The sequence below is a fragment of the Nyctibius grandis genome, chromosome 7, assembly GCF_013368605.1.
Source record: "Nyctibius grandis isolate bNycGra1 chromosome 7, bNycGra1.pri, whole genome shotgun sequence".
Classification (NCBI taxonomy): Eukaryota; Metazoa; Chordata; class Aves; order Nyctibiiformes; family Nyctibiidae; genus Nyctibius; species Nyctibius grandis.
Window position 1 is genome coordinate 8,974,604 of NC_090664.1, and position 117,206 is coordinate 9,091,809.

Sequence of the window (117,206 nt, forward strand, 5' to 3'; positions counted from 1 at the left end):
ATAAAGATATATATAAAGGAAAATATATATATATAAACATAGAATCATGGAATGGTTTTGGTTGGAAGGGACCTTAAAGATCATCTAGTTCCAGCCCCCCCTGCCACAGGCAGGGACACATTTCCTCTAGACCAGGTTGCTCAAAGCCCCATCCAACCTGGCCTTAAACACTTTGAGGGAGGGGGCATCCACAGCTTCTCTGGGCAACCTGTTCCAGTGTCTCACCACCCTCACAGGAAAGAATTTCTTCCTAATATCTAATCTAAATCTACCCTCTTTCAGTTTAAAACCGTTCCCCCCTCGTCCTGTCACTACTTGCCCTTGTAAAAAGCCCCTCTCCAGCTTTCCTGTAGGCCCCCTTCAGGTACTGGAAGGCTGCTGTAAGGTCTCCCCGGAGCCTTCTCTTCTCCAGGCTGAAGAGCCCCAGCTCTCTCAGCCTGTCTTCATAGGAGAGGTGCTCCAGCCCTCTGATCATCTTCGTGGCCCTCCTCTGGACTCGCTCTAACAGCTCCATGTCCTTGTTATGTTGGGGGCCCCAGAGCTGAACGCAGTACTCCAGGTGGGGTCTCACGAGAGCGGAGTAGAGGGGCAGAATCACCTCCCTCGACCTGCTGGCCACACTGCTTTTGATGCAGCCCAGGATATGGTTGGCCTTCTAGGCTGCAAGCGCACACTGCCGGCTCATGGTGAGCTTCTCATCAACCATCACCAAGTCCTTCTCCTCAGAGCTGCCCTCAATCCATTCTCCAGATAAAGATATATATATATTAAAAATATATAAAGATATATATTATGTTATTAAACTATATATAAAAAGATATATAATTATTAAATACATATATTTTACCTATATATAAAGTGTGTATATATAATATATGATATACATATATAAAGAAAGTTCATACAATTTCCTACTATAACCATTCATTTCCTACTGTCTATATTCCTGCTGTAAAGATGAATTGGTACAATAATTAGAGACTGAGATTTTACTAACAGGTGAGGGCAGGTGTGGCTCGTTTTTCACGACGGGTGGCCACGATTTCACGAGGGTTTTTCCCGAGGGTTTCAGGGCCGGTGCGGCCACTCCTCAGCGGAAGCTGGTGAGAAAAGGAGCGTTATTTGGAGGAGACGAGGGGAAAAAAAACCGCCAAAACTCCTTCCTTGCGTCATGCGGGTGACTCTAATCGCTGCCTCTCCCACAGCTGCCTCACCTGCTCCCTTCCCAAGCGCTACCTAACGCCGCCTGCGCTAGATGCGGTGCGCTATTTGCGCGCGTTACGTTATCGGACCCGCAAGTGACGTATTTCGATCGCCCGCGCACGCACACCATAGACCGGCGACGAGCTCAGAGCGGGGGCGGGGCTGGGGGCGGGGCCAGGGGGCGGGGAGGGGCCCCGCCTCCCGCCACCACTGGCCCCGCCCCCGCCGGGGACGGGCGCGGCGGGAGCGAGACGGCGCGGCGGGACGGAGCGGGCGGTGCGGCCGGCGGTGCCCTGAGCCCGGCGGGAAGGAGGAGGAGGAGGAGGAGGAAGGCGGGAGTGGGCCCTTTAAGCCGGGCGGGATGGATAAGTACGACGATCTGGGTCTGGAAGCCAGCAAGTTCATCGAAGATCTCAATATGTACGAGGCGTCCAAGGACGGTCTCTTTCGGGTGGACAAAGCTGCCGGCAACAACCCCGAGTTCGAGGAGACCAGGCGGGTTTTCGCCACCAAAATGGCCAAGATCCACCTCCAGCAGCAGCAGCAGCAGCAGGAGGAGATGCTGATGGCCGCCCTGAACGGAGGGGCCACCTTCAACGCCCCCCGGCCCAGCCCGCCGGCAGCACGGGGTGCCAAGCCGCCCCCGGCCTCTGCCGCCGAGGGGCCGCGCGCGAGGCCGCACGACGGAGGGGAGCGTGGCTTCGGCGAGAGCGGGGCACGTGCCGAAGGCCCGGGGAGCCAGGCCGGGTGCCGGGGCTGGGAAATGGAGCCCGACAGGATCCCCAGAGCGGGGGGCTCACGGCCCGGCGCGGGGCGCAGGGAGCAGCGTGCCGGGAGTCCCGGCGACCCCCAGCCCTGCCGTGGTGGGCAGGAGAACGGCAACGAGGGCAGGCGGAGCAGCAGGGACCAGAGGTCCTCCTCCTTCTCGCATGCCTGGACCCCCCCCACACCCTCAGTGGGGACAGAGGATGGGGCACCAGGGGCCATGCCACAGCAGAGGTCCTCCTCCTTCTCGGCCCCCTCGGTGCAGCCCACCCAGGGCTTTTCGGGCCCTGCTGACCCCTGCAGTCCCAGGGCCAGAGGGGAGGGCAGTCAGCTGTGGTACCAGGGTGTCCCGCTGTCCTTCCCCCCGAGCTCTGCGCCCACTGCCGCAAGTGTGGACTACCAGCATGCCACTGCCTACCCCGGCCCAGCCGGCCACTTCGTGGCCCATGGTCAAAACCACCAGCCCAACGGCAGTGGCACAAGCCCCGAGCCAAGCTCCTCGCGCCTGGCTGTGCGTGGGCCAACGACTTCGGATGCTCCACAGCTGCCTTTCCTGGAGGGCACGAGCGGCACGAGCGGCCCGCGGTTGGATGCCAGGTACCCGGAGGGCTCCAGCACAGCGAAGGTGAAGCTGCCCTGCCAGACCCTCCTTCCACAGCCAGAGCAAGGGCCATCGGCGGCCGAGCTGAAGCTGGAGGCACTGACCCAGCGTCTGGAGCAGGAGATGGATGCTCGGCCAAAGGCTGACTACTTCGGTAAGGAGGCAGTCCGCCAGTCGGTGTGAAAGGGGTTCATTGCCAAGTGTTGCTGCAGGGTTCGCACCTGCAGGGTTGCGTGTCCCCGTACGCCTGCTTGGTTATGCTTTTTCAGTTGCTTGGTTTTTTTTTTTTGTTACTTAACTTTTATTTATCACAGGGACTGGAAGCTCTTCCTCCTGTGGTGCTTTTTTCTTCAATCCTACCTCTTAAATTTTAAAGCAGAGATAGTGTAGCAGCTTTGGGGAGGACAGCACTGAGAAGAAGCTGGAGCAGCATCTTTTGAAGTCCCCTTTGTTGCCGTCAGGGAGACACTTAACGTTTCTTGACAGTACTCCTGGTTCTCTGTGTCTTAAAAGTATGTTGCCCAACCACGTGTAAGCGGGAAGGCTCCAGCGGAGGAGTCACGCCTGCGTATGCTGCAGGCACGGAGAAGGGCGCTGAGCTCGGGGGAGGCAGTGGCAGGCATCTCTCGGCCGTAACCCCCATGGGGACAGCTGTGGCTGGGTGCGCTTGCAGGATGTCTTGAAGAGTAGTTGCTTGAGTATGGGAAGGGTGGTGGTTTCCCAAACGTGCCAGGATTTGCCCCCTGCCCTCAGGTGCTGGTCACCATCAGCTCTGAAAGGACTGGTGCATCCTGAAGAGGGCAGAAAAACAGTCGGTAGGCACGTTCCTGCCTAAATCTCAGGTCTGCGAGCAGTCCAGACTGCCACCAGAGGTTATGGCTGGCACTTGGCAGTAGAAAGGGACTGCTTGCATGTGAGGATCTCCCAATGGGAATATTAAACGTCCTGCTGGATTAAACTGATTTGCTACCCCAGGATAGCAGAAGGTCACGGGCAAATCGAGCGTTTCCTTTCCCTGCCGCGCCACTTTGCAGTTTAATAGCAGATGAGGTGATAGTTCAGCTTTTGGGAGAAGGAAACCCAGAGTTGCTGGGAAGGCTGAGAACTCCACGGTTAATTTAACGAATGATGGGAGCAGGTCGAGTGTATGGATTTTCCTCATGATTTTAGACCCGCAGTCACAGAACTAGAAGCAGGGACAGATTAAACTCTTCAGCCTGGTGCAGGGGAAGGGTCTGCATCTCAGGCTGCACAGGTGCCATTGCACAGGGTGCTGTCTGGTGGGGTCGGTGGGTGGCTCAGCGATGGTCTGTGCACACAGGAGCAGCCCCGGGCTTCACGCCAAGCTTCAGGGACGTAGCTGGAGGGACCACCGAGTGCTCAGTTGCAAACTGCATGACAAAATGTGTTTCTTGGCGTCAGGCGGTGGTACTCACCCACAGAGGGCTGTGCTGGGATTGTTTATCTCAGTATCTGAGACTGGACTCAGCCTTGTGGCAGGGCAGACGCGTTTTCATTCTGTCACAGAAAAGTGATGTGTCGAGTTGCTCGTTTTGGCCTGGAAACTTGTTTGGGCGCTTTCGGTCCTGTGCAGGCAACGTGCGGTTTGAACGAGCTGAGAGAGCCTCGTCTGGGGAGGGCCGAACACTGTGACGAGGGGCCGATAACGAAGATGGGGCTGGGACAGCAGTCTCGTGGGAGGCGGTGCTCAAAAATGGGAATGTTTTGCTGGAGGTGGCATTTAGCTCCACTGGAGAGGTGTCAGGGGTCTCTTGAACAGACTGTACTGCGTGCATCTTCTCCTCATGGTGCAAGGGATCCAGCGGGATCATACCTCGTCCAAAATGTGCATGGGGTGAGAAAGCAGAGGGACGTAGTTGGTGGTTAGATTATTTTTATGTTTCTATCACAAAATAAGTGGTAGTGCCAGGGGGAGGCTTTTGCCCCGCAAGAAATTCGTGGTAGCGGGAGTAATTCTGGCAGCATGGAGAGTCAAGCAGCTGAGTTACCGGTGAGCCCCGAGGAAGGAGGAGAGATGGAGGCTGCCTGGTTCCCAGTGAGGTCTTTTGACGTCCTCCTGGCAGGAGGTTTTACACCAGGGTGGGTAGCGTCTGAGAAATTTGGGAAGGAGGAGAGGGAGAGGGAAAAACGAAATGCTGCAGTCATGGCAGAGGAAGAAGTAACCTTTTGTGGAGCCTCAGGTCTGTGCAGGAGGCTTGGCAGATCTGCTCTGTGGAGGACTAAGGAGCAGGAAGGGGCAAATATGGAGGTATTTTTATTATGGGCCTCCTCCCCCTTTCTTCCTCACTTTTATTTTCTTTTTTTCACAGTCACCTTACTTCCTTTGGAGAAGTAGAGAACCCAGCTGGTCTTCTGAATCTTTGCTATGCCATAGCCTCAAGCTAGAAAACTTCAGCATGGGAAATAAATACTTTTATGTAATAGTGATAAAAAGGATCAACAGTTTGTTTTGTTGCCGACTTTCCCCCAGTGAAGGGAAGTTTAATGCAGCAGCTTTACAGTACACAGGAGCCAGGAAATGAAACCAGGACTGAAGTGCAAATACCGAAGCGTTTTATCTAAAATGCTCCCAGCCCTCCTCATTTTCTGTGCTGCTTTTGTAACAAGGGGATTTTTTTAAGATGGAGTTGTCTGTCTTGGTAACATACAGTCCTTCAGTCTGTCTTGATCTGGACCAGACGTTTATCGTGAACAATTAATTCTGATTGCAGTAAAGGAGCTGCTTTTTCCTTCAATGTGTGAAAATGAGTGTTTGTAAATGAAAGCCTAGAAAAGGGTGAGCTAGGGAGTAGGCATAACGTAGGTAGGATGCTCTGCTGAGGAGTAACAGACAGTCTGGTTATCTGTCAGCACCAGCGTGCTGTACAAAATCCGTTTGTCTGCTCAGAGTATGTGTAACAAGTGAAAGGAAAGAAGCTAACAAAGCCAAGAATTTTCTTTTTTTAAATAGTGGCATATGTGTGAGCAGCATGGGCTGCAAGTATCTCTGGAGGAATTTGGGTTCGCCCAGAGTGCCTTTGAAGTGCTGACTTGATTTATGTGGGCTGTTGCGGAGGACGTAGGGAGCCTCAGGCATCACCCAGGTCTTACTCTTGGAGAAGGAAGTCCTGAAATTGTTCCCTGGAGAGACTGGTTCCCACTGCGGCAGAGAAGGGGTCCCAGGAGGTGCTGCTAGAAACCACCTTAGGTTGTATTTAGGTTTTTGGTGTACCATTTTCAGGGAACATCCAGGAACAAGGTGCCTGCATCCCACTGATTTTCCGGGGCTGCCTGAACTCCTGGTGTTCCTTTGGATGCAACCAGCCTTCATCTCCACTTGGCAAACGGGAAGATTAATTAAATAGGAGCGACCGAGGGAGTTACGACTTCTGTGCTAGCACCGCCCGGTGCAGTGCAGATGTTTCAGGTTGGGTGAGGCAGGACCATCCTGAGGACTGGTGCCAGATGAGCTTTCAGGTGAGAGCTGGGCGGTGCACAACCAAACCGAGCACCTGCTTGGGCTGCCTGGAAATGGCCTGGCAGGGGAGAGGCCTGACTGAGAGGCATTGGGCTCTCCAGGGAGGTTTTGCCATTCATTTTAGCAGAACCTGTAGTATCATGCGGTTCCTCGGTCTGCAGGCACAGATGGGCACTTTTAGAGGTGTAACGTGTAGCATCACGTTTTTACCGGCGCTTATTTCATATAGCTAGGTGGAAATCTCCATCTGATGAAGACTATCTACACCCTTACCAAGAGCTTTTTTAAAAACAATTTTTCTAAATGGTTTCCATGTTATAAATATTTGTTAGGTGTTGAGTTCTGTCTTCCTCCCTTATTATTTAGAGCAGAGCTGATGAGCTGGAGGTATTTTAGGAGGGCCCCAGGCATCTTGTTTCACAGCAAAATACTGGGATGCTTCCCAGCAGTCGGGCAGAGAAGATCTCGTAGCGAAGTCGGCAGGTTTCTTTCCCCTTGGCAGAAGCAGAGCAGTAGCCGAGTCGCTGAAGCCCTGTGGAGACCTGGCACCCCAGCACCTTAGAATGCATGTGATCAGGTCGAAGGCCAGCGGTGCTCTTTCGAAGTCTTGTGCATAGTGAAGTTAGCGGTTTACTGCTGCCAAAACCACAACTTGTTTAACTTGAAGGCTGTACATACCTGGAGACTTTACCAAACCCTACTGACGATGGTGCACCAGGATGCTTTGGCGGCAACGAGGGTAATTTCAGGGCTGCCGAATGGAGAATTTTTGGTTAAAATGAAAGTTCTTCTGAGGTTTGTTTTGTACATGGGTGATGATAATGGAGTCATTTCCACCGGGAATGAGCTGAGGCATCCCTCGCTGCCTGCTGCTGAGAGAACAGCACAGCTGGAAGGAGATGCCTGCCTGCGGTGGAGAGGAGGGGGAGGCAGGGTGAGACGGGTCCTGGTGGAACAAGGAAAGCTGGAAGGATGATGGCACATGGGCTAGGGGTTGTGTGCAGATCACAAAGCTTATCTCACTGCAAGGAGCCAAGCAAGTAAGTATTTGCCTGGGATATGGCTTTTCCAAGATTACAGCAGTGTGCACTTTTCCTCCCTCCCTCTTGGGAGCTAAGCTGGGTTTGCAAGCTAAGGAAAAATCTAACAAAAGGAAATAAAAAGGAAGGAGTTGGGGCCGAGGAGCAACAGGTCTTTCAGCCAAGATACTGTGGCAGTGGGGACCGAAAGGAATAAGGAGCCTCATTCATTTGGCACTGGAGTTAACGTAACCTCTGACATTGCTATAAGGTATTTAAAATGTCGCTGACATGAGCTTGATGGCATTTTTGTCGGGGGTCAAGAGCATGGCATGCAAAAGTGGTGCAGAAACATTGCGTTTACCAACTCTGTGTTTCTTTGGGCAGGGAGTACCTGTACATCTTTGCTACCATTGAGTGACAACTCAGTCACCCAGTGGTGAACAGGACCAAACTGCCAGGTTTTCCAGGCACTTGATCTCACACAGGCCTCCAGATCTCCTTGAAATCAACTCTCCATCAAGAGCAATTAATCAGTAGTGGATAACAGCACAGCGAGGAACACAATGTGTCTAATTTAGAGTTTGATGTAGAAATGAGTTGGTTAAGGTGAGCCATGGGGAGGTGGCATCAAGTTCTGGAGAACGTCTGAAGTAAAACCCGAAGAACTGAACATCACATTGGGTACGACAGATTGAAGTCTTTTTTTTTCAGTGTACGGTGTTTGAAAAATGAGTGTAAGTGGAGGACTTCGTTCTCCTGGAATAAATAGGTGGCTTGGAAACGCAGAAGCTGGACCTTCATGAGCATCCTCCCCATCAGAGCGGGGAAGGGGAACAAGGTACTGGCGTACGCCAGATTTCCCCTTACCTTGTTCCCCTTCCCCGCTCTGACCGGGGGACCTTCATGAAGGTACAGCTTCTGCCAAGAAGAAGCAGGGTCTACTTCTGGGTTAGCTGCATGTGTGTCTGGGCAGATGAGAAAGATGATACCGAGGTATTTACGTGCAAAGGCTCTGGGGCTTTCTTCCAAATGTTACTGAGGGTTTTTCAGCATAAATCCAGCCTCCTGTAAGGAAGGGGCAAGAAACAGTTACGTGTGGTGGAGAATAGTCAAGCTGATCGTGGGAATGTGGCTTGCATGGAGTAAGTGGAAGGGGTAAGGGTTGACTTATTCCTCTGAGTGCTGTTTCTGGATTAGCTGCATATGCAGACCCACACCAACAAACTCTCCCCTGCCACTCATCCTGCCACTGCATTCCTCTTGTCCAGGACTGGATTGACATGGGAAGGAAATCTCACCACTGAAGCAGCACAGCAACACATTTGGCCCTCTAAAATTAAACGACAGTCTTAGCAAACCCAACCAGGAGCACGGGTAGGAAAGCTTGGCTGTCCTGGATGCCACTGAGAGCAGGGATGCTGCTGAAAAGGAGGATGCTGCTGGAAAAACCCACAACTGTGTTCTTGGCTTGTAGATAGATGATGTCTGGCATGTGGAAATAAGTCATACTGACCAGTCCCAGAAAATGCTGCTGTTCAGAGTGGTTTGCAGTGAATTTTTAGCGAGTGGGATACAGTAAGTAACTGAGGTCCTTCTGGTGAGTGTGAAATAGCAACACTTAGAAGAAAAAACATCTCTAAAGACTTTGAGTCCGGCGGTAAATGGAAAAGCACTTGTTGAACTTTGAGGGTGGGACTGATGTTTTAGACTGGGTGCCGAGTGCGCTTTCATTTCTGACAGCCCGTGAGGTCTGCGTCGGACCCGTCTGATCTCGTGAGCCGAGGCTGTCCCCAGCAGTCACCCTCCTGGTTTGCAGTGCTGAGATGGAGCACAGTGAGCGCCGGGACGTGGCTTACAGGGCATGTTTTCAGTCCCAGCTCTGCCCCAAAGGTCCCTTTGTTCAGGCGCTCAGCTGCAGCGCGGGCGGTTGCTTGCCGCATGATGCGAAAGGGAACAGAGATCTCTTTGTTGTCCGGGGCCAGGCTGCCCTGCCGGCAGAAATTGAGCCGAAATCAGCAATTTCCATCCCTTTCCCTCTCCGAATCTGGTTACCATTCTGCCGGCGCGCTTGAGCGTGAATTTATCGGCGCTGCGCGCGTGAGGTGCTTCAGGCTTGTCATCCTGGTGGCAAAGAGAAACCTTCCATTTCTCCTTAATAATCCCTTAATAATGTCATCTGAGGTTAAAAGCCGGAATTTCGGAGGGGGTGTCTGCTCAGATCGGCGCTTGCATAAGCGCTTGTAACATGGGGCAAAGTAACCGAGTGCAGGAACCGGGCATCTTGCTGAGCTGCGGCTACTCGGGATCCCTCTGCTTCGAGCTGAGGACAGAAGCTTTTGCTAAAAGCTGCTCTACGCCAGGAAAATTACTCGGAGCTGCTGACTAGTGTCAGCGGCATGTGGGGCTGGACCGATGCTGCTGACACGTTAACTCTACGCCCTGGTTAGCAGAAAGCACGCTCAGCACTGTGTCGGGAAGCAGTCGTGGGAGCTGGCGTGGAGCAGGGCGCCGAGCCCATTTGGGGATGGGATGGGGTTGGGTGTCGCCTGCGCTGCGCTGCCTTCCGTCAGGCTGGCTGAGCTCGGTGACTGGCCGCCATCAGCAACAGGTATTGCTGTTTTCCTGCGTAGCCTAAGCCGAAGGAACAGGATCATTGTGGCAGCAGGGAGTGAGCAGAAAGGAAAAATCAATTAAAAACATCACCTTTTTATCCCCTTTCAGACGAGGTGGACTAAGAGTCAGAGTTGAAGGCTCAAGTATGTGGCTTAAAATACTTCAGAATATTATATTTGGGAGAAGTAAAAACTTATTTCTAGAATAATTTTAATTGCTACCGAGATTTAATTGGCTTTCGAGGAAAATTTAGCAGATACAAGTAAAAACATAAACTATACACAGATTTTCCATCATGCCATTTTTCAATTGTCAGCCTTGCCACAGGACATCTATAAATATTTATAGCATGGCTGGTTATTACATAATTGGGTAATTTAGCGCATTATAGTTTTTACAGACAACATTGTCAATTTCTTTTAAAAGCCCTTTCCTTCTCTGACTTTATTTTCCATGTTTTAAGGGCCTCAATATTTAAAGAACTGGATAAGAGGGTTAAGCAGGGGATGAAGCGGAGCTTGTACTGAGAGAAGCAGCAAGGGGAAAGGATAGTGGGGACGGTCAAGGGGCAGGAGCTGGAGGAAGGTTTGGGGAAGGATGCGGGAGCCCAGGCAGCTCCTGCAGGATCCAGCCAGACTGTCTGTCCCGTTGGGGACAACACGGGCAGCACCTACGCTCTGAAGCTTAAATGGGATGGACAGGAGACAGCAGAGGTAATTTCTGCGTTCTGTGGGATTTGCGTTAGGGTATTTTATAGTGGCTTTAGATGCCTGCCAGCATCTTTACTGTGCACCGCGCCCGCTGTGCCTTCTGCCTCCTGCTTCTTGCTGCTCATCCATCTGCAGTGTCACCCGGCTGCTTTCTGGAAAGGAGGAAATCGGAGCACACTGGTGATTTTTTTCTGGAGCAGCCACTCGTTGGCACGGAGAAGGGAAAAATGCAGCACTTGCAGTGCAATAAATACGTCGGTTCTGTGGAGAGCTTGGTGAATGTCGTGGAAAGAAGGCTTTGAGCAGGAAAATCAGCAGATTTTCTGCCCTCAAAACTTTCCGCTCGGCATCGCTGCAGTTGAGAGGGAATTTTGCGAGGCAGCTGTGAGCTCTTGTGTCAGGCAATTGCACAGCACCTCAGGCCGCTGCTGAACGTACGCATTCCTGGGAGAACATCCATTTGAGAAGCCAAATTTTCTTATCTTTGTCTTGTCTTTTTTTTTTCCTTCTTTTTTTTCTAATGCCTGCATGATTTATCTTTTGCTTTCTTAAATTGGTTATTCAATAAATAACTGAGATAAATCTGCGTGGTTCGAAAAGAACGGGCAAGTTTTACTAACTTGGTGCCAGCCCGCATGCTGGGGTGGGCCCGCAGCCAACCTAGCGTTGCAGTTCAGGTCGGATTTGGAGAAAACAGAGTAACTAATTATTCTCTGCAGCCTTCTCTCCAGGTTTGTGTCAGTTTGGACTCTGGCTCTGAGCGCCGTGGGGATAGGAGCAGCGCTAGGATGGCTTTCAGCGTGCTGGTTGAATGCATGAAGGCAGCTGCAGCACAGAGAGGCAGGTCTGGTCTGGGCAAATAAAGTATCTGCTTTCCAGCAGTCGTGTGTGTGCTACTGCAAAGGGCTCCTGAGCGTTTCTGTCCCTGTAGTGTGAAAACTGATGGTCGCAGTTATCAGCTGCAGGAAGAAATTGTTAACGATCCTGGAACTGCCAGCGTGGTGCTGCCAGAGCTGGGAGTTACTTTTCAGCGCTGTCATAAGAACGTTGGGTTTCTTCCTAACTTTCACCAGACCTTTCCAATTACTCTGGAGCTTGCAGGGCCCTGAAAGAAATGAAGTTTCATTAACCACAGCATGACTAAGGCTCTCCAGCAAGATGATGCTGTCCCTCTTGGGCCAGTAGGAGCAAGATGTGACCGATGGTCCCTGTCCCAGAGAGTTAAAGAGCTGGGGTGAATGGAACTGAGCAGCAGTGGAAGGATAGATCTGGAGGTGAATTAACACCCACAGGGTCGTCATGGACTAGAGACAGAAGCACATCTTCTGTTTGTCCTTCACACTGCCCTTTTTGGGTGGATCTGTATTTCTTTAAACACGGATTAAAGTTGCTCATTTAGAAGTAGTTAAAGGGTGATGCTGCGTTAAAACTGGTCTGTCGCAATCACAGGGTAATGCCTGAAGTAAGTAATCTGGCTTGATGTGTCATTTTCCTTGGACAAGGACTTTCTTTCCCCAGCCACTAATAGGGGTTTTGGGCAGCCTCGCTGTGTTTTTCCCTGCAAGGTGGAGGGAGCAGGTCCTGCTAGCAGATGCCGTCAAGGGCGAGAAACTCAGTTGTCACTTCTTACTGCATTATCAAAATAGCTTTAAGTGGAAATGTGGTGAGACTTGAGAGGCCCTAGGTGAACACACAACACCCTTTGCAAACCTGCAGTGCTAAAGTCTCCCTGCAGTCTCTCCCCACCACCGCCACCACGCATCTGCCCCATTGCCACCTTTCCCCGCCCTGATCGGACGGGTCTGTGCCTTGAGGGTCCCAGCGGCTTCCTTGTGAGGTGGAAATCCTCACCCTACGCTGTCTACCTGGCTTGGGTTTTGGGTTGGACTCCCACACCGGGGCATGTGCTGGTGGAAATGTGCTTGGCTGTGCCAGCAAGAGACTGAGCTGAACTACTGAGCGCAGTTGTCTTCTCCCTCCTCTAGAGCTCCAGAGCTGACTCTGGTCTTTAGGTGATGGCGGTGGCAGGAAAGCCTGGGTGTGAGGAGCAGCTTGGACTTGCACTTGGGCAAGCTTATAGCCAGAAGCTGACCACATGTACTGGCCCTGGCTCTCCTTCACCCCATGGGCCATCTGAGAGTCATACCCCCTCGGCTGGTGGTGCCACCGCCACCAGGTATGCTCTCCTTAAAACTGACTTCTTTCTTGCCTTGTCCTGAAAGAGGCAAGAAGAACGTCTGGGCAGGATGCATGGTCTGTAGGTAGTGCCTACGTTGGGTCTCTCTGTTCAGATGTGGCTAACAGAGGGAAGAGAGGTGGGTTTCAGGTAGTCAGTCCAGCTCTGTTTCAGTGGGAAATCCTTAGGGCTTTCAGCAGATGTGAGTGGGGTCTTAAATCCATGAAAATTTAAAGGGGCTAAGTGAAAAGGCATGTTTTCCTCACATTGGTTGCAACCAACAAACTTATTTTATGCAATAAGTAGCAGAAACTATTGGTCTGCGAACCACCCTGAGCACCACTTACTACCACCCAGGCTTTTGTGAGGGTCATTAAGTGGTTTTAAATGTATACGAAGTTTGTGGGAATGAATAGGTGAAGGAAGGAGATGTCACTGTAGACAAACGGATGTTGTTGTCCAGTTTATTTTTTTGCAAAAGGTTTTTGCCGTGAAGGTTTGATGACCGTCGTGACCACTGTTAACAGCATCTCTCAGGTTGGGTGATGCTGATGTCACCTACGTCTTGTGGCTACAATGAACTGCCTGGTCCTAAGCTGCCAAGCCACTGTGCTGAATTACAGGTGTGGTCACCCAGCCAGGGACCCCAGCCACCCTGCCAGGTCCTGCTTCTGACCTCTGTCTCCCTCTCTCTCTTCCAGGCACCTGCGTGAAGTGCAGCAAGGGGGTGTATGGAGCAAACCAGGCTTGCCAGGCCATGGGCAACCTCTACCACGATGGCTGCTTCACCTGTGGAGCCTGCAGTGAGTACCCCTCGCCTGGCCTGCGGCCGGAGTAGGGTCCTGGGGCAAACTCTTTGGGCTTAACATTTGTCCGGTTTAAAGGGGGAAAAAACAGAGTGGTTATTGAATTGTCTGCCAACTGGAGTCTTCTGCAGTTGTATGTCTTGGTGGTGGTGGTTGCTGTTTGTTTTTGAACAGATTCTTGCAAGGCATGTAGAAAAGAGAGTCTGGATTGTGCCGGCCGTCTGCCTTCTGGTACGGGGGATGGTTGTTTTCATTCCTCTGCCTCTCCATTACAGCTATGTTTTTTTTTAACTTGCAAGAGTATTTTTTCGAAGTGGCACTGAATATGCCTTATCTGGCATTTAGAGTTTTTTTATTTGTCATGTCAGACTGCTGCAGGGTTGGTCCGGTCATGGTGTTCTCACTGCGTGCTCACGGTGTTCTCACCTTTACTCGCTGTGATCGTTTTGCCCTTCTGAGAGACCTCTGGTCAAAGCATCTAAGTGCATGAATGACCCACGTTACACATTGTGCTTGTCCTTTCTCCGGATAAATGGAGCCATGCCCCGAGATGAGGGGCACGTCTCTGCCAGCTTGCTTTCTGGTTATTGCAGAGAGGGAGCTGGTTATTGTGCCAGAGGTCTCAGGCTGGGAGCAGCGATGACAAGCCCTGTGAAATCTGCCCGAGAAGTGTGGTAAATAGTTCAGCTGGCCCTGCCAAGCTCTTCTGCCGCTTCTCAGACCCACACATGAAGCTTGCTGGAGCGTATAGCATCTTGCAAGGCATGGATCCTCTTGAGAGGCTTTTTGAGGAGGTCCGTGATGGAAGTGGGGTGAGGAACAGGCCGCTTGATTTCAAATTGTGGCTGTGTTTGTAAGACAGTGGTGTTTCTATTTTGTTGTGCTCAATCCTAGGGCTACTAGTGTGTTTTTAGAAATGTAGCTGTATATGTGGTGGCAGTAAAAATAATAGTAATCCTTCTGGTGCTTTTGTATATATCAGTTTGGTTTTTCCAGATGAGCCTTAGGGTTTTTCTCCTGTGTTGTATTTAGAGTTGTAAACTCATCAGGACTGCATGTGTTTTATTTGGAGCTGTAAAGTGGGAATAAATATAGAAAGATGTGTGTGCTTTTTAATAATAGCTGAACCTTGAACTCTGCTCATTTCCCAGCTGTCCAACACCAGCTGCCTTGCCTCACCTATGTTTTCAGTAGAGCACTTCACTGTCATCTGACTGAAGACAGGAAAACTGAAAAGAAAAAGTGGTGTTTGCATGTGGTGGCAGTTTCCTAAAGGCTCAGAAGTCAGCAGCTCACTCTTTTGTCCTCGCTTATAAATTAATTCAAAATCTTCTCCTGTGGAGAGGATTCCTGGCTGTAGCTGCGGCTGTCCTTCAGGGACCTCTCGCCTTCCATGGCCGGGCAGCCTCCAAACAGCCCTTGCACACAAAGCTCTTGTTAAAAATAATCCAGCAGCAGGTTCGAGCTGTCTTAAATTTCTAAAATTACTACTGTGCAACTGGTGCTTTAGACAGAAACACTTTTGATCCTCCTTTTAGAACGGATTTTACCATCTTTATTTGGAAACCAGTGCTAAGGAGACACATGTGGTTGCAGAGGTATCAGTGGTTACTTCTGTTTATGTTTGTTTGTGTTTGGTTAAAAAATAGCTTAATCCCATTTCTAATGAGGTGGATTGGTGAGGACTAGAAGAGTAGCTATTTGCTGCTTATTCTAAAAGGCAACCCTTTCCAGGGGTTTCCAGTGCAGGATGAAAAGGTTTGGGTGTCAGGTGAGACTAGAAAGATGGAAAAAACTTAAGTTTAGCAAAGTGAAGCCCATTTTCTCTCCCAGGCTGTAAATGATGAATCTTTTTGGAGATGTGCTGGAGAAAAGGGTTTCAAATGGAAAGCAAAAAAAAAAAAGGTAGTAAAATGCTAGTTAGAAAAAAAAAAAAAAAAGGAGGGGAGTAATAATAATATTTCTCTGAGAAGAAAATACTGTGTTTCCTTATGAGATAAAAAAGGGGAATGGAAGCCACAGGAGTATAAGCGAGAGACTCTTTTGGCTTGTTACGTGCAGGAGAGTAATTACTCACGAAAGCTCAAGTCCTTCCCACTGGGGCAGCGACCATACTGAGGCAGGAGCTGGACGCAGCGGTGACTGGCATGGATGGATGGAGAGGAGGGTGTGTGGTGGCGTGGGACTCCTGGTACTCGAAGGAGAGCGGTGCCAGAGGGAGGCCTCCGCAACAGCGATGTTTCCCTCATCTGCACGTACCTCTGCAAGTGGCAAGGCTCACAAGAAACCCCCAGTACAGGAGGTGGTTTCCCGTGCTGCCGCTGTGGTCTGCAGGGCCCTTCGTGCAGGAGCTGTTTGCTCCAGGGATTTGAGAGGCACAGGGAGGGCGTTTGTATTTCCCCTCCCAGCAGTGTGCCTTGCCGCCGGGCTTGCTGTGCTGGTAAAGGCGTAGCTGGGCTGACTTTCTGATTCATCAAGCCTCTGGGCGTTGCAGCTGCTCAACTGATGCCTGGGGTGGTACATGCCATCCTGCCCCATGCTCAGGGAGGAAATGAGCCCAAGGGGAATCCCTCCTTTCGCAGACCGAGGTAATTTCCCAGTCCCCCAGACTTTCGGCTGCAAGACGAATGAAGGGCGCACAGCCCTGCTGTTACCCAGAGAGAGCATGTGCCTTCCTGCAGGCTTGCTGTCATCTGTGTCGCTGCAGAAAATATGGTGGGACTATTTTATCTGCCAGAAAAATAAATATTTGTCCGGACGGTGCTGTCTGTCTAGCTGCAAAGCACATCTTGAGCAGCCTATGTTTCCAGCTGAAAAGTAAGTAGTGCTTTTAAGGTCAAGTGAAGCTCACCTTGAACGCCAGCCAGTACAGTCTTGTCTTTGAGAAGTCAAGGTTGCTCATGATTTCAATCCCAAAATTTCTGCTCTGGTGGAATGCTGAATATCTCCGCTCCAATAAATAAAATATACAAAATTACCTATTAAGGTAAAGCATATTGTCCTCCAGATATTTATATCTGCTGTCCTGCTGTTTTCATTTTAGTGAGGATTTCTAATTTTGCTTGTAGTTGGATTTGTGTCCAAATGTGCGGTAGTTGCCCAGATACAGAAAATCGAGAGGGTCTAAGGAGAGGAGGGGTGTTGATACATCGTGGTGCCAAATTTCCTACACCCTCTGTTTCCTGATACACATAAGTTCAGAGAGAAATGATAGAGCAATTTGTTGAGCAGGGCTACGCATACGTTACAGGGTTCAGTTGTCATGAAAAAAAATGTATTGGTTTATCTGAGCCACTGGCATGTAATGCAGAAAATTTGGCTTAGAGGTCAAAACAACAGATTCAGAATGATTACTTTGGCATAAATGTCCCATTTATCTTCTTGTTTGTTAACTGGGCAGAGACACAAACAAGGCAGCTTTTTGCAGAGAGGGAGTGGAAAAAACTTTAGGCTCTTTCTGCGGCATTAGTAATAAATTATATTTGCTTTAGAGGAGGGCCATGAAAGTGGGTTAAAAAAAAAGTCCTCAAAACTCATGTGGCTGTTTCCTGCAAGCTCAAGGTGTCTGTTTCCGTCTTGTTTTTTTTTTTTTTTTCAGTTTGTTGGAGAAACAGTTGTAGTTATCAAATGGTTTGTTAGACATGAGCCATATAAGTTAAATCACCTGTTTATACCTCCTCAGAACATAAAAAACACAGGTGTTTCCAGATGTTGATATTTATTATTTAGGTAGTAAGGAGACCTTATAAATGATATAGATTTAACTAGACAGTATCGCTCTGACCTATTGTGGTGTTGCAGTGTTTTCTCTAGGATTCAGCCAGGCTTATAACCCACTGCCGCAGATTGCCTGGAAAACAGACCTTTTTAGCTCTGCTGGCAGCGTAATTTAGAGCATAAGGGTCTTGTACTTGAGCTGCTTGATCCTCGGAGGAAATCTGAAAGCTAAAAAAGTGCAAGGGAAGTGTCAGAGATGACTGTGAAGGAAATCAGTAGGCGAGGAAGGAAGTCAGAAAGAACTGATTGCAAGGTGGTTTGAAGGAGGATTCGATGTTAAACTACAGCAGAAGGTCCAAAACGAGGACCAGATTTTGACCCCTTATTACAAAGAGGTGGAAACCTTGCATGTTTGCCAGATTACTGAATTCAACCTCTGACATGTCAACATTACTACATTACTTTCTTTTTCTTTTTTTATTGTAAACTCAGATTAATGTTGGTGTCTGTGTAAGGGTAACAGGCTGCTGTTCCAGAGGCAGAGTTTGAAATAACACGAGCTGGCTGGCCCTTGCCACTCTCTGGGGATAGATGTGCGGGTTTTTTTTAATATTTTGCAATGTAGTTGTGTTTAGATTATCAAGGGTCATTTACTAAACAAGGCAGCTAAGGTATCGAAGCAGTGTATCTGCAAGTGTAGCCCTCTGCTTGGGCTAATTAGCCTTGCTACTAGTAGCCTGGCTACTTAGAGCGTTGCAGCTTTTGGTGTCTGTGGGATAACTACGTTGAATAAGGATGCCCCATATTGGTATATAACCCCTGGAACAACAAGGCCATTGTTTTTATTGGTATCGCTAGGTAATTCTACAAGTAGGAAGTCACCTTTTTCTGCAAGTGAGACTTAATCTCAGGTTGCAGGACAGACAGCCTTGCCAAGTGAATTTCCCCTCGGCGCACATATGTGTGTGGTTATCTTCAGATGCAGAAACTACCAGCTCTTCTAGTGGAGGCAGAATTTATTGCTCGTAACTGGATATAAAACCACTATACTGATCAACACACATGAGAAATGCTCAGATCTTCAAAGCAGAGAGTGCAAATTACTGCTGGTAATCCTTCCTCAGCATCTCTTTAATAAAATTATTGTGCAAGAGTCCGCATAGTAAACAATATATTTTTTTAGCAAAAGTAATCTCAGAAAAGATTCAGAGCCATGCCTGGCTCTACCGACGGTTTGGGAGACAGGGAAGGTATCAGTGTGTGTTTCCGCTCCAGTCTAAATTGCTGCTTTGTTCTTGCTGACTTTTTGTCTTCAGTCTCCCAGCTCGCTGGTGAGAAATCCCCGCTGTTTGGCACAAGAAGTGCTTGCCGTAGATGAGAAACGCCAGAGCAGCTTTCACGGTAGGATGACAGTGCTTGTTCCTCTCCTGGCCAGATTTCAGGGCGGTCATCCTTTGGGGTCTGAGCTGAAGGGGCTTTGGCATGGTCCGGGTGTCCTCAGTAGATATCTCCGGAGGAGAGGTACAAGCGTTCAGGTCACACACAGGAGATGCGGTCAGGGTTTTGCCAATATGGTAGCGATTTGAGTCGATTGCATGTGTTTTAGTGCTGGGTGGAAGTCTGAAATCAGTAGGACAATGCGAGAAAAAAGGATGAAACCTTTAATGGAATACATTTCCAGTCTTGCTGGTCTTTTTGTTTTATAACGTCATCTTCAAAGTGCTGGTTTTTGTTAAGAACAGCCATAGGATTAATTGTGCTCTAAAGATTTTAGGAGGTAATATTTTAATGGTACCTGTGAGTAATTTTCTGAGCAGTGGCTCAGTAAGCACACCCAGGGAAGTTCAAAAATCGCTCTCTGGTACAGTTTCGATGCAGAGTTACGTTCGCTGAGGACACAGAGATCGCCTCCCCCTCCTTCCTCCTCTGAGCCTCCGTGTGTTTCGATGACAGTTGGTGGGTGACGGGGTGGGAGGCCAGCTCCGACGGCTGCCTGGTTTTGGTGCGTTTTGGGGAACAGGACAGCCATCCCCAGGGTGACACAGAGAGCGGCTGGGCACTGGGTTGAAAACCGGTACCTCAGCAGGGACTCCCCGGATCGTAGCGCTGCTTTGTCCCGGGCCGACTTTTTCAGACCTCTGAATTTTGAAGCTTCTGGGGTTTTCCCTAAAAAGAAAAACAGTTGCGTATCTTCTTGCAACGGTTTGCCATCAGCAAGGGGGAGGTGTTGCTCAGTTGTGTGCTTTCACAGTGTTTTCCTCTGAGGAGCCATTTCTGCCTTCACCTGTGGTTGCTTTGCTGTTAGAACATGCTTTTGGCTTTCAGGCATCACATCGTTTTCTCAGAGTTTGTTTTTTTTTTTTTTTACCACCTCAAATGTGTGGTGAGAGCGCAGAAGTTGTTTTTTGCAATTTTACAATACAGCTAGTACAGCTGAGAGAAAGACTGAACATCTTAATGGTTATGGAGCTACTGTGTCTTAGCGCGGTTTTTTCTAAGAGACATCCTATCCTCCTGTGCACGGTTTCACCAAGGCTTTGATGTGACCTGGGATGTCTGCCAGTGGATCACAGCCTGAGTTTACCCCGTTTGGAGGATGTGCAGGTATCTAAGTGACCCTTTCGTGCAGCCCCAGTTCAAGAGCGGACTGGAAATATTGACGCTTCTGTGTCAGACTCAGTGCTGCATCCAGCTTTAATGGCGGCCAACAGAAATAGCACAGATGGCAGAAATGACGTAGAGCTCTCTGATGCTCAGCCTAGTCTGCTGCGCACGGTAGTACATCATACTGCCTGTCAGCAAGGTCAGTATCCACGGAGGGCTCCAGAAACGTGTGCGCTGGCCGGGCACCAGTGGGTCTCGTGTGCTGCAGAATGGTGGGCAGCAGGGTCTTCTGTATGGTATGGGGGGGCTGAGGCCTCTGGGCCTTTTGTATTTAACCTGCCATTAGTAATCACATGTCCAGATTTATCTGACAGCTGTGGTGCTCTAAGAAGGACTGATTTTTGTAACGACAGAGGCCCGAGCTTGTCAGTGTGAAAGGGACCCAGGAGCAGCTGCCAGTCTGCGGTGATTCTCGCCCATCTGCTGTGCAGATACCACAGGGTGCTCCATGGTCCTTAGATAAGTGACGAGTGAGGTCCACGCTGCCTCCCCAGCGACACGGTCATGCACCTCCACAGAGCCCTGGGATCTGGACATGGCCCTGTACCATTACATTTACCGAGAGCAATCTCTTGTCTTTGAACATGGGTTTGTGACCCCATTGTCCTTTTAATAAATAATGGAGAAGCGACTTCAAAAGAGAAAGTTGGGTCCAGCTCCCCAGCAAGCAAATGACGTGTCTCCCAGCATCCTCCTTGGGTCGTTGCAAGTCCCTGGTAAACCCCTCTCTGTATGAACTTCAGAAGGAGAGCGCTGTCATTTGAGAAAACGATGGACAAAAGCCACCAGCATCCCGGGAGTGCAGCCTGGCGGTATGCCTATTATCAGCTGCTAAGCAAAGTGTGTTTATTTTAGCACAAAGGCACTAGTGGCTAAGCTTGAAATATTCTGAAATTGGTGCTTAAATGACTCAAGCTCATCCTGAAGGTCCCACAGCTAAACAGTTTAGACAGACGTGTTAGAGATGAGCAGTACATAAAAGCACGAGGCTCAAACCTCCTGTCGGGAAGAGGAACAAGAAATCTTGTAAGAATGAATGAAGATGGTAGGGTTGACATGCCAAAGAATTTTAATTGTCTGGATTTCTTCGGGTGAGAGATTACCTAAATTCAGGGTGAAATGAAAGTGAAATACAGTCAGGAGCCAGCAGCTTAAGGCACGTAGTAGAGCAATTGATGCTGAAGGCAGCAAGCCACGCATTGATATTCCTTGGTTTGTGAAAGGATATAGTCTCTGTAGTCATCATGATGCATATTGAAAGTGATGCACATTTAAAATAGGCAGTGATCAATATGTGGTTCCTTATATACCATTTAAGTTCTCAGTCCTTCCTTTTGGTGAAATTACAACAGCATCTCCGTGTTCAAGCAAAACCCATGCCAGCCTCCGCAGGCACACAGTCAGAAGTATCGCTTTTGAGAGGGACTTGTTTAGTGCTGTCCCGTGGCAGGGAGCTCAGCGCAGGGACAGAGGCCACTGCCGCCCTGCTCTGCACTGTGGGGCAGTTCCAGCACAGTTTGTGTTACTGTTGTGGCCACAGCCAGAACGAGCATTTCCCCACTCCACTGGGACAGTCCCCAGCTCAGCCTGGGGAAGTGAGCTTTTCCTGCATCTTGCTTTCCCATGTGTACGATGAGGAGATGCTTCCTCACCTCAAAGGGGTGATGGGAGGAGAAGTCCATCCGGATGTGGGCAGGGAGAGGCTGAGAGCAGGAGAGGAAGAAATTAGGTCTGTCTGCATGCACCGCTCCTGCAGTGGCTGTAGGGGTACCTAGTTACTCACTTTTTGGGCAGATTTCCATTTACACTTCTGCCAGGGGCTTAAAGAGAGTTGTGGAGAGGAGCTAAAAATAGTCAAAATGACCACTTCTTCCCTAAAGAAAGTAATTAAGTCGTCCCCCCCTTTCCCTCAAAGTGCTCTTGGTGTCAGCACCTCTTCTTCATGGGCCCATGTAGCACCAGCAACCAAATTATAAATCCTTTATAAAGGGGTTTATCCCTCTGCTGAATGAGCTTGCAGCAGAAGCCCAGATACAGTGCACCAGCTGTGGCACCTTCTCTGAAGGTCTGTTGCCATCAATCTTGACCTGCTAATGTCACAGGGTTAAAAATATACCGGGTGCAGAATGGCTGGTAAATGCTGTTTTTGTCACCATGGAAGAATGACGTCGTGGCAGCAATCCAAACCTCATCCCCTCTGCTGTGATGGCTACTGCTCGTGCGCCAGCCGTTGTCCAAAGAAGTGTCTCCTCATTGCGTGGCTCCACCTGTATGTTTTTCCTCACTGCTACCAGCTTATCTTTAAGGAGAGACTTTGCATACAGGTGGAAAGTCGCTTGGGCACCTGCCCATTGCACTAAACTGGAGCCCGTGCTACCGTTTGATTTAAAATCAAAGTATAATGTTTTTTGTTTGTTTTTCATTTTTAGGAGTGCCAATTCCCAATGCTGTATTCAAATCAGCGGGAGATTTTTGAGGGTACTTCTTGCTGCGTTAGGCTTGTTGTTAACTCGCTTAGGGCCACCATTGACAAGGGTGCTGCAAATCCCAGTTATCCCCATGCATGTCCTTCCCCTCCTCAGAAACCAGGACTCTGTGACTGCTGGAGAGCGTGCTGGGCGTACCTGTGGACGGGCAGGCACACGGGAGGGGTTATCGTACAAGTACGCACCACCCAGGGTTATGGGCCACAAAGCTAATGCGTCCAAGATTAGATACTTTTTATTTTGGGCTCCAGGTCCTGTTTTGGTGTCTGCAACCTTGGCAAAGCATCAGAGTGGGTGAGAGAAGTCAGAGCGGGATGCTTTCAGGTTTGTTGGGTTTTCTTCCATGTCCCATCCGACGTCCACATTGGTGCAAGGATGGGCTGGCCTCCAGGCAATGTGGTTGCCCCCAGCAGGGATTAAAGGAGAATGGGGGACGACGAGCGCGTTGGGGCGGCATGCTTCTGGCTCCTGTGCCACCCGGTGAACACACAGCTGAGCAACGCCTGCAGCTGAACCACGAAGCTGCTGCACGGGCAAACCAGGGCTTGTTCCTTGAGAAACACGCTGCCGTGTCCTGCGCCCACCTTGCTGGCTGAAACCTGGGCAGGGCACTAAGGGCTGCTGGTGAAATGTTGGTCTGGCTGAGTTCACTGGCAAAACTTCAGAGCGTCACTGGAGCATCTCCATTTCCCAGTGAGCAGTGTGCGTTGTTTCCCAGCCTGGGAGTGCCCTCTGGTGTATGCAGGAGATGGCAAAGCTCTTAATTTATTGAAGTGATTTTACCTGGCTTCCTCTTTTTCTTAATACTTTGCAGCCAGCATGATTAATCGTCGAAGGCTGCCAGGCAGGTGCATGCCACAAAGCACTGAGAGGTGAGCTCCAGACCAGTCCCATGCGTTATCTGCGTTTATACGCCTAGCTGCTGATGATCATTTTTTAATTATACACGCTTATCAAGCAGGAGGCTTCTGGGGCCTGGTGTCTCGGTTCCGATTTCCTTCCAGCAATGCCTGGCAGATCCCTGAAACCAGCCTATGGCAGGTCCTGCTCCGGCTGTGCCCAGGCAGTGCTGCTCTCCCTGCCCTGGGCGCTGCCTCCAGGCACGTGCTTGTGGCTCCTTGACTGAACAGAGCAATCAGAGCCGCTCCGGTGCTAGGCTGCGTTTCAAACCCCTGGCTGGATAGGGAAACCAGGCTGCAAAGAGGTAGGAGCAGCTTTTTATGAACAAACAAATCCTAGCCCTTTTCTCCAGGGGGAAGGCAAGGCATTTAGAAGAAGTAGCGGCAGCGTGAGTGTGTGTTGCCATAGTTATGTGGAACTGAAAACAGACGGCGAATGTGAGGCATAAACACAAAAGCTGCAGTAAATATAAATCTTCCCCTTGCGTAGAGTCCTTTCTTGGAAAAACTGTGTCATTGTATCTCTGTGAGGACATTCTGGTTTGAAAAAAATATTTTTTTTAAAATGCTTTCAGATTTTTGTTGGCAGCTGCAATAATGAATATGCTGGTTGGGAGCAGAGAGAAGTGTGTTCGACGCTCCGGTATTGCACTCTGCTGGAGGCAGACCGGGTGGTCGAGTATTGCAGTGGTTGAAGGCATGTTCTAGTGGAACAGCATGGGAGATGACATTTTGAGGAACGATGTCAAGAATGGATCAACCTCTGCATGCCTTTCCTTCTCCTTGCTTCTCTCCTGGGGTGTTTTCTGGCGTGAGTCAGAGTACCCTCGCTTGCTCTTGCCTGGTGATTTTGTGTTGTAATCTGACAGGAGGTGGTCCAGGCTTGCAAAGCTACCTCCTCCTGCCCGGAGGTGGGACTGTTGTCGAGATCCAGCAATTGGCGTTCATCAGCAATGGAAGAGGAGACGGGGTTAGTTGTGCTGGAGGGTGGGAAGACCCGTGCTGGGGTTGGGTGCACTTCTCCAGCTGTGCGGTGACCATGCTTGGATGTCGTCATTGCTGTTCACTTCTCAGGAGCCAGTTTTCACTCACATTTTCTCCCCGCCCTCTGCTGACCTTTCTCTTCTCTCTGTGTTTTTCCCTCAGGTCGAAAGCTGAGAGGAAAAGCCTTTTATTTTGTCAATGGCAAGGTGTTCTGTGAAGAAGATTTCCTGGTAAGCACACAGCTGACCCTTGTGCTGGCACGTCTCAACCTCTCCGGCAGATGCACAGCTTTTCTGCCCGGCAGCTCTGCCCATGTTCCACACAGCTCTAGTCCAGAATCCTGCCTGGCCTTTCTGCTCCCCCTTTACCCAGGGCCAGCCCCAGCCATGGTGGCCACCCACATGTGGTGCTGGAAGTAGCTGAGTGAAAGACCACGGTTTTGCACTGCAGAGCCTGTAGTTGAAGCTGTGGCCTCTTGCGATGGCTCCTTCAAAGTGTGTCTCTGTGGCCGTGCTGTGGCGACAGGAGACAGGACTTCAACCACAACAACCCCCTGCAGCGCTACAGGCTGGGGGAAGTGTGGTTAGAAAGCAGCTTGGCGGAAAGAGACCTGGAGGTGCTGATCGACAGCCGGCTAAACATGAGCCAGCAGTGTGCCCAGGTGGCCAAGAAGGCCAATGGCATCCTGGCCTCTATTAGGAATAGTGTAGCCAGCCGGTCTAGGGAAGTGATTGTCCCTCTGTACTCAGCACTGGTGAGGCCGCACCTTGAGTACTGTGTCCAGTTCTGGGCCCCGCACTTCAAGAAAGATGTTGAGGTGTTGGAGCGAGTCCAGAGGAGGGCAACCAAGCTGGTGAAGGGTCTGGAGGGTCTGACTTATGAGGAACGGCTGAGGGAGCTGGGGTTGTTTAGCCTGGAGAAGAGGAGGCTCAGAGGTGACCTTATTGCAGTCTACAACTACCTGAAGGGAGGTTGTAGTGGAGTGGGAGTCGGCCTCTTCTCCCAGGCAACTAGCGATAGGACAAGAGGACATAGCCTCAAGCTTCGCCAGGGGAGGTTCAGGTTGGACATTACGAAGCATTTCTTCTCAGAAAGGGTTGTTAGACATTGGAACGGGCTGCCCAGGGAGGTGGTGGAGTCACCATCTCTGGATGTGTTTGAGCAAAGACTGGACATGGCACTTAGTGCCATGGTCTAGTGACATGGTGGTGTCAGGGCAATGGTTGGACTCGATGATCTCAGAGGTCTCTTCCAACCTGATTGATTCTGTGATTCTGTGATTCTGAGATGAACGGCTACAGAAGAATCAATGAGTGAATTTCCCTTTCCAATTAACTGGTTTTGCTTGGGCGTCTTAATGGATATCTTTCCATTGCCCTCAATGGATTTTGTGTGAACGTACCCGAGCATGAAGCAACCCCATGGTCCTCTCCTTGGCTGGTGGAGGTAAAAAGCCATATACACCCCTGCCCTTGTGCCCTCATAGATGAAGCCTTCATTGAGACTTGAAAAAGTCATATTTGCCTATTGACTGGGGAAGTCTAATGATTTTTGTCAGAGAGAAGTAAATTAATCTTGTTTGCTCTCATCAGTATGTTTTACACAGGCTGAAAATGGAAAGATTGGTTAAATGCATCTAAAATACTTCATTTTTGCAGTTTGCATTTCCACCGTTCAGACAGGACTGAAACCTTAGACAGATGCTGTGTTGTGCCTGGGGTGCATGTTGCGGACATGACAGGCAGTTCCTTAGCGTTAGATCTTAGCAATAGCAGCAGGAAAGGTGCTCTGGGCAAAATTGAATGTTATACTACCAGAGAGCTGTGACAATACCACTGACCTTGGAGAAGCTCCAGTAGACCTGTAACAGTGTAACCGAAAGAAGAATTTGGCTTATATATGCAGATGTTGTGATATGAATGCGATAAACACAAATGGCATGTAGATTCACGTGGTCAAATAAGAAGGTAAAAGTCATATTAGTAAATGCCTTATTTGCATGTGCATTTATGGTATTTACTTATATACTTAATTAAACTTAAATTTAGGACTTGAAAGTTACAGGAACTCATCATACTCCTTCTGAACGGTGGAAGTCTGATGTGTTCATAGAATATTCTCTGGGGACCCATCCACACCCATACTGAAAAGAGCACTGCAAAGTTTAGCTTGTGTAAGGAGCACAGAAAAAGGCCAAACAAATAACGCCCCATAATGTGCTGTTGTTTATGCTCGACTAGCCTTGTGAAATTTTAAGCCAATTCTTTTTTTTGTCCTTGCAGTATTCTGGTTTCCAGCAGTCAGCTGACAGGTGTTTCATTTGTGGTCATTTGATAATGGACATGGTAAGTGATAATTGCTTTAGGACAAAAAATCCCACAGCTTTTTAGAAGAATGCATCAAAAGCAAAATATATTCATAAACAGTACTGTCTGTTACCATCTGGTAGTCTGCCTAGTGTGAGACTGGTAGGAGAAAGAAAACGCACTAAGCCTCTTGTTGATTTTTTGCGAGGAAGTGAAGCTGGCGCCCTGCTGTATGCGATGCAGAGACTTTGCTCTGTCTGTTTTCAGTGCAAATTGAAAATCAGAGCCTTCAGCTCTTTCATCCCCTTTCGGGCTTCCCTGGTCAGTGTATTCATAATCTTGATACTTCCTGCTCAGAAGTGCCGTGGCTCTGCAGTGCTCCCTTGCTGTGGGGCATCAGCGTGGCTCTGCTGAGCCTGTCTTTCCTGTAGTCAAGCCATGGCTTCCCACGTACCTTCAGGATGAAGCTGCTGTCTTGTTGCTGCTTGTTGTGGGTGCTGGAAGGTGTTGGGGCTGATACCTTGGGGAATGGGTTTAACCCAGAGTATGTGATCCAGACCTCAGTTCAGATCTGTCTGAGTCCTTGAAAACTGTTCAGTAGATGTGTGGACATCCTGCTGAAGCAGGCAGTTCTCATTAGCCTATGACAGGTACCATCCCTTCAAGATTTGCACAGAGTGGGTCACGGCTCAGGGGTTCAGCTGGCCTTTAGCCAGCACCAGACAGCATTCAGTTGTGGGTGATTCAGAGGGAGACAAATTCATGGTCATGTAGCTGGTGAGCTACGGCCGAGGCAAAGAAATTGGGAATTTCTGAGTGTCTAGTTCACAGCACGCCTCCCAAGATTTTGTAATGCTTATCGTTAATTATCTTTGCTTGCCTCCTCCTTACACTGGAAAAGCATTAAAATTGGAAAAGCTATTTTATACTCAGAAGTGGTATTCCAGGTAGTAATTACTGCCCCAAAGCCAGCAGGTGAATTGCAGCTGTTGAGTTCAGTACAGTTTCCATAGTGTGTTAATTAGAAAGCCAGGCTAGCGAGTACAGAGCTCTTGGATATCTAAGGCATTACGAAAACCTAGCAATAGTATTTGTTTCAGCCACTCATGGAGAATATAAAGATCTATTTCCTTTTGTTGGCCTGGTATGTCTTGCCTTGTGATCCTGCTAAGTATTGTCCAACTGTTGGCTTCAGAAATTATTTTATTTCCTTTAAATTTCATCACTTTCTAATGCTAAATACCTTGACTTGTTTTCCTACTCATGCTAATAATTCATTTCTCTGGAACTGGGTGATATGTATTGATTCCAGCTGCCCTTTCCATCCCTGTTAACTCATTTTTCAGATGAGGTGCCCCAAAAAAAGACACAGCCCCGCTGATGAATACGCAGCATTGTCTGATGTAGAGCTGTGTGTTTATTATTTTCACCTTTATTGGCTGTTCGCATGCTTTTTTCCTGTCTCTTGGTTTGTTGCAGATCCTGCAAGCTCTAGGGAAATCGTATCATCCAGGCTGCTTCCGATGCGTGGTCTGCAACGAGTGTCTGGATGGTGTGCCATTCACCGTAGACTCTGAAAACAAAATCTACTGTGTCAGAGATTACCACAAGTAAGGACAAAACAAACTGCAGAGATGCTCTGATCAACAAGCCTCTAATTTAGCTTTTCAGCTAATTAGGAAGCATGGATTAGTAAAATAGGGACAAGATTAGAAGGTAGAAGTTTGAGGATGGGGCTAGACCCTAGAAATTAGTGATGTCTGTCCTCTTGCCCTGCCATTGACTTCTGTGTAACTCTGAGGAAGCCACTTAACCCCTGGGCTTCAGCTGCCCCTTCTGCAAAGCAGAGATAGTGAGAAATAGTGCTCATGAAGTGTTCAGTGATGTAAGAAATCAGTCCGCTCTAAAGTAAGGCTGTGAATGCCTGATGAAATCAACGGGAGTTGCTTTTTGAGTAGTTGCAGGGCTGAGCTTGACTTTTAAAGAATGCTTTTAGAAATCAAGGTGAAACTTTTATCCAGCTCTAAATTAAGCAACCGATAAATCCACTTAAAAAACACTTGTCATGTAGTAAAATAAAATGGCTGTGCTCTTAGCTGATAGTTATGATATTAGACCTCATATATCTTGAGTGTCCATTTGGCTCACTTTGCTCTTTCCTCCATTTTCTGAGCAGGCAGAGTATTAAGTGTTGCTCAGGCAGCCCCGGGAACTGTTCTGTGTTGTGCCAAGATCAGAGTTGTCTTCATGTGCCACCGTTGTTCTGAAATGATGCACATTTCCTTGCTATTTCATTTAATTATGTATTTACCATGTTACATTGTGTTATAAGGCCTTAAGGAACCTTACGGTCCCATGGTGTTTTCTCTGAGGTTTCCTGCCCCGGTGCAAGGCTGCCACTTCTTCTAATGTGTTTTTCTGGGGACGGTCCTGCTCAGTTTCTCCTCATTCTCTCTTCCAGTTCTCTCAGTAGCTGCCAGGAATTCTACAGTGGGTTTGTTTTTTTCCTGGCACTAAATGTAAACTGTAAGATCTCTTTTTGCCTGACTGAGCAATGTGTGCCAAGCATTACTTACAATCAATCCTAAAATCAGTTTATGATCTCAGGATGCAAAGGTTTCCCATGGATAAGTTATTTAAAGCTGCAGCTTTAACATACAGGCCTCTCTTTTTATGTTGATCTATAACTTGCCTTCACTTTCTCATTGCTCTTCCAGAGTTTTAGCTCCAAAGTGTGCAGCATGTGGACTTCCCATTCTGCCCTCCGAGGTGAGAGCCTTTTATTTCGTATCCCCTCTGGGGAGGGAGCGTCGTGTCTCAGGCCTTGCTCTCTTTCACACTTGACCCTCTGTCAAGATGAATGTCTTCGGGGATGGGGAGAGATGATCACTTCCTCCAGCGTGCAGCCTTTTGACCGAGGCTCATACACTGCCCTTGAGATGTGACCCTTCTTTTTTCTTGATAATGAAGCTTATTTCTGCTTTTTTCATCTCCTGCAGGATTATACTGCTGCTAGTTTTATGTTCGGGATGCCTTTCCTTCATGTCAATAAATGCTGGTGGTGCTCACGAGTGACCTCTGTGTGACCCCTTTGGAATGAACTAATTTTAATACTTGGAGGAGATGAATCTTGGGCAAAACCTATTTAAAATGCTGAGAAATGTGATATATTGAAATTACCAAGTCATTAATGCCTGATTTGGGATAGATGTGACTGTTAAACAGAGAGAATTTAACATTTCTGATGTTACATTTTAGAGGATATCCGCAGTTGATGATGAAGCTTTACTGTAAAAATAACTGCAGGTGGCAGGATTTATTTGTGATGTCCAGCCAGCAGCTCAAATGCATTTCTTCAACATTCACATTGTTGCAGGAGGCAAAGTACAGAGTGCACATGTCTGATCCTGCTGTAATCCTTTGTCATTTCTGTTTTGCTTGAATGCTTACAGGGGTCTGATGAGACCATTCGGGTTGTGTCCATGGACAAGGATTACCACGTGGAATGTTATCACTGCGAGGTAGGTCAGCAGCTTTCTCAGGGAGTGGGCACTTAATAGTGATAACTACTATTATTTTTAAGATGGAAATAAATCTCCTCCCTTCCAATGGCAGTAGATGAGCAATTCAAACCTGGCATTGTGCGACCCTTTCTATCAGTGGCTGAGAAATTTCCAGTTTGAGGACAAAAGTTTTTGCAGCAACGTGTCTCAGCTGCGATTTCATTTGCTATCCATAAAATTATGGGCAAAGAGTTAATTGTCACTTTTAAACTTGGCAGTTTATTTGTCAATGAAGGAAACGTGGTGACTTAGTAAGATTCTGTTGCTGCCTTTTAGAAGCCTTGAGCTCCGGATCACGTTAGTGTATCTGATTTCCAAGTCAGATTGTTCAAAAATGCTAAGGTGATGACTGATACTGTCTGGTGTAAGTTACCTTCACTCTCACGGGAAACAAGTGCGTCATTTGGGCTGAAGAAAGGATATGGCTGCACAAAAAAAAAAATCCCAAGAGATGCCAACACCATTTGGTCTCCATGCAGGGCTTCCCAGAGAGCTTTCATACTTCTGCTCTGTGAATTAAAATAAATAGATGTCTTTTCTCACTGTGCTTGTATGCAATGGAAAAAGGTCCTGACTGAGCAGGCCGGTTTCACATCAGTACAACTGCAGTTAATGTAATGTGAAGAGGTGAATCCTACCTGAGAGTGTAAGGAGACACAAGCATGTTTAAAATACATAGGTCTGCACCTTGCCATGAGATAAAACTTATTAAATAAAGCTGCATAAGACAAATTTGTACAAGGCTGCTCCTCAAAATGCCTATGTCAGATGCTTTCCTTCTTGTGGCAAATTTTGGACTTACTAGGAAGGAGCTGTTGGCTGGGTGTCTTCTGTCCTTGTCACAAAATCTCCCTCCTGGAAGCCAGACCCTGCTTGACGCTGGAAGGTGAACACATGCTCTAATAATTTGCATGGCCTCTCTTTGCAGGACTGTGGGATGGAACTGAACGATGAAGACGGGCATCGCTGTTACCCGCTAGATGAACATTTGCTTTGTCACTCCTGTCATCTGAAACACATAGAGAACAGCACTACCCCAGCAGCTGTGTACCAGCACCACTACTAGCCAGCGTGGCCGACACAGGACAGCCCGGACAGAAGGCGTGTTATGTGATCTCCCTCTCCCCACCCTCAGCTGATTTCCTGTGCATGTTTTTCACCAGTCAGCAATGTTCCTGTAAAAGGTTTTTGCTGGATTCTCAGAGTCTGTATGCTTGCGAGTTCCAGCTGTGTCAAACCATGTCTACTTGACCAAGAATGTGGCATGTTATCTGAACTGATCAGTTTACTTTTACGTGCCTTTTTCTGCTTTCTGGAGATTCCTCTTTGCTCATTGTGGAAGATTCTTCAGTGAAAGCACAACTTGCTGTCGTGCCTATGAACTCAGATCGTGTCGTGCACAATTAGAAAGCCAGAGGCTGGCTTGCCTGCCTGCCTGCTGGGGACATCCCTTCAGTCTACTAAGTGTTTCCTGACAAGCACATTTCATGAGATTCCCTGAAGGACATCAACCTATTAACACCAGCTTTTAGACACTCTCTTTTTATTAATTCTTTAGGAAAAGAAGGAAGTCTGTGCAAAATGACGCGCTCAGACCTTCCAGTTAATTCCTTGAACTCCGGTATCAAGTCTGACTGTAAAAGCACCAACTCTCCAAGCACAAACCAGGCATGCTGGCTGGCAGGTAGAGGCCAACATCCCATTTCAGACAGAACAAAAGACTAGAACAAGCTAGGCTAAGCTACCGTGGTGACTTGGGACCCGGGCTTGCATGTCAGCGTGATATGCAGGGGCCAGTCTGCTGTGTCAGAGCCTGAATAGCAGATTATATTTGGAAAGGAAAGGTCGGGATGCTGAAAGTGTGGACACCGGGGAAATCCAGCCTCGTTCCTGCTTGCAGAGCTTGCTTTGGAAAAAAGCTCTCCGTACACAGACACTTGCCTGAGTTTTTCAGCTTGTCCCCACAGCTCAGCCCCCAGCCTGGCCGCTCCTTTCCGTGGTGTTTACCCAGCACAAAGCCATTTCATAAGGGTGCTTATTTAGAGCTCTGGGAACAAACTCGAGATCGTTATGAAGGCTTTGTTACACAGGGATTTAGAGCCCAGCTCTACAACCTGTACTCAAATGAGTATGTTGGTATAAACAGATTTGCTCCCGTGAATAATAACAGCTTATCTGAGCAAGGGGTTAGTGAGTTTGGCCCTTGCTTTCCGTTTTGCTGAGAAAGTAGAAAGGCAAATCGTTTCTCTTTTTGAACCACCCTGCTTTATAGTCAAAGAAATCTGCTCCTTCAGGATGTGTTATATATAAGATAGATGTGCCTGCAGTGCATGTTCTGTAGGTACCAAAGCTCTGCAGCCCCTCACGTACAGGTACAAAGTTTTTGTTTAAGAAAAAGCTTTTAATTTAAAGTCTCGGTTGCAATCAGGGATCTTAGTTACCCTTTCTGACATATCGTGTGGAAAACTAGTTAAATCCTAACGTATCCACGCTAGAGATGTAAATTCAGTTCTGATTGATAGAGGACAGGATTATGTTCTTGAAGTTCTTTTTAGTGAGAAAACTACAATAAATTAGCTGAGCAGTGGCACTGGGACTCCTGACATGAGCCTGGGCCAAGAACCCGCTATGGTTCAACCAAACCTCTTCTCCTGCAGCGTGAATGTAGCTAGATAGGTGCTTGACATACCAGGTAGTCCGACTGCCTTATGTACCCATCTGGTGCCGGCTGCAGCAAGCTGCCTGTCTCTGCCTGTGCTAATAAATACCACAGGCCTCCGTTTTAAGTGGTGCAAGTTGCTGTGCTAAGTATAAAACAGAGGCACAAGCATCTGCTGTAAAACAGATGAAGACCAGTGGCCTCTTAGCACCCTCCTACACGCCTGTATCACCTTGCCTCGGCTGAAGTGTGAACATCTGAAACTGCCCAAGCCTCGGGAGCTTGGTGGTTTTGGCGTGGAGTTTCATCGGGCCGGCAGACCATCCAGCCTTCTGCCCCATCCAGCTGTACGCACCTTCGCCCGTTGCTGCTGCTCTTCAGGACGGAGATGGCGGTGCGTGGCTGGAGGTCGGTCCCTCGCTGGAAACCACCCACAGCCCCAGCTTTCATGTAGCTTGGCTCTGCGGAGCCGTTTCTCCTGGGGACATGCAACCCCTCTGTGAGTGACCAAAAGCTCAAGGTTGGGGACTTTCCCACTGCAGTATACATGCCTCTGGAGCATATGTAATTCAGAGAGTTTTATCTGTGATTTTAGAGGAGGTGAAATTGACTCTGAATATATGAGCTGCCTGGAGCCTTAAGTTTGGCCTGCAAATGCTGGATAGCGAAGGAGTGGGAACCGACACAACGTGTAACTGGTGCTGTATCCAGGCAATGTGGATTGGGGGCAGCAAAGCACCCAGGGCAGATGCTGCAGTGCTCTCACCTCGTCATGCCGTGTCAGCTTGTGTCCTGCAGCGCAGCTGGGCATGGGGTGGGTGTCTCAAGATGCGACTGTGATCTTAGGACTGTCTGAAAGGACTGGGGTGGGAAATAACACCAGCTGAGCATCCCTGATAAATAATTCAGATAGTCCTGGGCAGGTGCTTCACCTCTCTGAGCTTCCTTTGGCAGCAAAGGCAGTGAGATATCAAAGTGGCTTCTGGAATTGAGCTGGAAACACCAGCCCTGATCTGTCTCTGAGAGACCAGCTACTACATGGCTCGTGCTTTTGCTATCTCTTGACTTCTAGAGCAGCCCCTGACACGCACTTTCTGGCCTCCGTTTTGGGAAGATCTGAAAACACTGGCGGGGCTGATATTTTCTTTTTAAGCTGTGGTTTAAACTACTGTCTCATTCTTGCAGCCTTCCCCTTATCCCCAAAATAAGCAGGCAAGAAGAGGAGGGGGAGTAGGACAATTTTTCTTTGTGGAAAGCCTGGAGCAGCCCGTTTGTGGAGCCTCCTTTGCATCAACAGAAAGTTTGGCCTCTGCTCCCACATGGTGTCTTGTTACTCCTGTCAGCCACCCTGTATCCCTCAGCGCTGGGAAAATGAAGGCTGCCCTACTTTCAGTTTTGAGGTCCAGTATAAATTATTAAGTGCCAATGCCCTCCTTTCCTGTATTTACAAGGAGCTAGAAATGACAACGTGAAGCTATTGAAAATGGTGCGCGTGACTTGGTGGTTTTGAAGCTGAAGTGTCTGCTGCATTGCCCTGCTCCCCTATGTGTGCTAACTCGCACCGCTTTTATCTTTGGGAGTCTGAATTCATTTAAGCTCCTTATTATTCCTGTCTTTTCTCCTACGCTGGAGGTGTCTGAGTCCATGTTGATTGTCCCTGGGTTGTCCCGGGCTCCGCAGCTGCCTGATGGTGGGTCTGGTAGGGAGGCAGGAGCATCCTGCACAGGGGAGGCTGCTTCTCCTCCTCCTGACCCCCCCCAGCCATCTGTGGAGCTGCAAGCCCTCGCTGCCTGCCTTGAGGCAGCTCCCCCAAAGTTAAAAACGGGCAGGCAGGTAGCTCTGGAGCTGGAGGTGTGAGGCTTTGTGTGCTCTGCAGAAGAATTTCAGAAAACGTGTTAAATTCTGCCTGTCACCTGGCTGATCTGCATTGGGTTTTGCTGTTCACGTGAACCTTGTCTTTTTATTAAGACGCTGAAACACGCTATGAAGAGTTAAGTCTTAATTCCTCCCCCAGCGTGCTCTTCTGACTGGTTTTAGGATAAGGGACCCTTGGAAGTCCCATTGTGCTGGTAATGAGTAACTCACATGCAAATAGTTATTCAAGTGAATTCCCTGAAACTTGCTTTCAGGAGCCAGAGCTTAATAGATTTTTTCATTCAGGTCATGCTGTTAATTTTCTATTGTTTGACTACAGAAACTCATTTAAATAGGGATTTTTGCATAAAAGCCAGGGGAAAAACCTCAGCTAGAGAAGCAGCAGACATTTTTGTGTAATTTAAAGTGTAAGAAACACCTGTGATCAAAGTGATTTAGGAAACTGCCCTGATGTTAAACACAGGGAACAGCATTTTCAGACACCCTCGTGAGGAGCGTTTGATGAGGTCTGTGGCTCTTTGGTTTCTGAGTTTCATTTGGGTGCTTTTAAAGTGTTTTCCCAGTCTTTCAGGGTTTAAATGATTTTTTTTTAACTCTTTTTACTACAAAGTGAATAGCTCCTTGATCTCGAAATTGTCAGCATCAGGTGTGCTATGCAGATGAGAATGGGGGAAACTGGGCTTGTGAGAGCTGGTACGGGTCTGGCTGTCTGTTTGAAAGGAAGGGGTATCTTTGGCTGCCGAGAGAAGAAAGTAAATATCTTCTGTGCTTTCTCCTTGTGCTGATCTGTAGCACTGGACAAATGTTTGGCATCCCTGAATTTCAGTATTCGGTTCTGTTCATAAGCACTGCTGCGACCTGCTCCTCTCCCTCCCCTGAGCTCACAGCCCTGGGGAGGATCACAGGTGCACTCTTCCTCATGAATCTAGTCCCGATTTTGCATTTCTATATTTCCCTGGAAATTTTACCACTTCATTATTTAAGCAACAGCAAAACCGGGTCCTCGCTTAAAGGAAAATGGACACACGCTCCCCATCCGTATTTGAACGCTTTGACCTGATCCTCCAAATTACCTGAATATCAGCCTGCTGCTGGTCAATGCAGCAGCAGCTTTGTACTCCGCTGCTGTTGCTAAGAAAATCGTGTGAAGGACTCCGTCTGCATTAAACTTGAGGTGCACAGGCAGGCAGCCCCACTGAAACCAGTAAGGCTGCGCACGTACATGAAAATCAATGTGTGTGCATAGGTCAGAGTTGGATCAAGGGCAGAGTGATTTTATTACAGACAAGACATACCTGGGGATGAAGCTGCGGCAGTGTAAAAGTTGCCTCGAAAAGATCGCTGAAATGGACTGCCAACTTTTTTGTTTAATAAATAAAAATATGTACTGAAGCAGTGCGGGTGCATGGAGAAAGAAAGATGTGACTTAAAAAATAGAGTAGCTGTAGGGAAAAGAGGGCAGGTGATTACAGAGAGCAGGGGAGAAGGTGGCACGGAGGGGATTTGCTTTCGTTTGTCATATTGCTGGATGTGTATTAGAGGGGGTTTTGAAGGGAAGCGCAGCTGTGTGTGCTGGTCTGGACTGTGGTTCTCCCATGCTGGCCTTGGCTGCGTGATCTGTGTCCCCTTTTGGGGGTATGTGCACTGTCATGTCTGTGCACATGGACATGCAGCACGTGCTGCCTGCGAGAGACCTGCCTTTCACACCTCTGTGCCCATGCCAAGTGTTAGTAGATCCACTTTGAGCAACCTTCTATGCATGAATGTAAGGACAAGTTGACCCAGGCTTATTGCTGGAGAAACATCTCTGGAGTCAGTACCTGCGGGCAGGGAAGGGCTATGGCCAAACACACGTCCCTTTCCCCCCATTCTCTGAGGCTGAGCGCCTGCGTCACTGGGAGAAGCTGGGAGGGGGTTTGCCTCTCTCGTCACACTGCATTTGTGCGTCCATTTTTCTTTTCTGTTTCTGTGTCCTGCTGCTTGCTGGCTGCAGCGGCACTAGGTGTACTTACCAGCGCCAACTGGGCAGACGTCTTCCTGCCGTGAGCCGACAGAGCCCAGAGCTGCTCACCCACCCTAAGGAGAAGCAAAATTAAGCTTTTCTGAGCAATAAAAATCCTCACCCTGCTTTCTTCTAGGGCAGCAAGAAGCTCACGTGGCAGTATGCATCAGTAGCCTGCTAAGACAAGATGAGAAATGGGAAGAAACTGTCCCCACGTGAAAATACGTGGCGTAGAGCCCCTGAAGGCAGACGACAGGGATACCCCCTGGCCCCAGCGCACAGATGACCAGGCTGCAGTTCCCAGCCCCGCTGGCACCAACCCTCGTCCCCACGCAGCAGGTCTGCGGTGCATGGTCAGACGGGGACCTGGGCGCACACACACAGGCTGTGGCTTTCTGTATCTGGAGAGCAAATCCAGAGCCTGGCTAACGATACTGAACGGTACTAATTTTGTTTATGTTTCCTTCAAAGCTCAGCTTCAGGAGAGAGTATTTTAGGATTTGTGCTGGTGTAACTAACCTTAGCCACCTGTGAACACAGCCCTCTCTTCTTCTATGCTGTTACATATTTATAAAGAACGAAGGCTGCCAGTGGGGGCAAAGCCGCTGGCCTGTTGTGGTTTCAGTGATTAAAGACGATACCGTAAAGCAGTGCTCAGCATCAAGTCTTTCCTAAAATTACAATCAATCATCATTGTCATCGCCGAGAGTCCACGGGGAGGGAGTTATGCTGTGAAACGATGACTTCCCAACTTCTGCATTCCTCCTCTCCCTCTGCCTCAATAGCTGAAGCAGGGACTGGTGGGGGGAAACCTTAGTGGGTTCACTGGGGATTTCCAGTCCTTTCCAGGCGGCTGGGGTTTGCTGCGGCCCTGTCTGAGGCTGTCCTGCTCCAGCGTCCCTCTGAGGAGACCCTGGTCCCGGGGTGAGGAGCTGGGGAGGGATGTGCTATGGGTGGGAGCAGGCTCCGGTCCCAGCACGGGGGTCTCCTTTGCAGCGTTGGTGGGGACGGTTTTGGGGAGAGTTCTTGTGGTGCCTCCGTAGGCTTCGCTGCAATCAGCGACCGTGATGCCTTGTGTCTGAAGAGAGGATGCTTAAGTACTGCTGGCTGAGCAGCATGGAGCTACCAGCTAAAATGAAGCGAATAAATGGGATTACCTGTAATTGTACTTTGGGGTTCCCCCTCCTTGAGGTGAGAAGCTGCCCAGAACTGGGGGATGGTACCCAAAGGGCTGGATCCAGTGGGCAGTTGGCCAGGAGGTGCCTCAGGCCTGCTCCATGCTGAACCCCCAGACTTGGGCTCCCCGCCACAGCCCAGGAGGGGGTGCCCAGGTAGGCCCTGGCTTCCCCTGCAGCAGCCGTCCCCGAGGTGGTGCCTGTGGTGGTGGGGGCCTGCCAAGGGACAGGCAGAAGGAGGCCACAAGCCCCTGCAACGCCACCCAACCCTGGTGTGGTTTGGAGGCCTCTGCGCCTGGCATACCCCCCTGTTGGGGGCATGAGGGTGGCCGGGGTGGGTCTGTGCAGGAGTGGGGGGCTGCCCAGGAGCCGGGGAGCTGCCCAGGAGCGGGGAGGGGCGCAGGCAGCGGCCTCGGGCTGGAGAACAGGAGGGAAAAAGAAGGAACAAAGAGAAAGGGGGGTGAGGGGAAAAAAGAAAAAAGAGCCGCCGAGCCAGCCAGGAGTCGAACCTAGAATCTTCTGATCCGTAGTCAGACGCGTTATCCATTGCGCCACTGGCCCTGCTCACATACGGTGTCTTCCCCCACCCACTTCACCATAGACCTCGCGCGGGGGCGGGGCCGCCGGTCGGGGAGCAGCCAATCCACCACCACCTCCCCGCCGACACTCCTCCCAGCGGCCCCCCTGGGGCGAGGATTATCGCCCCACCCGCGCGCTGGCCAATCCCCACCGGCTTCCTTTGAACGCCACCGCCCCCTCCCGCCCCCGATTGCGCGTCACGGTTTCGGGTTGCCCTGGTGGCAGCCGGCGCGCCGGGGGCGGGTCAGAGCGCAGTGGCTCAGCCAATCGCGGGGCCGGAAAGTCAGCCCAGGCCCTCCCCCTTCCGCCATAGGTGGTGCCCCGCCCGGTGGCGCTCGCTAACGTGCCCGAGGAGGTTTGTCCTGTGCGGGGTCCCGTCCCCTCAAGGCTGCGAGGGGGGCGCGTCAGCCTGGCAGGGAGGGAGCGGCCGGCTCGGAGGGAGCGACGCGGAGCCGGCGGCGGCCGGAGACAGCCGGAGGGGGACGAATGGCGGCAGCGACGGCAGGAACGGCGGCAGCGGCGGCCTACGCCAGCCTGAAGCTGTGAGTGACCGGCCGGGGGAGGGGGGGACGGGGACGCGGCTCTGTCACCTGCCGCTACTGGCCGTGCCGGAGAGGTGAGGAGGGGAGGGGCCGGGCCGGCCGTTGGAGCCACGGTCGCCGGTCCTGTCCCCTCCCCTCCCCCCACGCTCCTCTCAGGGCCCCGCGGGCTCCCGCCGCACCCCGGGCAGCCCCGCGGCTGGCGGCGTCTCGCTGCCGCTCTCGGCCCTCGGTGCGCGGGCCGCCGCCGGGCTGTGCCGGGCTCGCCGCCTCTCCCTCGCTTCCTGGGTCAGCGCGAAGGGCTCGGCCCGAGGCAGCGGCTGCGTGCGGCAGCCCGGGGCGAGACGGAGGAGGACTTTGGCCGCGGGTACGGACCCGATCCCCTTTGGGCGTCCGTCTGACAGCGCGGCCGCGGTAGAGGCGCTGCCGGCGGTTCGCGTGTCGGTCTCGTTTCCCTCTCGCGTGCAGGAGGGCTGGTGCGCGGCGGGTCCTCTCCGGCGCCCGCCTTGGCGCGGCAGGCAGCGGCGCTGCCGAGCGAGAGGCTGCTCTGCCCTGGCAGTGTCGGGGTGAGCGCTGGGCTGTAGAGGGGAGGGGGCGCCCGGGGCGGGGGAGCCCAGGCTGTCCCCGGCTTTCCTCAGAGGTGACTTTGTAGAAACTCGAGCGGTGATGCTCACGTAAAGCTCTGTGCGTGCGGTGTCACCGGCCAGCTGAAGGGTCATTAAGCGTACTTGGCCATCAGTCCTCTGTGGCACAGGTTTTTTGTGCTGTGGTTTTGATGGCGGTTGATGGTTTTGAACTTTTGGGGCTCTCCTGTGTAGTGCCTGCTGTGACTTTTCAAATAAATTCTTCTAAACTCCTGGTGTCATTTTTCTTTTCATTAAAACAAAGATTTTAGGGGAGAATGTAGCCCTTTGAACTTGCGTGTGCCCGGTGTTTGCTTGCTGCCTTCATACAGCAAAAGAAGTTGCATAACCAAAGCAATACGAAGTTAAAACTGAAGAGGCGTTTCCATTATAAGCCCTTAAGCTGGCCAGTTGAAACTCCTGAAAAAAAATTACTCTGAGCATGAGACTGCTCATGGCTGTCTGAAGCCAACAGTGAAATGTCCTTATGTGTCCTAAGGGCGTTCCCAGGCTTTGGACCTCTAAATATTAGCTTGAAACTCTATAATTGAGTTACTGATGCCATTTTTAGCTAGCAGTATCTGAAAGTGATTTTTAAGCCTGATTTAACTGTACTTAATGCTCTGTTAAATTTCATTTGACAGTCGTCTTTTGGATTCAGAGCCAACATACTTGGATCTTTCTCAGAGATCTGTATAAACAGTTTGTCATAATGCTGTTAAGTGTTTAACAATCACTGGGGTTCCTTCCTTATTTTGATTAGGTAGCTATGTGAGGGTACGTAGACACTGGAGATAACCAAGTATTACTGAAGACTAAGATCATCAGTGATGGTTGAAAGACCTGCTTATTTGGCAGAGAGCTTTTTTCTTCCCTCTTGTCACCTCAGTAATGTTTGTCTGTCTTTAAGCTGAGATTATGATCTTTTTGCCTGCAGAGGAGAAAAGGTGAGTTGTATGAGTAGCAGTTATGTGGCTTGTAGTACAGAGTCCTTCTTACTGAGGTGTTTTTTTTTAAGTAAAAACACTTCTCTGGATACAGGCTAGTAAAGAATTCTCTCATTTAAAGTTTAATCTTAAGAGATGAAAATTTACTTTTAGTTTAGAACAAGGCTGTGTCAAATGTAGTTTAACACGAATTTTTTCATAAACTTGAAAACAGAATTGTTTTCTGTTCTGAAAGCCAGGCTTTTTTTCCTGTTATCACACCAAGTTGTGGTAATACCTGCAGACTTTCTGCCGAATGTTTTAAGATATAGGGCAATAACTCGGACGAGTCAAACTTACTAGATCGGCAAGGTCAAAGGAGAATGTTCTTCTGAGAAATCCAGGCTAGACTTCAGTTTGGGGATTTAGTGATAACAGTGTTTTGTTTGGGTTTTTTTAAACTGATTTCTCATTCTCACTATGTAAAACGTCAGATTTTGCAACTGCACCTCTTCTGTGTAGACCAGTGGCCCTGTATGGAGCTTCGCTGATGGTGATGCTCTGCAGGGTCCCATTTTGTACATCCAGTTGCAGGTTCTAGCTCTGAAGGCAAACCTCTTGTGTTTCTCATGTTACTAAAAGTAGTGACTCAAACCCTTTGTGCCTTGACCAATGTCATCAGTCAAGTTCAGGTGATACTAGTAAAAATGCTGATGTCTGGTGTTGGTACTACCATTGAAACTATTTGAGTTACACCAACAGTTATTGGGGAAAATAATTAACCTGAAAACTGCTATCCATAGTTGTGTCATCTGTGTCACTGCTGTATTTATTTAACTTCCTCTTGTAGCCTCAGGAATAAATTGTAAAATTCAAACAGCTGTTGCAGGTGGTAAGCTAGTGGATGGTAGTGAAGCTACCAGTCCAATTAATCAATAAAAACTGATTGGTAAAGCTGTCTGCAGAATAGAGAATCCTGCTGTTGTTTTGGCTCACTTAAAATAACTTTTTTTCCTTGTGCTTCAGTGAAGACTTATTTTGCTGATATCTTTCGCAGTATCCTGTGGGTCTCTGACACTAGCTGTGTTTCAGATTTAACTCCTGCCCACAGTTATGCTTTGTGACTGTACCGATCAGTCACTGGTAGCTACTGCACTTGAACGCAGTGCCTTCCACCTGTCTGGATTTAGGGAGAGGTCCAAAAGGGCATCATATCTTTTGTGGGTTTTGGGGTTTTTTTGGGTTTTTTTGCTTGTTTTCTAAACTGAGTTTTCACATTTTGGCTAATACTTCTAGAAAGAATAGTTACACATCCTTTTTTTCTGCTTAATCTAAGTGGATGTCATGATGAGGCTCAGGGATGTTGGTTGAGGAGGGCATTAACTTATGCAGTAAATTATTTGTCATCTGAAGTGAAACTTAACTGGAAACAGTTATTATGAAGTTATGCCTTTAATACATACCTCTTTTTGTTGTTTTTAAATGGTATTTCCATTAGTGTTTTTTTTAATCCTGAGATTATACTCCCTTTCTCCTCCCTGCAACAACTACTTCTCCATGGGAGATGTTCCAGTTCCTTGAGCTGTTTCTGCTTGAGGAGAAATATTTATTGTAGATGTATAATTAGCACACCTGCTCACCTAGAAAATCTGGAATCTCTGGGGTGTCGAGACCATCAGCGTGTTAGCGCTGTTACTTAACACGCTGTTGGGGCTCTGTGCGCGTGTACTAATGTCTTTCCTATCTCACTGCAGACCACTTTTGTATCTTGAGTACAGCAAATGCGTTGCTGCTCAGTACAAGATGTGCTTTTGGCTTGCTTTATTACAGTGTTTAGAGGCTGACATCAAAGAGTTTCCTGCATTAGAGTAATGTTAAGTATTTATGGTGAAATAATCAATTACTGAAGTAAGGGTTTGGCTGATGAGGCCTATAAGGCTTAAGTGATATTGAGTGAAGTACTATCTTTAGTTGCCATTAGAGCATGACGGGTCCTCTTTTGTGCTGTATCCGAACACAGGAATATTCTTGTCTGTAAGATCTGCCTAAATAAAATGTGGGATGCAACTCTGCGTCATCTTCATGATGTACGACACTGCTTTATAATATAACTAATGAAGTGAAACTTCACAGCAACTATACAAATGAAAAAAGACTATCTCACTTAACTGTAAATTAAGCTGACTTTATACATGGTATAAGCAAGCAATGTTTTTATTTTCTGTGCTGGGAATCGACACTGCCTTTTGTAAGGCAGCCTTTTGCCCTGGATTATTACATGGGACAACTCTTGATTAGTAACTTAAAAAGAGAAGGCAATGTCTTTAAAAAGAGATCCATGAAAGCTGTCAGGTAAAACAACAGAAGATGTTTTTTTCTTAGAGGATCTTAAGATGCAGCTCAAGGGTTTTGAGATAGGATGACTTCCTATGTTAATTTCTCATGAGTCATAGGAGTACAGTAAACCCGAATTGAATGAAGAAAAATAGAGAATTTTTCGTAATATAAGTAGCTGACAGGAGAACCACAAAAACTGTGAAACTTCCTGCTTTAAGGAAGTTTCAAAGTATCTTTGCTTTTGTAGGAACTTTCAGACAGTTTTGGAGGAAAACCACTCTTGACATAACACCAACCTTGTTCAGACACTCACTGTAAATTATCAAAGCATGATTTTGATACTACTGGAATAACTACAGAAATGAGAGATACTGAGTTAACTCTAATTCAGATTCTAACTGGTCATAGGTATTCATGTGGAAGAGTCTCTCATCTGGTCATTAAAAATGCTTCTTGCATCTAAAAACTTAAGCTGCAATGCAGTGCTTAGCCCAGTCTTGGAGAGTATGGCGACTAACTTCAGTAGAGCCATTTAGTTTTCTCTTGTTTTACAGCACTACTAGGTGTACTCACTTGTGTCAATGACCAGAATGCTTTCACAAGAGTGGTAATGCCTGAACTAAAGAAACTAGAAAATCAAAAGGTTTAATTTTTGGTGAGAGTTTTAGTGAATTTTCTTTTTACTTCTTAAAGGCAAGATAGTTGAAAGCATTTTTGAATTGTAGCCTCTGTGCACCCTTTTTACATAGGTTCTCCTTTTGACTGCTTGTTCAGCAACGAGAGCTGAAATAATGAAAAATTGCCTTTTACTTTAAAACAAAACAAAAACCCAACCCCCAAACAAAAGCCACAACAAAACTCGAACTAAGGCCTGATGTGCAACTGTGCTGTGTTTTCCTTCTAGGTAGTCTTTAAATCACTTGCAGATACTTTTTTTCTCAACTTTGAATTGTAGGGATGAAATCTACTGAATGAGTTGCTTTATCTTTTGGCAGCAATCCACACAGTTTAAATGGGAGAAGATTTTCCAAATGAAATCCAAGTCACCTTCAGTAATACTGGTATTTGGTGGTTGCAGTTCTTCAATACCTTTCCTTTTCTTGTATACCATGAATTATGCTATCGATGTCAACTATTTCCATTTGTCACTCCCTTTGTTCTTTAGTAACACTGAGATAATGTAACACTGAGAGTCCATGATAATGGTGGTCAGGTTTAAAAAAAAGTAAATGGGAGGAACTCGGATTTTGTGAAGGTTTTGTGTGCTGTAATGGAAACAAGATATTGCTGTTAAGAGTTCTTGATGTTTTGGATGGTTATAGACAGCAGTGACAGTGTAGCCAAGGAGAAGGCAGGCTCCAGTGTCAAATACAAAGGTTATACAAAAGCAGACTCTAGAGCCTGGTGTATGAAATCAATTTCAAAAGTAACTACAGAGATTATGGGCTTCTAGAAAATAATGATTTCTTTATTATTTTTGTTATAATACTAGCACTTGGACTTTCGTCTGTTCCTTATTTCATTAAAGGAACAGAATTAGTCTGTCTGCAGATTCCTAATTATTGTGAATGATCCTTCTTTCAGCATTTTAATATCTTCTCAGATCAGTAAAATAAGCATGTGTGTTATCTTTCTAAGCTTGTGATAGACGTGCAGACTTGGCACTGAGTAGAGTCTGTGGAAAAACACCATTCTTGCATGCAATGTTCATCAGCTTCCTTCCTGAAAGAGAAGTGGGAGGCAATCATCTTAGTTACAGCAATCTTACTATTGAAAAGGTCGTCTAAATGAGAATGAGCCTACCAGCCTAGTTCTGGTAATTGGTAAGTTTGTAAATCGGCATTTGGGCTGAAACATCATTGAGTCTTGGCCTCTTCAACTGTATTTATTTTAGAAAACTCATCTACTTACATGAAGGAAGCAAGGACTAAGTGAATAAACTTCCTGTTAAAAACTTTGAAGAGCAATAATTCTCCCACTGCTTCTGAAGCAAGAATTTAACATTTTGCAAGGCATTGGGCTTTTCAGTTTGTGGTGTTGTGCAGTTGTATTTTAGGCAGTTTTTAATGGTGATCCCAACAGAGAAGTATTTGTTTAATTTCTCTCAACTTAATAAACTGGCAACCTGATTTTCTCCTGCCCCTCCAAAAAGACCTCCAAAACAAAAAGACCCAGAACTCCAAAACAGTCAATGCCAAGAGTGTTCCAGTGTGCTGCAAGCTGCTGAAGCCTAGAGCCAGTTTGGTCCATTGAACTGAAAACAGGTGTTGTGGTTTAACCCCAGCTGGCAACTAAGCACCATGCAGCTCCTCGCTCACTCCCCCACAGTGGGATGGGGGAGAGAATCGGAAGAGCAAAAGTGAGAAAACTCAAGGGTTCAGATAAAGACAGTTTAATAAGTAAAGCAAAAGCCGCGTGTGCAAGCAAAGCAAAACAAGGAATTCATTCACTACTTCTCGTGGGCAGGCAGGTGTTCAGCCATCCCCAGGAAAGCAGGGCTGCATCACACGTAATGGTGACTTGGGAAGACAAAGGCCATCACACCAAACATCCCCCCCTTCCTCCTTCTTCCCCCAGCTTTACATGCTGAGCATGACGTCATATGGTGTGGAATATCCCTTTGGTCAGCTGTCCCAGCTGTGTCCCCTCCCAGCTTCTTGTGCACCCCCAGCCTCCTTGCTGGTGGGGCAGTGTGAGAGGCAGAAAAGACCTTTACTCTGTGTAAGCACTGCCCAGCAGTAACTAAAACATCCCTGCATTATCAACACTGTTTTCGGCACAAATCCAAAACGCAGCCCCATAGTAGCTACTGTGAAGAAAATTAACTCTATCCCAGACAAAACCAGCACAACAGGGATCACTTGTCTTGTGTTCTCCATGATGCTTTTGTCACCAAATCTGGTCTTGGAGAGGACCACAGGAAGGAGGGTTTCGATTGCAAAGTTTTGTTTTCTGTGTGTGTCGAGGGTAAAACATAGTTTAAGCAAAGATAGAAATGTACAGGCATTGTGTAAGGGGAGATAAAGGTGATTTTAAAATGTTAAAAGGGCAGTGGTGGTGGCAGGAGACAAAATATGGGCTAGGATTCGAGAAAGAGAAATGCTGGGGGCTGTTCTAGTGAAGCAGGGCATATGACATGTATTGAGAGGCCAGGCATAATGTGCACTGTCAGCCTTAGTTAATTTTTCGTAATTCGTGGATGATGAGGGTAAAAGACTTCGTGTTCTTCAGGGGGAAATTATTATTCTTGAGTGTAGTAAATAAAAAAATTTGTTTATATGACAAATATTCTACAGCTGTAACCTTTTTCTCAGTTATTTGAAAACAGGCTTTAATATGCAAGTGAATCTCAGTGCTGAGACTATAATGCAGTCATGCCCGTGTTGCACTTTATAATGAAAAGAACAGTTTTTAGAAATCCTGATCATGGATGGAAATGCTCAGTTATGCTCTCTATGGTCAGTGTAGGTGTCTTGTGTCTATGTTGTGCTCTTTATACAGAGTATTCAAAAACTGAAACCATTCTCACTGAAATCATTCTCACTGAATGATCAGTTCAGTGAATTCATCACTGAAAACAGAAATCATTCTCACTGCTTTGTTTGGAGATAATTTTACAACCTGCTATGTTAAAAGATCTTTTTCAACTTCTTCTGCTTAAGATAGTCAGGTAAGAGTGCATAAGCATCTGTGTTAAAGACATAACAGGTCCAATATTAAACTTTGCAGTGTCTTTTCCCCAGTTTTTTTTTTTTTTAGCTGGAGGGTGGTGTGTCAACTGACCTCCCAGGAAAAACTGTCTGTTCAACTAAACCAACAGAAGTTAAGTAGCTACAGCTTTCTCTTGTGGAAAAAATGTCTTACTACCATTTCCTGCCAATGAGCAATAGGTTTCTGACTACACCTTAAATAGTATATCCTGATTTCTTTTTAAGTTCTTTAACAAATTGAGGACTTACGAATGTCCTTAAGCTTGTCTTGCCCATTCTATCTGTGTAAGCTTGTTTGCTCTTCACCATAAAAACGGCTGCTGTTATTGCTATGAAACCCCCTTAAAGAGCCAGGAGTGCACATGTGCACTTCATCAAAAACAGAAGCAATGAAAGCAAAGCAGGGGTTTTAAGGCTTCAGTGTTCAACAAACTGCATGTTTGTATTTCATACTGGTTTTAGTTTCAAAGATAAAGCATTTCATAAGTCTACATGAAAGATTAAGAAGAATCACCATCCTTGGGGAGAGTCAAAACACACCCTAAGAAATAGGGTTTATCTTTGAAGTTGGATAAAAGTTGAAGTTGGCCCTGCTTTTAGTGGGTGGAAGGTGGAGTGTTAGACATGTTAAAAGAGGTCTTCTAGACCTCTTTCAAAGGGCTCTTCTGATCTAAATTAGGATTCTAATTCAGCTTTTTGAAGGATTAAAAAAAGTACAGAAGGTGTGAAGAAATGCAAGATTTATTTAGGGAGAAGAAGTGTAAAAATATCTATCCTGTAGAATAAGTTTCCAGAACAAGATGTTTAAAACTCTTTCCCCTAGTCTTGTCAAGCTTTAAACTAAGAAAAATCATTGAGTTAAGAACACTAGTTCAAGAGTGTTTGGGGTTGGTTGTTTAGCATTTCCTACCTACAGCTACAAGTAATTTCTGCACACCTCGACTTCTGCACAGTATAATGTGTCTGGCTTCTTGCAAGTATCTCAACAGGTGTGTTTTTAAGGAATGTTTCTGAAAACCGTTTAATGTTACGGCTAGTGTTGTGCTGCATACAGTTTATCTAAAAGAAAGATAAGTATGAAGTCTGAACAGGATGTCGGTGTGTGATTTGTCTAATGTGTCTGATGGTGAGGATACAGGTTACCCCATGTGTGTCACATAGGCCTGGCTAACAAATCTAGGGAATGGGAGTGCTGAGACACCTGCTTCAGTAAACTAGTGTGGGAGTTTAAAACTTCTAGGGTTTTTTTTCCTGTGTTGTTTCTAGCGGATTCTTACAATATGTGAAACACTCAAATGTGAAACAGGTGTTTTTATCACTTTGGACATTATTTTTATGTTTACTAGACTTGCATCAGCAATGTGGTGCTTTAGTTACTGACATATTACAAAATGTTTCATTAAAACTTTATATTTTGGAGTTTGGTTTTGGCTTATCAGACTTCTAAGTGACATAGTTCAAGCTTACATGAATTATATAGTGGCCCACTATGTACACAGATTCACTTTCATGTCTTAATTTGTATTTAATACTGAAAGTTAATTAAACAAGCCATGTATTTTGCAGTAACTGATGAGCTTGATTTGCTTTTTATGCACTGTCAAACATTGGTGGCTGTTGGGAAGTAATCCAGTGAGAATTTTGGTTTTGCAGCTAAAATAAGGTTTAAGATTGCTCTGTCTTCACCTGGTGAAGAGCTTATATATAAATAAACAAACCCAAAGTAAGTGTTGCTAAACAACTTCCTCTTTCCTGTACACTCTGTTAAAGGCATATAACACCAGAGAAATTCTATGTGGAAGCTTGTGATGATGGAGCGGATGATGTGCTCGCTATTGATAGAGTCTCCACGGAAGTCACTCTTACAGGTATTCTCCTCACCAGTATTTCTCAGTATAGGCCTCTTTTGTCTGTTTTGCTCTAGGCACTCCCAGATGATCTCCAGAATCTTAAATTGATACTGGGTGAATTGTTTTTATCTTTAGTTACTGTCTTAAATTGTGCTTTGTGTTCTGTCCTGCAAAGAACTGTTTGAAATGCCTTCTTGCTGTGGGATTGATGCTATGGGTAACCAGGGTGATAATGTTTGCCTGTTTTTGGTAGGACTGCATCACAACAGTTAAAAACTGACTTATCCAAGCTAGTTGGGATTGGTGCTACAAGTCCAAGCTTAAATATGGGATGAGTTGAACGCTGGGCTTCTGCAGCTTTTGCTGATTTGTCTCAGTGCTGTCTTTTATTTAATACTGAAACCTGAAAATTCATAAAGCCTCTAGAAATAAGAACAGTAAAAAACCCTCACTGTAAAGTAGTTCTGTTGCAAATCTGGATTCAAATGTCAGTGCAAGTAGTCTTAAGCATACTGATAGTGAGGTCTTCAAAATTTTAGTTAAATTTTTTTAAGAATGTGAAACTAATGCTTAAAAACAATCAAAGAACTTGCATTAAATGACAACGTGAAATGAAGGCAGTGGGTGACTTCCCATTTGATACTTCAGGAGTTTGTACCTCAGTATTACTAATCTCTAAACAGAAATATTACAGTAATATTAATACAAAAGCAGTTCCTCTCTTCCTTTTATTAGGTCTCTTGTATACCTCATGTAAGAGCAGTGTGCCCATCCCACTGATAATTTTGATGTTGTAGTATGATATTTCAATTTCCCTTTCAAAGTTGTCCCTTCAAAACTGTAAAGATAGCTGTCCCAAATCTTTTATTAGTCTTCATCAGTTCTCATTACTGGTGTTTTATCAGATGAACCTGCAAGGTGTTTAAAGCAAAGGAAAAATCAAGTGCTGTCTTTCTCTGTTCTCCAAGCTCTGGGAAGATGCCTAACTCTAGTGTGGGTGTTTTGGATTTTTTTTTTTTTTTTTAAAAAACTTCTCTCATATCCCTTCTGCTATTCTAGAGAGGTGGATAGATGAACATTTAACATGCTAGGACTAGGACTTCTAATTGATATTCAGATTCCTTTTGGATCTCTTGCTATGTTGCTTGGAATACTGTATCCCTTGCCACATCTATGCTGCTGTTAGTTTTGCAGAGACAGACCAAAAAGTAAACTAGGTCTTCTGAAATGAAAATAGGCTGAGGCTTCGAAGAAGCAGTCAGAAGTGGGAGGCACAAGCATTTATGGTGTGTTTGTCATTGATGTCTTGATAGCTTCAAAACAAAAAGTTTCTGGAAGCTGGCAGGACAATACATTATTGAGGAGACTACTTGCTGTACTATCATGTAAATGAGCTTGAATTTGTTCAATTGAGTGACTATTTTGACTAAACAACGTGAGAAACTGGGTTAGAATACTTCCACAGCCTCCCACCCACCCCGCCCCACATCAGGCTTTGAAATTCTAATGCATTCTGTCTTGTATTTAAGACTAGCAAAACTTGAGATATGACCAGAAGCATTGACAAACCTAGTTTAATAGCTTTCTGATATAGTAATGAAAGAAGCAGTCTGAAATTCTGATGTTTTTTTCTTCTGCTTTTCAGTTAAGAAAGATGTTCCCCCTTCAGCTGTTACAAGGCCTATATATGGTATCCTGGGAACAATCCGATTGGTGGCAGGTAAGGAAAACACAACTGTGCTCTTTAAAAATACTTAGGCAAAATATATTGCTAAAGAAGTTTTAAAGACAAAAATAGTATTTTCAAGTATCTGAGGTTACGCTTTTATCAGTATGATGGGTTTTCCTTGTGGCTGCTAGAGGATGGAGGTATCTAAATATAGTTTATCATGAATGTTCATGTACCTCTTAAACCTGTAGCTTCTCTAAAGGTAGGGTTAACTGACAGCTTGTTGAGTTTTAAGGAATGTATTTCAAATGCGTGCAAAGAACTTCATCTACTTACTCCTCATAACTGTTTTAATCTTAGCTGCCAGGATATGATGCAACAGTCAAATATTGGGTTGTGAAGTTTGACTTTAAATCAATAATCTTGGTACACAAATAAGAGTGACAGGGGATAGACTAGTAGATGCAGCTGTTCCTGTAATGATTGAGTTCCAGCTATCCTACAAATGCAAAGAAATTTAGCATTAAAAGAAAAAGGACAGACCGGAACAATTCTAGATTTCAGGGAGTTGTAGGATAAGGTAAGAATAAGCTGTCTGCGTTTTCCAGGTATCTCAGTGGTGGTCAGATCTGAACAGTCATTGCCACAAATAAATCTGATGCATAAAGTCTAAGCTTCCAGGAAATTAAGTGTTGCTATTCAAAAGATCTTTTGTGGGTAGGCTTTATTAGAGTTAGAGACTAATCTAGTCTGAAAAATGATGTAATAAGGGTCATGTATACTGAATAATAAGTCTCCATATATAGAAAGGATTTAAGTTCACTCATTGCAGTATTCTCAACTGAAGCAAAGTATCATTGTGTTAAATGCAGTAACTTCTGACAGGATCTTAAACCACTGAACTTTATATGCTCATATTCTAAAGAATTGTGGATCTTGCAGAGGAAGAGCGATGTAATGGACACCTATGTCTTAAATACTTGACAAGCCCTGACTGAAAACTGAACTGCCCCAAAGGGGAATTTTCACAGCTTACAGGCTTGGTAATGACTTTCATTAATCTGACTGAATATTATATAAAATATAGAAGTATGTAACTTCTTTTAATAGCCTGTTTGTTTTTTCTTTCCACTCCTCAAAGCTCTGCACTGATTGTTAGTATACAGCTGTCAAACTGACGATGGTATCAGTTAAAGTAATTGTTTAGCTAAGTGTTGTTACATGGTTCAGTGTTACCTTTTAACTGTAAAACTGGTTCCATATCTAGCGATGCAGCATCTTTAACAAGCATGAATATTCTTTGCCTATTACAGTATTAGGGGAAAAAAAAATTGCTGAATACCTGAAGCTCTGAAATCTAAGCAGAAGGCTGCATACCCAAATAGGCAAAGGCAATAGTGAAAATTCATGTCAGATTAAATGTATCTATTTGTGCAGCACCTTTGTGGCATAGTTTTGGATACAATGTGCTGTTTTTATAACCTATCTGGATGCTTCTGACATACCAACCAAAAGCAATACTTACAACTTGTGATGCAAACATGCTAGAGCATTTTTACGTGCTTGAATATTCCACCCAAGTAAAGGTATAACACTAGAGCTGTGGGGGTAAAAAAAAAAAAAAGTGGGGGTGGTACCTCTTCTTAGACTAAGTATCTAGACTAGATACCTGATATACACCAACTTTTATGGACTGGTGAATTATTATATCTAGGTATAGTAGTAAATACAAATAATGGGTAAACTTACTACGCACAACATGAACTGTTTCTGCTTTGGTGTTTATACTACTTTGAATGCTTTAGTACAAAAATGTACTAGATTTGTGGTTCTGTACTTCTGCACGGTCTGCTCATTGTTTTGCTCTGTTAAAATTGTAGGTAAGCATTTAATGGTTACAAGTTGTAGATGATGAGACATTTTTATCCATCAATATCCAAGTTAATAAAGTAACCTTTTTCTTCAAAAACAAGATGGCACTGAAATACAATAGGCTTGGAAATAAGGCTATGTCGTGTTACCAACAAATGTAGATCAATTGCCTTGAGTGAACTGTGATGATTATGTCTTTTTGTTTTGTTACTTATACAACCTGGAAAAAGGCAAATTTCCTGTCTTAAATTATTAAAAGAAACTCCCTTCTCTTTGCTCCATTTTGAACCTATTAGGATAAAAAATTTTTTCAGGATAAGATGAATAGGCATTCTGGAATCTGAAGCATGCTTCCTTTTGTGTATTTCTGACTTGCTCTGGGCTTTTCAAACCACAGTCAAGGCCATTGGCCTCTTTCTGCATTTGCAAGCCTGAAGACTGTCAGACTGCCTCTGGTCTGGAGTAAGAGTAGCTGACACTTTTTTTTATCTTGTCCACTTTTTTTAATTCCTTAAACTTAATGTGTAGCTCAAGATTTGTGAGCATAGAGAAGTGGGTAGCTTAGCAAGTGTGTTTTGTTTCTGTTCCAGCCCCTTACTGTTAAGAACATGAAGTCCTAGGTGGAACTTGAAGAAACCTCACTATTTCCTGTTGGTTTCAGTTTTCTGGTATGGTTATAAGCTGCTTTTCTTAATATGTGCATCTGTGTTTTTTGACTCTGCTCTTTCTGGTTTACAGGCACGTATCTTATTGTAATAACAAAAAAGAAAAAAGTAGGTGAGATTTTCAGTCATGTAATCTGGAAAGCAACAGACTTTGACATCCTCTCCTACAAAAAGACCATGCTGCACTTAACTGATATTCAGGTAGGTGGATTGATTAGGGGAGTGTGGGGGAATATTATGTTAATGTCCATCATCTAATTTGATGAAACTGAAACTTTTTTTTAAGAAGCTCTTTGAACTATACCTCTTTCTCTCATTTGTTCAGGCTACTATAATTTATGTAATCTTTGGGTGTAGATGTACATAAAGTTATGTCATTCAAGATAACAAACTTGCATTGTGCAAGTTAGAATATCATCCCCAGAGTCTGATCTGCATATTGTGTGTTTTTCCCCCTTTTAAGATGGTACAATATGGGAGGATGAGGTGGACTGTCTTGCTGCATCTCTGTTTTTGTTCCTAAACCCTGTATCATCTCTTCTCCTCTGAGGACCTTCATGAAGGCTTTGCTGCCCTGGCATACTGCAGAGGTGTTTTAGTGCTGCTTTGTAATAGATCACACAAATGCAGCCTATTACAAAGCAGGCTCCCTGAGCCAGTCCACAAAATCACAACGCTTTTCCTGTTACATCTTTCTCACAGCTTTACTATTCTGATAGCCCCTACAATAAGCTGCCTTGCTGTCATCTAAATATCTGTCTTGCTTAATTTATGGAATTGTTCAATTATATAACTATCCAGCAGGGAAGAATTTATTTTTTTGTTTTTTCGGTTTGAGAGGAAGGGAAAGGATGAAGGTTGCTTAAAACAGATATGTTGTGGATTGATAAAGAGTAGATAAGGGTGTCTAACCAGTGGAGCTGAAAGGGAATCTGGTGCTCTTTCAGGAAAGGAATGAGGTTAATCAAAACTTGAACCAGAACACAGATTAGTTATTGGGGTAATCTTGACAGTAAGTCATATACTTTCTCTTGCGTTGCCATCTTGTCTCACTTTTTTTGACTGAATGGTTTTCAGGGAAACTAATGGTTTCCTTTTTGCTTTGAATTCACTAATATTGGTTTAATATCAGTAGCTATTTACCTCACAGGAATACTGTTCTCTGCTCTCCACTGTTCTTGCAGTGTGCTAACTCTAAGTTATCAGTGAACTGGTATCTAAATTGCAATCTCATGGTTTTCTTTTTGTATGGTAATCTCTGGATGATGTCATGTGTTACTAGAGCACCAGCAAAGTTCATCTCATCACTTCAAAAAGTAGTGGTAGCTTAAGAATAAGGTATTTTGATGGTAATAAATGAGAGCTCTCCTGTTCTTTTTTTTTCTCCTCTCAACAGTTGCAGGACAATAAAGTATTTTTATCAATGCTTAGTCATGTCTTGAGCGTGGATGGATTTTACTTCTCAACAACGTATGACCTAACACACACTCTGCAACGGTTAGCCAACACGAGCCCAGAGTTCCAGGAAATGAGCCTCCTAGAGAGGGTAAGGATTTAATTTTGCTTAGTGTCTCTCTCAGACATTGCCAATCAGTTCTGCATTTCTTAAATTTAGTTTATGCAGCTGGTGTTTAAATGATGTCAAACTATCACAAACTAAAGGACACTTCACATAAAGCTTAGGATGATATTGCTGAAATCAGTGGTCTCATCACACTTGAGATTAAACCTTCTACCATTTAGCATATTAATTAACTGTAAAAAAAAGCAGATACTGTTAAAGCATTTATCTTTCTCTGTTAAACTAAAAATGGCTTTACTATTTTAATCATTAAACTAGTGAAACAGATTTACATGTTGCTTAGATGCAAATCATTGTAATAGAACTAGCAAAAAATTGCACTATGCTGAACTGTGTGTAACTAGGCTAACTCTGTGATCTGGTCAATCGATTCATACTGGGGCAGTTATCTGGAATAAGAAGCTGAGAGTGAGAGGAAGAAGCAGCAACCAAGCAAGTGTGCAAAGTACACTGAGTCAAGTTACAGTTTGAGTTTGCTTCTCAGGGTACTTAGAATAAGGGTGGAAATTGCTGGTCTGCAATGCTTCGGTACAGAGGTTTGTTCAGTGTTGTGGCGTTTTATTGTAACTGTTAGGGGTTGCAGCTGAGTGTACTGGTCCACCATTCCTTAAGTCTCATAGCTTGTTAGCAACATTAAGTTCTAGAAATCTGTTTCAAATGTGGTGTCAGACTTGTAGATCAGGCAGTGAGGAGTACTTTCTGGAGTCTGCTTTAAATGGATTTAAAAAATTCTAAATAAATGAAAATTTGCCTCTGAGTTCAATATTGACATTTCTAATTGCAACAAGAAGGAACTAAGCAGAAAAACAAGAGAAAGCAAGTCAGTCCTCTGACCTAGAATCGTGAGGGGGGGAGGAAAGTGGAATAAATGGCACTTGACTTCCATGTTATCCTGAAAAAGAATTCAAACAGATCTGTGGGTTTTATGGCTGTTGGCCCTAGGAAGTTGCATTCTGTCTAAACTATGCCTATTCCTTATGTTTGAAGCATGAATTTAATGTGCTGCTTTTGTCTTAAGGACAACAGAATCACACAGCCAAATGTGATTTGAGCTTAAAATTCACTTGTGCTTCCAGAGTTCCAGAACCCTTAGTCTGGTAACCTATTGTAGTGCAGTGTAAGCAAGGTCTAAGCTGCCTAGGCACTGAAATGCTGAAACCTTGGGAGTCAATAGCACTTCTTCTTTGCTGAAGAGGTGGCAGTGGAGTCTTGAGATGTTGTCTCTTAGTTACTGAAACTGTCTAAGCTGGGTAAGCAGTACACTTTTTCCAAGATTTAAAAAAAAAAACCAATTTAAAAATCAGTTTATAGATGGGGACTATTTTGCTTTATTAAATGCTGCTCTGTCAGTATTCTTGCCAGAGAGAGTGGTCACTGTCATAAAAGGATTGGTTTGCCTTAAAATTGTGGCACTTCAGAAGGTTGTTTGAAAGGCAAAGTACAGTAAAAAGGTGTCAGGTTCAAGTAAATTCAGATATTAGATGGTTAAAACAATTTTAATGTAATTTCACATTCACATGGTTGCAGTATAATGGCTTAATGAAAGGACAGTGGCAATTCTGGGCATCTCCAGTTCACCTCTACAAGAGAAGCCTGGCCTGTGTTTGGTGTGTGGGTATTCTGGTTTGATATTTGTATTTGCGTTTCTGGTTTGGTTTGGTTTTTTTTTCCCAGTACTGCTAGAAAATACAGCCTCAATATAGGGGCACCAAACCAAAGCATCACATCATTTTCTTTCACTGGTTCAAGGTACTGCAAGTAGGATTTGATCAGTTTCTGGCATGTAGTTGTATCTGTTCTTTTCTATTAGACAAAGGACTGTTCCAACACTGAGCTTGAATTAACCCTCATCCTCAGTGATGTATTGTCTGCCTCCCTCATCTTAAAGTTGAGATTTATGCCTCTTCCCTGGAGCCAGGTCTACATTCTGCAGCAAATGTCACTTCTGTGACTAATCTGGTAGCTTTCTGGAATGTGCTCAGCAACTTGCTCAGGACTCTTTTGAGGTGAATTAGGAATAGGAAGTAGGCGAAGTTGAAGAGGATCATTTATGCAGCAGAATATAAATACTTCTGTCTTTTAAGATACAAGTATTGTTTCACATTAGATTCTCAGAATTGTTGATTATTGCATACAGGACTCCTTCATTTTTACCTTCTGCCCATTTTAGGAGTGTTACCTTGCTACTGTTCTTAAAATTTTGGATAATCTCTTCAAGCCCTGTTTACTTAGGACAAAGGCTGGAATGTTCTTCTGATACTGCAGCTCTGTTGTTAATGGCTCAGCATGCCTGAAGTGTCAGGCAACACTCCTAAAGACTGGAGACAACTGTTCTTCTAACAATTTTTATTTTGTTTAGATTTCTAGTTGAGGCTATGAATGGTACTGATGAAAGGATGTTCCATCTCCATGTACATCTGTTCACCTAAACTTGTGTAATGCATGGATACTATGATATTCCCTTTATGTTGAATTCAACAGAACTGACGATCTCTAAAAGCATGTTGGCTTTTTTGTTGCTGCAGGCAGATCCACGGTTTGTATGGAATGGACATCTTCTTAGAGAATTTGCTGCTCAACCAGAGGTAAACTTTGTAATGATTATATTAATAGAGGACAAGTATGCTTTTACTGTAAGCATACAACAGTTTCCTGTAATTCTGTCTCTTATTTCAGACAGCCAGAATCTAGTGTAACGCAGCTGTTCATCTTCTAGTTTAACACAGTGACAGTCTTCTGCTTTCAAACTTCCAACTTCGTGTCAATGTTCTCAGTAGTACACAGAGTAAAGCTGACTCTTTGGAAATGTCTGCATTTGAAGATACTGTGCTGAGACTGTGCTTGTATAAACCACAGGGGAACTTACACTGTGCAGCATATGCTTCTCAAGCTTTTTTGAAGTTTAGCTGCCTATTTATCTTTAGGTATAGGCAAGGTTCAGCTCATCATGTTTTTCTAAGACTGGCTAGCATCTTTCTCCATGAGTGCAGTTTAAACTCCACTTGTCTAGTGAATAGGTCATAAAGCTGATAATGAAGAGTAAGACTGACAGTTTATAGATTCTTTCTGTTTATTTCAAATGAAGACTAGCACAGCGTAACCTTCGAATTCACTTAGTCCAGCAAATACAAGTGTGTGACCATGAGCCACAACTGTAGTAGCTCAATGGCCAGACTGATCTAAGCTTCTTCCTACTAGAGACTTCAGATGTGTGTTAAACTTCTCGAATTCTCTGCACTACAGCAACCTTTTCTCTCTATCAGTACTTCTGGTTTATCAAAGTGAATGACGCACTGCTTTTATTTCTGTCTCAGTAACCTGTGGAGATGTGCTCTTACATTATACAGCACTGTTCCTAAAGGCTGGACTGTGCAGTGCTTCTGGAATGTGAAGATATGAATTAGCAAAGGGCTGTTGTGCCCTGTGTATTCCAGAGGCATATGACTGGGTGTATGGTTTGGATAGTGCTAACCAAACAAAGCGTGGGAAATGAGAGAGGAGCTGTGGTGGGAACGGCAAAGAAAGCCAAGTGTGGCTGCTTGGTGAAAACAGACGTAGGAGACAAAACACAGAAGTTGAAAAGGGAGATAACTGATATGTGATGGGAAGTGTGACCTAATATTGACTACAGGTGGCTTGTGATAATAAGTTTTAGGTAATGAGATGTGGTATTTCTGACTTCTAGTACTGGAAAATTTTAATTTTAAATTTTTTTAAAAGGCCAAGTTATTCAGGAGTGGCAGGATGAAGTTATTCAGGAATGGCAGGATGGGAAAAACCCTGGAACAAGCATTTCAAGTATTAATCACATAGAAGTATTCCTTACTGAAGCCCTGTGTTGTTTAATGCTACCTCTGCTCACATCCTACTGTGGACGTACAGCAAATACCATATCAAAAGGTTTTCAGTGTGTACTGCTTTATAACTGGCATGTTTGTAGAAGAGTAAATGCCATGTACAGGACAAAGCAGCTTGTTTTTTTGTCAAGGTCACTTAAATAGGATTAGACTTTCACTTTTTCCCTGCTGCTTATAAGGGTTACATATGTTGAAGTACCTGAACTTTTTGAATGTTTTTCTCAGAAAGAATTACTGCACCCTAAACAAAAAGTAAAGGATATAAAGTATATAAAACTAGCCAAAAAAACTCCTAGACAAAGCATAGTCACTCACTTATATTTTTTGGCTGCTAATGTTTAATATTTTTACTGTGTATTGTGTGTGTGTTTCAGATCCATAGGTTTGCTATGCCTGTGATGCACGGATGTATCCTTTTATGTTGTAAAGCTCAGTGCCGAATATGGTAGTCTCACAGCAAAGTGGTTGCCGATGTGGCTGCTCTATTGGCTGTGTTGGCCACTATAACATAGATCACACTGTCAGAATTAAGTTGTAGTTTGTTCAGATATGAGCATTACATAGTTTGATAGCACACTCATATGTTAACTCACTTGACTATTCTGCTTTTCAGGCTTAATGTATTTACTTTTACAGGCATGATTTGCAGAACTGTCTTTCAATGGGATTGAAGGTTAAGATGAATATGGCAATTGCTCTCACATCAGCCTTAGGACCTTTTATCTTGCTATAAGGATACCTTCACTTAGCATTTACTTTGGATTTAAAATAAGGGAGAACAGTTTTGATTTGAAGGAGTGCTTATGGATGTTCCTGTTGATGGATAAAAGAATAAGGAGTTCTGCTGAAGGCTCCTGGAACACTTCTCCTAGCCAGCTGCTTTTCCTGCACCCACGCTTTGGGTAACAGCCTTTTTAGCAAAGCAGTCACGAGTTTAGTTTTGAGAAGGGGTGTATGCTGTGAGTAAGCCTAATGCTTTCTGGAGGCAGTGTTCCTCATGCAGTGTGTGATGAACACTAAGTCCCAAGTGCTCCTCAACTGTCAGCATGAAAAGGACTGGCAAGACTGGACAGAGCAACCCATGCAACATTCTCCCTAGCTCCTCCATTGCAAAGGCCCCTCAGGTGTGTGCAGGGAACAGCTTCTATGCTGGATCAGTTGTTCTGGTAGGACTGTTAGCAGCTGGCAAATCTCCAGTCCTTCTTTCCTGTGACTTCATTTAATGGAAAATGTTGTGGGAGTAGGTAGAGAGGCAAGGAAAGATAGCAAAAAGGAACTATCAGAACAACCCAATCTTTATTCTGTAGATCCTGGGTGGAAGAGTCTGGGTGGACTGCAGTTAGCAATTGGCAGACTGCAATTAACATCTTCCTCTGTCCTATTTTCACTGTATAAATAATTAGCATAAGTAATGTATGTTTTGCTGTAATTCTAATACTAACCAGACACTCTAGAGAACCCAGGAATTAAAAACCTGAATTTTTAGTGATGAAAATGCTGGGAAGAGCCCTAAGCAGGACTGTTACAGTGCCACTAGCAGTTATTTCAGTAAAATCAAAGATTCCCCACACCCCACCCCTCGCCCCATATAAACCTAAGTATGTTTTGTTCAGCTGTCTGGACTGAGGCTCGAGTCTTGCAGTGGTGAGAAATAATGGACTTACTTGAGTAAGAGAGACTATGATCCCCTAAAGCCTAAACTGCACTTAATATATCCCTTGCTGCTCAAAAAAAAAATTTCTAAAGAACAACAAATTGTGTATTTTCCTTTTTTTCTGTGTGTGGAAAGTAGCCAATAGCAAGTTGCCATTTAAGTTATGACAGAGATTGCAGACAGAAAATGGGCTGACTATTGCTAAGCATCTAAGTTTAGAGGTAACCTTTCTTGCAGGAAAGGGTTGGCTGTACAAGTGTTGGATTAAAGGGTGTAGGACCTGGCAGTAGTTTTCCAGGAAAGCAGAGGAATAGGTATTTTTTTCACGGTCTAATTTACTAATCGAGAGCACTCTGGAATGTAGGGCCAATTTGTATTATACTTTTTGCATTTTTAACAAACAGTATTAGCACAAATGCACACATAAATCAAGATGTTCCATGTATGCAGTCAGTGTGCTCTTTAACATAGCTTAGGTGCTCATGTGTGACATAGCTGCTTTGTCCCGTTTGGATCATAAATAGAGAATCTAGATTTCACTGTAAAATGTACTATTTTAAAAAAGAAAATATATCTTGTTTACTTTACCAACCTTAAGACAAAGTATCTAGGTTCCTCAAAGAATAGAAGACTGCAGTATGCTAATACTGCAGCTTGCAAAAATTGACCATTTTGATCTTTTGCTTGCTTTAAAGTTGTAGGTTTCGTTTTTTTAGGGTCAAAGGATGAAAGCCTGTGAATCTACCTGTAGAAGTTATTCACGATGAATGCTGGTCTCTGTTAGACTTTATAGTTTACTGTAGTCCAAATAAAGGCAATATTAAGCAGCACAGAACAAGACTCTAAAACTGAAGCTAGTTGTCAATGGCCCCTGTTTGCTGATTAGCCCCAGATTATGGTGTATCTGCCACTTTGGGAATCCAGCCTGAGCAGGAAAGCATTCTTACGGAAGAAGCTCCCATGTTCATTCTTTTTCTTGGCATGGATTTGAAAGCCAATCTATATTACTGCTAGTTCTGGCATCTGTAAATGTGATGTATGTTGCACTTACAGGTGCAAGGTATAACATCCCAAGATATTCACTCTTCTAAAAGCCTATAAAAAAAAAATTGGAGTGGTATTTTTTGTTAAAAGCAATAGGGGCATGAAACTTAAGATATCTGTAATTTTATTAAGCTGGAGTGGATTAGCACTGAATAGAACTTCAGAAGTCAGTCTGTTTAATGATACATGTAGGACCATAAGACCAGATTAATCTTCTTTACAGTCCCATTTTCTCAAAATTGTAGCAGTTTTAATGTGTGTTCATCAGTGAGATTGCCTATAGCCTGTCTTTTTGGGTTGCACATACTGATCCTAATATTAAGTTACTCTCTCAAGTTTCATGTTCAATTATTGGTGTGCGAAATGTTTGCAAGTTTCTTTGAATGTGGTCACTTGGTTCCTTGATGTTCCCTACCTCTTGATATATAAAAATAGCCTAATGAAGTTTTGGGGATTTTCCTTAGTGTTACTCATTAGTTATCACTATGCACTCCTGTTCTATTAATGGCAAGTGTTTTGACTGGCTGCTTGTTTCCAGAAGAAGCTGTTTCAGGGCTGGTGTACGCTACTATGTAAGAGGTAAAATAGCGAATTGATTTATTTTTAAAATAATGGAAATTCCATCTATACATGTGACTTACCTTTAAGAGTAATTACTGTATAATGAGTTGAACAAAAAAATGCTTATAATAGTTTGTCTCGAGAGATCCTTGCTCCAAAGAAAATACTATGAACCTGTATGATAAACTGAAGCGTGTTCTGGTATTTACTAAAACTGACTCTTCTTTATTCCTTCGAGAGATAACTGCAAAAGTTTTGTCAGGGTTTTTAACACTTTACTGTTTTTATGGTAGTTAAATGCAAGTGTGTAACGACCCTTTTGGCCTAGCAGTAAATTCAACTAAGAGCATCATTGGTGCTGACAGGGAAGCCCTGAGTAGTGGTGTTCTCTGTTTCAAGTTAAAAAGTGAACAAGGAAATGACTTTAAATCCCTTTCTCTGTTCTTAGTCCCAACATACATGCTTTTAAAGAAATTGGTCGGTTTTTGCAGTACCATTGCTATTGAATTGTGACTATTTCAGTGTCAAAGCACTCATCTTTGATTTTGTATTAAACTACTCAATTTCTAAGACTATAAATAACAATGTGTTAAGCACAACTGTGCTTCAAATTAAATTTAGTACAGATCATGTTAAACTTCTGTCAAAGGTGTGTTTAATTTACCATCTTCAAACAGCTCTGTGGTATTTTCATGCTTTCTGTGAGTGCTTAAAAGGGAAGGGTAGGAAGCCTTTTGCTGATGCACTGTCACTGTTCTACAGCCAGTCTGAGCTGGTTAACAAGATGTTTTTTCCTGCATAGGTATTGATTCAGAAGGACATGCTGCTAACTTTGTTGAAACAGAACAAATTGTGCATTACAAGGGGAGCAAAGCATCATTTGTTCAGGTAAAGTCAGTGTAAGGAATGACTCACTGGCTTAAAGTATATAGACAGATAGCTCTGTCTGTTTCTAAATATAGATTATATACAAGATGTGCATGCACACAAATAAAAAAACCTAAACCAGTCTGCTTTATTTTTAAATGGCAAGTGAGTTTGTAAGTTTTGTTGGTTAAAACTATTTCCATTCTTTTGCAGACCCGTGGATCAATTCCTTTTTTCTGGTCTCAAAGACCAAACCTCAAGTATAAACCAAAGCCACAGATCAGCAAGTCAGTAAATCATGTATGTGAGTGTTTGTTGTGTCTTGGGGTTTTAATATGTTTCTGGGCTTATGTTTATGTTATAGGGTAACAAACTGCAATCAGAAGAATAAAAATCAGCAATACTAGATTGAGCTTTATTTTTAAGCACTAGTAGTAACAAGCCTTGTGACTCCTTAAGATGAGTTCAGAGCCTGAAAAAAAATCCAGACATCAATGGGGGTAGTTTCTCTTTGGTTCTTGTTTGCAGCAGTTTTAGAAGGTGCACAATACTTATTATCTGTGGCTTGTTTAATAAGGAGAGCTGAATGGACTGCGGGGGATGAAAGTAGAAATGTATTAGCACAATAGAGAACATCAAACACTTAGCTATGAAACTCCCTATGTGGCATAATCAAAAAGATGATTATGGAGATTTTTTGTGAATCACAGATCTTAATAGTAGCGTACATCTGTCAACACATTTCCTTTCTTTTCTAGATGGATGGCTTCCAAAGACATTTTGACTCGCAAATAATTAGCTATGGAAAGCAAATGATTGTCAACTTGGTATGTTTTCACTTGTTCTTCCTGAAAAAGCTGCTGTTCTTTTAAGCAGGCTTTTGAGTAATACTGTCGTCTTTTTTTTTTTTTCTTTCTCCCAGGTTAACCAAAAAGGTTCAGAGAAGCCTCTTGAGCAAACATTTGCAAAAATGGTAAACGGCATGGCAAATGGAATGGTCAGGTACATGTGAAGTGAAATGAGACACTCTGTGTTAGAAGTTGAGCATTGCCTCAGACCCACAGGGTCATCAGTTCTTTGGGGGCATTTAGCAACTGTCTGATGAATTTTAGTTTTATTTTTATGAAGTAACTTGCATGTGCCAATGCCCTTACCTCAGAGCTCACATTCTAAGCAGAAGTGAGACTGTGAAGCGAATATGGGACAAAAAGAGGAGACACAGAATAAAGAAGGGAGCTCAGAGGCAATGGTAATGCCAGTATTGGAGTAATAATATGCTCTGAGAACTGTGGAGATCTGCATTTTAGGCAAAAAAAAATCATACTCTGTAGAACTAATTTCTGGCAAAAGGGCTTGGTTACCTTGCTAACTTGGTAAGGTAGTGCTGAGTGTGAGCAAAACAGTATTGACATAAAGGAGGAAACAGTAAGGGGGACATGTAATTTAAATGTCTAGACCTTAGTGTAACAAGGGGCCAAGAGAGTGGCGAATGTGCTTTAATCACAAGAGAAATTCCATCTCTCTGTGAATCTTGAGCGCAGTACACGATTTTACAACCTGCCTGTGCTTGCTTTCGCTAACTTCTAGAGGGAGGGCTAGCGTCCAGCTCCCACAGATACGTACCTCTATCTCTTCCTTGAAATTGCTGTATAGTATTATAGTCACTCATGTATGTCAAAGGACAAAATCATACCCATAAGCAAAAAGGCATCCTATTTTAATAAGGATTCACTTCTGTCTAAGCATAACTAAGGAATTGCAGAGTATAATCATGATTCCCTTATAAATCCTGACATACTTTGATTTTTTTTTTCCAAGCTTTTTTCTCTTTGTATGATGCCCTGCTGCTGCCTTTACCAGGATAGTTATAGATATCTGTCTCACTTCTGTGTGCTGCTTTTACTACCCTCAAGGGTGTGTTTGTGTGTGTTATTGGTGTGTGGGTATGGATTTTTCTTTTGTTTTTAATAAAAAAGACCACTTCTAAGGTGAGCTCTTTCCTCACTCTCACACCTAGGCCGATATTGATACCTTAGCTGTACAAAGCTTGTGGAATTCTGTGCATCTTTGCTATGAAGTCATGTGGTGGAAACCAAGATGTAAAATTCTGTCAGGGTGTGTTTTAGTGATGCTGTTTGTTCTGTATATGTTAAAAAGTGATGTTTGTCAGCTCCATTTTCTTAATGATTCCAAAATCCTTTCTGTTAATTGGTTTTGATGGCATTTACCTGCCAGACTAAGGCTTGAGTCTTCAGTGTGTATATATACCATCTTTCTTCATGCAAATAGTCTTTAAAACTTAGCAAATAATAACTTTTGGATTATGAATACTTGAGGGGGAGGAATGTAATGAGCTGTAATTCACAGCAAATGTATACATGTTGAATCAAACACCACTCATCTAGAGTACTTCTTACCAGAAATGAATTGGCTGTTAAAATCTTGTTCCAAGTCAGTAGCTGTTTAATTTTCATATGACAGAGTAGGTTAGCTATTTAAACAGAAACTGTCTTGGGTTTCTAGAGGGCTATCAAGAGAATTATGCAGCATGCTAGCAAAGGTTGTTGCATTTCAACACCTGTATCTCTGAAAGTGAACTGAAGTTCCCATTGCCGTTGCTTGGAAGAGAGGGGGGCAAAAGAGCCCTGGTGGGGGGAAAAAAGAGACGAAACCAGATGCATATCCCTTCTGTACTTTCTGGAGGAAAAACTACTAGCCAGAATGTAGAACGAGTAACTCTGAACTGAATGTGTGCTTCCCCAGGCTAGTGGCATCTTGTAAAGAAATGTAAATGCTGTCACCATGCACACACTAAGGGTGAAGCCTCAGGAAGATTACAGAGCACTGACAAAATCCACAGATCTTTGCTGGAAACCATCTCTAAAGAAATACAAATCCTCTGTCACTACCTGTTTTATAGATCAGCCCTTCCCTGTGGGGTTTTGAGACCTTCACCTGCAGTACATATGTAATCTGAAAAGATGCTTCTCTCTGAACAGATACATAGCATTTGACTTCCATAAAGAGTGCAGTCGGATGAGGTGGGATCGACTTCAGATTTTGGTGGATCAACTAGCAGAACAGCAAGATGAGTTTAGGTAAGGCTCTGCAGTTCTTCTTCTGTACTGTAAAATGAAAACAACTTTCTCATAGTTTCTATTGTCTTGAGTTAAGGCACAGTAAAACAGACCTGTCATCTTCTGTAAAGAAGATGCATTCATCTGCATTGGTGTTTCCATATCTCTGATCTCTTGCTGATACCATGTGCAACATTAGAGACCTGGTAATGGGGTAAGATGTCGAGCCCTTTTTATGTCCCAATAAAATGGTTCTGAGAATCGTAGCAACCCTGCACTGTGACTCAAGAGCTGCCTTTGTGCCTTTGGGTAAAAGGTTAGATAAAGAAATGAGTGTGCATACAACTGAAGGTATTAAAAAAAGTCTCCTTAGGTGATATTTTTTTTTTTTCATCCAAGCGTAATTCCATGTGTTGTTGACAGCAAACTGTTCTGCTACACATCTAATATACATTGTGGCACCAAACCCTGGCACTGGCACTGATTGTTAGCTCTTGCTAACATAAGTAACCCACAAGAAAACAAATTCTCATTTTGTTTAGTCATATAAAAGTAGACTAAATGTCCAAATCAACTTAAATCTTTGTTTAGTCCCACAAGTGTGTTGTTTTAAGAACATCTTGGTCTTTGCTCCTTGTAAATATGTAGATTGTTAGGGAAACTGTTTACTTTGTTCTGCTTTTCTGATTGCTTCCTTCCTGTTCCTAAAGTCTTGTGCCTAAAGCACAAAGTAGGTTAGCTGAAACATTATGAAACTGGCAGTGGTGTGTTCTATCCTAAAAAAATGAGCACTAGAACAGGAGTCTCATGAATGAAATCTCTTGCCTGGAATGAAGGCTGTGGGAATAGTATAAATTAATCAGATGATAGTGAATATTGTCTGCCCACCACCCGGGGGGAAAAAAAAAAGCCTTAAAGACATGAAGGTCTGAAGAATAAATTGGCTTTGAGCTCTTCAAGTAAGGAGAAATAAGCATGTAGGTTTCCTATACAGCAAGGATCCTTTATTCTTAGAATGAATACTGAATCACATAACTTCTTTACTGTCACCTGCCATTGGAGGCTTACAAAAGAACCAGGTTTTCTTGAAATTAAAAAAAAGCCATATGTCTCTCAAAAAAAAAAAAATACAAAAATGAAAGCTCATCAAGATTAGGTTGGCTCTGCCTTGCCTTGTTTTGTTCTAGGGTGACAATTGCTTAAATAGGAACAGAAATAAGTCTGAGTTCTGATATTCTTGGAAAATAGTTCTGCAACCCTGAGGGAGGTAAATGGTTCTGTGGAGGTGAACAACTGTTATCTGCAGGTTAAGTCCAGTTGTGAAAGACCTGTCAGAAACGAGAGCTGGCTTGCTGGGTTTGGAGAGTGGGAGGGAGGGGGTGTTGGTGGCTTTTTTGTTTGTTGTTTATTTTTTTTAGGGCAATTATAGGAGATGCAGCACTTAAACTATCTCATTAACCAGAAGTGTATACTCTTCAACTACACTAATTATCCTAATATCAGTTCTTGGCAAAGCTTGGGGGGAAAAGGGGGGAAAATGAAGATTTCACAGGGGTTATTGTCTCCTTTAATCCTATAACAATGTAAAACATGTTTTAACAAAACTAGTTCTCCAAGAATGACAAAAATGGGTCTTGTTAACACAAGGTTGATCAAAGTAAATGCATATGCTTCTAAGGGTGTTGATTTTAGTACTGCATGACTCTAAGACTTTATAATCTTAAAATGCTGTACAGTAACAGTGCCTCATATGCTAGTCCACATTCAGAGTTCCTAATGACACAATGGAGTAACTTAATCTACAGAATATGATATGTAAATCTTTAGGCAACTGGAAGCTTAATGCTATGGCAGAAGGACAAGTATAGTTCTGTCACATTCACACATCAAACTGATAACTTGATCGGCATGTTTGTTTTACCAGCTGAGTTATCAGAACTTGCATGCAATTCAATATTTAAAATGAGCTCTTTGTTATCAATTACTAGAAACACCTGGTTTAGTTGATTAAAAATCGGGGTAGTGAGGTAATAAAAAAATGAGGTAACAATTAGCATATGCAGATGCAAGAGGGAACATCTAGTTCCCCTAGAGGTTCGCATAATGGAGAGAAGAATAAGTGACACTAGCAGATTTTCAGTAGAGGCCTGAAAGATTTGAATACCTTCCTGGAAGAAGTGTGCCTGACAGCTTATATGACTGTTTATGCAGTGGTGACTGGATTGAACCGGTGACCAGGTATAAACAAATCTGGTTACTTCTGTTACACTGTGCCAATGATCTTGGTATCTGTGGAGCTAGGACCTAATAATAACTGGAAAAAAAAAAAAATGCAAGTCGCTGATTTTGCACCAGAAGCTGCTCTTCCCAGTGGCATATAACTCAGTATCGCTGGTTGGCTGTCTGAATGATAAGAGTGAATACTGCCCTGAGATTACTAAATGTCCATATATTGATGCTGTTTTTCAGTGTGGGAGGGGAAGAATTGATGGAGGCATCAAAGTTCAAAGGCATGGCTAAGAACTCTTCGTATGCTCAAGACAACTGTTTTGGTTGCTAGAATATTTACTTCTGAAAATGCCTGGTTTATATGGACTGTTATCTATAAATACTTAGGTGGATTGTTTGTGTTAGTTATTTTCTAGTTGATTCCGATGGTAAAATTGTGACTCAGCAGGAAGGAACATTCCGCAGCAACTGCATGGACTGCCTTGATCGGACTAATGTGATTCAGAGTTTGCTAGCACGCCGATCTCTTCAAGCCCAGCTTCAGGTAAATATCTTATTCTTGTTTAACAAGCTGGAAGAGGAAAAAAGCTTTCTGTTTAGAATGGAAATGTAATTTTAACACTTCAATAAGAGCTTACCTATGTGAGTTACTGTACTACTAACTTGAAATGCATTGGCCAGATTGTAGTTTAATAAATATAGTTTTTTCTGACAGCAAATCCTAATTTTTCTAGTGAACTACTAGTAAGGTTCAATATGCTTTTTGTTTTAGAGGCTAGGTGTTCTGCATGTTGGACAGAGAATTGAAGAGCAAGCAGACTTTGAGAAAATCTACAAAAATGGTAGGCTGTTTATAGAGTTCAAACAATCACTTTTTTCCAAGCAGAGTGCATAACTTCTTAATCTTTCTTAATGTTTTCCTATTCACAGCATGGGCTGATAATGCTAATGCATGTGCCAAACAATATGCTGGAACTGGTGCCTTAAAGACAGATTACACAAGGCAAGTCAGCCTTTCTTGTAAAGGCCTTCTTGGTTTTTGGGAATGTTTGGGATTTTCTTTAAGTTTTCATATCTGAGAAGGTTATTAATTTAGGGCTTAGACCATTAATGAGTTTTGCAATGGTTCAACTGGTAAAATATCAGACTAAAATCTACAGAACAACATCATTCTTCACTGTGTTTATATGAAAGGAGAAAAGCCTATCTGGAAATAAAACCAAGAAAATGTGCCTTTTTAAGGCACATTTATATTGTGGGATGGAGAGAAGTGTAGTTTTACTTTCAAACTTTGTTACAAGTATGTGTGGTAATAAAGGAGAGGCAGCACTAGATAAATGTATTTACATGCAGGTATTCATTAAACATAGTACACATTTGAACAATGAAAGGACTGTAAATTTGAAATTATCTTCCTGACTTTATGAATCTATTTTAAATATTTTTCAAAACTTCTTTTTGCAGAACTGGGAAGAGAACTCAGTGGGGCTTAATAATGGATGGCTGGAACTCATTAATACGTTACTACAAAAATAACTTTTCTGATGGATTTAGACAAGTAAGTTAGGCTTTTAACTGTGGGGGAATGTATTTGATAAACATTGCTGTGCATTTTAATTCTTGTTCTGTTTCTCATCCAGGATGCGATTGATCTTTTTCTTGGAAATTATTCAGTGGATGAAGTAGAACCTGCTAGTCCTTTACATGTCAAGAAAGATTGGAAGTTCTTAGCTGTGAGTATGGAGACTTTATTCACGATTGGAGAAACACATACAACCTTTTAGTCATTTGCTTCATATGACTAAGTAGAACTTGTCTATTTAGTAATGAAGCATCCCTATAATCTGGTTATGTTTCTATGATACCTGCTTATAGGACTAAACCCAGACTGTTCCATTGACAGAAAACGGAGTGTCCTTGAGGTATCGAAAGAACTGCTGCTTTTTTTTTTTTTAAATCTCCTTCATCAAGTGGAAAGGGAGAAATTCTGCTAGTCAGCATGAATGACTGTTTCCTTCTGCAGAAGAAGCTTGTGAAGATCTCTTGTCATACTTCATGCAGAAGCATAGACTGTAACACAAAATTTTTTTTTTTTCCCCTTCCCTCTTCTATTTTGTGAAATGGGATTTGGGGACATTACGGGTTTAGTTAGTGGCTGGTGTATTTTTTTATTTTTTTTTAAAAAAAACAAAACACAAACCTCAGCCCTCTTTTAACAGATAGATAGGTGTATTTTAATTCTTAACCTACTTATTGAACACACTCTTCTGAATTTTGGGAACTATCCAAAATTTTAGTTGTACCTGACAGCAGGTGAATCAGTAATTAAAGCAACTTTATTGCAAAGCAAGTAAATAGCTTTGTAGTACAGCCCATCTGAAAGGAAATTAAGGAATATATGTGCTACTGTATCAAGTGATTATTCTTTTTCTCTTTCCCCAGTTGCCTATTATTATGGTGGTTGCTTTCTCCATGTGCATTATTTGTTTGCTAATGGCTGGTAAGTCACTGTTGAGTTTAATTTCACAGAATTAGCTTGCTTGTGTGTGGACTTCCTATAAATGGTTACCAGAAACTATTCAGTGTAAAATTGCTTCTCAGTCATACTAAAAAGTGTCTGAGCATGGCTCTGGAGATTGAGGGCTAGCACTATATCATTAATGTGGAAAAACCTGAGGTACTATAGAAAACAATGTTAAAACTTTTGTAGAAGTCACTTAAGGGGGCAGTTAATTGCCCCCAAATTTAGCTGCACCTGAGTAGACATCTAGCTTTATTACAGGCTGAATGAATCCCCAGAAGAATACCTACCTAATTTTGGGCAGAAAGATAGTTCAGAGAAGTCAGAGATAGGCATAAGCCTGTCCTGATGGATGTCCCCCTGTTGTGGTTTAACCCCAGCTGGCAATTAAACACCACACAACTGCTTGCTCACTCCCTGCCCCCAGTGGGATGGGTGAGAGAATTGGGGGGGGGGGGGAAAGTAAAACTTGTGGGTTGAGATAAAGACAATTTAATAGGACAGAAAAGGAAGAGAAAATAATAATAGAATATACAAAACAAGTGATGCACAATACAGTTGCTCACCACCTGCTGACCAATGCCCAGCCAATCCCCAACCCATGCTGCTCCCCAGCCAGCTCCCCTGAGTTTATATACTGGGCGTGGTGTCATATGGTATGGAATACCCCTTTGACTTTGGCTTGTTCGGGTCAGCTGTCTTTGTGTCCCTCCCAGCTTCTTGTGCACTCCCAGCCTCTGCTGGCACGGCAGTGTGAAAAGCTGAAGAGTCCTTGACTTAGTATAAACACTACTTAACACACTGATACTTTAGTTGTTGCTATTAACATTGTTCTCATCCTGAATTCAAAACACAGCACTATACCAGCTACTAGGAAGAAAATCAACTTTATTCCAGCCAAAACCAGGACGCCTCCTAATATAAATCTGTGTTGGGAGTTGTGCAGGCTTTTGCCTTGAATTTTCTAACATTAGTGCCAAATAGAGTCCTTTACTCTGACTTCTGTAGCTCTCTCTTCAAAATGTTCTAAGAACGGTGTGGCAAACACAGTTTTCCTAAGGAAGGAAATAGAAAAAGAAAAGATGTCAGTACCCATGAAGGACTTCTAACTTCATTTGACAGCAGATCTCTGAGGGAGGGCTTGAAATATTTTGCTTTTGTACTAAAAAAAACCTCTCTCTGGTAATTGGAGATAATGAACTACAATGTTTATCTGACTCTTTAACAGGTGATACATGGACTGAGACACTGGCCTATGTGCTTTTCTGGGGAAGTGCAAGCTTTGGAACTTTCGCTATCATCCTTTACAATGGCAAGGATTTTGTAGATGCACCCAAGCTGGTCCAGAAAGAGAAGATGGACTGAATTTGTGTGTGTGGAAAGCGGCTTGGTACTGAGGATTCCTCAAGCCACACTTGGAGTCTCTACTGACCCGCTTTCCACACCGAACAGTGGTCTTTTTAACATTCTTCCTTGGCAGCGCGGGGGGTAAGGGGGAAGAAAATTGTGTCCTTTGGTGGTGGTAGCTTTCAGCTGAGACCTGACTCGACAGTCTTAGTTGCAATGGTCTTTGGAATATTGCATTAGTGGAAGGGGCTCCACTCTCACTGAGGTAATGCAAAGATGAAAGCCAGCTTTTCGGTGTCTGGCATGTTTTAGGGCGTAAGTGGATTGCTTAAGCTCATAGTCCACCTGGGCCGTTTCAGCTGAATTTTTGGTCTCTGACTTGACAGGTGAGAGCTCTAATGCTGTTCATGTGTCAAAAAACCCAGATGTTGAAGCATTAATAATGGAGCTTCTGATTGGTGGTCTCTGAACAAATATGGCTTCATACCAATAAAAAGTCTAGTTCCAAGACTTACAGCTGGATTACATTTGTTGTGATAAAGTCCATGTTACGGAGTTCTTCATGCATATTTGTGTGTGGATTCTTTTCACTAAATATAAAAGATTTTTGAATCCTAATGCTCTTCTAAAATGAGCTTTTTGTCCTGTCTTGTTCATCTAGGACTGATGCAATATTCTACTAATCATTGTTTGGGTGAAAGGACGGTGTAATTGGATGTTCCTGAAGTTGCAAATGTCTTGCACTCTTTCAATACTACAGTCTCCAGATATGATTCATTAGTTAGTGAGTTAAAATATAAAATTTTCTTTCTAAGATGTAAATGAAATCAAAGAATGTAAAAAATCCTTTGCAGTGTTTATTGAACCTTCCTTATGCTAAAGGTCCAAAGTATTCCATTACTTTAAGAATGGGTCACAATGTAAAAGGTAAACTTCATATTGTTTTGCTAGTCAGCTGCTTCTATTCTTGGTTGTGTTGAAACAATTGATGAAAGAAGGAATAAAAACCTGAGGAGAAAGCATTTAGTCTAAACTCCATGTTTGCACTTGGGAGCAGCAGCTTGCTTTTCATGCATGATACTGTAACACACTCTAAAAAAAAAAAAAAAAAAAAAAAAAAAGGGGGCGGGGGGGAAGGCGCTACAGAATAATTTGTGCTGGTTAATAATAAATGCGTGTCTTTAAATTTAGTGCTTCCAAGCTGTATAAAAATAAGTAATCCTAATCAAGGACCAATTTTAAACTATTTTGTCACTTACTTTATATGGTTTGTTCAAACCAGACATGGAACTTGCTTAAGGCACTGTGCATTGTTTAATATTTCCTGTAAGTACAGCTGTATATTCAGATTGTGATTATAAAATCTAAATGGGGGGGAAGGGGGAAACATGTAGAATACCAGGACTAGCACAGTTGTCACTGTTGAAGCTAGAACACAAAACACTGATACTCCAGTGTTTCCTTGTGTTATGACTGAAAATATGTACAGATTTTTGCAACTGTTAACTGTTCATTTTAACCTTGAATGTTTCTGGAGGCCTCTCTGGGTTTTGTGTAAACATAACCTGTTCATAAGTACTAGTACTTGCAAAGTATCTGTTTGCTTCTAGATGCTGTAATGGAAATGCCAGTTGACAGTTAACTGGAAAATCCTCTAACTTAAAATTTTCAAAGGTGAACTCCATTATGGGCACAAAGTACAAGAACATCATAGGCTCGGTACTGGAAAGTAATGGTTTTGACAGCTCACTGGCAGGTGGCATTGGAAACTCAGTTTGATTGTCTTGCTGTCTGGAAATAAATCTTTGAATCTTTGAAGAATTTGTTGTGGCAAAGACCAAATGTGAATTGCTAATATAGAAGGTTTGCAAGACATAGAATAATATAGGCTTTAGAAGTTGGAAGGCACCTGTATTTCAGGGCTTTGCAAAGAGTCTGTATTTCTAAAATCACAAATGGTGTACTCATAAATGACAATAAAATGTTCAACTTTTTCTAGATACACTGTCTGTGGTGCATTTTGTGCTTTGGAGTGGTCTGTTCCCAAATTGTTCCGTAGGAACTGTTTCTCACCAGAAGGATGCTTCTCTTTTGTCTCTGCTCATTGCATGTGAAGAGATGCTGTTCTGTGCTTAGATATCGATGATCTCGCACTGTACCCTACATCAGAGTTGGCATTAGCATCCCATTTCAGCATTCATTGCCACATCTGGATCTCTGCTGTGGCTGCATTTCTCTGATGCTTAATTCTTTCACCTCTGCTCAGTACTGATGGCTCTTTACTTCTTCCCTCACAAGACTGCTTGAGGGGTTTTTATTGACCACAGCAATAGCTTCTTCAGGGTGAACATTCACGTTGTTGTCTCCCTCTCCCTCCCTCGCTGCAGGCATGTGTCTGCTCTCTTGTGGTTATTTTTATTGTTCTATTGCAGTGCATTAGACAGTTGCAAACTCAGACTCTTGAGAGGCGCTTGCCTGAATGCACAGGTTCTGAGCAGGGTGAAACAGTACCTGGTAGAGCCCAGAGTGTGTATGTACATCTTACATGGCTGGGGCTGCACTTAGGTGACTGGGTTCCTATCATTAGGTAAAATTCTTACTATCAAAATTTTGGATCCTCAAGCTGTAAGTTTTTAAAGTAAATTCTTTCAAGGTTGTACTCTGGTTTTGCTTTGAAGCTCTTTCCCCTCAAGCTTGGAGCAGATTTTAAAATGTATTTTAGACAGAATTAGTTCGGTATTTGTCAAGGTAAGGCAGGAGAAGCTGTGAAGTCTTATGACAGCCTTCGCCACTGTCACTGAGTGAACCAGCCGCTCACACTCCTCTTCTCCCCCCTAAGCGCGGACTTCTCCCCCTTAAGCCCAGCTTGTCTCCGGGGCGCGGCCAGCCCTGCCCCGCGCATGCGCCGTCCCGCCGCGGCGCACCCCTCCTCCCCCGGGGGCGCTCGCACCGCCCCTTCCGCCCCGCGCGCGGCGGCGCTTCCGCTCATTCATCGCTGTCGAGGGCGGGCGGTTGGTGGCGCAAGGGCTGCTGTGGCCTGCTCGGAGGAGGCCTCTGCACCGCCCGCGCCCCGGGGCCTGCCCGCCGAGGGCTCTCCTCTCCCCGCGGGGCAGCCGCCGCTCCCTGCCGAAGGCCGCCCGGCCTAGCGCCGGCCTCCCGCCGCCATGAAGCTTGTCAGGTGAGCGGATGGAGGCGGATTGCCGGCGCCCGGCCGCGGCGGCGGCAAGGAAGCCCGCGCGCTCAACGGCCGCCCCCGCGCTAACGGCCGCCTCGCGGGCCCCCGCCCCCGGCCGTTGGGGCGGGCGGCAGCGGCCGCCTGCGGACCCCCGGGTGGCGACGGCGGTGGGTCGTCTGTCCGCCATGGGGCCGGGCCGGGCAGCGGGGTCTGCCGCCGGCGGGGGGTCCTGCCCTCCCGTACCGCCGATTCAGCCGCGGCCTGGCCCAGCTGTGCGGCAAGGGGCTGCGGGGCTCCTGGGGCGAGGCCTGCGCAGGTTGCTCACTAAAACCACCATTTTGGGGGAAAAGACCCCCAGATTTGGTTAAAATTGCTCTTCTGAGGTATTAACAAGTATTAAAATGTTCCCCTCTGTGTACAATAACGGCCGTTCGGCCTGGAGGTAGCATGTTTGATTCAGCAGCGTGTCAGTCAGGTGTCCCAGCTCCCGGTGGGTAGGCGGGCCGCGGGGTTTGTTTCTGTTTTGTGTCCTGCTCTCGTGTAATGCTTTCCTAAACGTCTTCAGCAGAATCTGTGGGGTCTGGGAGGCTCTTTGGAAGCTCAGGATGTGTGAATATCTGGTGCATATTGTTTTTCTGTAACAGGATGTAAAACATGTAAGGCTTTATGTGGGAGTGAGCAAATTTTTTTAAAATTTTTAGGTTTCTAATGAAGCTGAGCCATGAGACTGTGACCATTGAGCTGAAGAATGGGACACAGGTGCATGGAACTATCACAGGTATGGCGGGATGGGAGACTGTGACAAAGTATTGCTGTTACCTTTCCATAACAATTGGCAGCCATGGTTTGGGCTGAGCTTTTTTGTTTTGTGTTTCCTCTTGTGGGGACCTTCTCTGTAAGATGCAAAAGATGTTCTTTTTAAGTCACATCTTTATGTGCAAGCTTAAGGTGTGTTTGTTACAGAAGAGCTTGGACATTTGCAGAAGTTGCTGGGAGGGAGAAAATTCGCTGTAGGCCTGGAAGCCTCTGAGCCTGGCTGCAGGCTTTGCTTACAGACAGGCTTGGGGGTGAATCATCGTAGAATATGATATGAAGGAAGTAAACTTTTCCAAACCGTTGGTGAAGCTGGTGTAAGCATGGTATTCTCTTAGAATTTTAGCAGCATGGTAACACGGGTGGGGTAGTTTTACTACCATATCAAACTGGTAGAGCTGAATTTTTATAAGATGTGTCAATACAGCTGACTTTTATTTGTGAAATTGTAATAAGCTATAGTTGCTTAAAAACATTACAGCTGAATCACCAGAAGAGGGGGGACTTTTTTTAATGTTAATACAGCTATAAATGGTGTTGATATGGTCTTAAATCGGTTAAACTTTGTGTGTAGGCAATTGTAATGTAAAAATTAATAATTTCTGTTGAGCGTGTTTTAGCTCTGGTTAAGGTGAACTTAAATGGAAATGCATCTTTGCATTGATTTCATGAAACTTATTTGAAAACAGATAGCTTGATGGGGGGGATACAGGGCAAAAAGGAATCCTGGTGTCAAGCATTTGGTCCCCTGCTGTAGCCAAAGGTCTGTCATATCATATGTGTTTGTGGGTGTTATTGTCTAGTGGGTGCTTCTCTGTATCATTGAAGTGATAGTTGCAGGAAAAGCCTTGATGGTTCATTATATGGTTCACACGTATTGAAAAATGTGCAGACTATTTTGTTGCTTTAATAATACTAGTGAGGGATATTGTTCTGAGAACATTCCCATTGGCATTACTTTAGAGATGATCAGGTATGTAGGTGGGGCACATCGTATTTAATGAAGCAAACCCTTACAGTTAAGTTGATGAACATGCTTGATCTCCTTTCCTTCACTCACCCCAGGCTACTTTTAGAAGCTTTTCTGCCCAGACACTGTTAGAAAAAAATAAAATTCAAACTTGGCAGAGTTGTATTCCAGGGGATTGCTTAGGTGCTATTTTGGCCAGTAGCAGTCTGCTGAGATTTGGCAGTTAAAAACTGGCATTATTTTGCAGCCGGATCCATCAGCTTCATCCTTTCAGACCTGAATGCACCACCCTGGTATCTGATTGCAGCATGCTCTGTTGAACCCAGCTGGGTAGGAAGCAAACTGCTTGTCTCTGGAACTCGGTGCTCCTGCAGGCTTAATTGTTGAGCCAAGTCTCTCATTTTCTGCTAAGAATCTGTAAAAACTTGACTGCAATCCATATTTCTAAAATGTCAGTCTTCCCTTTGCACTGGTGTGTGAACTATGTTCATAATTGCTGTGCTGTCTGCAAATTGTGCAGTCTCCTATCCCTCCCAGTGTGTTGGCTGGCCAGAGCAGGCATGCTGAAGGGGCAGGTTTCATGTAATGCCAAGGTTACACAAACCAAGGGGATGGGTCAGGTGGGGCGCAGGTGTTGGAGAGCCGTATAAAATCCAGAAGTAAGGGGAGAGGACAGAAAAATACATGGAATAAGCGCAGCACAATGGTTCTTCGGGTTCTAGCCTGCTGCTCATGTTATTTACCTTGGGAAGACATCCTACAGTTTGTCTTTCCGTGTTTATGAAACAGTACAATAGTTAGTTTTACCACAAAGGGTTGTTTGTACAGAAGTTTGAACACACAAAGGATTTTGCTCATGTGGGTGCCTTGTCACTGAATTAGCGGGTGTTTGTAAACTACAATTTCTATCTTTTGCCTAAATTTTTGATCTGAAAAAGTTACTCGTTTTGATCTTCATAGTTTGAGATCAAATCCCATGCAAGACTGATGATATGCAAAATAAAAATTAATACAGGGTGCTTTTTAATGCTTTTCAGGGCTGTTATTCAATACATGCATTCAGCTGAGACTTGGTTCTAGTTTGGGATTATACTTAGCGCTGCGTAGTGGGCACAGTACTGGCTACATGCAATTCTTACATACTGGCTGTTCACGGAGTTCGTGACCACAACGATTGTTCCTTGCAGTAGTGTATTTTACGTACTTTTGTAGAAGATACCACGCTAGTATTAGGTATATTTTATCAGAAAATAAATGCTTTTTTGGCAGTTGGACTTTTTCTGAGGCTTACAGAAAGACGAAATGATCAGGTTGTTTTTCCTCCTCAAAGGTTTGTTTTGCTTCTTTTTAAAAGAGTCAGAAGACTAGTATTGGACTTCTGTAATAAGCAGCAGTTTATTTGTTATTCAAAGGAATTGTTTTAACCACTTACAAAATTGCAACGCTGTCACTAAGACATAGATAAAAATCTCTAGTGATGAGGTGTTGAAGGCAGCAGTTTATAAAGTCAGCAAGCATAATCTAAGAGACAAAAAGACGTGTTGTTTCCTTCAGTTAGAGGCTTAACGAATGGCTGGCAGAAGCAGGTGTTAATGATCTTGAAGCATGTGCATACTTAACAGTAGCCAACAAGGGACCATTTTGTAGGTGTTCATCCCTGAAATTAGACTTGTGTTGTTCCAGGAGTGGATGTCAGTATGAATACGCATCTCAAAGCAGTGAAAATGACACTGAAGAACAGGGAACCTGTACAGCTGGAGACGCTGAGTATTCGAGGGAATAACATCCGATACTTCATTCTGCCGGACAGTTTGCCTCTGGATACTTTGCTAGTGGATGTGGAACCAAAAGTCAAATCCAAGAAAAGAGAAGCAGGTAAGTTTGTGCTTTCCCAGTCTGTGTTTGCTCTGCCTTTGTATGCGTTTTAGTACTCTGAATCTGAAGACATCTGATTTGAGGGTTTGATACTGAACTGGCTAAGTCTCCCTAGCCCACCTTCTTAGCACCTGTAGAGCTTTCTTTCATATAAAATTATGCGTATGACTTTTCATACATCTGTTTTTAAAAACGTAAATGTTTTTAAGCTTGAGTAAGTCTTAACCTATCACAGTCTCAGCATTGACACCAAAGAGATTTAAGTTTCCTCCAAATGTCTGCCGTGTTCCCCCAGTTTGTGTGGGGAACTTCATGTAGCCTAAAGAAAAAGTACAGAACAGCCTCTTGAACAGTGCTGAATGCTTCACTGAAATCTCACTTGATTGTGGATAAAAATAATCTGTCAGAGAACTGAATTTGAGAGACTTGAAAATCTGAGGGAGTCTGGGCTGTATTCCTGTGAGCAGCTCTCTGGCTTTGGTTCCCAGTAGTGCTCCACTCTGCGCTCTTCCTGGAACTTTTTTTTTTCAAAAGGCTGTTGAACAAAAAACCTTTTCCTTAGAAGTCATAACAGTATAGAGAAGAATTCAGTGTTAAGCCACACTATTAAAGATTAATATCCAGTAAACCCCAGAAAATCTGTAGGTTGTCTTCAGGCAGTATATATTTTGCCCAACGGTTAATCTGTATGATTTTAAAATAATAAGTTTTAAGTGAAAGCTAATTGTGCTCTAAAATAATGTCGTACCATTTCTTCTGTAATAGTGTTTAAGTATTTGAATCTGTGGTCTTTGATCCATGTGTATGTTATGAATAGGTGTGTTTACCTTACTGAAATGGCATAAGCAACCCTCGGGTGTGTGCATCACAAAGTGCAAGTATTACGGCTGCTGTCTTTATAGAGAATAAGGATAAAGCTCCTGAAAGTGTTTTGCTCCTCTCACGTCCGTTAAAAGTAATCTGACCACATGGAGAAATTGGAGGGTGATGGGATTGCTTTTTTTCTGAACATCACAATGTGATGTGAACAAGAACATCACGATTTCTTTTTAACTTTGAAGAAAGAGAAGGAGCTGTGGTAGCGCTAGTTACTTTGGTTTAGTACAACTTGCATCTTCACTGTGCTGAAGCACTCATAGACCGCAGCTGCGTTGTGCTGCACTTTGACTTAATCTGCAAATGCCCTTGGGCTTCAAAAGCTGTAACACATGGTCTGTCCTTGGCAAATGAAGTTGTTGGTGGAAGGCAGGATGCTGGCTGAGAGATGTACGTGGCGTGTGTGCCTGGGGTCTGAGTGTGCTGGCACTTAGCGAACACGACTCTCCACTGATGCGTGTGGATGCTGTAATCACCGAGTCAGGTGTTGATGCTTCTGTGTGTTTGACAAAGAGTCAGTCTTTTACCAGCCCCAGATCTGTCCCGTGCCTCTGCTCATTCTGTCTTTACTGTGTTTCTAACCTACATACCCTCACGTGGAACAGAGTAGTTGTCACAGCCTGCTTCTTGAATGCGGATGCTACTGTGTGTCTGGCTCAGACACCCACTTCCCCAGAATTCTAAGTTTCTTGGTATCTTTTTGAGCCTTACACTGGCAAAGTTGTTTGAAATTAAGCAGTAATTTCAAAAGTTTGTAGGGTGGCCTTACAACCTGATGGAACAAGTCCTGTTTCTTTAGGAAAAAGGGGTAAAATGACACGTTACCACCATATGGATCATATGACCTCCAGCAGTTGCTCGCAGCCTGAATTCTTCTGTGATTCTGTCTTCCCTTTACCATTAAATAGCAGTATTTAAAAAGTGGGAGCACACAGCCAAGACCTTGGCCCGAGAATCACGTCTGAAATTGGCAGAGGTATCATTGAAAACAGCAGGAGCTGTGTGGTAGTGGGATCCTTTCAGAATGCTGCTGCCCTTTCACATGGTGCCTCAGAACGGCTGAGCTTGGGAAACTCACATTTCCCTTTAGCAGCGTACTTTATAAACCACACTGCGAGCTATTGCAAAGAAAAAATCTTATCTGCTATAATGAACAGTAACAAAATACTCTTGTCTTGTGTGTGCTTTTTCTGATGCCTGAAAAACTAGATTTTTTTATCAAAAAAAAAAAAGAGGACTCATAGTTCTCTGTCAGACTTAGAGCATTTAGGAAGCGGCCAACTGTGACGCTGTATCCCCTTGTTTTCTGCAGTGAAGCCAAAGTCAGACAAGACAGTAGTCTATGGAAGTTGTGTACTGAAAAACCTGACACAAAAGATGAAAATATTGTCTGAAACTTACTGAGCATTAACAGACTTAATATCTGACTTACTGCTTCCCTGCAATGAGACATTATGATGTTGTTTATGCTTGATACAGAATGTTTTAATCAAAATGAAAGTATTCCTGGGTCTCACTTGATTTATCGTTTTTGTTTCATTTGCTAAGTTGCTGGAAGAGGCCGTGGCAGAGGTCGTGGCAGAGGCCGAGGTCGTGGAAGAGGAAGAGGGGGCCCAAGACGATAACTTCTCACCACGCAACTGCTATCAAATTCTGGGCAGTTTCGGATATTTTTTTGTACAGGTCTTGTTTATGGTATCCATTTTTAATAAACTGAAATGTGAAAAAGTTGTCTTTCCTTTGTTAGTGAAGTCTGGGGAGGGAGGCATGTCCTGTTGCAGACTAACATGTCTTGTTGGTGTTGGTTGTCATTCTCAAGGTTTCACCCACCCCTGAAGGCTGTACAATTACCTCTTGCTTTTTGCCCCGGAGTGAGAGACTTGTGTTGGTGTGCTTTAACAATTTTTGTTTGAAATTAATCCCTCTTTTATAAGGCACTTACCCTCTTCTAATGGTTACACAGTTAAGACACTATATTAAGAACCCGCATCCCAAGCGTGTGTCTCTAATGTTGTTCTGCAGAGTGACCTCTTTAAAGTTCATGGATGTAATTTTACTGTTTTCTGTTACATGAGGCTTACAATTTATACGTTGCTTTCTTTATACAATGTTCACATAGGGAAATTAACCAGTTCTGTGGAACTGCTGGATTGTTACATGTCATGATTAAAGTATACCTGGATATGAACTTTGTCAAAGCTAATTATATAGCATACTTTTGTTTGGGTGGGGCTTGTGAAGCAGCTTTATCACAGATTTTGTCTTGTGTACTTAAAGTGCATCCCTAGAAAATACAAAGTACAGCGCAGTGCAGTTACTTACTGGAATTGGAAGTTTACTTCTTCTGGAGATGAGAGAACTTCTGCAGCTCATACATATATATATATATACACATATATATATATATATAAAAACTGCTTTGTGGGACACAAATATGAAAGAAGGAGTGTTGGCCACATTTATCTCGCATACCATCCTGCTGACTTTTCCCTTGTAGGAAAGGGATTATCACATTCATGCTGCAAGACTTCAGCAGTTTCATCTGTTCATGAAATGCAGATGTCATTTCAAGCAACGTGCATGCTTGAGCGTGGCTGTCTCGAAGGGTAAGGGTGTTTGCTGGTACGTTGGTTACTCACGTTTCCACATAGGCAGTGCTACTACAGCGTGGAAAAGAATTACGTAATGTTGTGTAACGGGTCGATACACTGGTTATTTTGTGCTAGCTAGCATTTTGTGAGCTGCTCTTCCGTTTGTCCCCCTCTTACAGAAGCCATATTAAAGCTTCATCTTGTTACAGAAGAGTTTCTTTTCCAAACCATTGTGGAACCTCCTAAGAGCACTTTTTGGTCGATATAGCACCCACGATTCTCAACTCTATAAATAGCTGCTACAAGTAATGGTTGCTGCTGTCTTCCAGAAGTGCCCAGTCACTGACGATGGGGGTAAGGTCTTCCCCAATCCAGCTGTCAGCGTTCATGCAACAGCTGAGATGCTGTCCCTCTCCAGTCTCTTCCTGATAAAAGTTACTAGTGCCCCCAGGGGTATGCACATGGTGGATGCCGCCACCAGCAGCCCGATCACTGCGAGGGCGTGGCCTGGGTAATCCTTTGTCACCAGCTGCCCCTGCAAGGGAGAGAAGCAGCGTTGGGGCTGTGGGATCTGTGGTTTTCAGTGTCCTGGAGTGTTATGTGTATTTAAACAGGACACCTGAGAAGCACTCACAGGCTGCAGCAGCCCAGGACTGTCCTCAGTGTTTGTCCAACCATACAAGCTTAAAATTGAAAAAGAACAGAGCTGCTGACAAAAATACTGGGGACAACTTCTGCAAGCTTTGGTAAAGAGCAGGTTTGGGCTTGATTCACGTTTCTTAATGAGACTGCTCGGCCCCGACCTCTGTCCGGTCTCCGCAGTCCTCTCCTGGAGCCTGCGGGCTCATGCTGACACGCAGTCAACAGGGCAGGCCCACCGCGGGTCCCCAGTCAGTGGAGACATGAAAACACAGGCATAATTTGTTTCTGCATGCTGGGAACATTTCTACAAAAGGTTATAAAACCAGTGATTACTTATCCAGTATTAATTCCTCTGTGATAAATACACAGTTCAGCATTTGTACAAAAGCATTTTGGCCATGAAGAAAAATGTGTGAAAATTATGGAAACCAGAGTGGTTTATGAAAACTTTATTCCAGCAGCAGCTCCGTTCTGTTAAAATACCACTAATTTTGTTCAAAATACTACACTTTGAAAGTAACTTTTCTGTTCAAAGAGTATTTTTTAAGATGATGTGTGGGTCTTCAATCAACATGAATAAAATTTTACTGTTTTAAGAGATCAATTAATAATTGTAGTAGGAAATTACTCTGATTTTACAGAACCAAAGCGCTGCTGTCACTACGTCAAGTTTTCCCTTTGCACAAAATTAAGGAATTACCCCTTCTGCTGAAAGCTGCAAGCTTTCAGAAGGCAGTTTTGTGCAACGGTGTAGTTAGGAAGGAAGGTGGTGTCCCTGCAGGAATTAAGGAAAGTTTTTAAAAAAAAAAAACCAACCCAAACCAGAACTATTTTACCTGTGTGGCATCCCAGGCTTGGTATTGCAGTGTTCCTGTGAGGATATAGTCGGTGAGGTAAAATATAAATAGGCTTATAATGAGCAAAGGACTAGCAAAAGCCCACATAATTTTCCAATACCAGTTTGGCTTGCGTCCAATCATGGTGTGAAGATCTTTCTCGAATCTGTGTTTAAAAAAAAAAAAAACAAACATTTTTGAGAGCAGCTGCATATGTTTGACCAATACCTTGATCTGAGTTAGTTACTTCAAAACCACCTACAGCATTAAATATGTAAGATGGAAAGGAGAGTATAGTTAACTGGAAGAGTAGTGAGCAGAGAGGTATTGTCTGAAGAACAAGCTCACCAGGATTATATAATGAGGGTGAAAGAAAAACATAGCAGGGCTTCTGAGAGGATCCCAAATGGCAGAAGAGTGGCTAGGACTGGGTACAGCAGGAAAATCCTCAACAAAATTCTGCCTGGAGTGTAAGTTCAGGCCGTTATTGGTGTAAGCTGGCAGAGAAAAGCGATTATGCTTAAGTAAGGTGGAGAAAACACCACTCGTTTTTGTGTAGTTGAGTTGTTCTCACCGCTGTTACTTGTCTGGCTTTGAGGAAGTGCTAATGCTGGGGATGGTACCTAAGATCACGCAGGAAACCTGCATTGGACTTGAAGGCTTTGAACTCATCAAGGACGTGATACCAATGTAGGTGCCTGTACGGACTAACAAAGCAAATACTAAAGCCTTTTCCTTTAGACGCCCTGAGCATAAACAGCTCTGCTGTGTAAAACCTTCCCTGATCCTGAATCGTGCTTTTACCCACAAGGGATCACTTGGGGGACCAGCAATGTGCAAGGTTTGAAACCAGACTTACTGGCACTGGTGTGCTCACGCTGAATTGCTGTGGAAGCAGAAGCAGAGTTTCAGCAGAAGGTGCTCTTGCGACCAAAGAAGAGGAGCAAGGAGAAGCGTGTATAGCTCATTAGCACTCCCCTGCCTGCAGAGGAGGTGTCAGCCCAGCCTGGTCCCCACGCAGCCCTGAACCCAAGGCCCTGGAAGGGGTCTGCAGAGCAGGGGAGACCCCATTGCCTTGCTGATACCATAGCATAGGAGAATTTAGCCTGAGGTTTTTGTTCTTGACCCTGCGTGTCTTGGCCAGCGATCACACTCCTGTTATCCCACTATGAAGAAAAGAGGGATTTTTACCCTTGTTAAAATAAAAGCTTTTACCTTCTTATCCCGTAGATATAACACACAGCAATGGTTTCTACCAGCACGATGAGCAGCAGCGAGAGGGTGGCTGCGTAGTCATTGAATATGTCAAACCAATAATTTCCAGCCTCCATGGTGAAGATCAGGCCAATCACGCAGTTAATGAAACACACAACACCTGTGTGGATAAAACAGGGACCCTGCCGTTACACCTGGAAATCTAATTGCATGGGGGAAATTTCATACTTCTTGTGACTAAAAAGCTGGTGGGATTTCTACTGATTTCTGTCAGGCAGCAGCTCTCTCAGAGGAAAAAGATAATTTTTTTTTGCCCTTAGGAAAAAAAAAACCTGGCTCTGTGTGCATGTGTGTGAATATGATGGTGTAGCCTTAAACTGCTGCTCCTTAGACCGGCACAGTCACAGCCCATCAGCAACAGAGTCTTAGCTACAGCCTTGTTGCATGTGTGCAAAGCATCTGCTGTTACTGCTGGGCATCCAGTTAAAATGGGTTTTAAGGTGGGACAACTGATTTCCATGCCTGAATGGGAGTGCATATCACTTTTAGCCAAAGACTGAGCTGGTTCGCAGTTGGGATACCAGTGATGTGACTGAAAAGCCACTCCCTGCAGGTGTCCTGACATGTCTCCTGGCCCTTCGAGTTTCACCAGTGCGTAGACACCAGTCTGAGGGAGCTGGGGTATGTTGGGAAGCCTGCAAATACACAGCCATGATTGCCCTAGTGCTTTGAGAGCTCCCAAGGGAAAGTGCTGAACAGCCTGGGCAGGATTTCCCAAGGGCAGGCAAACCCTTCCAGCAGCATATCTGATATTTTGTCCTCAACCTGAGGTCAAAGAGGGACCCTCAACAGCTGTGGGACACCAAAGCTTACGCACATACATGCTCTCTCCCTGCATGGTCTATGCTGCTCACGGCAGGTGCTTACCTGAGATCACCTCCTTGGGGAAACGGGCAGCAATGACCCTGCTGTCGGTCAGCGGCGTGAGGATAGCGGCGGTGTTCCCAAGCATGCTGCCGATGCCCAGCATCAGCAGCATGACAAAGTAGAGCACAGAGTACAGCTGGGGCACCTCCATGTTTTTGATCGCTTCAGAATAGACTATAAATGCCAGTCCCGTCCCCTGGACAGCCTGCCAGCAAGAAGGGGGGGAGAAATGAGTTATGGGCAGCTCCTCAGCTCGATAAGGGACACAAGAATAGGGACATATGAGACTGATCCTCCACAACAACAAAATACAGCCGTGGTGGTGGTTCTGCTCAGCAGAGGCAGATGAGATCTTCACTGATTTATTCAAACTGGATGGAAACTGGCACAGTCCTGCTCGTAGCGAAACCATTTGCCCCATACCTTTGTGACCTGCCCTGCCCCACAGCTGTAGCCAGCAGTCTGGCTGCATCGCCACCCAGCTCAGTTGCTAATGAGCTAAGTAAGCCCCTTGCTGGGCTGAGCCAGTGCCCCCCCGCCCCATCCCGAGGTGCAGAAGTGAGCCCCACCACAGCCCCCAGCCAGGCAGCTCCTGGGGGTGCGGATGTGCCTGTGTGGGGCTGCCCGGGCTCGGTGGGAGGAAAGGTACAAGTGAAGCCCAGGCACCAGCACAAAGTGGCAGCTCACCGTATCTAGTTCAGCTTCCAAGCTGCAGTTTTTAAGCTCTGGCAATAGTTGCGCATATTCCTGTGGGTGGGTGGCCATGAGGTAGTCTTTCATCTCGTTGAGGTTGTCTGCTGTTAAAGAGCCTTCCTCCAGGTCGAAAGCATTCATCAGCAGCAGGATCACCCTGGGAAAGATTATTGGAATGTAATGTCTTTCAAGCCAAGGTATAAAACTGATGCTGGTTTTATACGCCATCCCCTTCTCCATCAGCCCCCATGCAGAGATGCTCTGCCAGCCCCAGGGCTCTGGTCTCCTCGGGTGGGAGCCGCAGCCATGGCACTTCCAGCATGGTTTTGGGGTGCCGGGAGCCTCGTGCTCCTGTCTGTTTCAGAGGGAGCAGCTCCTGCACCTGGGCTCCTGGGAGGGAGCTGGCAGTTATTTTGTGTCCTGGCCAGTGCCAGCTGGCATCTCTTCCCCTTTGCCCTCTGGTCCCATGTCCACACCCCATCAATTTAACGAGCTTTTTGGCAAGGAGCAGGGACTAGCAGCTTGGTTTCCTCTCTGATCAGCAGATAGGTTGAAAGCTGTAAAAATACAAGTAAAAGTGTAACTGCGGCGGGCCCTGTGCCAGGGACCACATGCGAGCTTGCTGCCCCAGGGCATGATCCTGCACGCTGCTGGGCACCTCCAGAGCATCACCACTGAGGAGGCTGAGCTCCTGGTGCAGCACTTAGCCTTAAACGGGGGCATCTGAGCATTATTGCATTTTATTAATCAGCCCCCTCACTCCCCTCTGCCCAAGCATGTGTTGGGACCGGAGTGCAGGGGAAAGTGCAGCTGTGACTCGCTCAGGCGAACTCATCCTCTTGACCTGGCCCATGCCTGGAAGCGGCACCCAGGCGTCAAAAGGCACACCGGCTCTGACCTTTCGTCTCAGCCTTCATTGCTTTAAATCGCGCCATTAGCTTTATTAGAGCAGTATCAGGGCTGGGGTCGGGGCAGCGCTGGCAGCACCATGTGCTGTTATTTATTTACCTCCCCCCCCATTACGTTTCCCAGAACAGCTTGCGGTGGAAAACAAGCGAAAAACCAGCCTCTTACTTGTTTATACAGCTTTCGTAGTTAAACGTCGCCTTGAAGCCATAGATGGAGAAAGTCACGATGCTGGCAAATATGGAGGTGGTGCTGTTGATCAGCGAGACGATGATGGCATGCCTCTCACAGTTGTTGCTGGGCTCGTTGTAGCTGGCGAATGCGATGAGGCTGCCAAAGCCCAGGCCCAGAGAGAAGAAGATCTGCGTGGCGGCACTGATCCACGTCTTGGGGTTCGACAGCTGCTCCAGCTGCAAAACCAGACGGGGAGAGCGGGAGCATGAAGCTGCACACGAATGGCCAGCACTGCCCCTTCCAGCCTGTGGGGATGGAGACAGGGACGGGCCCCCTCGCACACCCTTTTTAGCTCAGGGGTGGTTTTTGGGCAGGGTTACTGCTCAGTCTGGAAGTAATATGCTATGGGTTGTGTTATTGGGCAGGTCTTTTTCTGCAGGAGAAAGCAAGCAGCTTAGAGGCACCGTGGCAGAAGAGCCTCCAGCTGCTGCCAGCCGGGTTTTCCAGCTGCCTGACCTGAGCTACTGCTGCAAAAATTCAATATAAGGAAAAGGAGTATCACCATCTTTCAAAAACCTACATGTCTGGTAACTAATAACATTTTGTGAAAAATTCAGTATGATTTTTTCTGTACCTTTGGTGTGAACATGTAGACGAGCCCGTTCACAGCTCCATGAAGTGTTAATCCTCTGATGAGGTATATGATGAGGACGCAGTACGGCAAAGAGGCTGTTACATAGACCACCTGGAGGAAGGAGGGGAAACACCTTGGTCTAAAGAATACGCAAGACTGGCCATACTAGATCAGCTCTTTCTCACTTACAGCAATGGAAATGCTTTAAGTAAAGTATTTGTCACCTTGTATTAACCTTTAAACAAATATTTTCAGACAAATCTAACCTTAAATTTAGGTTTTAGGGAAATAATAAGTTTTTATTAATAATAAAGACCTTGTGCTAATGTTCCCACTGGTCTTCTCTTTGATTGGGAAAATAAGTATGACATTTAAAATATTGCAGCATTTACAAACTCAGTTCTGCAGCATTTAGTGGAGTAACACCAGTTTGCAACTGTCTGTCAAAAACACATTAGGCAAAGGTCATCCATCATCTGCTCTAGGAGGAAGGTGAGCAGACCTCATAAAAGTCAAAAAAAATCAAACTCGACTGAAAATATTTTAATTTAGGTGTGAGAAAGACTTTAACTTAATGTAACCCAGATGGGGGATGGAGAGAATGAAATTTTCAGTTGTCGTCCGTGAGCTTCTGAGCAAAACCCTGAGTTCGAATCTAAATGTTTAATCTCTACCCCAATGGTTCACCAGAAACTTACACAAAAACTAACTCACAAAAAAACATGCCTTCCCAAGCTCTTGAGAAGAGAGAAGAGAAGCAGATGGGCAATTACCAAATAGTCCTCTGATTTGCACCTGCCCATGCTGCCAGTGGGCAACTGCCTTTCCTCGTCACACACCTGGAAAGGCAGCAGCTTCACCTTCCCCAGCAGGGCAGCCCTGCCTCCAGCGCACGGGAGATGCAGGGGAAGTCCCCTGTGCTCCCCCTGATGAGTCCCTGCTTTCACGACGCGCTTTCAATGCGCCTTGGCTATTTATTTGTTTCTTTTTTTGAGCAAAGCCAGCTGCAGCAAGTTCAAGAGGTTATTCTTGGTTTACAGTCTCTTGGCTTTCTGCATTCGGCTAATACGATTTGGGGATTACAGCCCTCAGCTTGCTTCTTAGTGCAGGCTCAGCTGGGACATTGCTTTTTTCCCCCCCTTCCCCATAACTTCTGCTGTGAATAAAAAGAGAGCAAAAACGCCTGGTAGACATCTTTTTCTTTGCTTGCAAAGACTGAGGAACAGACATCTCCTGACACAGCTCTGCTGTGGCAGGCAGCTTTCCGCAGGGCCAGCAGCCTGGCAGTGGGTTTTGCAGCAGAGGTGCCTGCATTTAAAGGACTTTTCTGGTTTTGGGGTTTTTTTTTGATATCACTCTGTGTTTCGGTTGAGCTTTCTTCAGTTGCAACTCAACAGGTCAGCAGAGGCAGCAGGGCTGGCTGCTCCTGGGGAGATGCCACAACCGCGAGTAACAGCAGCCATGGCCGCTGCCTTTTCGGTGCTCATTTATCCTCCCCACGTCCTGCTGAGGCTCAATGGGGCTGTGCTCGCCTCTCACCTTGCCAGTGGACTCGGTGCCGCGGAGGATGCAGAGGTAGACCACCAGCCAGGCCAGTGTCAGGCAGAGCGCCTGCTCCCACTGCACGCTCCCGCTGGCCTCCAGCGACGGGGAGATGTTCAGGGTCTGCCGGTACCAGAAGTACTGGGTGGACGACGTCTTCTCACACTCCGCCTCGTAGCCGGTCCGGTTGCTGTTCAGGGGGCAGGTGGCCCATGGCAGGGGGTCCTGGGAGGGGAGGGGTGCGGGGTGAGCGCCCACCATCAGTGTGGTGGGGAGAGCCAAGGGGGATGAAGGCGAGGGCAGCTTTCTGTCTGGGGCTTGCTTGTCCCCACGTTGTGCTGCCTGGGGCTGACCCTCTCCCTGGGTCCTGACCATCTCACCTGGGAGTGACCCTCTCCCCAGGGACGACCATCTCCCCAGGGACTGAGTCTTTCCAACCTTCTCCCCTGGGAATGACCCTTTCCCCAGGGATGACCATCTCCCCAAGGACCGAGCCTTTCCAACCCTCTCCCCTGGGAATGACCCTTCCAATCTTCTCCCCCAGGGCCGACCCTCTCCTCTGCCTTTGAACAGACCCACCCCAGGGTGCAGGACACCACGGCCACCAAGGCACGTGCAAGCAAGGCATCACAGGGCTGGCTTTGACCTGCATTTCGTGGAGAGGAGAAGACACCCGATGCCCTTAGGGAGCCCCTAGAGAGGGACATCACTGCGCCTCAATTTTCCCCCCAGAAAAGCCCTGGGAGGGTTTCAGGCAAAGTCCAGCACCAATGCAAAGCCACCCTGACCCTCCGCAGCTGTGGCGGGGTCAAGCCGTGCTGCCGGGCACCCCACGCACCTGGAAGGAGTGGAAGAGGTACCAGAAGGCCCAGGCGTTTATCACGTTGTAGTACATGGAGAGGAAGAAGGAGACGATGACGCTGGCGACGCCTGCAGGCATGGAAGGAGGTGCGTGGTCAGGGGTGAAACCCCAAAACACTCAGGGTCCCGTAACACCCTGGGGCGGGAGGGCACTGCAGCTGGCATGGGGGGCAGGGGACTTTGCCTCTGCATGGCCCTGTGCGCAGGGCATGCCCTCGCCCCTGCAGCCTCCTCCGCCTGCAGGTTCTTCCAACCTGACTGATTGATTGATTCTGTGATTGATCAGGGCTATCCTGCACTGGATTTTATACTTTAGCCCCTGGAGGGGTGAACATTCAATGTATCGTTACAAATAAAGCATGCATGTAAGCAAATTAGCGAAGGTTTGGGCTATCTGGGTAAGTTAATAACATATTAATGTACCTGAGAGCGGACATTGGTAAACAATAGGCAGCAATGGTAGGAAATTAAGACAACGTTTTGTCACTCAATGTTGAGCTTATCAGGATGACGCTCTTGGGGCCAAAGCCCAGTGCAGGCAGCCCCAGGGGCCGGGTTAAGCGCTGGCCTTCACGCCATGATTTTGGCAGGCTTCCTGAGGGCAGGGGGACACACACCTCCGTGGCCGGGGACTTGGTACAGCGAGCCAGGATCTGGCTCCAGTGCCCTGCGAGGGACAGGATAAACGCATGCCCTGGGGCGTCTGGATAACGGCTTTGCTCAGCCTGGTGAGACCCAGTAAAACCCCAGCTCCTGCCTGGTTTCCGCTCTGAAAGATAAAGCTCTCCGTTCGAAATCATCCGTCTTCCCCGGGTGATTAAAAATAAAGTTCCAAACTGAGAACATACCAACACCGCAGAGGTAGGGACTTATTATTTTCCAGGCGCCGATGCTGCCCTGACGCATGCGCTGCCCCACGGCCAGCTCCAGGTAGAGCAGCGGCATCCCCTCGGCGATCAGCATGATAAAATATGGTATCAAAAAGCCACCTGCAAGAAAAACCCAGCAGTCAGTCTTCAGCAGATCAGCAGCATAATAAACACCAGCTTGCCCTATTCGCGGTCAAATTGCCCCATTAGTGTCCCAGGAGGCGGCTGGAGCTGGGTCCTGTCCAGGCACCTTGTGTATGGAGGGCACAGCCCAACCCTGAGGGGCATCTCATAGGGTTTCAGGTGGCATTCCAGACGCAGGTGGGCACTGGGAGCCTGGGCACAGGGAATTTTCCGCACGCACTTGGCAGCGCTGGAATTTCTGCTGTTAAAATGTGCCAGTCACCACCCCAGCACGGTGGGGCTGCCCAGGTGGTTTGTGGGCAGTTTGAACAATGTTCTGGGCTGGAGCTGTTAAAGGGTAACTAACTGCCAGGCAAACCTTGTAAAAGATAATGAGAGAAAGAGGATGAGGGAAAGATTTACTTAGTGTGCGGCGGTCTGCGGCAGAGCCGAAGCGCTCAATGAAAAAGTAACAGCAACGTCTAATAGAGTTTTAAGTAACATATTAAAGTCTGTCCTGGCTTTAAAAAAAAAATCAAAACTACAAAAAACTCCCCCAAAACCTACAATGAGCCCACAAAAGCCAGCAAAGGGGTGAAGACTTTTCCCTGAGGTCCCACCTGCGGGAGCAGACCCTGGGACAGAGGCACGCGGCCTCCCCCTGCCCCATGTCTGCTCATCCCCTCTTCCCTGGAGAGCTTCTTCATGGAGAGCTGCAGGGATGCTCCTGCAGAACAACAGCAGGAATGGGTGGGCAGGAGGCAAGGGAGGGGAAAGGACCTTCCCACCCCACAGCCACGATGCGCTTCAGCTTAAATTTCTGCTGGGGAAAAAAGAAAAATCCTTGTCCTCAACTCAGGGCTCACTCTAAAGAGCTGCTGACTCAGTCAAAAACTGGATTTTTGCGAAGGCTTTCCTGCTTCCCTTTTTACAGCAAGCCAAAAATATTTACGTAAATATCTCTTATTTAGGATTTAATCTGCAGCATTAACATTCTTTGCAATGGGCTCGGTGCAGCACCGCAGAGGAACGAACTCCGGGCAGCGACTGAGGCAAAGAGCTGGAAATAAACACCGAGCAATAATCGGGTTTATTCTGGGAATTAATTTCCCACCTCCCAGCTCTCTCATTATTAACAACCCCTTTGTTAGTCTGTTAGATAACTTCCTACGCCGCAAGGGAGCTGTCGCAGGCTTACGAGCTCCCGCGGCTGCCCTGTCCCGGCGGGGTGCGAGCTGCCCCAGCAGCCGCCCAGGGGGGTTTTGCCACGTACCACGGCCGGGAATCAGCGTGAGGCCCTTTGCGAAGGCTTTTCCGCCCTCCCACCAGTGTTGCCACATGCTTGGCACTGGCTTTGCCACCTCACAAGGAGGAGGAGTGCCTCCAGGCTTGGTCTTCACCCCAGTGTCCCCCTGCAGCTGGGGGTGCTGGGGCTGAGCCCTCTGCCCCTTGCTCTGCACCCTGTTTGCACACAGATCCTGCTCCTGATGCTACTTTTCCTAAAGGGTACAACGAAAATGCCTCACATAAAGTGACTCAGGGCAGCTGTACGAACCAGCTCCTTACCTACTGTGAACCAGCACAGCTCCACTGACCTCCCTGCTCATTTACACCCAGTTGCTCCCTACGGTGCCAACCACCTGTGAAAACCAGCCCCCAGGCCAGACCCCCGCAGTTGGCACAACACATGGAGCGTGCCCCGGGTCTGGTCGAGGCACCAGGCTTGGCCAGCGGCACCCTTGCGTCTGCTCAGCACCCTCAGGGGCTGCCTTGCTCAGGGCTCAGCGCTGCCGAGCACCCGCCCTGCTGTAAACCCATCCCAGCACCATTTCAGCCTGGCCCAGCCTGGTTACGGACAGACAAACCACACCTACGAGGTCTGAACCCCCCCTTGCTCTGTTCTGGAGGTGAGCAAGGAGAAGGAGGCAATATGCTGATGAACAGAAAGGCAGGAGGTTGTAAAGTCTGCAAATACCCCGTTTATGAGTATCATCAGTGATAAGGGCTCTATTGCTCTGCTGGGCAGGACAGGGACTGACTCTGTGCTCTTCTACAAGGAAGAGGCAAACAAGCAGTTGTTGGCATCCCCCCTAAGCCCAGTGCCTGGCGTATGCAACTTTCAAGTTCCTGAAGCGATATTTTGTCTGTGTGGGTTTTGCAGACCCCTGGAAAGCCACCGAATCCTGTTTAAGAGGGCAGTGAAAAACAATTAAGAAAAGCAAAGCCTGCTATCAGGAGTTTTAGTTTCACAGTAGGGAGAGCTGCCTCTCCTCTGGGTAATTTAACCATGAAGGACAAAAGTAGTGGAGAAACTACTCTTATAAAAACACACTTTTCAGAAAATACTTGAGTTTATTGAATCTTTTTTTCTGGTTAATCAAACATTCCCGTTTTGGTTAAATTTCAGAGAATTTTCACTACCTGCTACAATACTGATCACTGATAAGAAGATAAACCACGCAAAGACCCCAGTGTCTTGAGTTTTGCTGTCCTTCAGGATGTCTGCCAAGACAGGCTGCTAGTGAACTAATCATATGCAGTTTAATTGTGTAGACAAACACCTGTATTTTAAGCGTTGTGCTAGAGTTCAGTGTCAGACATGAAGTCCTTACCCTCAAAAGCGTCTGCGTAGAGGAATACACCCAGAATTGCTGCACATCTGTCACTTCTCCTATCTGAAACACCTAAGAAAGTTTCAGCCACTGCAGTGTCTAGCTTCTACTGGGATTTCACCCAGTGTATTATCTGGATTTTTCTGACCTGATCCCACAGAGCAGCTCTGATGCCGTCAGCACTGAGCTGGCTTTTCAACAACCAGCATCAACCAACTCCTACCACCGCACGTGCATTTAGAAGTAAGCTACAAGCCAACAAAATGAGCAAAAAGGATTTAAACATCTCAGTGTGTTTCTTCCCGAAAGGAAGAAAAGGCGGAAGCAGACCAGAAGCAAATAAGGCAGATGCTCATGTCACTTAATGCACAGCTGAGATAGGCCCAACACTATGACAATGGATGCAGTGCAAGAAGCAGTATGAAACTGGGACGTCTTATAAAGAGAAGCTTTTTATAAGGATTCTTCAAAACATGGTCATTAACCAGCAGTAGCTATTTACTATAAGAGATTATCAGTGTTGGTTTTTAATGAATCTATTTAACCGACTTTTGATTTCTAAGGAAGAATATCTGTGGCTGGTATGATACAGACATCATCTTTCTCCAGTTTGAACCTAGGAGAACAATAAACTTTCAAAGAGCTTTCTTTTCGAGCCAAAACCAATTTATTCCCTGTTTTCAAAGCTTCCTAGGAGGATTCAGCTGTGGAACTCCTGTTGATTAAGGAGTTTCAGCCAACTTCAAGGCAGATTTGCAGCCAAGTCATTGCCTCCTAAAGTAACGCTTTGTATAAAAGACAAGACATTAATGACAGCAACTTGAAATGATACAGCTGATCCTTAAATTCCATCAGCATAAGCATTTCCCTTTCTCAGTATGTTCCAAGTGAACTAACAAGGAACTGAACTAGTTTCTGATGCCTTCAGAGTGGTTCAATGCCGCAAGAAAGTAAGTAACACCATGTGGACCTGCATCTCTCACTGTACCTCCACCCTTTCAGAAAACATGGGCCTTCCCACTGCTTCACTGCACTTCTAGGCAATGAAAGCTGCTGTATTGGGGCAGCTGTCAGGTAAGAGCCTTATGCTAAAGAATACGTAAAATAAAGCAGCAATAGAAGAGATTGCACACCAGCAAAAAGCCTGACCTCCTGCTCTGCCCCAGATCCTGCTGGGTGGACAGGGCGTTAGCATGGACAACATACTTCTGGATTTAAAGCTTGCCACACTCCTCCTCGAGGGAAGCAAGAAACATAAGCCACACTTACCTCCTCCATACATCTGACATAAGTATGGAAACCTCCACACGTTTCCCAGCCCCACAGCATAGGAAATGCAGGCGAAAATAAACTGCAGGGGATTGTCCCATAGCGGCCGAGATTTCTCCATCACCCTACTTGCAAGCAGAGGCTTCAGCAGACCCTCCTGCCTTCACTCCCTCAGGTACTCTGCCAGCCTTGCCTCAGACTCCACGCCAGCCCGGCTTGGAGGGGAGGGAAAGGCGGAGGAGCTATGCTTGCCAATTCCTATCAAGCTTTTTAATTACTAATCTTATTAACAGGCACATACTGAAGTAGGAATGCTGGTAAATAGATTATAGACACACACAGAACTATAAAATTGGTACTTTGGGTGAATAGCTGCTTGGGTTTGGACTGGCATTTCTGGGAAATATGTGAGCCCAGGCGTTTTTATCGGCTCACACGCCAACTTGACACAGGGAGGAAATAACACTGGGGCCGTTTTGGAAATGGGAAGCTCCTTCCCCACAGGGCTCTCTTCCCTGGGAGTGGCATTTGCGTGCGTAAGACACCAGCTTGGATCTGGTATCACAGAAAAGGGGTTCCCACACCATTGGGACTGGGCGTAGTGGCTGCCAGAGCTGCCTTTTATTCCCAGTGTTCCTTGCCCTAAACAGGTCCTCACGCATACCTTCATTTCCACCCCGATGGTCACCCCAGCCAGCCCAGCACACTCCCCAGTTCTGAAAGTGGCCTTGAAACAGACTCTATCAGCCATGCAGGTCCCCAGCCTGCTGCAGCCTTGAGTATAATACTCAAGTTTGATGCTCCAGAAATACTACTCTTCCTCTATATACGCTATGTGCGTGTGAGAGTGCAAAATAGCCCAGCCTCTTTCCGCTTACCTTCGTGCTCAAACCCCACTGCTGCAGATGAACTTCCCTGAGGGGTTGCTGTTTTAAAATACTGTTAAGCAGCAGGGACCAAATATACACAAAGGCTACTGGGAAAAGGTGGCCGTGGCCCGTTGTAGAGGCAGAAGGGCCCAAGAGGCCTTTGGGTCATCTGAACGCACACTAAGATGCCAGGTCGGAACATGAACCCTGTGCACTTGGGCCCCTGCCAAGGTACACTTTGAGCTCAACCACTTCAGACAGGTCTCCCTGTGAAGGAGGCTACCAGCAGCGTCTGTAACAATAAAAAGGGGCTGAACAAGTCCAAGGACTCAGCTTCCTTCCTTTGTCTAAACATGGGGGTTTTTTTACGCCTGGACTGGGCGCCTTTTAGGGCCGTTTTACAAATAAGACCCACTCAGCTGCTGTCAGTCTCATTCCTCCAGCGCCAGCAACTTGTTCCCTACCAGTGCTGTGCATGCTGCTCCAGCATCCCATCAGGCACTGGCAGAGCCGAGGCATCCAGCTGTGGGTACAGCTGAGAACCCCTACCACGAGGTCTTTGGCCATGAGCCCAAACTGCAGAGCATGTTGTGCAGTGTTGTTGAGACCAGCAGAATCACTCTGGTGGACCTGCTGACCAGCCACCTGTAGTAGCAAAGTCACAAAGTGGGACGCCGCTTTTTTGCGTGCTAGAAAACATGACTGCAAAAGGTTTATGCATCTCCTGTAAGGGAATCCATTCTTCACGGCATGTTTTAGCGCTGCTGGAAATTGAGATTGTCAATGGAAAACATCAGGGTTTGCCAAACCCTCCCAGAGTACAGTTTTGAGGGAGCTCGTGGATCTTCTGCAGCATCCTTACTGTTCCTGTCTTGTCCACAGACTTCCAACATGTCAACTAGCCCTGGAAATATGGCTCGTGGGTAACCCTGAATTCTGCTGGAAGGAAAAATCCAAGGCAATTTTAGGTCCACAAACTATTAAACTGAAGGACACACACTGAGAAGCTACAGATATGTTAACTGTCTCACATCACAAAAACTCTTGCAAATTATTAAAACACTACATGTCCGTCACTGCCTGTGGGATTTATTACAAATGATGCTTATAACTAACTTCCAGCATTTAATAACTCGCAGACAGGACAGCCTTAAAAATAGCACATCACCAGCACTTGGGATGCTTCTGTGTGGATAGATGACTGCTACTGATGAGCATAATCAAGTTAAACGTTTCCTTGTCTCTGTATCTCCTTCCCATTACGTTTCAAACTTGTTTACTAATGGACTGGGGAGGCCGTGCAGGCAGAGAGGTGTGTCCTCGGCTCGGGTCAGGCCAGATCAGGAAGTTCAGGTGCAATGAGATGAATCCTTGTCTCTCTCACATATGTCAGTCTCATAAGCAGCTTGGATCACAAACTACTATGAGTTTTTAAAGGCAGTCATGCACATATACACCCAGCAAAGTGCCTGTCATCCAGTGGCTCCTTGTGAGACAGGCTTTAAATATACTGGAAGGTATTTAAACAGGTTAACACTTAGGAATTCTTCCTGTGGGACTTCCCATACACACCTCAGATAGATAATCAATACTCTATTTCTGATTCCATTCAAGATTTCATCTCCTTTGAGCTTCCTTCCTTTGGGTTGGGTGAAGACTTGGGCTTTATTTGAAGGGACAAAGATCAGCCTTTAATACACACATGCAAGAACTTCTGATCATTTCACTGGTCATGTTAAAGGAGGGTTAGAAGGAGGGGTTTTTTTCCCCAGTACCTAACAAATGTGAGAGTGTGGGGTTTGGGGGAAATGGGTGAGAAAGAGTAGGGGTTCATCTCCACAGCAGGCCAGGGACTGATGGGACAGCATGAGAACTGCCCTATATAAACCTAATCAGAAGCTGGTAAACAAAGCAGAGAATCCCATTTCTCACTGAAGCAAAACTGGAAGTACTCAGGTGAAGGTACTGACTGAAAATCCTCAGCTCGTGTTTCTCGACACAAGCACAATAAGAAGCCAAGCACTCCTCCCAGATACTTAAAACACAAACAAAACAGGAGTCTGGAGTCCTAGCAACAGGTTGGGGACCATGATTCAAGGGTGGGAGAGAAGCTTAACACATCTATTTCCAAAAGAGACAGAAACAAGCAAGGAAAGAATAGTAAGCAGCAGTGAAAGAAGTCTGGGTATAGACAACTAGATAATTCCATCAGGTAGCCTGGACTTTATTATGCTACATCCAACATAGAATCATAGAATCATTTAGGTTGGAAAAGACCCTCAAGATCATCGAGTCCAACCGTAAACTTAACACTTCCAAGTCCACCAGTAAACCATGTCTCTAAGGACCACATCCACAGGTCTTTTAAATACCTCCAGGGATGGTGACTCAACCACTTCCCTGATATCCAATCTAAACCTCCTCTGGTGCCACTGGAGGCCATTTCCTCTCGTCCTATCCCTTGTTCCTTGGGAGAAGAGACCAACACCTGCCTCGCTACAACCATCTTTCAGGTAGTTGTAGAGAGTGATGTCTCCCCTCAGCCTCCTTTTCTCTAGGCTAAACAACCCCAGTTCCCTCAGCCACTCCTCGTAAGACTTGTGCTCTAGACCCTTCACCAGCTTCGATGCCCTTCTTTGGACTCGCTCCAGCACCTCAGTGTCTTGTAGTGAGGGGCCCAAAACTGAACACAGTATTGTCTCCGTTTAGCCTGCACCCAGGGCTAAATAATAACCAGTTGTTCTATCACCCAGTGTCCCTTCCCCAACTGAGAAAGGGAATTGGGAAAAGGAGGGAGACTCATGGGTTAAAATTTAAACAGATTTAATAAAATAAGGAAACCAATATCAATGCTAATACAAAAGACACAAAATTATACTTAGCCCACAGTGGTGACAAGTTCCTCCAGGGATCACAACCATTGAGAAAAGAGGAGAAGGAGGAAGCAGAACAAAGAGACCCCCCCTCCTACCCCAGCAGCTTTCCCATTTATAGTGAACATGACGTTAATGTTACAGAACACACCTGTGGGCCAGCCTGGGTCAGCTGCCCTGGCTTTCACTGCTAATGGCCTTGATCACCATACCATGGCTGGCCACAAACTGAAACAAAATGTAACAGAAAAGTGATTCTGTAAATTTTATCCCCACAAAACCAGGACAAGTATTCAAGGTGCAGCCTCGCCAGTGCTGAGTACGTGGGATGATCACTTCACTAGTCCTGCTGGCCACACTATGTCTGATACAAGCCAGGATGCTGTTGTCCTTGGCCACCTAGGCACGCTGCTGGCTCATATTCAGCTGTTTGTCAACCAACACCCCCAGGGTCTTTTCCACCATGCAGTTTTCCAGCCACTCTTCCCCAAGCCTTGCATGGGGTTATTGTGACCCAAGTGCAGGACTATAACCCCTAGATTTAAAAATAAAACTCTCTGGGCTTTCCTTGATGAGCCAGACATATGGGCGGGGGACAAAGTGTCAGCAGGGGCCAGCTCTGGTGTTTAGTATCTGCCATTCCTGGAGGCACTTCCTTCCAAATGGAAACATGGTGGCTGTTAGCACATTAGATGATTATCAAAGGGAAGTGATGGAAGAGTCTCTACAGCCTGCGCAAATGTTTAGTGATGCAGATATACAGCCAAGAGAGTTGCAGCCCTCACATGAGGTTTTTCTGTTTGGATTCACTGCTCACAGTTGCTACTCCAGGCTCCATGTTTCCTTACTTTAGGAGAAAGAAAGAATCCAGTTGGATTTCCAGATCTTTGAGAACTCATTGGCCATGACAACTGTTGGATGATTGCTCTACATGTCACTGGAAATTACAGTTACTCCTCTAAGCAGTTATTAGGATTGCAGTTATTCCTTTCAGCTCATCACTACTACTTGCTGCTTGGTTCCAAAACTGTAGATGAGGCCCTTGAGGTCTGTACACTGAACTCATATCCAGCCTCTTAATCACCCTTAAAACTGTTTTGCACTACCTCAGTCTCCAGAAATCAATAATATAAAGCATCTTTATGGAGGCCTTATACCCAAGAAAGCACGCCTGAGAAGAGTCCCTCTGTTTATTTTCCTTGCTTTTATTTAGCACCACAGCTCTATCCATGTTCTAAGTGTGGGTTTTTTTAGGGCAATCCCTCCATAAAGGTGCACTCAATGCAGTTCTGATTCACAGAAAGGCACCTAATTCACCCAGACCTCAGAACCTGCTTGTGTAAAGCAGAAGAGCCACAGACTGGCACCTCACTAAAATCAAAAGGATACCTGGCCTATTCAGTCAGTTCTTCTGCTTGTCTTCTGCCAGTTCACGCTTGCTCTCTGTCAAAGCTTGCCTGCGTTTTGGTGAGGTCTCCGAGCAGCTCTCTTATTCACCAGCAGCTGTCAGTCATGAGCTGCCCTGTCAGAGTCCTGCACCAACCACTCAGCATCACCATCACTTACAACAGACACTCCAAGACACTACATTAACAGGTTCCTAATGATTAAAAAATTATAAAAATCAAAGTCTCTAGATATCAAGACTGCTGAAATAGAATGACATTTTCTATCACTTCCCACCTTTACTTGGAGAAGAGTTGACTCCAAATAGGCTGCCTAATGTTTCAGGATACGTCTGAGAGGAGACTCTGATAAGGAGGGCAGATCTAGGTACCTTCAGGGGGAGTTCTGTAGGAGGCCAGGAATCCTGGGCCAATGCTTTCACTGGGACATTGTCAAAATTCACAGTCATAGAGTAACTCCCGTGGGCACACTCTCTGCTCAAAGCCAGTTAGAAACATTTACAATAATAATGATGATAACAATTCTTACCTGCTCACATACAAACTTATCTTCAAATCACAATAAATTGTTTTTTAATGTGTTCTAAAAGGCCTGGCTTCCTAGAACAGCTCAAACTTTTTAAGCTTGATCCATTCAGCCACGTGACACTCCAAGATGATTCAAGTTTGTTTCCTGAGGCAGTGAGTAATTTGACTGTGGTCTGAGACCATTTGGTATCATGCAGAAGCCAAAAGCAGTCCTTGATAATGCCAGAAGGGAGAAATCAGACTGAGGAATCTTAAGAACTTTTTAGGTTAATTGAAATCTAATTGCCTGGCAGATGACTGTGGGTTTCCCAAAAACAAGGTACGTGGGAAATGTCCAAATTTCAGCTGTCTGTACATTGGTCTATCAAATAAAGAGGAGCGCTTGCCGTTTAAGTGTTATATATTGGTATTCATCTTAGGACATTAAAAAAAAAAAAAGACTATTATCCACAAGAGAAAAACAGATTAAGAAGTACTTTATGAACAGTTAAAGAACATCACGTAATATACTCTCTCATTAAGAAGGTAGCATGCAGCACTGCTGGCTCATTTATTAATGACCAACCGCTGAACTCAAGTCACCATTACAGCAAGGGTTGTTTGTTAGCTGTCAGAGTCAATACCAGTGAAGCTGAGCTGCCTAGATTTCATTCCCATAGAAAATATGCTTCAGTTTGCAAGCAAAAAAAACGCCACTCAGCTTCAAATAGGTTTGATTCCTGCAGATCAGTCAGTTACAGATAAATTTTCTTTTTAAACATTCCTTTCAGGCATAACTAGGGAATTAACAGCTGAAGTAGAATAAATGGATATCGTCTATTTGAGCAGCATAATGAACTTCTGAAAAACAAAGGCTGGTAAAAGCAGTATTAGGATTCACACTTCAGGGAAAGCAGTGACGTTTTAGAAATATCAGGCACAATGAGGAGAGGATCAGATGTCCTCTCCATCTTCCAAATACTATATCTATCTCAAGAAAAAGAGAATCACTACTATATAATGCTCCAGGTCTTCTTTGACAGATGATGTATTTTTTCTCAAGAGCTCCACACAAGATCTTTACCTTAGCCATTGTGCAACACAAACCAATGACAGCAGCACACTGATCTTGTGCTCACTGAACTGATGATCTGCAAGACAGGTCATCAAAGTCAGTGTTTCAGTTTTGCGCTGCACAGTTCTCTACCAAATTTGCCTTACTCATTTGAGGAGATAATAAGGTCTATAACCACACTTGCCTACAGCCAAGTTATTTCACTAAGACCTATCCATAGTCTGAAGGTGAGAGTGTATTTTCTTGTTGAAATGGTTTCTAAGCAGATAATGAAGGCCTATCATAGAGACAATATTCTAGCTAAGTCAACAGCCAAAGATTTATCAGGAAAGAGAAAAAACAGCAGAAATCATGAGATTCTCTGCCTTCACTCTTTACCCACCATTTTAGAAATAGTAACTGATCTCATTAAAACGAGTTTCATTACAAAGAAAAACATAATATTCACCCAGACAAGTACACCTGCTGGTGTCAACAACCTGCTCTGAGCAAACACAGGCCAGAAAGCTCTTTGGTACATATCTATTAAGAACTTAACACTTTAGTGACTGTACAAGGAAGAAAATAATACCTTTCATTAATTTAACAGACACTGCGTGAGGACTATGCCACCCCGTAAAGCCCTACTATCGTGCTACAGCAATAATATCATGCTACAGACATAGGGCTGTATCCCAAACCAATCTTGCTTAACCAGTGGGTGAAAAAGGACAACAAAATAATTTATAGACTGCAAATGTATGGCAGATTTGATTGGGGCATCACTGCTTGAGCAATTTTAGCAGCTTTGCCTGTTTGAGAACGAATGAGGAAAAACGATCCATTTTACTTCAAGCAGCTCCTGAGACAAGCACTGCTAAATGCCAATTTCTGTAACCAACACACACCAGCCTTTTACCAGCCCCGCCACTGGTACACTTTTTTACAGCTGTTTGATGTGGTGTGGCTTTGGGCACGAATCTGTAATTCACATGTTTGCATTTCTAGCAAGATTCTTTACTGATCTGCCACTCCGTTCTACAGATATTAAAAAAAGAGCTATACAAAACATTCCTATTAAAAAAACAGCTCCTTAAAGATTAAGTGTTTGAAAACATAACAGTTTTATTCGGAGTAAAATGCAACATACATATGAACAGGGACAGATGAAGAAGCAGAACGCACAATTAACAGGCTTCCAGATAAATGCAAGGCAGAGGATTAAAAGCAAAAGACTTGAGAGAAGTAAGCTGTTTTCTGGTGAGGTTACAATAAGAAAGGAGATGAAAACATCTAAAACAACTTATTTCCCAAGAAAGTTGCTCCATTAGCAACTTCCCTATGCTTTTTCAGATTATCATCTTAATGTTAAGAAGACTGGCAAAATCAGAATCTGTATTCTGATATTCAAATTTGTTTCAAATAAATTCAAGTGAAAAAGTATAACTCCAGTTAGTGGCTTTATTTGAAAGGGTCCAGCACTTCTGCTTTAAAGCATATTTACCTCGCTATCTAATGAACGCCCTCTAGCAAAACGTTACTGACCACATTTTGCTGAGGTATGAGATGTCCAGTGTGAAATAACATCACAGAATCAGCATGTTCCTTTTTTTTTTTTCCTCCTACTTTTTACTTCCACTGATGCAATTTTCACATATAATGCCACTTCATGACTACGTTAACTATATAAAAGTAACAACTGGAGTTTCCACCTCAGAGACATCAAAAAACTCTAATTTTTTTTTTTTTTTTCTTTTCTTAACAAAAATAAACTCCTTTCTTTGTAGAGAACGTCTCAGCTCTTCAATAAGCTCCTGTTTGTTATTTCTCAAGGAATGTTGATGGTTAACAACTAAAAACATGACTACAGAAACTAATCACAGACCTATAAACTGTAGGTTTATAAGGAAGTAAGACAGGAGTTTCAGCATCTTATTAGTATTGATAAAAAGTTATTTTAAGCACTAGAAGCAAAAGATATACTATTCAAAACAAAAATTATTGAAAAATAATACCAGTCTACATTTCTTTCTATGGCAGCTTCCAATAGACCAGATGTTCTTGGTGTTTTAGTCATCTGGCTCATATCTGGGGATTTAAAAAAAAAATTAAAAAAAAAAATCATTAAGACAGAATAGAAAATACCCAAGAGACATTTTGCTTCTAAAGAAAATATGAAACCCAAGTAATAAATTACTCCCACTAGCGATGCATTCCTGTCAAGGCTCACTGTATGACTTAGGCCACAGACAAACGTATATACTTTTTAGACTATTTTCTCCTTTTAAAATTGGTCATTTTACCAAATAGTAGAATGAGGTAATGATCAGGAACCTACCCACAGATCCCAAAATACAGGCAGAAGTTTAAACAGAAGTTTTAAGTTCCACCTCTGTCCTCCTACAGCTTAGGTCTAAGGCATCCATGTTGCCAAAGCTCACTCGACATTTGCAGAATTATAGTCTTCTACGCAATATAATGGCCAGGGTGCATCTTTCCTTACTCAATACAGGCCTAAACCTCTTCACATACTCTGGACTTCTCATTCCCATAAACAAGTGGGGAAGAAATAAGATAGTGCCAAAGCATCTGGTACATCTCCCACCTGTATCTCTGTGTGTAGCCCCTGGGGGCTTACCTACCACACCCATGGGTATTTTGTGTCCTCTCCATACTAAATTGTCTCATCACTTGCTACACTGTAGCTGCTGTTGCACACAGCAGTCCTATTCCCCTAGCATCCATTAAAAGGATTGGCTTGTCAAAAATCAGGGAACAGCCTCCTAGAAATTATTTTTAAGGGAAAGTTCACAGTCTTAGAGACAGCTTCACATTTATAAAACCAAAATGGGAGCAGAACATGTATCCAGAGCAAGGATCCTGTTTGGACAGACAGAACAGCACCACTTACTTGGAAAGCTTTTTACGTAGATCCTTTATCTGTTCATTCTTCTTAGCAAGAATCTCTTTCATGTTGCGATAGGCAGCTGTTTGCTGAAATTTCTTCTCTAATTCCTACATAATAATAACATCAACATATTATTTACATATTAGGAAAACCAGGCTAATCTGCTTTTTAAAAAAGATGACTTGCTTTTCCTCCTCAAGTTGCAGAACAGTAGTTTTTCTAACTTACTCAAATTTAGATTAAGTCAGTTGGTAGATTCAAATGATATTACTGGGAGAGACAGAGAAACACAAGCTTTATTTTCTAATGAAATCAGGTTAAAAGTCTTCTGAAGACTAGGAATACACTTTTCACTCAAAAATTTCTATGCAGACAAATGGGCTATATTTAAGTATTCATCTAGTTATAATCACGCAGTTAGTTGTGTTTTTGCTTGTTTTTACATACACCATGTGCTTTTCCACTGAAATAACAAAAATACACTGGCACAAGTGTGATCCAGTAAACTCTGCATCCTGTAGTGTATGCTTGTTAAATTACTCATCAGTTAAAACGTAAGGAGCTCATCTTTAGATTACAATAAAATGCTAACCTTTTCTGCTGTGGATAGCTGATCCTGAACCTTAAGCAAGTCATGTTTTGTTGTCACCAGGTTCTCTTCCAAGAATTTTTGGTTTGCAGTAGAGTCATTCAAAGTCTTCTCAAACTGGCATTTCAAAGCTGCCACTTTATTCTCCAGTTCAGTGATATCCTGGTTTGCATTAGTCTTCGAAAGAAGAAATATTTAAAATATGTCAAATGCAAGAGAAGAAATATTTAAAACGTCAAGTGCAAAATTCACATAAAGTGGGTACATCTTAATTTTTAATAATTATGTTCACATTATTCCTGCAAAGCCTAAATTAGAAGTGCATTAACTAAAAACAATTAGTTAAAAAAAAAACCCTCTAAGGTTTAAAAGCTCAGGTTCAAACTCTCAAAAGTATAATGACTCAGGATGAGGCCAAACCAGCAGTACCCTAAAAAGAACAAAAATCTAAAACTAAAGAAGTTCTGCTCCTTTTTCTATGTGGAAAGTAAGATTTGAGCATAGGAAACCACTTGATAGTAGTACCTGAACAGCAGAAAAGCTTATTTTGAATTTTGAGACAGAATCCAAGGCTGCAATGCTGAAAAGCACTACATTGTATAATTTGTTCCAGAGCAGACTAGGCAGTGATAATTTTTCTAAATGGTGACATAAGTCAATTATGTAAAAATTCTAAATCCTCAAGTTAAACTGATCCAACAGAGCAGTTACTCCCAAACCGTGGTGCACGTGTGGTGCGTGGAACCATATTAAACTATTAAAAAAAAAAAAAACCAAACAAGAAAAAAAAGGTAGAAATCTGCTGAGCTAAGAGTTGGTCCTTAAAGAACCGTTGCGGTTTGGCAGCCATCTGTTTGTCCAAAGAGTTTGAAAACTACTGCTTTAATAAGCAACTGGGTTCATATGAGTTTATTGACACCCATCCTATAAAAATATGGAGTGAAACCAGATAAAATTTAGCATTTTCTCCAAACAACTAATTCATTAATTCATTAAATGAAGTAGTACTTTTCATCACTCTATCTACTAGCTAGTTTCAACAAGATATATATACCTGTAAATAGAAAATGTAAGAGCTGGAGAAGAAAGTGACAGATTATAGAGAGCAAATTAGGACATGAAAGCTGAAGATACTTAGCAGCCCTGACACTGAGGCCAATTCATGTTTAAACAGAAAAGTAGGATGAGATTTGGTTCCAGTCTTTTAAAACTACAAACACTATTAACCAGGATGTAATAAACCCCTTTAATATTTTAAACTTTCAATAATTTAAGGATTAACAAAACAGATAAAGAAAATATTTGCCATGACTGATAAATCAAGTTCTGTATTAAATAATATTATTGAATACAGACTTTGAAAGTTACTAGATAAAATTATAACATATTAAGAAAGCCAAGTACACACCATAAACCAGCTAGAAAGCAAAATAAAAAGAAATCAGGATTAAATTATGAAAATTAAAGCGGAAATGTTTTATGATATTGAAGTTCACTTCCAAATCTGTAAATACTGCAGAAATTTTTAAAAGTCAGTTTCTCAAAATAATGGGATTAAAGCATGCTAATTTTGTTAAATGTTTGAACTGAGGTGTTTTCAATTTAAGAAACAATCACACATGAACAAATTTTAGAAAATTCTAATTATTGACCAAATAAAGGTACAAACTGAAAAAAAATACTAAGGCGACCAGAAGAGATTCATCTGTGTCAACCTGCATGACTTCTAGCTTCTTACGTTTTTTTTTTCTGCAGCAGCAACTCACCATGTTTGAATCCTCATTTACAAAAAAGATTAAGAACCTCAAGTAGTAAAAATAAACAGTGAACCATTTTTGACAGTAGGCTGATAAGGGTAGGACTACATAAAAATCAAACATTTGTCATCTGACCTATGATCATTGACATTTGTAGCAAAACTTCACCTGATGTTTAAGAAAATAGGACACTTACAAGTATTTAGGTTTTTAAAGACTGAAGGGAGAAGCAGTAAGTTTGACTTGCCCACATCAATATCAAGTGTGACAAATGCTTGAAAGAATTAGTGTTTTATTGTTGCTGTAAAAACCAGGTTAGATATCACTCTTTCATTAGTAAATGGGAAGAAACAAACAGAAATAAATTTGTATCTGTTAATACAAATATTACCCCTGAGAATATGAACTCTGGAATACCTGTATGAACTTCTGATAATACCTGGAATAATACTTTCTGGTAATAATTTATCATGGTCTATGTGACACAAATTTCGTGCCACAAAATCAGCTAACGTTCTGGATTATCAGCTGACTGACAGACCAGCAGAAAAGACAATGTTAGCAGGAACATGATGGTACTAACTTGAACTTTTGTATTTGCCAGAAAAGAACCACACCATTCGGACCAACTTTTTAGATGTACAGGCAACAGTTGTGTTAAACAGGGGTGGCAGTGGGGAAAATCTTAATTATATTTACCTTTTGATCTCCTTGGATCATCTGTAAATCCTTCAGTGACTTCTCTAGTTTGGACTTTTCATCTAGTGCAGCTGTAGCCTGTGATACATCAAAAAATGTAAAACCTCAGAAACATATTTTAATTGAAAACATGAGAAGAATAACCATGGGATTCTTATTTAGATTTTTTTTAATATGTAAACAGCATTAAGTATCCCAGCTTACAGGGAATTTACCTGTGTTTCTAAGGTCTTGAGTCTGGTTTTCAATTTTTCATTTTCTTCTTGGAGACAAGCAACTGTCTTTGGGATAATGAAGAAGAAAAGGTTTGTGAACACTCTTGTGCTATTTTGAATTTTCCAAATATTTCAGGTAAGAAAATACGCTTCATAGCTTAGGAAAGCAAACAAGCTTCTAAATGCCTATAAGAATGGCCTCCATAAGAAATCAGTAATCCATTTATTTATTGTGTTTTCTGCCTCAGTCAGCAAAAAATTTAAGTCTCCAATTTTACTGCAACATATAGGATGGTTCACTTAAATTTCGCACGGGCTTTACTGAATTGAGATTAGTGAGCTCAGAACCTTGTTAGTATCAAGATTCACGATAAAGAAAATTGCGTGTTCAGAGATGCAAATCTCATTGCTGCCCATCCTTTGTATTTTCAATCAACAGGCAAGTAACCATTTATTCATAGTTCCTGTTTAAGAGAGACAAATACCAGGTTACTGCATATCATGTTCTGTGTCACAGGAAATAACCATGTTTTATCAGCCAAAGCAAACTCACCATATAAACTCTGAATTATTTTTGAGGGATAAAAAAGACATCAGATGCACATATTCAACAAAAACTGTTAGGGGACAGATTTCAAAATTATTTTCAAAAGAGAACTACATTGATCTGTAAGTAAAATACAAGTCTGAATTCTTGAATGCTTTAATTATCTTAACGGGTAACAACAATGAGATTCAGACACTGTACTTGACAGATCATTTTGGTAATGCAGGCTAAAAGACAGAAAACACAGCTCCTTGCTAAACTTCTTGACTGCCTATAACTTAAAGTGTATTCTAAGAAGTGTGGCATTTTAAAAAAGCTAATAAAAGCTACTGATAACATCAAATACTAGAATGTGTTTTGTAATTCTGAAAATCTTTAGCAAGTGGGAAATCAGATGTTTTCAAAACTAGTCAATTGCAACTTCTTTAAGCGCTTGTTTCTTTAGGAGGAACTCAACCAACTAACAAAAGAAAAAAAGGCTGAAATGTAATAGGATTGACTTTGAGTGATACAGAAAATGTCCAGTAACCTAATCATTTCAGCCATCTACATGTTTTAACTTAGCTCCTTGTTGGAAAGCCAGCCAGCTGCATGGAACAAACTGAATACCGGTTTCTACTAATTTACCTCATTAAATGGAAAAATAAATAATTACAAAGGCCAAAATGTCTTTGCAAAAGGAAGGTCAATATTGCAATATATGTTAGAGACCATAACCGCACAATGAATTTAAGATGCTTTACAATATTTATGAATTTATTAGCATTTTACTTTATATTTTGGAGTATATTACCTTGACATCTATATAGTCACAGGCACGTGATACAAATATTACTGTACAGCTATCCAGTTCAGTTGAAAAAGCAGAACGGTCATTAACCACAACTGCATGAACAGACCAAGTTCTTACCTTGTTTAGCAGCTCTGACCCACCTTCATTTAATGGAGCCAGTTTTGGTTTAATGAGTTCTGCACTGGGCTAAAGAAATAATAAAGGTTAAAAAATTAGATTATACAGATTTCTAGGAGGAAGAGGAGTATTCCTTTAGTCTGCAGAATAACTCCTGACAGTTAATTCAGCTTTCTTTTGCAAAGCAAATGAATGACCTTTTATTTCAAGTTAATTTGTTACTGGTACCTTGGCTCCTAAGTTATATACTTCACTTTCAGCTAAAGTGAAACAAAAATACTGCATGGACATAAAAGGATTGCAAACTTGAATTTACAAGAGACTACCAACGCTGCAGCAACCAAAAGACAAAAAAAGTAAGGAAAACAGAAAAAAAAAATTGAGTGATTGTTAGAGTAAAAAAAATAATCACACAGCTCAAAATAATTTTCTCATTTTAAGTATTCAAATATATTAACTAAATATACAGGCTACAAAACAAGTAAGGTGGAACTATAATGATACAAGATAAGCTAGAGTCATATCTGTATTGTGGAGTCTTCTCAGCTCTTCACTCCATGTTGGGACAAAGCCTTGGGACAAGCAAACATCCCAGTCTTACCCCAGTTTCCAGGGGGAAGGGAACCCAGGAGCAGACGCTCCAACACATCCCTGGTCTGGCTGATTTTGTGATGAGGCTTACGAGGCATGCCCTGCATGTGCAGAATCTGCAATCCGGAAACAGCCAAGGCAATTCGGTGTAAGCCTTGGTGCCGAACTGCAAAATGCTACTTTTTGGAGACTTTCAGAGATTGTTTTGAAAATGGCGGGTTTTTTGGTTTTGTTTTTCTCTCTTAAGCACAAGAGTCAGTACTAACTATTTTAAACATCTGTCATGACTCCACATAACATTTGATTACAATTTGATTAAAATAAAACTCTACCTTCTTGTTTGAAGATGTAAATTCTGACTTTTCAAACTCAGCAACCTGTTGCAACAATTCTCTTGAAAAGAAAAACAGAGAGAGGCATTTATTTACTAAAAAAGCTATTCTATGAAACACATTTTATGAGGCTGGTGCTATGCTCTTTATTGCATGCAAGATTCTTGTTAGAAGTACAGTATGAAGTCCTATGCAAATACAATAAATGCAACAGTTCATGTCTGTCATGCAGTGGTATGGTATGTGCATTAGAACTGTAAGATTTAGCATCCTTGATTAAAATGTAATCTACTCAGACAACAAAGGCTTTTTAATCAAATCCTATCATCTGCTCTTAACTGATTAATTCAAGTAAGAATATTGCCAATAAAAACATCTTCCTGGCAAATTTGAAATTACTGTATATCTTGCTACTTTATAGACGGAAGACTTGAAACTAACCTGTCATCGACACAATGGTAAAAGAATAGGTTTCTATGGTTAGGAAAAGAACGCAAATAGTCAACGCTGAAGTTTTCTTATTATTGAAAGGCATTCTGTACAGTCCAATGTATATTACCGATTCTCCAATTCGGAGACGTCTGTCTGTAACTTAAGGTACCATTTCTCAGCCTGCGAAAAGAGCTGCCGCAGAAGCAAAACATTGGTGTAAGTTGTATTTATGAGCTCTGACTCCACTTCACTGTGTACAACAGTCTGCAGTCCATCCAGCATGTCTATCACCTCATCAACTGTGAAGGTCTCCTCAACAAGTCTAAACAGAGCAGCCAACATGAGTCACATATGATAAAGGTAACAATTTTCAATCATTATGAGACCTCACTACACAGGTATCACACTGATATAATGCAATGTCCTTCTGAAAGCTACCCTCAGTAGTTATTAGATGACCATGGCACTACTAATTGCTGATGTTCTTTAAATTTTCTCTCGGAAACATTACAATCACAAATATTACTTCCGCTGCAGTATTACATGAAATTTCCACATCAGAAGCAAGACATAAAATAATATCATCTGTCACTATCTATGTTAATTCCTAAGAACTGGAACAACTTAGTTTTACAAGGACTTGACTTGTAACATTTGGAAAATCATTGCGTCTTTCTTCCTCACTAAGAACATATAAATGTAAATGGAGAAAAGTCGCCCCATAAAGCATTTAAAGCTGCAATTGCTGCTAGCATATTTTGCTTTATTCTTGCTCAGAACTGCCCCCCCTGTCCCCCCAGTACCTGCTGTCCTTAAGGTCCTGAAAACAAGAATCCACTGTTTTGAGACACAGGCCACGCTTGAAACGAGCAAAGCGCATGTAGTTGATCGCTTCATTCTGGTGGTGCTCATTAAGGCCTAGCTCTGCCTGCGGATAAGGATATAAGCACAAAGATAAATATACACTGAAATAAGTAAAAAAGAGCATAAGCATTGCGAAGACTAGTTTCTGTGCTTGCTTTCATCGGACTATCATGTTAACTAGTATGTTGAAAAACAACCATCTTTTCATTTGTGTAATCGCTAGATACCTCACATAAGTGCTCCACCTTTAAAAGCACCAGTACTTGGAAGTCAGTCATCAAGTGACTAGCACCCTCAGAAAAGTCGTACAAATTCAGAGACAGTGACAATCAGAGGACCAGAACCAAGAGGAGTGTAGGGGAGAAGAAGCTCTTGGATAAATTTGTCTTTGTATTACATGTACACGTGTATAATGTAGCTGAATGATGTCTCTTTTATAGACATACTAACAAAAATACACAGGAAAGTACATTATGTTTCTTTGTTAATTTATATGTAAACTCTTGAGACTTCTCATATAATCTTATGGGATAATCTGAATTTGTTTCTCAACAGCCTATTGCCCAGAAACAAACATTCCCTGGGCAAATTAAGAAGTAAGAGTTTTTAGGTCTGGCTAACCAGCCCTTCTATGTATGCTTCTATTTCAAAAAAAGGAGTATTGGCATGGCTACCACGGGGTAGCACAAGTCACAAGGAGGCACAACAGGGCATGAACTGGAGTCTGTAAGCACAGTGGAGAGGTGATGCAGCCAAAGGTGAAGTCCATTTCATTTACCCCAATGGACTGAATTAGTATTGCTGATGTTGGAGACAGCAGTGTAGCCACTCAGCCAAAACAGTTAATGTGATCACCTTGCCCTCGTTAATCCAACTGCGCAGGGTAGCTCCAGTTAAAGTGCAGTACTGCGATACCTGCATGAACAATACTGAAAACGGGAGCACAGATCTCGACTGCCTGGAAATTAAAGACAGTCTAGGACACAGCAACAGCAGTAAATAAAACAAGCTCTCACAACGTGGTTGCAAGTCCGATGTCTCCCACAAGGTCCCACACCTTGCAAATGAGAGAGCATATGAAAAGCTCAATGTTCTCTGTGCTGTTGTTGGGTTTTCTTCAGGTGAAAAGTGTCTGTTCATCACAGATAGAAAGGAAGACATATGCCAACACCAGTGCTGGACTCTCACAATCCAGACAGCAGCTACAGAAGGGCATTAAACTAATAAATAAATACGTAAGCGCAGGCCAAAACCACTCGTGACCTGTAAGTTCAGCAACCGGGCCGTGGGGTCCTGCAAAGCCCCACGCCCCACCAGCCTCCGCGGGGTCCGACAGGGCTGGCGCGGATGCCCAGGACGGCGGGCGGCAGCAGTAGCCCCTCCAGCGGCCCCCGCATGACGACGGGCCGCCTCTCACCGGCAGGCCCTGACCGGGCCGCCCCCCTGCCCAGCCTCCGGGCCGGCCGGCCGACCGGGAGAGCCTCCTCACGGCTCCGGCGCTGCTCGGCGCGGCCCTGCCCCGCGGTGGGGAGCAAGGCCGGACAGACCGCGACGCCACCCCCCACCCAGGAGAAGGGCCGGCCGGAGGCGGCTCCGCTACTCACCATGGCGGCCCCTCGGCCGGCCCCGGGCGGCGGCTGGGCTCGGCGGCTGCCTACGGCCCGGCGGTTGCCATGGAGAACGCAGCCTCGCGAGCGCCCTCGCTGCGCTCCTATTGGCGGCGGCGCGCTCACACGTGGTTCCCCCCGGCCCCGCGGCTCCAACGTCTGCGCATGCGCACGCGCTCCCCCCGCCCCCGCCGGGACCTGTCAGCGCGGAGCGGGCGAGGCGGGTGTTGGGGCTCCTCGGTGCGGCGGGGAGGGCACGGCTGCCGGGCCTCGGCTTGCGGCCGCGCCGGGCTGAGCCGCTTGCGCTCGGCTCTTGCTTCACCGCGATGGAACGGGGGCGGGCGGAGGCGGGGCGCTGTGTGAGGGGGTTGTTGCAACGTCTGGTTTTGGGGGTTTGTTTGATTGTTTTTCTTGAAGCCATCGGGAAATAAAAGCGTTGTGCAGCTTTTGGGATTCTTTGCTTCTCTCTCTGTTCAAATGAGTGAGTCTCCTGGGGACAGGAGTTCTGACAGTTGGAGGTGAGCAAAATGTGTGAGAACCTCTTAAAATTATCACAGAAAGGTGAGTGGGTGTGCAGTGGTGAGCGTTGTACTTGGTAAACCAGTTTTGTTTAGGAGCCCTGTTGCGCACTGAGATCTTTGCATTTGGTGTTACTGCGTGATATGCTGCAAATCTGATCTGTTCTGGTTCCTGTTAGGGCAGCAATCCCGCTGACACCTAACAGGTCTGATTCTGTAGCCTCACGCTCTGATACCACTCTGGTGTACCACAGTGAATGCTCAGATCACATAACCACAGTGTGGTTGAGGGTGGCGGGGACCTCTGGGGTTCCTCTGCTCTGACCCCCCAGCACAAGCAGGGCCACCTAGAGCGGGTTGCCCAGGTCCCTCTCCAGACCACTTTTGAATATCTCCCAGGATGGAGACTCCACCATCTCCCTGGGCAACCTGTGCCAGTGCTCAGTCACCCTCACAGTGAAAAAGTGTTTCGTGATGTTCAGGGGGAACCTCCTATTTCAGCTTGTGCCCATCACCTCTGGTCCCGTCACCGGGTCCCTCTGGAAAGAGCCTCGCTCCATCCTCTGTGCCCCCTCCCTTCAGATATTTATACACATTGATGAGATCCCCCTGAGCATCCCAGCTCTCCCAGCCTCTCCTCGCAGGAGAGATGCTCTCATCCCTTCATCATCTTCGTGGCCCTTTGCTGGACTCTCTCCAGTAGCTCCATCTCTTTTTTGTACTGGGGAGCCCAGCACTCAGCACAGTGCTCCAGATGTGGCCTCACCAGTGATCTGCTGGTCTCCTCTTAGGGAAGCCACAGCAAATTCTCGGCTTAGACAAGATTAATAGCTTTTAAATATGGATTAATAGCTTTTATATGACAGAACCTGCAATTGTTAAGGATCTTTGTTGACAATGTTCTAGTGTTGGACGGATGCATCATTATGGTTAGTGCTTAATAAAACTGAAACCTGGACACTCCTATGTTTTGTTTTGCTTGTGCTCCATAAAGCAAACAACCAAAACCAATGAAGAAAACGGAGATCAGAGCAATAATTATCTTTAAAAACAGATGGATGATACAACAATGAAATAAATGTTATTTTCCCAGCAACAGCAGTATAAAGGGTTGGTGCTGTGTGAAGCGTTTTAAAAAACGTGAAAGGATCAGAGTCTGAGTCATATCATGGTTTTACAAATCAACTTTGATGGGCTTTATTTATAGGTGATAATCTATTAACACAAGTTTTTTCAGGGCAGCCATAAAGAAAGAGTTCTACATTTTTTTGTGAAGTTGGTAGAAATTAAATAGTATGTAATCTAGCCCATCTGTTTATATTGTGCCTATTACCAACACTCATTTTGACTTCAAAATACACTGTGATGATGAATACATTAATCCAGTGGTATGGTTGTACTTTTAATCGTTTTAATTTTATGATCAAAGAATTGTGATGCTGTAATTTAAATACAAAATAAGAACTTGCCCAAGACTACGTAAGGCAATTGCCAAGGAGTTTCTCATGCTGTTGGCATAAAACAAACCTAAAACATAGAGGGGAATCTTTGCTCAAACCCTTCGATCCGTCAATTGTCAACTGTGTCAGCTGGAACAAATCGCTGTGCTTCAGTTTTCTGCCTGTAAAAGACTAGTTTGGGGCTGAAACGGCAAGATTATTCTAGCCATGTGGCTGTTACCAAAATGGATTTCCTTGCCTTTTTCTTTTCTTCTAGCTCATGTGCAGGTACTGGGAAAAAAAAAAAGGCAGCAGAAGTACACACTAGCTGCACCCCCTTTTTATTGCCAGCAGTAAAGGTGCCTCTCGTCTGGGAGCACGAGGAGGACCCTGCGTTACAACCCTTGCTTTCTTAAATGCAGTTGTAAGACAACTTACATATTTGTTTTCATAATTTGCGTAACCTATTGGCTTTGTCCATGATGTCATCTGTTCCCATTCACTTGGGAGTATTTGTACAGGCGAACCCCCGTGCCAGCACACTTAATGCCTATTTATTAGCTGAGTTTACACGATTTTGTTACAACTTTCTTCTGTGACTCTTTTCAAAAGTTCCCTTCCTCAAAGAGGATGGAAAGACCTTTATACTTCCAGGTAAAAGTGGAGAAAAACGCTGTTCTTCGCACATAATTAGTAAAGGCAAAATCAGTGTTCACAGAGTGCCTGGTGATCCAGAGGGTGTGAAAGACAGAGCTGTGTGAGGAGGAATGAGAGGGAGAGGTTTTTGATGCGTATGGTGTGTCTGCAAGGCACCTGGGATTAGAAAACCAAGATCTGGCAATAGTAGGGAAAGGGACAGAGAAACAGAAAAGTTACACCAAGGGCCAAACTAGCTTAAATTAGGGGTAATTGCCATGGCTCAGCTGGCAGGCAGCCATTTGCCAGCCTGAAGTAACTCATGCCTGAACCCAGAGGCTGTGCCTGTGCTTTCACACTGTCTCCATTTAGCCCGCACCCAGGGCTAAACAATAACCAGTTGTTCTGTCACCCAAGACCCCTCCCCAGCTGAGAAAGGGAATTGGGAAAAGGAGGGAGACTCATGGGTTAAAATTTAAACAGAAAAGAACAAGAGAAGAAAAGAAGGAGGGAAGAAAGAAAAGAAGGAAAACAGTATCAATGCTGAAACAAAAGACACAAAATTATACTTAGCCCACATAGTGGTGTCAAGTCCCTCCAATGATAGCAATCTGGGAGGGGAAAGGAGAAGAGGAGCAGAGCAAAGACACCCCCCCATCCCCAGCAGCTTTCCCATTTATAGTGACCCTGACGTTAATGTTACAGAACACACCTGTGGGCCAGCCTGGGGCAGCTGCCCTGGCTTTCACTGCTAATGGCCTTGATCACCATACCACAGCCGGCCACAAACTGAAACAAAATGCAACAGAAAAGTGATTCTATAAATATTATCCCCACAAAACCAGGACACACACCTCTGCTTTCCTTAGCAGGTGCCCCGGGGTTTAGCTGAGAGCTGCTCCCCCACCTCTGTTTTCCTACCCGGGGGTTCAGAGGGAGAGAGAGGCCATGTGCCGTACAGAGGTATCATCGCATACAAACCTACGCCTGTTTCAGGAAGAGTTTCAGGGTGACAACTAATTATTAAAGCTATGCAGACACCTCAACAGGGATTTTGCAGTTGAGCGTGGAGCACCCTGGGCTCCTTCCCCTTGGAAGGGGATGTCACGCTGCCGATGCTGGAGTGTGGTGCCAAGTGGCAGCTGAGCCCAACTCAAAACCTAGCCCAAATCATTGTTTCCTCCATTGTTGGAACTGAGCCTGAACTGTGATTTGGAAATTTTCTTGAAGTGTGAGTTAAACAAGCATCAGTCACAGCTGAACACCATCCAGCATTTCAGCAAAACCCCTGGTGCTCGGCTTCCTGCAGAGTGGGGAATTTAAATCATCGTAATTTGCATGCCAGCTTGCCAGGAAGAAGACATAAGAACTGCGAGTTCGTATATTTATTAACCACTTCTCACCGCCTTCCTCTTCAAAACCTTTCCTGCCACACTCCTCTGGATGGTTGTCACATAAGACGTGCCACCAGCAGGGACTTTATGGGACTGCCTGCAGACCTGCCCTGGTTCTGTGGCAGGAATAGCCTGGCCTTTCCTCTTGAAGGTGCCGTACTTTCCTTTGGCTCCATTTCGCTGTTGCTTGCAAAGCACCTGGTGCTGCGGGGCATCCCGCAGACCCTGTGATCCCGGCCCCTG

General features: G+C 44.5%; 5 protein-coding genes and 1 non-coding gene across 6 annotated transcripts; 3 read left to right on the plus strand and 3 right to left on the minus strand.

Annotated features, from left to right (window-relative positions):
* Nucleotides 1-1,414: 1,414 nt before the first annotated feature.
* LIMD1 (LIM domain containing 1) lies at nucleotides 1,415-37,176 on the plus strand. The gene is made up of 8 exons (XM_068404804.1): nucleotides 1,415-2,723; nucleotides 13,270-13,371; nucleotides 24,287-24,354; nucleotides 26,407-26,469; nucleotides 27,910-28,040; nucleotides 29,148-29,199; nucleotides 29,883-29,951; nucleotides 30,922-37,176. Exons 1-8 carry the CDS (start codon nucleotides 1,565-1,567, stop codon nucleotides 31,057-31,059), a joined length of 1,782 nt encoding a protein of 593 aa, XP_068260905.1. The 5' UTR covers nucleotides 1,415-1,564; the 3' UTR covers nucleotides 31,060-37,176.
* A 1,016-nt stretch (nucleotides 37,177-38,192) lies between these two features.
* Nucleotides 38,193-38,265, minus strand: TRNAR-ACG (transfer RNA arginine (anticodon ACG)). Its single transcript has one exon. It is a non-coding gene; the product is annotated as a tRNA-Arg (tRNA).
* Nucleotides 38,266-38,659: 394 nt separating this feature from the next.
* Nucleotides 38,660-73,213, plus strand: SACM1L (SAC1 like phosphatidylinositide phosphatase). The gene is made up of 20 exons (XM_068404601.1): nucleotides 38,660-38,825; nucleotides 48,189-48,286; nucleotides 49,914-49,988; nucleotides 52,548-52,675; nucleotides 53,871-54,020; nucleotides 56,582-56,641; nucleotides 58,288-58,321; nucleotides 61,089-61,190; nucleotides 61,975-62,060; nucleotides 62,253-62,339; nucleotides 62,798-62,866; nucleotides 62,962-63,041; nucleotides 65,039-65,137; nucleotides 67,751-67,889; nucleotides 68,118-68,187; nucleotides 68,276-68,348; nucleotides 68,810-68,903; nucleotides 68,986-69,078; nucleotides 69,788-69,845; nucleotides 71,095-73,213. Exons 1-20 carry the CDS (start codon nucleotides 38,770-38,772, stop codon nucleotides 71,229-71,231), a joined length of 1,788 nt encoding a protein of 595 aa, XP_068260702.1. The 5' UTR covers nucleotides 38,660-38,769; the 3' UTR covers nucleotides 71,232-73,213.
* Nucleotides 73,214-74,213: 1,000 nt separating this feature from the next.
* SNRPD1 (small nuclear ribonucleoprotein D1 polypeptide) lies at nucleotides 74,214-80,650 on the plus strand. Its single transcript, XM_068405321.1, has 4 exons — nucleotides 74,214-74,391; nucleotides 75,090-75,166; nucleotides 77,855-78,046; nucleotides 80,471-80,650. Exons 1-4 carry the CDS (start codon nucleotides 74,378-74,380, stop codon nucleotides 80,545-80,547), a joined length of 360 nt encoding a protein of 119 aa, XP_068261422.1. The 5' UTR covers nucleotides 74,214-74,377; the 3' UTR covers nucleotides 80,548-80,650.
* Nucleotides 80,651-81,898: 1,248 nt separating this feature from the next.
* SLC6A20 (solute carrier family 6 member 20) lies at nucleotides 81,899-94,937 on the minus strand. Its single transcript, XM_068405010.1, has 11 exons — nucleotides 94,817-94,937; nucleotides 90,792-90,932; nucleotides 89,921-90,012; nucleotides 89,080-89,307; nucleotides 87,541-87,651; nucleotides 86,901-87,142; nucleotides 85,821-85,983; nucleotides 85,134-85,338; nucleotides 84,207-84,366; nucleotides 82,992-83,157; nucleotides 81,899-82,048 (listed from the first exon to the last, which is right to left on the minus strand). Exons 1-11 carry the CDS (start codon nucleotides 94,935-94,937, stop codon nucleotides 81,899-81,901), a joined length of 1,779 nt encoding a protein of 592 aa, XP_068261111.1.
* Nucleotides 94,938-102,630: 7,693 nt separating this feature from the next.
* Nucleotides 102,631-113,039, minus strand: LZTFL1 (leucine zipper transcription factor like 1). The gene is made up of 10 exons (XM_068405044.1): nucleotides 112,974-113,039; nucleotides 111,309-111,433; nucleotides 110,633-110,827; nucleotides 110,074-110,134; nucleotides 109,151-109,219; nucleotides 107,694-107,759; nucleotides 107,479-107,556; nucleotides 105,026-105,199; nucleotides 104,437-104,540; nucleotides 102,631-103,613 (listed from the first exon to the last, which is right to left on the minus strand). Exons 1-10 carry the CDS (start codon nucleotides 112,974-112,976, stop codon nucleotides 103,595-103,597), a joined length of 894 nt encoding a protein of 297 aa, XP_068261145.1. The 5' UTR covers nucleotides 112,977-113,039; the 3' UTR covers nucleotides 102,631-103,594.
* Nucleotides 113,040-117,206: the final 4,167 nt, after the last annotated feature.

Bases quoted from the DNA above. Each gene is read 5' to 3' on its own strand.
- SLC6A20 (XM_068405010.1), bottom strand. From the start codon at position 94,937: ATGGAGAAATCTCGGCCGCTATGGGACAATCCCCTGCAGTTTATTTTC. The intron at 85,984-86,900 runs GTAAGAGGCTGG...AATCTTTCCCAG, and splicing joins TACGAAAGCTGTATAAACAA to GGTGATCCTGCTGCTGATGA. The intron at 82,049-82,991 runs GTAAAATAGTTC...TCTCCCTTGCAG, and splicing joins AAGCCTGGGATGCCACACAG to GGGCAGCTGGTGACAAAGGA.
- SACM1L (XM_068404601.1), top strand. From the start codon at position 38,770: ATGGCGGCAGCGACGGCAGGAACGGCGGCAGCGGCGGCCTACGCCAGC. The intron at 48,287-49,913 runs GTATTCTCCTCA...TCTGCTTTTCAG, and splicing joins CACGGAAGTCACTCTTACAG to TTAAGAAAGATGTTCCCCCT. The intron at 62,867-62,961 runs GTATGTTTTCAC...TCTTTCTCCCAG, and splicing joins AGCAAATGATTGTCAACTTG to GTTAACCAAAAAGGTTCAGA.
- LIMD1 (XM_068404804.1), top strand. From the start codon at position 1,565: ATGGATAAGTACGACGATCTGGGTCTGGAAGCCAGCAAGTTCATCGAA. The intron at 24,355-26,406 runs GTAAGCACACAG...TTGTCCTTGCAG, and splicing joins TCTGTGAAGAAGATTTCCTG to TATTCTGGTTTCCAGCAGTC. The intron at 29,200-29,882 runs GTGAGAGCCTTT...GAATGCTTACAG, and splicing joins TTCCCATTCTGCCCTCCGAG to GGGTCTGATGAGACCATTCG.
- LZTFL1 (XM_068405044.1), bottom strand. The intron at 110,828-111,308 runs GTACTGGGGGGA...TGCTCTGTTTAG, and splicing joins CAGGACCTTAAGGACAGCAG to ACTTGTTGAGGAGACCTTCA. The intron at 110,135-110,632 runs GTAATATACATT...TTTCTTTTCAAG, and splicing joins GTCTCCGAATTGGAGAATCG to AGAATTGTTGCAACAGGTTG.
- SNRPD1 (XM_068405321.1), top strand. The intron at 75,167-77,854 runs GTATGGCGGGAT...GTGTTGTTCCAG, and splicing joins GGTGCATGGAACTATCACAG to GAGTGGATGTCAGTATGAAT. The intron at 78,047-80,470 runs GTAAGTTTGTGC...TCATTTGCTAAG, and splicing joins ATCCAAGAAAAGAGAAGCAG to TTGCTGGAAGAGGCCGTGGC.